The 144,179-nt window shown below is 40.6% G+C and overlaps 1 protein-coding gene across 1 annotated transcript; it reads left to right on the forward strand.

Annotated features, from left to right (window-relative positions):
- Positions 1 to 29,373: 29,373 nt before the first annotated feature.
- On the forward strand, positions 29,374 to 102,473 carry IFT57 (intraflagellar transport 57). The gene is made up of 11 exons (XM_053707538.1): positions 29,374 to 29,869; positions 33,166 to 33,328; positions 33,446 to 33,564; positions 34,567 to 34,657; positions 79,971 to 80,036; positions 81,482 to 81,604; positions 82,285 to 82,356; positions 84,696 to 84,827; positions 94,874 to 94,936; positions 95,537 to 95,603; positions 102,124 to 102,473. Exons 1-11 carry the CDS (start codon positions 29,718 to 29,720, stop codon positions 102,300 to 102,302), a joined length of 1,227 nt encoding a protein of 408 aa, XP_053563513.1. The 5' UTR covers positions 29,374 to 29,717; the 3' UTR covers positions 102,303 to 102,473.
- Positions 102,474 to 144,179: the final 41,706 nt, after the last annotated feature.

The raw sequence follows: 144,179 nt of genomic DNA on the forward strand, positions 1-144,179 counted from the left end.
ATCCATCGAGGGACCGGCATCTTCTTCATCCCTTAGAAGGCGGAGCGGTCGATGCGTGGAGGCGGAGGTCCAAGGCGGAGGTCCAGGTGGAGATCATTCGATCCGACGTGGAGGTCCTCTTCATGATTTTAAATCAGCCAATAGGAATGAGAGCTGCTTAAATCCAATTGGCTGATTTGAAAAGCCAATAGGATTTTAGCAGCTCTAATTCCTATTGGCTGATTTAACTTTTTCAGCCAATGCAATGGTACCCCCAGTATAAAAGGGATACATTGCATTTGAATCCTCAGTGTGAGGCAGACGATCGCATGAAGAGGACCTCCACGTCGGATCGATGGACCTCCACCTCCGTGCATCGACTGCTCCGCCTCCACAGGGATGAAGAAGATGCCTGTCCCTCGATAGATGAAGAAGGAGCCGTCTGGATGAAGATGGAGCCGCTGGGATGAAGGTCGTTCAAGCTGTACTTCAGCAACTGTGAGTACCTAAAGAGGGGTTAGTGTTAGGGTTTTTTTAAGGTTTTTTGAGGTGTTTTTTTTTTTTTAGATTAGGGTTTGGCTTGTCTTAAAAGAGCTGAATGCCCTTTTAAGGGCAAGAAAAAGAGCTAAATGCCCTTTTTTTAAAAAAAAAATATTTTTATTGAGGTTATTACATACATATAACATATAAAACATGTTCTGTCAGACACATAAACCATGTACATAATATTGGCAACCATACAATATGTAATAAACTAACATACATCGTTAATAGTCGAAGGGAAGGCATTGAGCATAGTTAGCACAGTGACAGAAGTTAATATAGAAGTAATTGCGTTCAAGTAACCTATAATATATTACTATCCTTTGTTGATTATATACGTTGCTTATGTAGGTGCCCTGGTACTGTATGAAACATAGAAACATAGAAACATAGATATTGACGGCAGATAAGAGCCATAGGCCCAGCAAGTCTGCCCGACCTTACCTAACAGTATAAACTTATCTAGTTCGTAGGATAGCCCTATGCTTGTCCCATGCATTTTTAAAGTCCCCCACAGTGTTTGTTGCTACTACCTCTTGAGGAAGTTTATTCCATAAATCAATCACTCTTTCTGTAAAGAAGTGCTTCCTCAAATTACTTCTGAATCTACTACCCTTTAGCTTGAGCTCATGACCCCTTGTTCTTGAATTTTCCATTTTATGTAAAATACCCACAGCCTCAGTTTTACTAAACCCTTTAATGTACTTGAAAGTTGCTATCATATCACCTCTTTCCCTTCTCTCCTCTAAGCTATACATATTTAGGTCATTGAGCCTATCCTGGTAAGTTTTATTTTTTAGACCATGTACCATTTTGGTAGCCCTCCTTTGCACAGATTCAAGTTTGTTAATATCCTTCTGAAGATATGGCCTCCAGAACTGCACACAATACTCAAGATGAGGCCTAACTAATGATCTATAAAGTGGCATAAGAACCTTACTATTTCTGCTGCAAATACCTCTACCAATACATCCAAGCATTCTGCTAGCCTTACTCGCTGCATTACTACATTGTTTACTAAGTTTTAAATCATCAGAAATAATAATTCCCAAGTCCTGTTCCTCGTCTGTAACAGTCAGTAAAGTGTCATTGAGTCTGTAATTAACATTTGGATTTTTCTTCCCTAAATGCATTATTTTACACTTTGCTGTGTTAAACTTTAGACCCTAGTCATTTGTCCAATCCTCCAATTGTTGTATATCACTTCTCATTTTGTCTACCCCCCCTGGAACATCCACTCTGTTGCAAATTTTTGTATCATCTGCAAAGAGACATACTTTCCCCTGTAGCCCTTTGCTGATATCGCAGATAAATATGTTAAACAAAACAGGCCCCAGAACTGACCCCTGAGGAACACCACTAGTAACAGCCCCCTCTGCTGAATGAACTCCATTTACTAAGACACTTTGTTTTCTGTCCTTAAGCCAGCATTCCACCCAGTTCACAATTTTTGAATCTAGACCAAGGAGATATAGTTTGTGAATAAGTTTATTGTGTGGGACGGTGTCAAATGCTTTGCTGAAATCTAGATATGCTACATCAACTGCTCCTCCCTTGTCTAATACTTTTGTTACATAATCAAAGAAGTCAATTAGATTAGTCTGACATGATCTCCCTGAAGTAAAACCATGCTGATTTTGGTCCTCTAAATTGTTTGTCTTTATGTAAGTCATAATTCTTTCTTTTAAGAGGCTTTCCATTAAAAGAAAGAATTATGACTTACATAAAGACAAACAATTTAGAGGACCAAAATCAGCATGGTTTTACTTCAGGGAGATCATGTCAGACTAATCTAATTGACTTCTTTGATTATGTAACAAAAGTATTAGACAAGGGAGGAGAACCTCCCTTGTCTAAAGAACCTATATATTTAAACCCTCACTAATTTTAAGATTAGGGAAGGGTTTATCAATAACTTCTATGGGTAAGCACACATATATAGATTTTAGGGATGTAAACAAAGGATCTGTGTCCCGTAGCTTAACAGATAGACTATGTGGGGGGGAGCGGAGCTTGCGATGTTAAAGAAGACTTATAGTTCCCATGGATTTCCGTGCCTTAACGGGAGGTGCATCTAGCTTTGTAGGGTCAACAGATACAAAACTGTATACTGGGATAAGCTGCAACATCACTACTAGACTTATGGGGATGTACTCCTATCACACTTGATTTGGAGGTAATGTTCAAAATATATAGCACTTAAGGGGAAACACTGAGTCAAATATCTAGGTATCATAAGGTAGTCTAAAATATTATAATGCAGAGTAATTTCCCAAATCTGCTAAATAAGTATCTGAAAGGGATAGGAGCCAGCAAAATTAGTGGTAATAAGGATCATGGGTATAAATACTTTCTAGGCCCAAGATAATATCAAACATGGAGGAAATTAAAAATCTAACAAACTAACAAAAATTTTAATTGACAAATGAAACAAAGGCTTAGGGGCCTTTAGGTCTGCCAGAAACACCAGTTATGAAGCAGCGGTCTAAAGATTGCTGCTCCATAACCTGTCCGCCTGCTCTGAGGAGGTGGACAGACATTGCCGCAATTCAACCCGATTGAATACAATCGGGTTGAATGACACCACCTTGCTAGCGGACGCAAATCTGCAGGGGGCGGCGTTGCACCAGCAGTTCACAAGACCTGCTGGTGCAATGCTAAATGCGGAGAGCGTATTGCTCTCCGCATTCAGCGATGTCTGTCGGACATGATCCGCTGATCGGATCATGTCGGACAAACACATAATAAATAGGCCCCTTAGTCCTAGTCCGGGGAATATATTTATAAAATAGGTATACAGCCTAAAAAGGGGAAGCCGGTGATGTATAAAGACCATTTTCCAATGTCAGTTAATAACGTTGCATAACTAATAAGTAATTTTCAGCGTGTTGTATACTTCTAGATAAACAAAAAACTACAAAACAAGTAAGCATTATCATATATATTGCAAATATATGAGCAACATAATCAGAGTATATAAACTAAGCTCCCCCTGCCAGTGACAAAACAACCTCTTGCCATTTAGTTCAATAGTAAGGAGCTAAAAGTGACTATTAACCTAACATAGCCCATAGCTATATGAGAGTAGATACATGCAACTATGAATTTGTCTAATAGTAACAAATATATAAAACCTCAAAGTGCCTCATTATTATTATTATTATCGGTTATTTGTAGAGTGCCAACAGATTCCGCAGCGCTATAAACAAAGGTGGAGTACAACAAAACAATTATAGGGTAGAGGGCCCTGCCAAGAGTTGCACTGTTGTAGTCAGCTCTTAAGAAGGTGATCTAAAAACAGCTGGACTTTTAGGCTTACATGCTAAGGGGGTTCACGGAATTGTAGTGGAGGAGAGGAACTGGTATTAGGAAAGGTTAGCGTAGGTTGTATGCGTCCCTGAACAGTAGAGTCTTTAGGGAGCACTTGAAGCTTTTAAAACTAGAAGAGAGTCTTGTGGAGCGAGGCAGAGAGTTCCACAAGATGGGAGCCAGTCTAGAGAAGTCCTGTAAACGGGAGTGTGATGAGGTGACAAGAGAGGAGGAGGTCATGAGTAGAGCGAAGGGGACGGGAGGGAGAGTATCTGGAGACAAGGTCTGAGATGTAGGGGGGAGCAGTGCAGTTGAGGGCTTTGTATGTAAGAGTGAGAGTTTTGTGTTTGATCCTAGAGGCAAGAGGAAGCCAGTGAAGGGATTGGCAGAGAGGCGCAGCAGATGAAGAGCGACGTGTAAGGAAGATGAGTCTAGCAGAGGCATTCATTATGGATTGTAAAGGAGCTAGGCGGCAGGTGGGGAGACCAGAGAGGACAGAGTTGCAGTAATCAAGGCGGGAAAGAATGAGAGAGTGGATTCAAATCTTAGTTGTGTCTTGTGTAAGAAAGTGTCTAATTTTAGAGATGTTTTTAAGGTGGAAGCGGCAGGCTGTAGCCAAGGACTGAATGTGAGGACTGAAGGAAAGATCTGAGTCAAATGTGACCCCGAGATATCGGGCATGCGGGGTAGGGGTAATGATGGAGTTGTCGACAGTTATAGAGATATTGGGGGTGGAGATTTTGGAAGAAGGGGGGAAAATGAGGAGCTCAGTTTTGGAGAGATTTAGCTTGAGGTAGTGAGAGGACATCCAGGAAGAGATGTGAGAAAGACAGTTAGTGACACAGGTTAGCAAGGAAGGAGATAGGTCTGGTGCAGAGAAGTAGATTTGGGTGTCATCAGCATACAAATGATATTGGAAACCGTGGGACTTAATTAGGGAACCTAGTGATGATGTATAGATTGAGAAGAGAAGGGGACAGAGGACAGAGCCTTGCGGTACTCCGACAGAAAGTGGTGACGGGGCAGAGGAGGCCCCAGAGAAGGCTACACTGAAGGTACGGTTTGATAGGTAGGAAGAGAGCCATGAAAGGGCTGTGTCACAGATGCCGAAGGATTGGAGGGTTTGGAGCAAAAGAGGGTGGTCGACAGTGTCAAAGGCTGCAGACAGATCAAGGAGGATAAGCAGAGAGAAGTGGCCTTTTGATTTAGCTGTAAGTAGGTCGTTGGTGACCTTAACAATAGCTGTCTCTGTGGAGTGATAGGGATGAAATCCAGATTGCAGCGGGTCAAGAAGGGAGTTTAATGTAAGGAAATGGGATAGGCGTGCATATACTAGTTTTTCAAGAAGCTTTGAAGCAAGAGGGAGGAGGGAAATAGGGGGGTAGTTGGATGGGGAGGTAGGATCAAGGGAAGGTTTTTTTAAGGATAGGTGTGACCAGTGCATGTTTCATTGATGAGGGAAATGTACCAGTGCTGAGGGAGAGGTTGAAAATGTGTGTTAGTATACAGGGAGTGCAGAATTATTAGGCAAATGAGTATTTTGACCACATCATCCTCTTTATGCATGTTGTTTTACTCCAAGCTGTATAGGCTCGAAAGCCTACTACCAATTAAGCATATTAGGTGATGTGCATCTCTGTAATGAGAAGGGGTGTGGTCTAATGACATCAACACCCTATATCAGGTGTGCATAATTATTAGGCAACTTCCTTTCCTTTGGCAAAATGGGTCAAAAGAAGGACTTGACACGCTCAGAAAAGTCAAAAATAGTGAGATATCTTGCAGAGGGATGCAGCACTCTTAAAATTGCAAAGCTTCTGAAGCGTGATCATCGAACAATCAAGCGTTTCATTCAAAATAGTCAACAGGGTCGCAAGAAGCGTGTGGAAAAACCAAGGCGCAAAATAACTGCCCATGAACTGAGAAAAGTCAAGCGTGTAGCTGCCAAGATGCCACTTGCCACCAGTTTGGCCATATTTCAGAGCTGCAACATCACTGGAGTGCCCAAAAGCACAAGGTGTGCAATACTCAGAGACATGGCCAAGGTAAGAAAGGCTGAAAGACGACCACCACTGAACAAGACACACAAGCTGAAACGTCAAGACTGGGCCAAGAAATATCTCAAGACTGATTTTTCTAAGGTTTTATGGACTGATGAAATGAGAGTGAGTCTTGATGGGCCAGATGGATGGGCCCGTGGCTGGATTGGTAAAGGGCAGAGAGCTCCAGTCCGACTCAGACGCCAGCAAGGTGGAGGTGGAGTACTGGTTTGGGCTGGTATCATCAAAGATGAGCTTGTGGGGCCTTTTCGGGTTGAGGATGGAGTCAAGCTCAACTCCCAGTCCTACTGCCAGTTTCTGGAAGACACCTTCTTCAAGCAGTGGTACAGGAAGAAGTCTGCATCCTTCAAGAAAAACATGATTTTCATGCAGGACAATGCTCCATCACACGCATCCAAGTACTCCACAGCATGGCTGGCAAGAAAGGGTATAAAAGAAGAAAATCTAATGACATGGCCTCCTTGTTCACCTGATCTGAACCCCATTGAGAACCTGTGGTCCATCATCAAATGTGAGATTTACAAGGATGGAAAACAGTACACCTCTCTGAACAGTGTCTGGGAGGCTGTGGTTGCTGCTGCACGCAATGTTGATGGTGAACAGATCAAAACACTGACAGAATCCATGGATGGCAGGCTTTTGAGTGTCCTTGCAAAGAAAGGTGGCTATATTGGTCACTGATTTGTTTTTGTTTTGTTTTTGAATGTCAGAAATGTATATTTGTGAATGTTGAGATGTTATATTGGTTTCACTGGTAAAAATAAATAATTGAAATGGGTATATATTTGTTTTTTGTTAAGTTGCCTAATAATTATGCACAGTAATAGTCACCTGCACACACAGATATCCCCCTAAAATAGCTAAAACTAAAAACAAACTAAAAACTACTTCCAAAAATATTCAGCTTTGATATTAATGAGTTTTTTGGGTTCATTAAGAACATGGTTGTTGTTCAATAATAAAATTAATCCTCAAAAATACAACTTGCCTAATAATTCTGCACTCCCTGTAGGGGTAAGGGTAGCAGAGATAGAGGGGAGCAGCTGTGAGGGGATAGGGTCAAGGGGACAGGTAGTGAGGTGAGAGCGCAGTATAAGTGCTGAAACTTCTTCCTCAGTAACAGGGGAGAATGAACTAAGTTTCAGGTTATGAGGAAGAACCTGCATTATGTAATGCCAACCCATACTAATATTGGAGCCAACTATAGTGTTTATATATCTTCAATGTTATAATACAGACTTCTACACTATAGTCAGAACTAAAGGCAACCTAAAAGCCTCCAGCATACTAGTAACATATACATATATTAATGATCAATCCTCTGCAATCTCCTAGCGTTAAAAAATAGGGGATATATTGTGCTCCAGCGTTATAATACATTGGATTGTAAGTTTAGAGGAAAATTAAACTGTAATAGGGCATCGTGTCAAGAAAAAATGTTTTTATCTGTATAGGGGAGATACATGTAAAAGAGAGAGGTCACATTTCAATATACTCTAGATACCTAGACCTTATTAACTATAAACTGAGGGTGGTGTCAAGTAATAGCATATAGTGAGCTGATTGTTTATAACCATTCAGAAGATAACATGTAAAGGACAGTTTCATTAAGTTTTAAATATCAACAGAAAGCTAATCCAACAATTCTGTCTTGGCCGCAGACAGAGCGTCAGAGCTGCAGCAGAAAACATGTTAAGACTACTGTCTTGGTGCATACTACAAACAGCCTAAATACAGAAACTCACTGAAATATTGGAGAGTGAAATATAAACTCTAAAACACTGTATAATTTAAAAAAAGTCTCTCTGATCTAAAAATTATAAACCTGGTTTCTGTCCTTTTAGCATATTGTGTCCTGTTTGAAAAATGTTGGAAGGACCTATACCTTCTCAGAAAATGTATCCGATCCCAACCTCAGGAAATGTTAGATCTACCACAGATAATATGGTAAGATTCTGGATTTTGGTAGAAGACCAGTGCTGGAAAATGTGGCTCGGTTGTAGGGAGAGCTCTGGTGATACCCCAGTACCTTCTGGGCTAATCTCGGTACAGCCGGCTACTTGGTCCGACTTCGTTATGATCTCTCTGTTGCCTGCTGCCAGTGTTGTAGTCATCTCTGAAGTACGGCATAGATCAGTAAGGTTTGGTAACTATATGATGGCATATATGGTGCCCACCCCATGTCCAAGTGAGGATCTTTATAGTCGCCATGTTCAGTCAGCCCACCGCTGCTGCTGTTGCCGTTTCCGAGTTCAGCCCACTGTATGGTCAGGGAGGAGAGAACCTTCTTACGTGTAGATGACTGTATTATGTTTTCTGCGTCGGGTTGAGAAGTGATTCTCTCCTTTGTTCTCCGGTTTATAAGCACTACCAGTCGGCTATCTTATTGCGCAGTTGGAATGCTTTCCATAGCTGCCGGACTGCCGCCCTGCATTTCCATGCTGTGAGCCCCCTTCAGTGCCGCTAATATGTTTGCTTCAAATAGGGAGAAACAACTGCAGATCAGACTCTCTAATGACTCCAGCATAGTAGGGTTTAGAAGTTCCATTGTATGTCCTCAGAATTTTGGTGTAGGTAGCGTTGATGGCCTAAGCAAATATGGCTGCTCAGGACTAGGCTTAAAGGGACAGTCAAGTAAAAAAAAACTTTCCTAATTTAAATAGGGCACGTCATTTTAAACAACTTTCTAATTTACTTGTATTACCAATTTTGCTTTGTTCTCTTGGTATTCTTAGTTGAAAGCTAAATCTAGGAGGTATATATGCTAATTTCTTAGACCTTGAAGGCCACTTCTAATCTGAATGCATTTTGACAGTTTTTCACCACTAGAGGGCGTTAGTTCATGTGTTTCATATAGATAACATTGAGCTCAGGCATGTGAAGCTCCTAAGAGTAAGCAATGATTGGCTAAAAATGCAAGTCTGTCAAAAGTACTGAAATAAGGGGGCAGTTTGCAGAGCTATAGATACAAGGTAATCACAGAGGTAAAAAGTATATTATTATAACTGTTTTAGTTATGCAAAATTGGGGAATGGGTAATAAAGGGATTATCTACTTTTTAAACAACAAAAAATCTGGTGTTTACTGTCCCTTAAAACTAGGCTCCCAGTTGAGATCTCCACTACTTAGAGCTGTTATTAGTTCTCTCAACATTCCTATTCCCAAGTATATAGTTTTCACTGCTCTCTAGCATTTTATGAAGAATGCCCCATAAGAGTAAGATTCCATCAGGAGCTTCATCTAGATGCGTCCTCTCGCCTCAGCAGTTGGCTCCGTCCCCCCAAGCTGAAATCCCTTTTAAGGGCAATGCCTATACAAATGCCTTTTTCAGGGCAATGGGTAGATTAGGTTTTTTTAGAGTTAGGTTTTTTTATTTTGGGGGGTTGGTTGGGTGGTTGGTTTTACTGTTGGGGGGGGGGCTTTGTATTTTTTTTACAGGGAAAAGAGCTGATTTAGTTAGGGCAATGCCCTACAAAAGGCTCTTTTAAGGGCTATTGGTAGTTTATTGTAGGCTAAGTTTTTTATTTTATTTTGGGGGGGCTTTTTTATTTTGATAGGGCTATTAGATTAGGTGTAATTGTTTTTATTTTGGATAATTTGGTTTGGTATTTTTTGTAATTTTTTATTTTTTGTAATTTTGTATTTTTTTTTGTAACTGTAGATTAAATTTTTTTAGTAGTGTTAAGTAATTTAATTTATTTAATTGATAGTTATTTTAATTTTAGTCTAATAGTAATGTTAGTTTAAACGTTGGTTTTTTTTAATTTCCCAGGTAAGTTTTTATTTATTTTGAGATAGGGATCTTGTAATTTTAATTTAAAGTTAGAGGGTTGTTAGGTTTAGGGGTTAATAGTTTAATTTAGTTTTTGGCGATGTGGGGGCTGGCGGTTTAGGGGTTAATAGGTTTATTTAGTAGTAGTGATTTGGGAGGCCAGAGGTTTAGGGGTTAATAACTTTATTTAGTGGCGGCGATGTCGGGGAGTGGCGGAATAGGGGTTAATATATTTATTATAGTGTGGGCAATGTTGGGGTGTGGGGGAATAGGGGTTAATAACTTTATTATAATGGCGACGATGTCGGGAAACAGCGGAATAGGGGTTAATAAATGTTTTTAGTGGCGGCGATGTCAGGAGCGGCAGATTAGGGGTTAATAAGTTTATTATAGTGTTTGCGATGCAGGAGGGCCTCGGTTTAGGGGTTAATAGGTAGTTTATTGATGATAGTGTACTTTGTAACAGTTTAGTTATGAGTTTTGTTGCGCAAAACTCATAATGGCAGCGCTATGGGAATCCCATGAAAAAGCGTAATTTTTTGATGCGTCAACTTCTCTCTGACAACAAACAAACCAGGGGAAGAGTAGGTAGGGTGTGTGCACTTTAATTAATAATCAAATATTGACAAAGTCTCTTATAGACACTGCATTATGTAGACTGTCGAATGCAAACAGTGAGGGTGTTCCCCCAATCACCCCCACAATTTTGTTCCATGGGGTAGCCCAAACAAGCAATATATAAGTCAATAATGAAATCCAAAATGACTCACCACTCCTGGGTTCTGAGCAAAATGCTGAATGCTGCGTACATGTGCATATGAGTCCCCTTGCAGGTAAATCCACCTTTTCAGACTGGTGCCAGGGTTTTTCTTCGTCCTTCCCTGGTACTGCTTACCGGTTCTCTGCAGAGGTCCCAATATCCCCCCAATAGGGATCAGTCAAATGCAGTGTTAAGCCCTTCCTCCACAGTTATACCCAGAACCTGTGCTCACTGTTAGCCTCATAAACACCAAGCTGCAAAGAATATTACAGGAGCACCAGAGTTGTGAGTACATTCAAATACCTTTATTACGATTCAATAGGGTAACATTACCCCTGGGTTAAAAATACAGAGTTTATAAACAGATGAAAAAAAGGCTGACCGGTTTCGGCTGCTGCCTTAATCCTAGCCTGCTCTGTATTTTTAACCCAGGGGTAATGTTACCCTATTGAATCATAATAAAAGTATTTGAATGCACCCACAACTCTGGTGCTCCTGTAATATTCTTTGCAGCTCAACTTCTCTCTCTCTGTACTAAAATCCGCTGGCTATCAATTTTATTAACCCTCTTCTTTATATTGAAAGTATATACTACCCTAGTATGTGTATATATGTATATATATATATATATATATATATATATATATATATATATATATATATATATATATATATATATATATATATATATATATATCAAGACAATGATATCCGTGCTGTAACACTATAAACAATGTATGTCACTTTAAGGATACACAACACAAATCGAAATCAGTACCAACATAAAAGTATATTATATTGAAACAAATTAGAGATCACATTTATATCTGAATATGATGTACTGAGTTCATAAAGTTTGGTTTTCAGAGATTTGGGCAGCAGAAACAAATGTGGTGTGAAGATTCCCAAAAACTTCACTAAGGAAAACAGATGAAAACAAGGATTGCGAGTCTGCGCCTCAAAGCAGAGGTATAATATAAATTTAAAAATAAGAAATAGCACTGAAATTGTGGGGTATTTGCCCCTGTAGCAATGCACTTACTTCCAATAACCTCAATCTACCTCCCAACTATCCCGATTTTCGCAGGACAGTCCCGATTTTAGGGGTCTCTTCCATTGTCCCGGGTTGCTAGCCATCTGTATGCATTGCCCCATGCATTTAAAAAAAAAATTTAAAAAAAATTGAATTTTATTGGGCCCATACTCAGAAGCAGCTGGCTTTTTCTTTCATGTAATTGGCAAGAGTCCATGAGCTAGTGACGTATGGGATATACAATCCTACCAGGAGGGGCAAAGTTTCCCAAACCTCAAACTGCCTATAAATACACCCCTCACCACACCCACAATTCAGTTTTACAAACTTTGCCTCCTATGGAGGTGGTGAAGTAAGTTTGTGCTAAGATTTCTACGTTGACATGCCCTTCTCAGCATTTAGAAGCCCGATTCCTCTCAGAGTACAGCAGAGGGACGTGAAGAGTGTTACCTATTAAATGCAGTGATTTTCCTAACGGGGGTCTATTTCATAGGTTCTCTGTTATCGGTCGTAGAGATTCATCTCCTACCTCCCTTTTCAGATCGACGACATACTCTCATATACCATTACCTCTACTGATAACTGTTTCAGTACTGGTTTGGCTATCTGCTATATGTGGATGGGTGTCTTTGGTAAGTATGTTTTTATTTCTTAAGACACCTCAGCTATGGTTTGGCACTTTATGCATTTTTATAAAGTTCTAAATATATGTATTGTACTTATACAGTGGGGCAAAAAAAGTATTTAGTCAGCCACCAATTGTGCAAGTTCTCCCACTTAAGAAGATGAGAGAGGCCTGTAATTTTCATCATAGGTATACCTCAACTATGAGAGACAAAATGTGGAAACAAATCCAGACAATCACATTGTCTGATTTGGAAAGAATTTATTTGCATATTATGGTGGAAAATAAGTATTTGGTCACCTACAAACAAGCAAGATTTCTGGCTCTCACAGACCTGTATCTTCTTCTTTAAGAGGCTCCTCTGTCCTCCACTCATTACCTGTATTAATGGCACCTGTTTGAACTTGTTATCAGTATTAAAGACACCTGTCCACAACCTCAAACAGTCACACTCCAAACTCCACTATGGTGAAGACCAAAGAGCTGTCGAAGGACACCAGAAACAAAATTGTAGACCTGCACCAGGCTGGGAAGACTGAATCTGCAATAGGCAAGCAGCTTGGTGTGAAGAAATCAACTGTGGGAGCAATAATTAGAAAATGGAAGACATACAAGACCACTGATAATCTCCCTCGTTCTGGGACTTCACGCAAGATCTCACCCCGTGAGGTCAAAATGATCACAAGAACGGTGAGCAAACATCCCAGAACCACACTGGGGAAACTAGTGAATGACCTGCAGAGAGCTGGGACCACCGTAACAAAGGCTACCATCAGTAACACGCTACGCCGCCAGGGACTGCAGTGCCAGACATGTCCCCCAGCTTAAGCCAGTACATGTCCGGGCCCATCTGAAGTATGCTAGAGAGCATTTGGATGATCCAGAAGCAGACTGGGAGAATGTCATATGGTTAGATGAAACCAAAGTAGAACTGTTTGGTAGAAACACAACTCGTCGTGTTTGGAGGAGAGATAACGCTGAGTTGCAATCAAAGAACACCATACCTACTGTGAAGCATGGGGGTGGCAACATCATGCTTTGCGGCTGTTTCTCTGCAAAGGGAACAGGACGACTGATCTGTGTACATGAAAGAATGAATGGGACCATGTATCGTGAGATTTTGAGTGCAAACCTCCTTCCATCAGCAAGGGCATTGAAGATGAAACGTGGCTGGGTCTTTATGCATGACAATGATCCCAAACACACCACCCGGACAACGGAGTGGCTTCGTAAGAAGCATTTCAAGGTCCTGGAGTGGCCTAGCCAGTCTCCAGATCTCAACCCCATAGAAAACCTATGGAGGGAGTTGAAAGTCTGTGTTGCCCAGCGACAGCCCCAAAACATCACTGCTCTAGAGGAGATCTGCATGCAGGAATGGGCCAACATACCAGCAATAGTGTGTGACAACCTTGTGAAGACTTACAGAAAACGTTTGACCTCTGTCATTGCCAACAATGGATATATAACAAAGTATTGAGATGAACTTTTGATATTGACCAAATACTTATTTTCCACCATAATTTGCAAATAAATTCTTTCCAAATCAGACAATGTGATTGTCTGGATTTGTTTCCACATTTTGTCTCTCATTGTTGAGGTATACCTATGATGAAAATTACAGGCCTCTCTCATCTTCTTAAGTGGGAGAACTTGCACAATTGGTGGCTGACTAAATACTTTTTTGCTCCACTGTATTTGCCATGAGTCAGGTTCATGTATTTCCTTTTGCAGATTGTCAGTTTCATATTTGGGAAAGTTAATATTGAGAAATATTTTCTTACCTGGGGTTTAGTCTTTTTTTTCAATTGACTACTTGTTTTAAATTGCGGGCTGTCTTAGGCTCGTGGGTGCGCTAAATGCTACACTTTATTGCGTCATTCTTGGCGCGAGAATTTTTTGGCATGAAAAGGCACGTCCGTTGACGCTAGTTCGTCATTTCTGGAGTTGACGCAGGGGTTCACACAGGGTTGCGTCGTTAGTGACGCAAGTGTGTCATTTCCGGACATGGTTGGCGCCAAAAAAAAATTCAGTTACGTTGTGCGTCATACTTGGCGCCAAACTTTTTTTCATTATTTATTGCCCCATTGCTTTTGCCTATTGCCTTTTTCTGTCAGAGGGCTATGCTATTTGCATTTTTTCCCATTCCTGAAACCGTCATATAAGGAAATTGATCATTTTGCTTTATATGTTGTTTTTTTCTTTTATATTCTGCAAGATGTCTCAATCTGATCCTGCCTCAGAAGTATCTGCTGGAACTTTGCTGCCTGACATCGGTTCTACCAAAGCTAAGTGCATTTGATGTAAAATTGTGGAGATTATATCTCCTAATGTCATTTGTATTAGTTGTCATGATAAACTTTTACATGCAGATAGAGTGTCCATCTGTAATAGTACATTGCTGGTTGCAGTTCCTTCAACTTCTAATGTACATGATATACCTATGAATTTTAAAGAATTTGTTACTTATTCTATTCAGAAGGCTTTGTCTGCATTTCCACCTTCTAATAAGCGTAAGAGGTCTTTTAAAACTTCTCATTCAGTTGATGAAATTTCAAATGACCGACAACATAATGAATTATCCACCTCTGATGAGGATCTATCTGATTCAGAAGATCCTTCCTCAGACATTGACACTGACAAATCTACTTATTTATTTAGTATATGCGTTCTTTGTTAAAAGAAGTGTTAATTACTTTGGATATTGAGGAAGCTAGTCCTCTTGATATTAAAACCAGTAAACATTTAAATGCTGTTTTTAAACCTACTGTGGTTACTCCAGAGGTTTTTCCTATTCCTGATGCTATTTCTGACATGATTTCTAAGGAATGGAATAAGCCAGGGACTCCTTTTAATCCTTCTGCAAGGTTTAAAAAATTGTATCCTTTACCAGCGATTGCAATAGAGTTTTGGGAAAAGATCCCCAAAGTTGATGGGGCTATTTCTACTCTTGCTAAACAAAAAAACTATTCCTATGGAAGATAGTACTTCCTTTAAAGATCCTTTAGATAGGAAGCTTGAATCTTATCTAAGGAAAGCCTATTTATATTCAGGTCATCTTCTTAGGCCTGCAATTACTTTAGCTGATGTTGCAGCTGCTTCAACTTTTTGGTTGGAGAATTTAGCGCAACAAGAATTGGATTCTGACATAGCTAGCATTGTTCGCTTACTGCAACATGCTAATCATTTTATTTGTGATGCCATTTTTGATATTATCAAAATTGATGTTAGATCCATTTTAACTAGAAGAGCTTTGTGGCTTAAATCTTGGAATGCTGATATGACATCTAAGTCTAGATTACTATCTCTTTTCTCAGTTGGATTCTATTATTTCAACTGTTACTGGGGGGAAAGGAGTTTCTTTGCCTCAGGATAAAAAACCTAAGGGTAAATCTAAGGCTTCTAATCGTTTTCGTTCCTTTCGTCAAAATAAGGAACAAAAACCTAATCCTTCCCCCAAGGAATCTGTTTCCAATTGGAAGCCTTCCTTAAATTGGAATAAATCCAAGCCTTTCAAGAAACCAAAGTCAGCCCCTAAGTCCGCATGGAGGTGCGGCCCTCATTCCAGCACAGCTGTTAGGGGGCAGATTAAGGTTTTTCAAGGATGTTTTGATAAATTCTGTCCAAAATCAATGGATTCAGAGCATTGTTTCTCAGGGGTACCGAAAAGGATTCAGAGTAAGACCTCCTGTGAGAAGATTTTTTCTCTCACGCATCCCAGTGAATCCAGTAAAAGCTCAGGCTTTCCTGAAGTGTGTTTCAGATCTGGAGGTTTCAGGGGTAATCATGCCGGTTCCTTTTCAGGAACAAGGCCTGGGGTTTTACCAACTTTCAAGATGGTGACTATAAGGACTATTCTGCCTTTTGTTCAGCAAGGACATTATATGTCTACAATAGACTTGCAGGATGCTTACCTTCATATTCCGATTCATCCAGAGCATTATCAGTTCCTGAGATTCTCTTTTCTAGACAAGCATTACCAATTTGTTGTTCTTCCATTTGATCTAGCAACAACTCCAAGAATCTTTTCAACGGTTCTGGGTGTCCTACTCTCTGTAATCAGAGAACAGGGTATTGCGGTGTTTCCTTATTTGGACGATATCTTGGTACTAGCTCAGTCTTTACGTTCTGCAGAATCTCACACGAATCAACTTGTGTTGTTTCTTCGAAAACATGGTTGGAGGATCAATTTACCAAAAAGTTTTTTGATTCATCAGACAAGGGTCACCTTTTTAGGTTTCCAGATAGATTCAGTGTCCATGACTCTGTCTCTAACAGACAAGAGACGTTTGAAATTGGTTGCAGCATGTCGGCACCTTCGGACTCAGTCATTCCCTTCAGTGGCTATGTGCATGGAAGTTTTAGGCCTCATGACTGCAGCATCGGACGCGATTCCTTTTGCTCGTTTTCACATGAGACCTCTCCAGCTTTGCATGCTGAATCAATGGTGCCGGGATTATACAAAGATATCACAATTAATATCCTTAAATCCCAATGTTCGACACTCTCTGACGTGGTGGTTAAATCACCAGCATTTAGTTCAAGGGGCCTCTTTTATTGGGCCAACCTGGACTGTGATCACAATAGATGCGAGTTTTTCAGGTTGGGGAGCTGTCTGGGGATCTCTGACAGCACAAGGGGTTTGGAAATTTCAAGAGGCGAGATTACCAATCAATATTTTAGAACTCCGTGCAATTCTCAGAGCTCTTCAGTTTTGGCCTCTGTTGAAGAGAGAACCGTTCATTTGTTTTCAGACAAACAATATCACAACAGTGGCATATGTCAATCATCAGGGTGGGACTCACAGTCCCCTAGCTATGAAAGAAGTATCTCGGATACTTGTTTGGGTGGAATCCAGCTCTTGTCTAATTTCTGCGGTTCATATCCCAGGTGTAGACAATTGGAAGGCGGATTTTCTCAGCCGTCAGACTTTACATCCAGGGGAGTGGTCTCTCCATCCGGATGTGTTTTCTCAGATTGTTCAGATGTGAGGTCTTCCAGAAATAGATCTGATGGCTTCTCATCTAAACAAGAAACTTCCCAGATACCTGTCCAGGTCCAGGGATTTTCAGGCGGAAGCAGTGGATGCGCTGACACTTCCTTGGTGTTATCAACCTGCTTATATCTTCCCGCCTCTAGTTCTTCTTCTGAGAGTGATCTCCAAGATCATCATGGAACAATCATTTGTGTTGCTGGTGGCTCCAGCATGGCCCCACAGGTTTTGGTATGCGGATCTTGTTCGGATGTCCAGTTGCCAACCTTGGCCACTTCCGTTAAGGCCGGACCTACTGTCTCAAGGTCCGTTTTTCCATCAGGATCTCAAATCATTAAATTTGAAGGTATGGAAATTGAACGCTTAGTATTAAGTCATAGAGGTTTCTCTGACTCAGTAATTAATACTATGTTACAAGCTCGTAAATCTGTCTCTAGGAAGATTTATTATCGAGTTTGGAAGACTTACATTTCATGGTGTTCTTCTCATAAATTCTCTTGGCATTCTTTTAGAATTCCTAGAATTTTACAGTTTATCCAGGATGGTTTGGATAGGGGTTTGTCTGCAAATTCCTTGAAGGGACAAATCTCTGCTCTTTCTGTTTTATTTCACAGAAAGATTGCTAATCTTCCTGATATTCACTGTTTTGTAAAGGCTTTAGTTCATATTAAGCCTGTCATTAAATCAATTTCTCCTCCTTGGAGTCTTAATTTGGTTTTGAAGGCATTACAGGCTCCTCCTTTTGAGCCTATGCATTCTTTGGATATTAAACTACTTTCTTGGAAAGTGTTGTTCCTTTTGGCTATCTCTTCTGCTAGAAGAGTTTCTGAGCTATCTGCTCTTTCTTGTGAATCTCCTTTTCTGATTTTTCATCAGGATAAGGCGGTTTTGCGGACTTCATTTGAATTTTTACCAAAGGTTGTGAATTCTAACAACATTAGTAGAGAAATTGTTGTCCCTTCCTTGTGTCCTAATCCTAAGAATCCTTTGGAAAGATCCTTACATTCTTTGGATGTGGTTAGAGCTTTGAAATATTATGTTGAAGCTACTAAAGATTTCAGGAAGACTTCTAGTCTATTTGTTATATTTTCTGGTCCTAGGAAAGGTCAGAAGGCTTCTGCTATTTCCTTGGCCTCTTGGTTAAAGCTTTTGATTCATCAAGCTTATTTGGAGTCGGGTCAAGCCCCGCCTATGAGAATTACAGCTCATTCTACTAGGTCAGTCTCCACTTCGTGGGCTTTTAAGAATGAAGCTTCAGTTGATCAGATTTGCAAAGCAGCGACTTGGTCCTCTTTGCATACATTTACTAAATTCTACCGTTTTGATGTATTTGCTTCTTCTGAAGCAGTTTTTGGTAGAAAAGTTCTTCAGGCAGCTGTTTCAGTTTGATTCTTCTGCTGCTGTTTTAAGTTTTTCTTTTTTTCATAAGAATAACTTATATTTGGGTTGTGGATTATTTTTTCAGCATTTGGCTGTTGTTTATTTTTTATCCCTCCCTCTCTAGTGACTCTTGCGTGGAGTTCCAAATCTTGGGTATTTGATATCCCATACGTCACTAGCTCATGGACTCTTGCCAATTACATGAAAGAAAACATAATTTATGTAAGAACTTACCTGATAAATTCATTTCTTTCATATTGGCAAGAGTCCATGAGGCCTACCCTTTTTATGGTGGTTATGATTTTTTGTATAAAGCACAATTATTCCAAATTCCTTTGTTCATGCTTTTTACTCCTTTCTTTATCACCCCACTACTTGGCTATTCGTTAAACTGAATTGTGGGTGTGGTGAGGGGTGTATTTATAGGCATTTTGAGGTTTGGGAAACGTTGCCCCTCCTGGTAGGATTGTATATCCCATACGTCACTAGCTCATGGACTCTTGCTAATATGAAAGAAATTAATTTATCAGGTAAGTTCTTACATAAATGATGTTTCTCTCCCAGGGTTTGATACCTGTTAGATTCCTTGTGGAAAATGAATGTGTGTGGGTTAAGTAGGAGTAAGAAGGCTGCATACCCTCTGACCTCAGGTAATGATGACCTCTAACCCCTGGTAGTGATGACGTCTAACCCCTGGTGATAATACTAGCATGCCTTCAGTTTTATACGATGAGCAGTGCAACACCAGGGTAATGAACAGTGGCAGCCGCAGACTGCCAGCTAATGTGCTTGCCAACCCCAGGACCTCATACAATGAGTTACAGATACCTATATATGATGTAGTGTACCCATATATGACTCTTTGAAAAAGTCGAAAGGCGAAACATGTTAGGGACGTTAGGGAACTGGTGAGGAGTCCTAGGAGCTCCTGTATTTTTAGCATGCCTTAGGTCGCCCATTGTCTTTATTTACTAAATACATTTACTTTAATTATTAATGTAGTGGCTTTACGTTGGGATTATTATAATATAGGATCTTGTAAAGGCTACTTTGTATCTCTCAATATTGGACAACTTTATGTCCCATGTAAGACTTAACGATAAAAACTATATAATCTCTGTAATATACCTAAGCGTGTATTCTCACCTATGGGAAACTTGCTTTTAACATAACAACTGGTGGGCAATTATATGATTATAAATGCAGATCTGCCTGATATACTGTTATATATTCACACACCATCAAATGCACTTACGTCTAAGTAAACCTACACAGGCAGCAGAACTTATTTCTTGAGCCCTAGTTAATGCAAGTTTAGAGCTGTGAGCCGCTATTAGGGGGGTTATACATGTTAGTTGTTTCTTACATGTAATTGTATCATAATTGCTTCTGCTCAGTTTAAAGTATGTACCTAGAAGCTAATATTACAATTTGTGGGTAATTCTATGATTATAAATGCCATCTGCCTAATATATTGTTCAATGAACAACACAGTATCTTCGTTGATACATTTACATATGGGTACCTTCACAAGCCTCCAAGCCTAAACAAATCTACACTGGTAGCAGAGCATACCATTTGAGCCCCAGTAATTGCAAGGTCTGAGTTGCAAAGCTGGCTTTGTGTATAATGTCAGTCATTACAATCGCTTCTGCTTAGTTAAGAGTATGTCCTTAGAAGTTAACATAATAAACTTAATAAACTGTGAGTAATTATACGAGTACAAACGTTAACTGATATATTGTTCAATGAACAACACAATATTTATGCAGATATATTTATATATGTGTAATATCCATTACCTTTACGCTTAAAGGGCCACTGTAAGTAAATATTTTCTATGCCTGTTGCTAACTAACTACCCCAAATACGCTTTTTATCAATAGCATTTCATTAACATATCTCTACCGTATATCAGAAATCTTGTCTGCAAATTTAATTGTTTTCCAAACCCACTCCGTGGGTATCCTTTGCTCTGTACCAATCCGTTTACAATACTTAGGTTTCAAAATGGCGCTTTAAACACAAACGGCTAGATTTAGAGTTTGGTGTTAGCCGTCAAAACCAGCGTTAGAGGCTCCTAACGCTGGTTTTGGGCTACCGCTGGTATTTGGAGTCTTGTAGGTAAGGGTCTAACGCTCACTTTGCAGCCGTGACTTTTCCATACCGCAGATCCCCCTACGCCAATTGCGTATCCTATCTTTTCAATGGGATCTTCCTAACGCCGGTATTTAGAGTCTTGGCTGAAGTGAGCGTTAGAAATCTAACGACAAGACTCCAGCCGCAGAAAAAAGTCAGTAGTTAAGAGCTTTCTGGGCTAACGCCGGTTCATAAAGCTCTTAACTACTGTGCTCTAAAGTACACTAACACCCATAAACTACCTATGTACCCCTAAACCGAGGTCCCCCCACATCGCCGCCACTATAATAAAAAAATTTAACCCCTAATCTGCCGACCGCACACCGCCGCAACCTACGTTATCCCTATGTACCCCTAATCTGCTGCCCCTAACACCGCCGACCCCTATATAATATTTATTAACCCCTAATCTGCCCCCCCAACGCCTCCACCTACCTACAATTATTAACCCCTGATCTGCCGACCAGACCTCACTGCTACTATAATAAAGTTATTAACCCCTAATCCGCCTTACTACCGCCTCAATAACCCTATAATAAATATTATTAACCCCTAATCTGTCCTCCCTAACATCGCCGACACCTAACTTCAAGTATTAACCCCTAATCTGCTGACCGGACCTCACCGCTACTATAATAAATGTATTAACCCCTAAAGCTAAGTCTAACCCTAACCCTAACACCCCCCTAAGTTAAATATAATTTAAATCTAACAAAATAAATTAACTCTTATTAAATAAATTATTCCTATTTAAAGCTAAATACTTACCTGTAAAATAAACCCTAATATAGCTACAATATAAATTATAATTACATTGTAGCTATTTTAGGATTTATATTTATTTTACAGGCAACTTTGTATTTATTTTAACCAGGTACAATAGCTATTAAATAGTTATTAAGTATTTAATAGTTATCTAGTTAAAATAATTACAAAATTACCTGTAAAATAAATCCTAACCTAAGTTACAATTAAACCTAACACTACACTAGCAATAAATTAATTAAATAAAATACCTACAATTATCTACAATTAAACCTAACACTACACTATCATTAAATAAATTAAATAGAATACCTACAAATAAATACAATTAAATAAACTAACTAAAGTACAAAAAATAAAAAAAGCTATGTTACAAAAAATAAAAAAATTAATTACAAACATAATAAAAATATTACAACACTTTTAAGCTAATTACACCTACTCTAAGCCCCCTAATAAAATAACAAAGCCCCCCAAAATAAAAAAATGCCCTACCCTATTCTAAAATTAAAATAGAAAAGCTCTTTTACCTTACCAGCCCTTAAAAGGGCCTTTTGCGGGGCATACCCCAAAGAATACAGCTCTTTTGCCTGTAAAAAAAAACATACAATACCCCCCCCCCAACATTACAACCCACCACCCACATACCCCTAATCTAACCCAAACCCCCCTTAAATAAACCTAACACTAAGCTCCTGAAGAGCTTCCTACCTTGTCTTCACCATGCCAGGTATCACCGATCACTCCAGGCTCCAAAGTCTTCATCCAAGCCCAAGCGGGGGCTGGAGATCCATCATCCGGCTGAAGAGGTCCATCATCGGGCTGAAGTCTTCATCCAAGCCCAAGCGGGGGCTGGAGATCCATCATCCGGCTGAAGAGGTCCATCATCGGGCTGAAGTCTTCATCCAAGCCCAAGCGGGGGCTGGAGATCCATCATCCGGCTGAAGTCTTCTATCAATCGGCGGCTGAAGAGGTCCAGAAGAGGCTCCAAAGTCTTCATCCTATCCGGGCAGAAGAGTAGATCCGGCCCGGCAACCATCTTCTTCCAAGCGGTGACAAGCGGCTCCATCTTGAAGACCTCCGGCGCGGATCCATCCTCTTCTTCCGACGTCCTAAGTCCGAATGAAGCTTCCTTTAAATGACGTCATCCAAGATGGCGTCCCTCGAATTCCGATTGGCTGATAGGATTCTATCAGCCAATCGGAATTAAGGTAGGGAAAATCTGATTGGCTGATTGAATCAGCCAATCAGATTGAGCTTGCATTCTATTGGCTGTTCCGATCAGCCAATAGAATGCGAGCTCAATCTGATTGGCTGATTGGATCAGCTAATCGGATTGAACTTGAATCTGATTGGCTGATTCCATCAGCCAATCAGATTTTTCCTACCTTAATTCCGATTGGCTGATAGAATCCTATCAGCCAATCGGAATTCGAGGGACGCCATCTTGGATGACGTCATTTAAAGGAAGCTTCATTCGGACTTAGGACGTCGGAAGAAGAGGATGGATCCGCGCCGGAGGTCTTCAAGATGGAGCCGCTTGTCACCGCTTGGAAGAAGATGGTTGCCGGTCCGGATCTACTCTTCTGCCCGGATAGGATGAAGACTTTGGAGCCTCTTCTGGACCTCTTCAGCCGCCGCTTGATAGAAGACTTCAGCCGGATGATGGATCTCCAGCCCCCGCTTGGGCTTGGATGAAGACTTCAGCCCGATGATGGACCTCTTCAGCCCGATGATGGATCTCCAGCCCCTGCTTGGGCTTGGATGAAGACTTCAGCCCGATGATGGACCTCTTCAGCCGGATGATGGATCTCCAGCCCCCGCTTGGGCTTGGATGAAGACTTTGGAGCCTGGAGCAATCGGTGATACCTGGCATGGTGAAGACAAGGTAGGAAGATCTTCAGGGGCTTAGTGTTAGGTTTATTTAAGGGGGGTTTGGGTTAGATTAGGGGTATATGGGTGATGGGTTGTAATGTTGGGGGGGGTATTGTATGTTTTTTTTTACAGGCAAAAGAGCTGAATTCTTTGGGGTATGCCCCGCAAAAGGCCCTTTTAAGGGCTGGTAAGGTAAAAGAGCTTTTCTATTTTAATTTTAGAATAGGGTAGGGCATTTTTTTTATTTTGGGGGGCTTTGTTATTTTATTAGGGGGCTTAGAGTAGGTGTAATTAGCTTAAAATTGTTGTAATATTTTTATTATGTTTGTAATTAATTTTTTATTTTTTGTAACAGCTTTTTTTATTTTTTGTACTTTAGTTAGTTTATTTAATTGTATTTATTTGTAGGTATTTTATTTTATTTATTTATTGATAGTGTAGTGTTAGGTTTAATTGTAACTTAGGTCAGGATTTATTTTACAGATAATTTTGTAATTATTTTAACTAGGTAACTATTAAATAGTTAATAACTATTTAATAGCAATTGTACCTGGTTAAAATAAATACAAAGTTGCCTGTAAAATAAATATCAATCCTAAAATAGCTACAATATAATTATAATTTATATTGTAGCTATATTAGGGTTTATTTTACAGGTAAGTATTTAGCTTTAAATAGGATTAATTTATTTAATAAGAGTTAATTTATTTTGTTAGATAAAAATTATATTTAACTTAGGGGGGTGTTAGTTTTAGGGATAGACTTAGCTTTAGGGGTTAATACATTTATTAGAGTAGCGGCGAGGTCCGGTCGGCAGATTAGGGGTTAATACTTGAAGTTAGGTGTCGGTGATGTTAGGGAGGGCAGATTAGGGGTTCATACTATTTATTATAGGGTTAGTGAGGCGGATTAGGGGTTAATACATTTATTATAGTAGCGGTGAGGTCCGGTCGGCAGATTAGGGGTTAATTATTTGTAGGTAGCTGGCGGCGACGTTGTGGGGGGCAGATTAGGGGTTAATAAATATAATATAGGGGTCGGCGGTGTTAGGGGCAGCAGATTAGGGGTACATAGGGATAATGTAGGTTGCGGCGGTGTACGGAGCGGCAGATTAGGGGTTAAAAAAAATATGCAGGGGTCAGCGATAGCGGGGTCGGCAGATTAGGGGTTAATAAGTGTAAGGTTAGGGGTGTTTAGACTCTGGGTTCATGTTAGGGTGTTAGGTGCAGACGTAGGAAGTGTTTCCCCATAGGAAACAATGGGGCCGCGTTAGGAGCTGAACGCTGCTTTTTTGCAGGTGTTAGGTTTTTTTTCAGCTCAAACAGCCCCATTGTTTTCTATGGGGGAATCGTGCACGAGCACGTTTTTTAAGCTGGCCGCGTCCGTAAGCACCGCTGGTATTGAGAGTTGCAGTGGCGGTAAATATGCCTGTACGCTCCCTTTTTGGAGCCTAACGCAGCCATTCTGTGAACTCTAAATACCAGCAGTATTTAAAAGGTGCGGCCAGAAAAAAGCATGCGTAGCTAACGCACCCCTTCTAACGCAAAACTCCAAATCTAGGCGAAAGTTATTGGTTTAAGTATTTTGAACATGCAGTGCTGAAAATAGTGGGCAGGATAACGTGACATCATCTGCGAATAAAGGATATAACTTCTAGAACGTTATGAAACTTCGTTTTGGAGAAAATATAGGTCAGTAGGTTTTAATTAATGTTTATTAACTTTAATATGTTAGTTGTTTAGCTTAAAACTTATAACAGAAAGTAATCCTTTAAGTAAACCTACACTGGTACCAGAACATATCACTTTAAACCTCCGTTATTACAAGCCCTGATTTGCGGGCTGGTTTCTAACAATGTCAGTTACTATTTATATGTAACTAGTCCTAAAGCCCGTTCACACGGGCCGTGTGGTTTATTTTTATATTCTCTCTCTCTCCTCTATCTCTCTCTCTCCCCTCTTTCTCCCCCCCCCTGTCTCTCTCTCTCTCTCCCCTGTCTCTCTCTCTCTCTCCCCTTTCTCTCTCACTCTCTCTCCCCTGTCTCTCTCACTCTCTCTCCCCTGTCTCTCTCACTCTCTCCCCCCTGTCTCTCTCACTCCCCTGTCTCTCTCTCACTCCCCTGTCTCTCTCTCTCTCCCCTGTCTCTCTCACTCTCTCCCCTGTCTCTCTCTCTCCCCTGTCTCTCTCACTCTCTCCCCTGTCTCTCTCTCTCTCCCCTGTCTCTCTCACTCTCTCCCCTGTCTCTCTCTCTCTCCCCTGTCTCTCTCTCCCCTGTCTCTCTCTCTCTCCCGTCTCTCTCTCTCTCCCCTTATCTCTTCTCTCTCTCTCCCCTCTTTCTCCCCCCCTGTCTCTTCTCTCTCTCCCCCCTCTTTCTCCCCCCCTGTCTCTTCTCTCCCCTCTTTCTCCCCCCCTGTCTTCTCTCTCTCTCTCTCCTGTCTCTCTCACTCTCTCCCCTGTCTCTCTCACTCTCTCCCCTGTCTCTCTCACTCTCTCCCCTGTCTCTCTCACTCTCTCCCCTGTCTCTCTCTCTCTCTCCCCTGTCTCTCTCTCCTGTCTCTCTCTCCCCTGTCTCTCTCTCCCCTGTCTCCTCCTGTACCTGCTCCCCGCGCTGCTGTTAAGGCTGCTGTTAAGTTCTCCTGCTCCCCGCGCTGCTGTTAAGGCTGCTGTTAAGTTCTCCTGCTCCCCGCGCTGCTGTTAAGTTCTCCTGCTCCCCACGCTGCTGTTTAAACAGTGGAGGTGCGCGTGCGAGGTCGGGTGGGTGCGCGTGCGAAGGTCTCTCAGCTGTGCGCTGTTTAAACAGCGGAGGTGCGCGTGCGAGGTCGGGTGGGTGCGCGTGCGGTCTCTCAGCTGTGCGCTGTTTAAACAGCGGAGGTGCACATGCAGGAAGGCCAAGTGTTTGTCTCTACTGCGCATGACGGCTTCAGACAAACACTTGGCCTTTTATAATATAGGATTGTATCACAATTGGTCCTGTCCAAGCTAGTGTATATACCTGGAAGTATTAATCTTTACGACATATATTAGCATTGTTAAGTCTCTTTCATTTTATATGTCTAATACATGCACAGATACTTGGAGACAGAGTCAGCACACGATTGTATTAAGACCGTGATAAGGTTCTAGTCTGCCTCTATAGAGAGCATAGCCTGTTTTCATGGCATAATTATATTGTCCATTAACACCTCTGAGTTTGAAAGATGACGACATTGCTATGTTAAATAACTGTGCGTATGCTACTTCTGACACCAACTTATCCAGCTCTGCTACTATTTAAGCTATATATGTGTTAATGATGGATTCAATCATATACCCCCAATAGAGTTATTCTTGATCCACCCCAATAGCCTTATCTGGCTTTAATAAGCAATATTTGTTACTTAATTTCCAATAGGCTCCTAAGTGTGTTTTTAACGTGTGTTTTTCCTATTTTAATTTGTGCTTCTAATAAAAGTTATATTTTAACCTCTTATAAGCTGTCACTTATAATTCAAGATTCTATACTATCTTGTCTGACACTCTATATAGTGTCCCTTTCCGGACAATGTTATTTATATTAACCCCTTGAGTGCTATATATTTAGTCTCTCTCAAGTGTGGGCTGCTTTAGCCTCTCTTGTAAGTTTGAATTCTGTGTTTACTACATAGCACCACACTATCCTTTTATTATATACAGTGACATAGTTCACTCATTACACAAGGGAATACAGGGGTGTAGCATATTCTGCTAGTAGTGCCATTGGTTTTCTCTTTGTTTTCATAATTATGTAGTGTGTGTCTATCTGTATCTATAAGTGTGTATGTGTGTGTATCTGCATGTATAAGTGTAAGCTGTGTAGTGTGTGTGTGTCTATCTGTATCTATAAGTGTGTGTATCTGCATGTATAAGTGTAAGCTGTGTATCTGTATGTATAAGTGTAAGCTATGTAGTGTGTGTGTCTGCATGTATAAATGTAAGCTATGAAGTGTGTGTATCTGCATGTATAAGTGTGTGCTGTGTAGTGTGTGTGTATCTGCATGTATAAGTGTAAGCTGTGTAGTGTGTGTGTGTGTCTGTACGTATAATCGTAGGATATGTAGTGTGTGTGTCTGCATGTATAAGTGTATACTATATAGTGTGTGTGTGTATCTGCATGTATAAGTGTAAGCTATGTAGTGTTTGTGTGTATCTGCATGTATAAGTGTATGCTATGTAGTGTGTATGTATCTGCATGTATAAGTGTATGCTATGTAGTGTGTGTGTGCGTATCTGCATGTATAAGTGTATGCTATGTAGTGTGTGTGTCTATCTGTATGTATAAGTGTATGCTATGTAGTGAGTGTGCATCTGCCTGTATAAGTGTATGATATGTAGTGTGTGTCTGCATGTGTAAGTGTATGCAATGTAGTGTGTGTGTGTATCTGCATGTATAAGTTTATGCTGTGTACTGTGTGTATCTGTATGTATAAGTGTGTGTGTGTGTGTATCTGCATGTATTAGTGTATGCTGTGTAGTGTGTGTGTATCTGTATGTATGTGTGTGTGTGTATGTATCTGCATGTATAGGTGTATGCTGTGTGGTGTGTATCTGTATGTATAAGTGTAAGCTATGTAGTGTGTGTGTGTGTGTGTGTGTATCTGCCTGTATAAGTGTATGCTATGTAGTGTGTTACTGTGCATTTTTGCTAACTTTAAAGACCAGAATCTAGAATATTACTGGGGAATGCAGAGAGCAGTTCTAAAGAATCTATTTATTAAATGTCCAATTAAAGGGACAGTAAAGTCAAAACTAAACTTTCATGATTCAGATAGGGCATGCAATTTTAAACAACTTTCCAATTTACTTTTAACATCAAATTTGCTTTGTTCCCTTGGTGGTATTTTTGAAAAGCTAAACCTAGCTAGGCTCAAACTGATTTCTAAACAGTTGAAAACCGCCTCCTAGCTCAGAGCATTTTGAAAGTTTTTCACAGTTAGACTGTGCTAGTTCACATGTCTCATATAGATAACATTGTGCTCACTCCCATGAAGTTATTTAGGAGTCTTCACTGATTGACTACACTGCATGTCTGTCAAAGGCACTTAGATAAGGAGGCTGTCTGCAAATGCTTAGATACAAGGTAATCACAGAGGTAAAAAGTATATTAATATAACTGTGTTGGTTATGCAAAAACAGGTAATGGGTAATAAAGGGATTATCTATCTTTTTAAATAAGAACAATTTTGGTGTAGACTGTCCCTTTAAGATAAAAATATTTAGCACTTTCTCTGCAAAGGTTAATTAAATACAGAGCTCACATAGCTATACCAGTGGTTTGAGCTTGTGTTTGATTTGCTGCCCAAGAGTATTAAAAGATATGACTTTATTTAGAATTTTATTTATATTACTTTGGTCTTATGATTTTTTAAGCCCCGCCCCTGCTCCCGCCCACGACATTTCAATTTTTTGCCTTGGGGTGTCCCTCTTTTGAATTTTGAAATGTTGAGAGGATTTCAAGATAACAGTAGCCGCTGTAAGGTGATAAAGCACAGCTCCCACTGGTCTCCACACTGCTCAATCAATGTATTTAGACAATAGGGAATTTAGGATGTTTGTTCCGTTGTGCTGCTCCTGAGGTATGGTAGTATATACTGTACTTCCACTGGACATCCACACGTGTGACTCTCAAGATGTAGCGTAGCGTGTATATGTAAATACAAATAAACAAGTTAGTACAAAGTTGAAACCAGCAGGAGCTTTACTCAGCCAAGTACCACAGCAGAGATGTGTGACTCCTTTATGAGTGCTTTATTGCTGCAGATGACATAATTCTGAGGTTCCAGAAGAGTTATTGCTATGTAAAAAGAATATACCTCTACAAAGCTAACATAGATTTCTATCTTAAATTTACACACAGAAAAACTAAGATGGTGGCAGGATTCTATTGATGCCGCATGTCATCTTGTGCCCAGGTAATGTACCCAACTGTAACTGGTAGCTATAGTGTGTGTGAACTTGAAAATGTCCAACCGACCTACATAAAAACAAGGTGTAAAACCCGTCGTAGGTAAAAAAAAAACGACTCAAACAGCGCCGTAGATTAATTTATGGTAATCCCCTTATGCCCACAATAAAAATGGCGACGTCAGCAGGTAAAACGTTTAATGCGTCTTCGGCAGAACGTCGTAATTGTGTCAGTAAGAAAGCACAGACACTAGCAGGGAAAAGCAGAATATCTGTGTGATTTATGTCGGTGGTTAATGCGTTTGATTTGTGAGCTGCTCTGAAATGTCGTTTTATTTTTTTTAAACATGAGCTGCTACAGAGCTGCAATGCATTGGACATGAGCAGTGAGTACACGCCTGGAATGCCACTGTTACTAAGGCAATCCAACAAGTGTTGCTAGGCGACCGATTTATGCGTTTCGTAATACGGACCAGGATTATAGTAATAATTTTTGGAGCCTAATGAAAATCTAAACAAAAGGCATCCTGGTTGATTGAAGTTCTGCATTTTCTGCATCTAAGAAACCATGGCAGAGGACGGTAGGAGAGTAGATGAGGATGATCGTGGCCCCGGTGCTGCTTTTCAAGTATTTGTGACAATGGAAGACTTATTGGATAAATTAAGGCTTCTTAATTATGAAGAAGTGCTAAACAAACATAATATGAAACCATTAACTAGGTAAGTAAAATTCGAGTTACTACCAGAATAAACGGTATACAGTACAGGTTAAACACATATCTCCTCTGTTCTGAATTAAAGGGACATTAAACCCACATTTTTTCTCTTATGATTCAGATAGAGAATACAATTTTAAACAACTTTCTAATTTACTTCTATTATCTAATTTGCTTCATTCTCTAGATATTCTTTCCTTAAAAGCATATCTAGATAGGCTCAGTAGCTTCTGATTGGTGGCTGCACATATTTGCCTCATGTGATTGGCTCACCAAAGTGCATTACTATTTCTTTAACAAAGGATATCTAAAGAATGAAGCAAATTAGATAATAGAAGTAAATTGGAATTTTGTTTAAAATTGTATTCTCTGTCTGAATCATGAAAGAAAAAATGTGGGTTTAATGTTAAAACCTTTTTTTGGTAATTTTTTATATTTTGTATCTATCTATCAAAACATTGTTAGCACATGGGCCGTATAGAAACAGACAACAGGTCTGATTTGGCCGAAGGGACAAAAGCCGCGTTTGCCAAGACCCAGCGCTGAGTGATGACACGGCTCTGGAAAACGTCACAGTTTTGGGAGCGTTAAGAAAACGCTCCCAAGCAGCCTAATAGGGAGCTGAGACGCTCAGACGCTTGCTCTTCTCACTCCCAGCAAGCTGGAGGCACTGGGACTGACGTCATATGAGCGTTCAGCAAACGCCCTACACCTCGCTTGGAAGCCTTCCCCGAACGCTCCAAGCTAGGCTGGGCTCGCTGGAGGCGCTTGCCGAACGCGGCTTTAGTATGCTGTACGCCAATTGTTTTCAAACCTGTCCTCAGGGTTCCCTAACAGGCCAGGTTTTCAGGATTACTTGGGTGAGAGCAGGTAAAATAACCATGGTTACTTATCAGCTGATTATTTCACTTGTTCCTGTTCAGATATCCTCAAAATCTGGCTTGTTAGGGAGGCCTGAGAACAGGTTTGAAAACCAGTGCTATAGAATCTAGAGTCTTAGAAGTTCCCAAACTTTTTCTGTCCACTGCCCCCTCGGTTCCATAATCTCATCATCAGTGTCCCCTAGTTTACTCATAAAAATATTAAACATTTATTCAAATTAATTTTATTTTTTTGTAGTTTTGTTAATTAAAATTATATTACAACCAGGTATCTTGATATTGTAATACAAGCTTTTTCAAGTTGATGATCACTTATAAGAGTCTTAAAGTGAAGGTAAACTTTTACGAAAGAGTGCCTGTTTTTTAAAAATATTACTAAAATTAGGGGCACTTTCATTCATGAAAGTTTACATTTCACCGTTTTTGTTAAAATACCTTTCTTGCTTGCAAGCTGGAGCAGCGATTCCCCCGCCTGCAGCTCGTCTCTTCTTACGTCAGCAATGACGAATCCGGCTTCCTCCAATCACGGCATTGCCTCAGGCAATGATTCCCCTGGGGGGGAAACCGTGATTGGAGGATGCCATATTTGTCATTGCTGACGTAAGAAGAGACGAGCAGCAGGAGGGGGAATCGCTTCTCCTGCTTCAAGATTAAAAGGAAAGTATTTTGACAAAACGGGTGAAATGTAAACTTTCATAAATAAAAGTGCCCCTGCTTTTAATAGTATTTTTAAAAACCGGGCACTCATTCTTGAAAGTTGACATTCACTTTAAATACCACATTTAGTAATAAAAGTGATGGTAAACCCAAGCATATAACAAATGCTAGGATTTACCATCACTAAAAATCAGGTAGCGTTTAAGTGATGAGATATGTAAAAAAGGGTGCTTAGCTCACCCTTTCTGTGCCGCTGCACAGCTCTAAACTTAGCAGCTCCGGCCGCCCACGGCACATCGCTGTTCTGTCAATGAGGTGACATTTGCACCCCTAAACCAATAGCCGTGTGTTTCAACTGACCTTGTGCTGCATGTATACACGGCTATTGGTTCAGAGGCGCAATCGGCACCTCGTTAGTAGAAGAGTGGTGTGCCGTGGGCAGCCGGAGCCACTGAGTTTAGCGCTGTTCAACGGCACAGAAAGGGTGAGTTTAGCACCCTTTATTTACATATCTCATCACTTAAACTCCACTTGATTTTTAGTGATGGTAAATCCTAGCGTTTGTTAAACTCTTGGATTTACCATCACTTTAGCTATTCAACAATTTGTTAATATGATGAATGGGCTTGATGAAGTAACACCAGTTCCTCAGTGGCACGTGTCATGCCTGATGACTTCATTAAAGCCATTTCATTTTTGGTTTTATTTGTTCTTTGTTTTCCCAAGCATTTTCCATATACATTCCTTAAAGGGACAGTCAACACCAGAATTTTTGTTGTTTAAAAAGAAAGATAATCCCTTTATTACCCATTCCCCAGTTTTGCATATCCAACACAGTTATAATACACGTTTTACCTCTGTAATTATCTTGTATCTAAGCCTCTGCTGACTGCCCCCTTATTTCAGTTCTTTCGACAGACATGCAGTTTAGCCAATCAGTGCTCACTCCTAGGTCACTTTACGTGCATGAACTCAATGTTATCTATATGAAACGTGTGAACTAATGCCCTCTAGTGGTCAAAATGTATTCAGATTAGAGGCAGTCTTCAAGGTCTAAGAAATTAGCATATGAACCTCCTAGGTTTAGCTTTCAACTAAGAATACCAAGAGAACAAAGCAAAATTGGTGATAAAAGTAAATTGGGAAGTTGTTTAAAATTGCATGTCCTATTTAAATCATGACAGTTTTTTTTGGACTTGACTGTCCCTTTAAATTGATCTATCATAAAGAGATTCTTTCATGGATATATTGGAAATTTGAAAATCGATTCTTTTTGTTAATTTGAGTTTCTTATGGTAGCATTATTTTTATTTAACAAGCTTAAAGAGACAGAGTCATAATTAGACATTCATGATGTAGATAAAACATACAATTTGAAACAACTTTCCAGTTTACTTCTTTTATATAATTTGCTTCCTTCTCTTGTTACCCTTTGCTGAAAGGTTTATCTAGGTAAGCTCTGGAGCAGCAAATAACCTAGGTTCTTGCTGCTGATTGGTGGCTGCATACATATACCGATTGTCATTGGCTCACCTATGTGTTCAGTTAGAAACCAGTAGTGCATTGTTGCTCCTTCAATAAATGATACCAAGAGAATGAAGCAAATCTGATAATAGAAGTAAACTGGAAAGTTGTTTCAAATTGTATGCTCTACCTAAATCATGAAATACATTTTTTTGTGTTTCATGTCCCTTTAATGCACTTATCTATTATAATTTTTTAAAATAAAAATATATATTTTTTTTGTCTTTCATGTTAACAGGCACTATTTTGCATTACCTACAAATCCTGGAGAGCAGTTCTTTATATTTTCCACCCTTTCTGCATGGCTTATAAATAAAGCTGGACACCACTTTGAACAGCCGCAAGACTATGATGGCCCAAACGCCACAATATCCAATATTCTTGCTGAGTTACGTTCTTTTGTAAGTCTTCTGCACTTTTGGAAGTCAGGAAAATAAATAATTAACTCCCCATTTCTCACAGTAGATGCGTTTTAAACACTATTACTTTGAATTAAACCTTTTTTTTTTTCTTTTAAGGGCTATACTGTGGATTTTCCACCTTCCAAGTTAAAAACAGGACATGGAGAACAAGTGTGCTATGTTCTTGATTGCTTAGCAGAAGAAGTCTTAAAGCATATTAATTTTGCCTGGAGCAGGTATGAAATTTACCAATATACAGTATATGTAAAAAGCATGTTTTACTTGCAATTATGTTTGTATTTTGTTCTTGTTTTTTGTTATATAGTGTGCTTGCTCACAGGACCATGACAAATTTACTGTGTTTCCACGAGCCCTGTTGGCAAATTAAGTGTCAGGGAAGCTATTATAGGGCATGGAAAATCCTTCCCCCCCCCATCAGATTTTGCATTGCAAACCACCCCCTCCTATGTACTAACCTCAATATTTAAAATGACGACCACCATTGTTAAAATGATTCCATTCACTTACCTTTATAAATCTCCTTTATTCATCAAGGAGTAATAGGACCCCCCTTGGCATCTAGCTTGAAGTGGCTTTTCCTCAATGACCTCTTATCTACATAGATGGACTTAGTGTCATTCTAGCCCTACCTCTACTGATTGTTTGTTCTTCCCTTTTTTTTTTTTTCTTTTTTCTAAACCATTTTTACAAATAGTTTTTGTAAACTTGTAGATCTTTAACAAAAAACTGGTAATATGAGTCTTAAAGGACACTGAACCCAAATTTTTTTCTTTTGTGATTCAGATAGAACATGCAATTTTAAGCAACTTTCTAATTTAATTCTATTATCAAATTTTCTTCATTCTCTTGGTATCTTTATTTGAAAAGCAAGAATGTAAGTTTAGAAGCCGGCCCATTTTTGATGAACAGCCTGGGTTGTTCTTGCTGATTGGTGGATAAATTCACCCACCAATAAACAAGTGCTGTCCAGTGTTCTGAACCAAAATTTGGCTGGCTTCTTAGCTTAGTTGCCTTCTTTTTCAAATAAAGATAGCAAGAGAACAAAGAAAAATGTATAATAGGAGTAAATTAGAACGTTGCTTAAAATTGCATGCTCTATCTGAATCGTGAAAGAAACAATTTGGGTTCAATATCCCTTTAAAGGCACATTTATAAAAAAAACAAGTGTGGTGCCAGGAGGTAGCATTAGTAGTGACGGTCTTATGATTTCCTGTCAGGCCAATATACCCATCAGAAGAACTTGAGGAGGAAACTGTAGTGGGAGAGGATTCTGAACTGACATTAAACAAACTTGAGGAAGAAATTGTAGTAAGTATCTTTAACTGAGGAAAATATTGTAGGAAGTATTTTTTATTTTTTTTAATGGTGATTTTCAATGTATAATTTATGTGTACGTCATCCTACATTGTGTTGCATGATATTTTTCTGTTTTCTCATGGAATTAAATACCTGGAAAGCTCTTTCTGAAAATTACATTATATAGAAAATCTTATTTGCTAAACAACATCCACAACACATGCACTCACTACTGAAGTAACCTTACTCTTTATGCTTCCGGCTTAAATATTACATGCATACTCACAGCTTATGCAATGTTATTGTTAGTGCTTTCTGCTGAAGCAAAAATACTCATTGTGCTTCTGGCTGAAAACCACACTCCCAGCTGAAGCAATGTTACTCTTAGGCCTTCTGGCTGAAAACCACACACACTCCCAGCTGAAGCAATGTTACTCTTGGTGCTTCTGGCTGAAAAACACACATACTCCCAGCTGAAACAGTGTTACTCTTTATGCTTCTGGCTGAAAAACACACATACTCCCAGCTGAAACAGTGTTACTCTTTATGCTTCTGGCTGAAAAACACACTCCCAGCTGAAGCAATGTTACTCTTTATGCTTCTGGCTGAAAAACACTCCCAGCTGAAGCAATGTTACTCTTTATGCTTTTGGCTGAAAAACACACATACTCCCAGCTGAAGCAATGTTACTCTTTATGCTTTTGGCTGAAAAACACACATACTCCCAGCTGAAGCAATGTTACTCTTTATGCTTTTGGCTGAAAAACACACATACTCCCAGCTGAAGCAATGTTACTCTTTATGCTTTTGGCTGAAAAACACACATACTCCCCGCTGAAGCAATGTTACTCTTTATGCTTTTGGCTGAAAAACACACATACTCCCAGCTGAAGCAATGTTACTCTTTATGCTTCTGGCTGAAAACCACACTCCCAGCTGAAGCAATGTTACTCTTTATGCTTCTGGCTGAAAACCACACTCCTCCCAGCTGAAGCAATGTTACTCTTTATGCTTCTGGCTGAAAACCACACGTACATCCAGCTGAAGCAATGTTACTCTTTATGCTTCTGGCTGAAAACCACACGTACATCCAGCTGAAGCAATGTTACTCTTTATGCTTTTGGCTGAAAACCGCACTCCCAGCTGAAGCAATGTTACTCTTTATGCTTCTGGCTGAAAACCACACTCCCAGCTGAAGCAATGTTACTCTTTATGCTTCTGGCTGAAAACCACACGTACATCCAGCTGAAGCAATGTTACTCTTTATGCTTTTGGCTGAAAAACACACACACTCCCAGCTGAAGCAATGTTATTCTTGGTGCTTCTGGCTGAAAAACACACTCCCAGCTGAAGCAATGTTACTCTTTATGCTTCTGGCTGAAAAACATACTCCCAGCTGAAGCAATGTTACTCTTTATGCTTCTGGCTGAAAACCACACGTACATCCAGCTGAAGCAATGTTACTCTTTATGCTTCTGGCTGAAAACCACACTCCCAGCTGAAGCAATGTTACTCTTTATGCTTCTGGCTGAAAACCACACGTACATCCAGCTGAAGCAATGTTACTCTTTATGCTTCTGGCTGAAAACCACACGTACATCCAGCTGAAGCAATGTTACTCTTTATGCTTCTGGCTGAAAAACACACTCCCAGCTGAAGCAATGTTACTCTTTATGCTTCTGGCTGAAAAACACACTCCCAGCTGAAGCAATGTTACTCTTTATGCTTCTGGTTGAAAACCACACATTCATCCAGCTGAAGCAATGTTACTCTTTTAATGCTTCTGGCTGAAAACCACACTCCCAGCTGAAGCAATGTTACTCTTTATGCTTCTGGCTGAAAACCACACTCTCAGCTGAAGCAATGTTACTCTTTATGCTTCTGGCTGAAAACCACACTCCCAGCTGAAGCAATGTTACACTTTGTTTCTAGCTGAAAAACATACTCCCAGCTGAAGCAATGTTACTCTTTATGTTTCTAGCTGAAAAACATACTCCCAGCTGAAGCAATGTTACTCTTTATGCTTCTGGCTGAAAAACACACTCCCAGCTGAAGCAATGTTACTCTTTATGCTTCTGGCTGAAAAACACACATACTCTCAGCTGAAGCAATGTTACTCTTTATGCTTCTGGCTGAAAACCACACATTCATCCAGCTGAAGCAATGTTACTCTTTATGCTTCTGGCTGAAAAACACACATACTCCCAGCTGAAGTAATGTTACTCTTTATGCTTTTGGCTGAAAAACACACATACTCCCAGCTGAAGCAATGTTACTCTTTATGCTTTTGGCTGAAAAACACACATACTCCCAGCTGAAGCAATGTTACTCTTTATGCTTTTGGCTGAAAAACACACATACTCCCAGCTGAAGCAATGTTACTCTTTATGCTTTTGGCTGAAAAACACACATACTCCCAGCTGAAGCAATGTTACTCTTTATGCTTTTGGCTGAAAAACACACTCCCAGCGGAAGCAATGTTACTCTTTATGTTTCTAGCTGAAAAACACAGTCCCAGCTGAAGCAATGTAACTCTTTATGTTTCTAGCTGAAAAACATACTCCCAGCTGAAGCAATGTTTTTCTTTATGCTTCTGGCTGAAAAACACACTCCCAGCTGAAGCAATGTTACTCTTTATGCTTCTGGCTGAAAAACACACTCCCAGCTGAAGCAATGTTACTCTTTATGCTTCTGGCTGAAAAACACACATTCATCCAGCTGAAGCAATGTTACTCTTTATGCTTCTGGCAGAAAACCACACATTCATCCAGCTGAAGCAATGTTACTCTTTTTATGCTTCTGGCTGAAAAACACACTCCCAGCGGAAGCAATGTTACTCTTTATGTTTCTAGCTGAAAAACATACTCCCAGCTGAAGCAATGTTACTCTTTATGCTTCTGGCTGAAAAACACACTCCCAGCTGAAGCAATGTTACTCTTTATGCTTCTGGCTGAAAAACACACTCCCAGCTGAAGCAATGTTACTCTTTATGCTTCTGGCTGAAAACCACACATTCATCCAGCTGAAGCAATGTTACTCTTTATGCTTCTGGCTGAAAAACACACTCCCAGCTGAAGCAATGTTACTCTTTATGCTTCTGGCTGAAAAACACACTCCCAGCTGAAGCAATGTTACTCTTTATGCTTCTGGCTGAAAAATACACTCCCAGCTGAAGCAATGTTACTCTTTTTATGCTTCTGGCTGAAAAACACACTCCCAGCTGAAGCAATGTTACTCTTTATGCTTCTGGCTGAAAACCACACTCTCAGCTGAAGCAATATTACTCTTTATGCTTCTGGCTGAAAACCACACTCCCAGCTGAAGCAATGTTACTCTTAGGCCTTCTGGCTGAAAAACACACATACTCCCAGCTGAAACAGTGTTACTCTTAGGCCTTCTGGCTGAAAAACACACATACTCCCAGCTGAAACAGTGTTACTCTTTATGCTTCTGGCTGAAAACCACACTCCCAGCTGAAGCAATGTTACTCTTGGTGCTTCTGGCTGAAAAACACACATACTCCCAGCTGAAACAGTGTTACTCTTTATGCTTCTGGCTGAAAAACACACTCCCAGCTGAAGCAATGTTACTCTTTAAGCTTCTGGCTGAAAAACACTCCCAGCTGAAGCAATGTTACTCTTTATGCTTCTGGCTGAAAAACACGTACTCTCAGCTGAAGCAATGTTACTCTTTATGCTTCTGGCTGAAAAACACACGTACTCTCAGCTGAAGCAATGTTACTCTTTATGCTTCTGGCTGAAAACCACACGTTCATCCAGCTGAAGCAATGTTCCTCTTTATGCTTCTGGCTGAAAAACACACATACTCCCAGCTGAAGCAATCTTACTCTTTATGCTTTTGGCTGAAAAACACACATACTCCCAGCTGAAGCAATGTTACTCTTTATGCTTCTGGCTGAAAACCACACTCCCAGCTGAAGCAATGTTACTCTTTATGCTTCTGGCTGAAAACCACACTCCCAGCTGAAGCAATGTTACTCTTTATGTTTCTGGCTGAAAAACACACTCCCAGCTGAAGCAATGTTACTCTTTATGTTTCTAGCTTAAAAACACAGTCCCAGCTGAAGCAATGTTACTCTTTATGCTTCTGGCTGAAAAACACACTCCCAGCTGAAGCAATGTTACTCTTTATGCTTCTGGCTGAAAACCACACATTCATCCAGCTGAAGCAATGTTACTCTTTATGCTTCTGGCTGAAAAACACACATACTCTCAGCTGAAGCAATGATACTCTTTATGCTTCTGGCTGAAAAACACACTCCCAGCTGAAGCAATGTTACTCTTTATGCTTCTGGCTGAAAACCACACATTCATCCAGCTGAAGAAATGTTACTCTTTTTATGCTTCTGGTTGAAAAACACACTCCCAGCTGAAGCAATGTTACTCTTTATGCTTCTGGCTGAAAACCACACTCCCAGCTGAAGCAATGTTACTCTTTATGCTTCTGGCTGAAAAACACACTCCCAGCTGAAGCAATGTTACTCTTTATGCTTCTGGCTGAAAACCACACTCTCAGCTGAAGCAATGTTACTCTTTATGCTTCTGGCTGAAAAACACACATACTCCCAGCTGAAACAGTGTTACTCTTGGTGCTTCTGGCTGAAAACCACACATTCATCCAGCTGAAGCAATGTTACTCTTTATGCTTCTGGCTGAAAAACACACATACTCCCAGCTGAAACAGTGTTACTCTTGGTGCTTCTGGCTGAAAACCACACATTCATCCAGCTGAAGCAATGTTACTCTTTTTATGCTTCTGGCTGAAAACCACACTCCCAGCTGAAGCAATGTTACTCTTTATGCTTCTGGCTGAAAAACACACTCCCAGCTGAAGCAATGTTACTCTTTATGCTTCTGGCTGAAAACCACACTCCCAGCTGAAGCAATGTTACTCTTTATGCTTCTGGCTGAAAACCACACTCTCAGCTGAAGCAATGTTACTCTTTATGCTTCTGGCTGAAAACCACACTCCCAGCTGAAGCAATGTTACTCTTTATGTTTCTAGCTGAAAAACACGGTCCCAGCTGAAGCAATGTTACTCTTTATGTTTCTAGCTGAAAAACATACTCCCAGCTGAAGCAATGTTACTCTTTATGCTTCTGGCTGAAAAACACACTCCCAGCTGAAGCAATGTTACTCTTTATGCTTCTGGCTGAAAAACACACTCCCAGCTGAAGCAATGTTACTCTTTATGCTTTTGGCTGAAAAACACACATACTCCCAGCTGAAGCAATGTTACTCTTTATGCTTCTGGCTGGAAAAACACTCCCAGCTGAAGCAATATCACTCTTTATGCTTCTGGCTGAAAACCACACACACTCCCAGCTGAAGCAATGTTATTCTTGGTGCTTCTGGCTGAAAAACACACATACTCCCAGCTGAAGCAATCTTACTCTTTATGCTTCTGGCTGAAAAACACACATTCTCCCAGCTGAAGCAATGTTACTCTTTATGCTTTTGGCTGAAAAACGCACATACTCCCAGCTGAAGCAATGTTACTCTTTATGCTTCTGGCTGAAAACCACACTCCCAGCTGAAGCAATGTTACTCTTTATGCTTCTGGCTGAAAACCACACGTACATCCAGCTGAAGCAATGTTCCTCTTTATGCTTCTGGCTGAAAACCACACGTACATCCAGCTGAAGCAATGTTCCTCTTTATGCTTCTGGCTGAAAACCACACGTACATCCAGCTGAAGCAATGTTACTCTTTATGCTTCTGGCTGAAAAACACACGTACATCCAGCTGAAGCAATCTTACTCTTTATGCTTCTAACTGAAAACCACACTCCCAGCTGAAGCAATGTTACTCTTTATGCTTTTGGCTGAAAAACACACATTCATCCAGCTGAAGCAATGTTACTCTTTATGCTTCTGGCTGAAAACCACACACACTCCCAGCTGAAGCAATGTTACTCTTTATGCTTCTGGCTGAAAAACATACTCCCAGCTGAAGCAATCTTACTCTTTATGCTTCTGGCTGAAAACCACACGTACATCCAGCTGAAGCAATGTTACTCTTTATTCTTCTGGCTGAAAAACACACATACTCCCAGCTGAAGCAATCTTACTCTTTATGCTTCTGGCTGAAAACCACACGTACATCCAGCTGAAGCAATGTTACTCTTGGTGCTTCTGGCTGAAAAACACACATACTCCCAGCTGAAACAGTGTTACTCTTTATGCTTCTGGCTGAAAAACACACTCCCAGCTGAAGCAATGTTACTCTTTTTGCTTCTGGCTGAAAAACACTCCCAGCTGAAGCAATGTTACTCTTTATGCTTCTGGCTGATAAACACACATACTCTCAGCTGAAGCAATGTTACTCTTTATGCTTCTGGCTGAAAACCACACATTCATCCAGCTGAAGCAATGTTACTCTTAGGCCTTCTGGCTGAAAAACACACTCCCAGCTGAAGCAATGTTACTCTTTATGCTTCTGGCTGAAAACCACACTCCCAGCTGAAGCAATGTTACTCTTTATGTTTCTAGCTGAAAAACACAGTCCCAGCTGAAGCAATGTTACTCTTTATGCTTCTGGCTGAAAAACACACTCCCAGCTGAAGCAATGTTACTCTTTATGCTTCTGGCTGAAAAACACACTCCCAGCTGAAGCAATGTTACTCTTTATGCTTCTGGCTGAAAAACACACGTACTCTCAGCTGAAGCAATGTTACTCTTTATGCTTCTGGCTGAAAACCACACATTCATCCAGCTGAAGCAATGTTACTCTTTATGCTTCTCGCTGAAAAACACACATACTCCCAGCTGAAGCAATGTTACTCTTTATGCTTCTGGCTGAAAACCACACTCCCAGCTGAAGCAATGTTACTCTTTATGCTTCTGGCTGAAAAACACACTCCCAGCTGAAGCAATGTTACTCTTTATGCTTCTGGCTGAAAACCACACATTCATCCAGCTGAAGCAATGTTACTCTTTATGCTTCTGGCTGAAAAACACACATACTCCCAGCTGAAACAGTGTTAGTCTTGGTGCTTCTGGCTGAAAAACACACATTCATCCAGCTGAAGCAATGTTACTCTTTTTATGCTTCTGGCTGAAAACCACACTCCCAGCTGAAGCAATGTTACTCTTTATGCTTCTGGCTGAAAAACACACATACTCTCAGCTGAAGCAATGTTACTCTTTATGCTTCTGGCTGAAAAACACACTCCCAGCTGAAGCAATGTTACTCTTTATGCTTCTGGCTGAAAACCACACATTCATCCAGCTGAAGCATTGTTACTCTTTTTATGCTTCTGGCTGAAAAACACACTCCCAGCTGAAGCAATGTTACTCTTTATGCTTCTGGCTGAAAACCACACATTCATCCAGCTGAAGCAATGTTACTCTTTATGCTTCTGGCTGAAAAACACACATTCATCCAGCTGAAGCATTGTTACTCTTTTTATGCTTCTGCCTGAAAACCACACTCCCAGCTGAAGAAATGTTACTCTTTATGCTTCTGGCTGAAAAACATACTCTCAGCTGAAGCAATGTTACTCTTTATGCTTCTGGCTGAAAAACACACTCCCAGCTGAAGCAATGTTACTCTTTGTGCTTCTGGCTGAAAACCACACATTCATCCAGCTGAAGCAATGTTACTCTTTTTATGCTTCTGGCTGAAAACCACACTCCCAGCTGAAGCAATGTTACTCTTTATGCTTCTGGCTGAAAAACACACTCCCAGCTGAAGCAATGTTACTCTTTATGCTTCTGGCTGAAAACCACACTCCCAGCTGAAGCAATGTTACTCTTTATGTTTCTAGCTGAAAAACACGGTCCCAGCTGAAGCAATGTTACTCTTTATGTTTCTGGCTGAAAACCACACTCTCAGCTGAAGCAATGTTACTCTTTATGCTTCTGGCTGAAAACCACACTCCCAGCTGAAGCAATGTTACTCTTTATGTTTCTAGCTGAAAAACACGGTCCCAGCTGAAGCAATGTTACTCTTTATGCTTCTGGCTGAAAACCACACTCTCAGCTGAAGCAATGTTACTCTTTATGCTTCTGGCTGAAAAACATACTCCCAGCTGAAGCAATGTTACTCTTTATGCTTCTGGCTGAAAAACACACTCCCAGCTGAAGCAATGTTACTCTTTATGCTTCTGGCTGAAAAACACACTCCCAGCTGAAGCAATGTTACTCTTTATGCTTTTGGCTGAAAAACACACATACTCCCAGCTGAAGCAATGTTACTCCTTTATGCTTCTGGCTGGAAAAACGCTCCCAGCTGAAGCAATATTACTCTTTATGCTTCTGGCTGAAAACCACACACACTCCCAGCTGAAGCAATGTTATTCTTGGTGCTTCTGGCTGAAAAACACACATACTCCCAGCTGAAGCAATCTTACTCTTTATGCTTCTGGCTGAAAAACACACATTCTCCCAGCTGAAGCAATCTTACTCTTTATGCTTCTGGCTGAAAAACACACATTCTCCCAGCTGAAGCAATCTTACTCTTTATGCTTCTGGCTGAAAAACACACATACTCCCAGCTGAAGCAATGTTACTCTTTATGCTTCTGGCTGAAAACCACACTCCCAGCTGAAGCAATGTTACTCTTTATGCTTCTGGCTGAAAACCACACGTACATCCAGCTGAAGCAATGTTCCTCTTTATGCTTTTGGCTGAAAACCACACGTACATCCAGCTGAAGCAATGTTACTCTTTATGCTTCTGGCTGAAAACCACACGTACATCCAGCTGAAGCAATGTTACTCTTTATGCTTCTGGCTGAAAAACACACATACTCCCAGCTGAAGCAATGTTACTCTTTATGCTTCTGGCTGAAAACCACACTCCCAGCTGAAGCAATGTTACTCTTTATGCTTCTAGCTGAAAACCACACTCCCAGCTGAAGCAATGTTACTCTTTATGCTTTTGGCTGAAAAACACACATTCATCCAGCTGAAGCAATGTTACTCTTTATGCTTCTGGCTGAAAACCACACACACTCCCAGCTGAAGCAATGTTATTCTTGGTGCTTCTGGCTGAAAAACACACATACTCCCAGCTGAAGCAATGTTACTCTTTATGCTTATGGCTGAAAAACACACTCCCAGCTGAAGCAATGTTACTTCTTATGCTTCTGGCTGAAAACCACACATTCATCCAGCTGAAGCAATGTTACTCTTTTTATGCTTCTGGCTGAAAACCACACTCCCAGCTGAAGCAATGTTACTCTTTATGCTTCTGGCTGAAAACCACCCTCTCAGCTGAAGCAATGTTACTCTTTATGCTTCTGGCTGAAAAACATACTCCCAGCTGAAGCAATCTTACTCTTTATGCTTCTGGCTGAAAACCACACGTACATCCAGCTGAAGCAATGTTACTCTTTTTATGCTTCTGGCTGAAAACCACACTCCCAGCTGAAGCAATGTTACTCTTTATGTTTCTAGCTGAAAAACTCAGTCCCAGCTGAAGCAATGTTACTCTTTATGTTTCTAGCTGAAAAACATACTCCCAGCTGAAGCAATGTTACTCTTTATGCTTCTGGCTGAAAAACACACATACTCTCAGCTGAAGCAATGTTACTCTTTATGCTTCTGGCTGAAAAACACACTCCCAGCTGAAGCAATGTTACTCTTTATGCTTCTGGCTGAAAACCACACATTCATCCAGCTGAAGCAATGTTACTCTTTTTATGCTTCTGGCTGAAAAACACACTCCCAGCTGAAGCAATGTTACTCTTTATGCTTCTGGCTGAAAAACACACATACTCTCAGCTGAAGCAATGTTACTCTTTATGCTTCTGGCTGAAAACCACACTCCCAGCTGAAGCAATGTTACTCTTAGGCCTTCTGGCTGAAAACCACACACACTCCCAGCTGAAGCAATGTTACTCTTTATGCTTCTGGCTGAAAACCACACACACTCCCAGCTGAAGCAATGTTACTCTTTATGCTTCTGGCTGAAAACCACACACACTCCCAGCTGAAGCAATGTTACTCTTGGTGCTTCTGGCTGAAAAACACACATACTCCCAGCTGAAACAGTGTTACTCTTTATGCTTCTGGCTGAAAAACACTCCCAGCTGAAGCAATGTTACTCTTTATGCTTCTGGCTGAAAACCACACTCCCAGCTGAAGCAATGTTACTCTTTATGCTTCTGGCTGAAAACCACACTCCCAGCTGAAGCAATGTTACTCTTTATGTTTCGGGCTGAAAAACACACTCCCAGCTGAAGCAATGTTACTCTTTATGTTTCTAGCTTAAAAACACAGTCCCAGCTGAAGCAATGTTACTCTTTATGCTTCTGGCTGAAAAACACACTCCCAGCTGAAGCAATGTTACTCTTTATGCTTCTGGCTGAAAACCACACATTCATCCAGCTGAAGCAATGTTACTCTTTATGCTTCTGGCTGAAAAACACACATACTCTCAGCTGAAGCAATGTTACTCTTTATGCTTCTGGCTGAAAAACACACTCCCAGCTGAAGCAATGTTACTCTTTATGCTTCTGGCTGAAAACCACACATTCATCCAGCTGAAGCAATGTTACTCTTTTTATGCTTCTGGCTGAAAAACACACTCCCAGCTGAAGCAATGTTACTCTTTATGCTTCTGGCTGAAAACCACACATTCATCCAGCTGAAGCAATGTTACTCTTTATGCTTCTGGCTGAAAAACACACATACTCTCAGCTGAAGCAATGTTACTCTCTATGCTTCTGGCTGAAAACCACACTCCCAGCTGAAGAAATGTTACTCTTTATGCTTCTGGCTGAAAAACATACTCTCAGCTGAAGCAATGTTACTCTTTATGCTTCTGGCTGAAAAACACACTCCCAGCTGAAGCAATGTTACTCTTTGTGCTTCTGGCTGAAAACCACACATTCATCCAGCTGAAGCAATGTTACTCTTTTTATGCTTCTGGCTGAAAACCACACTCCCAGCTGAAGCAATGTTACTCTTTATGCTTCTGGCTGAAAAACACACTCCCAGCTGAAGCAATGTTACTCTTTATGCTTCTGGCTGAAAAACACACTCCCAGCTGAAGCAATGTTACTCTTTATGCTTCTGGCTGAAAAACACACTCCCAGCTGAAGCAATGTTACTCTTTATGCTTCTGGCTGAAAACCACACATTCATCCAGCTGAAGCAATGTTACTCTTTATGCTTCTGGCTGAAAAACACACATACTCCCAGCTGAAACAGTGTTACTCTTGGTGCTTCTGGCTGAAAAACACACATTCATCCAGCTGAAGCAATGTTACTCTTTATGTTTCTAGCTGAAAAACACGGTCCCAGCTGAAGCAATGTTACTCTTTTTGCTTCTGGCAGAAAACCACACATTCATCCAGCTGAAGCAATGTTACTCTTTTTATGCTTCTGGCTGAAAAACACACTCCCAGCGGAAGCAATGTTACTCTTTATGTTTCTAGCTGAAAAACATACTCCCAGCTGAAGCAATGTTACTCTTTATGCTTCTGGCTGAAAAACACACTCCCAGCTGAAGCAATGTTACTCTTTATGCTTCTGGCTGAAAAACACACTCCCAGCTGAAGCAATGTTACTCTTTATGCTTCTGGCTGAAAAACACACATACTCTCAGCTGAAGAAATGTTACTCTTTATGCTTCTGGCTGAAAACCACACATTCATCCAGCTGAAGCAATGTTACTCTTTATGCTTCTGGCTGAAAAACACACTCCCAGCTGAAGCAATGTTACTCTTTATGCTTCTGGCTGAAAAACACACTCCCAGCTGAAGCAATGTTACTCTTTATGCTTCTGGCTGAAAAATACACTCCCAGCTGAAGCAATGTTACTCTTTATGCTTCTGGCTGAAAACCACACATTCATCCAGCTGAAGCAATGTTACTCTTTTTATGCTTCTGGCTGAAAAACACACTCCCAGCTGAAGCAATGTTACTCTTTATGCTTCTGGCTGAAAACCACACTCCCAGCTGAAGCAATGTTACTCTTAGACCTTCTGGCTGAAAAACACACATACTCCCAGCTGAAGCAATGTTACTCTTAGGCCTTCTGGCTGAAAAACACACTCCCAGCTGAAGCAATGTTACTCTTTATGCTTCTGGCTGAAAAACACACTCCCAGCTGAAGCAATGTTACTCTTTATGTTTCTAGCTTAAAAACACAGTCCCAGCTGAAGCAATGTTACTCTTTATGCTTCTGGCTGAAAAACACACTCCCAGCTGAAGCAATGTTACTCTATGCTTCTGGCTGAAAACCACACATTCATCCAGCTGAAGCAATGTTACTCTTTATGCTTCTGGCTGAAAAACACACATACTCTCAGCTGAAGCAATGTTACTCTTTATGCTTCTGGCTGAAAAACACACTCCCAGCTGAAGCAATGTTACTCTTTATGCTTCTGGCTGAAAACCACACATTCATCCAGCTGAAGCAATGTTACTCTTTTTATGCTTCTGGCTGAAAACCACACTCCCAGCTGAAGCAATGTTACTCTTTATGCTTCTGGCTGAAAAACACACATACTCTTAGCTGAAGCAATGTTACTCTTTATGTTTCTAGCTGAAAAACATACTCCCAGCTGAAGCAATGTTACTCTTTATGCTTCTGGCTGAAAAACACACTCCCAGCTGAAGCAATGTTACTCTTTATGCTTCTGGCTGAAAAACACACATACTCCCAGCTGAAGCAATGTTACTCTTTTTATGCTTCTGGCTGAAAACCACACTCCCAGCTGAAGCAATGTTACTCTTTATGCTTCTGGCTGAAAACCACACTCTCAGCTGAAGCAATGTTACTCTTTATGCTTCTGGCTGAAAACCACACTCCCAGCTGAAGCAATGTTACTCTTTATGTTTCTAGCTGAAAAACACGGTCCCAGCTGAAGCAATGTTACTCTTTATGTTTCTAGCTGTAAAACATACTCCCAGCTGAAGCAATGTTACTCTTTATGCTTCTGGCTGAAAAACACACTCCCAGCTGAAGCAATGTTACTCTTTATGCTTCTGGCTGAAAAACACACTCCCAGCTGAAGCAATATCACTCTTTATGCTTCTGGCTGAAAACCACACACACTCCCAGCTGAAGCAATGTTATTCTTGGTGCTTCTGGCTGGAAAAACACACATACTCCCAGCTGAAGCAATCTTACTCTTTATGCTTCTGGCTGAAAAACACACATACTCCCAGCTGAAGCAATGTTACTCTTTATGCTTTTGGCTGAAAAACGCACATACTCCCAGCTGAAGCAATGTTACTCTTTATGCTTCTGGCTGAAAACCACACTCCCAGCTGAAGCAATGTTACTCTTTATGCTTCTGGCTGAAAACCACACGTACATCCAGCTGAAGCAATGTTCCTCTTTATGCTTTTGGCTGAAAACCACACGTACATCCAGCTGAAGCAATGTTACTCTTTATGCTTCTGGCTGAAAACCACACGTACATCCAGCTGAAGCAATGTTACTCTTTATGCTTCTGGCTGAAAAACACACATACTCCCAGCTGAAGCAATGTTACTCTTTATGCTTCTGGCTGAAAACCACACTCCCAGCTGAAGCAATGTTACTCTTTATGCTTCTAGCTGAAAACCACACTCCCAGCTGAAGCAATGTTACTCTTTATGCTTTTGGCTGAAAAACACACATTCATCCAGCTGAAGCAATGTTACTCTTTATGCTTCTGGCTGAAAACCACACACACTCCCAGCTGAAGCAATGTTATTCTTGGTGCTTCTGGCTGAAAAACACACATACTCCCAGCTGAAGCAATGTTACTCTTTATGCTTATGGCTGAAAAACACACTCCCAGCTGAAGCAATGTTACTTCTTATGCTTCTGGCTGAAAACCACACATTCATCCAGCTGAAGCAATGTTACTCTTTTTATGCTTCTGGCTGAAAACCACACTCCCAGCTGAAGCAATGTTACTCTTTATGCTTCTGGCTGAAAACCACCCTCTCAGCTGAAGCAATGTTACTCTTTATGCTTCTGGCTGAAAAACATACTCCCAGCTGAAGCAATCTTACTCTTTATGCTTCTGGCTGAAAACCACACGTACATCCAGCTGAAGCAATGTTACTCTTTTTATGCTTCTGGCTGAAAACCACACTCCCAGCTGAAGCAATGTTACTCTTTATGTTTCTAGCTGAAAAACTCAGTCCCAGCTGAAGCAATGTTACTCTTTATGTTTCTAGCTGAAAAACATACTCCCAGCTGAAGCAATGTTACTCTTTATGCTTCTGGCTGAAAAACACACATACTCTCAGCTGAAGCAATGTTACTCTTTATGCTTCTGGCTGAAAAACACACTCCCAGCTGAAGCAATGTTACTCTTTATGCTTCTGGCTGAAAACCACACATTCATCCAGCTGAAGCAATGTTACTCTTTTTATGCTTCTGGCTGAAAAACACACTCCCAGCTGAAGCAATGTTACTCTTTATGCTTCTGGCTGAAAAACACACATACTCTCAGCTGAAGCAATGTTACTCTTTATGCTTCTGGCTGAAAACCACACTCCCAGCTGAAGCAATGTTACTCTTAGGCCTTCTGGCTGAAAACCACACACACTCCCAGCTGAAGCAATGTTACTCTTTATGCTTCTGGCTGAAAACCACACACACTCCCAGCTGAAGCAATGTTACTCTTTATGCTTCTGGCTGAAAACCACACACACTCCCAGCTGAAGCAATGTTACTCTTGGTGCTTCTGGCTGAAAAACACACATACTCCCAGCTGAAACAGTGTTACTCTTTATGCTTCTGGCTGAAAAAACACTCCCAGCTGAAGCATTGTTACTCTTTATGCTTCTGGCTGAAAACCACACTCCCAGCTGAAGCAATGTTACTCTTTATGCTTCTGGCTGAAAACCACACTCCCAGCTGAAGCAATGTTACTCTTTATGTTTCGGGCTGAAAAACACACTCCCAGCTGAAGCAATGTTACTCTTTATGTTTCTAGCTTAAAAACACAGTCCCAGCTGAAGCAATGTTACTCTTTATGCTTCTGGCTGAAAAACACACTCCCAGCTGAAGCAATGTTACTCTTTATGCTTCTGGCTGAAAACCACACATTCATCCAGCTGAAGCAATGTTACTCTTTATGCTTCTGGCTGAAAAACACACATACTCTCAGCTGAAGCAATGTTACTCTTTATGCTTCTGGCTGAAAAACACACTCCCAGCTGAAGCAATGTTACTCTTTATGCTTCTGGCTGAAAACCACACATTCATCCAGCTGAAGCAATGTTACTCTTTTTATGCTTCTGGCTGAAAAACACACTCCCAGCTGAAGCAATGTTACTCTTTATGCTTCTGGCTGAAAACCACACATTCATCCAGCTGAAGCAATGTTACTCTTTATGCTTCTGGCTGAAAAACACACATACTCTCAGCTGAAGCAATGTTACTCTCTATGCTTCTGGCTGAAAACCACACTCCCAGCTGAAGAAATGTTACTCTTTATGCTTCTGGCTGAAAAACATACTCTCAGCTGAAGCAATGTTACTCTTTATGCTTCTGGCTGAAAAACACACTCCCAGCTGAAGCAATGTTACTCTTTGTGCTTCTGGCTGAAAACCACACATTCATCCAGCTGAAGCAATGTTACTCTTTTTATGCTTCTGGCTGAAAACCACACTCCCAGCTGAAGCAATGTTACTCTTTATGCTTCTGGCTGAAAAACACACTCCCAGCTGAAGCAATGTTACTCTTTATGCTTCTGGCTGAAAAACACACTCCCAGCTGAAGCAATGTTACTCTTTATGCTTCTGGCTGAAAAACACACTCCCAGCTGAAGCAATGTTACTCTTTATGCTTCTGGCTGAAAACCACACATTCATCCAGCTGAAGCAATGTTACTCTTTATGCTTCTGGCTGAAAAACACACATACTCCCAGCTGAAACAGTGTTACTCTTGGTGCTTCTGGCTGAAAAACACACATTCATCCAGCTGAAGCAATGTTACTCTTTATGTTTCTAGCTGAAAAACACGGTCCCAGCTGAAGCAATGTTACTCTTTTTGCTTCTGGCAGAAAACCACACATTCATCCAGCTGAAGCAATGTTACTCTTTTTATGCTTCTGGCTGAAAAACACACTCCCAGCGGAAGCAATGTTACTCTTTATGTTTCTAGCTGAAAAACATACTCCCAGCTGAAGCAATGTTACTCTTTATGCTTCTGGCTGAAAAACACACTCCCAGCTGAAGCAATGTTACTCTTTATGCTTCTGGCTGAAAAACACACATACTCCCAGCTGAAGCAATGCTTACTCTTTATGCTTCTGGCTGAAAACCACACGTACTCCCAGCTGAAGCAATCGTTACTCTTTATGCTTCTGGCTGAAAACCACACGTACATCCAGCTGAAGCAATGTTACTCTTTATGCTTCTGGCTGAAAACTACACTACATCCAGCTGAAGCAATGTTACTCTTTATGCTTCTGGCTGAAAAACACACACTCCCAGCTGAAGCAATGCTTACTCTTTATGCTTCTGGCTGAAAACCACACGTACTCCCAGCTGAAGCAATGCTTACTCTTTATGCTTCTGGCTGAAAACCACACATTCATCCAGCTGAAGCAATGTTACTCTTTTATGCTTCTGGCTGAAAACCACACATCATCCAGCTGAAGCAATGTTACTCTTTATGCTTCTGGCTGAAAACCACACTCCCAGCTGAAGCAATGTTACTCTTTATGCTTCTGGCTGAAAACACACATACTCCCAGCTGAAGCAATGTTACTCTTTATGCTTCTAGGCTGAAAAACACACTCCCAGCTGAAGCAATGTTACTCTTTATGCTTCTGGCTGAAAAACACACTCCCAGCTGAAGCAATGTTACTCTTTATGTTTCTAGCTTAAAAACACAGTCCCAGCTGAAGCAATGTTACTCTTTATGCTTCTGGCTGAAAAACACACTCCCAGCTGAAGCAATGTTACTCTATGCTTCTGGCTGAAAACCACACATTCATCCAGCTGAAGCAATGTTACTCTTTATGCTTCTGGCTGAAAAACACACATACTCTCAGCTGAAGCAATGTTACTCTTTATGCTTCTGGCTGAAAAACACACTCCCAGCTGAAGCAATGTTACTCTTTATGCTTCTGGCTGAAAACCACACATTCATCCAGCTGAAGCAATGTTACTCTTTTTATGCTTCTGGCTGAAAACAACACTCCCAGCTGAAGCAATGTTACTCTTTATGCTTCTGGCTGAAAAACACACATACTCTAGCTGAAGCAATGTTACTCTTTATGTTTCTAGCTGAAAAACATACTCCCAGCTGAAGCAATGTTACTCTTTATGCTTCTGGCTGAAAAACACACTCCCAGCTGAAGCAATGTTACTCTTTATGCTTCTGGCTGAAAAACACACATACTCCCAGCTGAAGCAATGTTACTCTTTTATGCTTCTGGCTGAAAACCACACTCCCAGCTGAAGCAATGTTACTCTTTATGCTTCTGGCTGAAAACCACACTCTCAGCTGAAGCAATGTTACTCTTTATGCTTCTGGCTGAAAACCACACTCCCAGCTGAAGCAATGTTACTCTTTATGTTTCTAGCTGAAAAACACGGTCCCAGCTGAAGCAATGTTACTCTTTATGTTTCTAGCTGTAAAACATACTCCCAGCTGAAGCAATGTTACTCTTTATGCTTCTGGCTGAAAAACACACTCCCAGCTGAAGCAATGTTACTCTTTATGCTTCTGGCTGAAAAACACACTCCCAGCTGAAGCAATATCACTCTTTATGCTTCTGGCTGAAAACCACACATCTCATCCAGCTGAAGCAATGTTACTCTTTATGCTTCTGGCTGAAAAACACACATACTCCCAGCTGAAGCAATGCTTACTCTTTATGCTTCTGGCTGAAAAACCACATACTCCCAGCTGAAGCAATGTTACTCTTTATGCTTCTGGCTGAAAACCACACATCTCCAGCTGAAGCAATGTTACTCTTTATGCTTCTGGCTGAAAACCACACATTCATCCAGCTGAAGCAATGTTACTCTTTATGCTTCTGGCTGAAAAACACACTCCCAGCTGAAGCAATGTTACTCTTTATGCTTCTGGCTGAAAACCACACATTCATCCAGCTGAAGCAATGTTACTCTTTATGCTTCTGGCTGAAAAACACACTCCCAGCTGAAGCAATGTTACTCTTTATGCTTCTGGCTGAAAACCACACTCCCAGCTGAAGCAATGTTACTCTTTATGTTTCTAGCTGAAATACACAGTCCCAGCTGAAGCAATGTTACTCTTTATGCTTCTGGCTGAAAAACACAGTCCCATCTGAAGCAATGTTACTCTTTATGCTTCTGGCTGAAAAACACACTCCCAGCTGAAGCAATGTTACTCTTTATGCTTCTGGCTGAAAAACACACTCCCAGCTGAAGCAATGTTACTCTTTATGCTTCTGGCTGAAAACCACACATTCATCCAGCTGAAGCAATGTTACTCTTTATGCTTCTGGCTGAAAAACACACATACTCTCAGCTGAAGCAATGTTAATCTTTATGCTTCTGGCTGAAAAACACACTCCCAGCTGAAGCAATGTTACTCTTTATGCTTCTGGCTGAAAAACACACTCCCAGCTGAAGCAATGTTACTCTTTATGCTTCTGGCTGAAAACCACACATTCATCCAGCTGAAGCAATGCTACTCTTTATGCTTCTGGCTGAAAACCACACTCCCAGCTGAAGCAATGTTACTCTTTATTCTTTTGGCTTAAAACCACACATTCATCCAGCTGAAGCAATGTTACTCTTTATGCTTCTGGCTGAAAAACACACATACTCTCAGCTGAAGCAATGTTACTCTTTATGTTTCTAGCTGAAAAACATACTCCCAGCTGAAGCAATGTTACTCTTTATGCTTCTGGCTGAAAACCACACATTCATCCAGCTGAAGCAATGTTACTCTTTATGCTTCTGGCTGAAAACCACACATTCATCCAGCTGAAGCAATGTTACTCTTTATGCTTCTGGCTGAAAAACACACTCCCAGCTGAAGCAATGTTACTCTTTATGCTTCTGGCTTAAAACCACACATTCATCCAGCTGAAGCAATGTTACTCTTTATGCTTCTGGCTGAAAAACACACATACTCTCAGCTGAAGCAATGTTACTCTTTATGCTTCTGGCTGAAAACCACACATTCATCCAGCTGAAGCAATGTTACTCTTTATGCTTCTGGCTGAAAACCACACTCCCAGCTGAAGCAATGTTACTCTTTATGTTTCTAGCTGAAATACACAGTCCCAGCTGAAGCAATGTTACTCTTTATGCTTCTGGCTGAAAAACACAGTCCCAGCTGAAGCAATGTTACTCTTTATGCTTCTGGCTGAAAAACACACTCCCAGCTGAAGCAATGTTACTCTTTATGCTTCTGGCTGAAAAACACACTCCCAGCTGAAGCAATGTTACTCTTTATGCTTCTGGCTGAAAAACACACATTCATCCAGCTGAAGCAATGTTACTCTTTATGCTTCTGGCTGAAAAACACACATACTCTCAGCTGAAGCAATGTTAATCTTTATGCTTCTGGCTGAAAAACACACTCCCAGCTGAAGCAATGTTACTCTTTATGCTTCTGGCTGAAAAACACACTCCCAGCTGAAGCAATGTTACTCTTTATGCTTCTGGCTCAAAACCACACATTCATCCAGCTGAAGCAATGCTACTCTTTATGCTTTTGGCTGAAAACCACACTCCCAGCTGAAGCAATGTTACTCTTTATTCTTTTGGCTTAAAACCACACATTCATCCAGCTGAAGCAATGTTACTCTTTATGCTTCTGGCTGAAAAACACACATACTCTCAGCTGAAGCAATGTTACTCTTTATGCTTCTGGCTGAAAAACACACATACTCTCAGCTGAAGCAATGTTACTCTTTATGCTTCTGGCTGAAAACCACACATTCATCCAGCTGAAGCAATGCTAATCTTTATGTTTCTAGCTGAAAAACATACTCCCAGCTGAAGCAATGTTACTCTTTATGCTTCTGGCTGAAAACCACACATTCATCCAGCTGAAGCAATGTTACTCTTTATGCTTCTGGCTGAAAACCACACATTCATCCAGCTGAAGCAATGTTACTCTTTATGCTTCTGGCTGAAAAACACACTCCCAGCTGAAGCAATGTTACTCTTTATGCTTCTGGCTTAAAACCACACATTCATCCAGCTGAAGCAATGTTACTCTTTATGCTTCTGGCTGAAAAACACACATACTCTCAGCTGAAGCAATGTTACTCTCTATGCTTCTGGCTTAAAACCACACTCCCAGCTGAAGAAATGTTACTCTTTATGCTTCTGGCTGAAAAACACACATACTCTCAGCTGAAGCAATGTTAATCTTTATGCTTCTGGCTGAAAAACACACTCCCAGCTGAAGCAATGTTACTCTTTATGCTTCTGGCTGAAAAACACACTCCCAGCTGAAGCAATGTTACTCTTTATGCTTCTGGCTGAAAACCACACATTCATCCAGCTGAAGCAATGCTACTCTTTATGCTTCTGGCTGAAAACCACACTCCCAGCTGAAGCAATGTTACTCTTTATTCTTTTGGCTTAAAACCACACATTCATCCAGCTGAAGCAATGTTACTCTTTATGCTTCTGGCTGAAAAACACACATACTCTCAGCTGAAGCAATGTTACTCTTTATGTTTCTAGCTGAAAAACATACTCCCAGCTGAAGCAATGTTACTCTTTATGCTTCTGGCTGAAAACCACACATTCATCCAGCTGAAGCAATGTTACTCTTTATGCTTCTGGCTGAAAACCACACATTCATCCAGCTGAAGCAATGTTACTCTTTATGCTTCTGGCTGAAAAACACACTCCCAGCTGAAGCAATGTTACTCTTTATGCTTCTGGCTTAAAACCACACATTCATCCAGCTGAAGCAATGTTACTCTTTATGCTTCTGGCTGAAAAACACACATACTCTCAGCTGAAGCAATGTTACTCTTTATGCTTCTGGCTGAAAACCACACTCCCAGCTGAAGCAATGTTACTCTTTATGCTTCTAGCTGAAAACCACACTCCCAGCTGAAGCAATCTTACTCTTTATGCTTTTGGCTGAAAACCACACTCCCAGCTGAAGCAATGTTACTCTTTATGTTTCTAGCTGAAAAACACACTCCCAGCTGAAGCAATGTTACTCTTTGTTTCTAGCTGAAAAACACACTCCCAGCTGAAGCAGTCTTACTCTTTTTATGCTTTTGGCTGAAAAACACACATACTCCCAGCTGAAGCAATGTTACTCTTTATGCTTCTGGCTGAAAACCACACTCCCAGCTGAAGCAATGTTACTCTTTATGCTTCTAGCTGAAAACCACACTCCCAGCTGAAGCAATCTTACTCTTTATGCTTTTGGCTGAAAACCACACTCCCAGCTGAAGCAATGTTACTCTTTATGCTTTTGTCTGAAAACCACACTCCCAGCTGAAGCAATGTTACTCTTTATGTTTCTAGCTGAAAAACACACTCCCAGCTGTAGCAATGTTACTCTTTATGTTTCTAGCTGAAAAACACACTCCCAGCTGAAGCAATGTTACTCTTTGTTTCTAGCTGAAAAACACACTCCCAGCTGAAGCAGTCTTACTCTTTTTATGCTTTTGGCAGAAAAACACACATACTCCCAGCTGAAGCAATGTTACTCTTTTTATGCTTTTGGCTGAAAAACACACATACTCCCAGCTGAAGCAATGTTACTCTTTTTATGCTTCTAGCTGAAAACCACACTCCCAGCTGAAGCAATCTTACTCGTTATGCTTTTGGCTGAAAACCACACTCCCAGCTGAAGCAATGTTACTCTTTATGCTTCTGGCTGAAAAACACGCATACTCTCAGCTGAAGCAATGTTACTCTTTATGCTTCTGGCTGAAAAACACACTCCCAGCTGAAGCAATGTTACTCTTTATGCTTCTGGCTGAAAACCACACATTCATCCAGCTGAAGCAATGTTACTCTTTATGCTTCTGGCTGAAAAACACACATACTCTCAGCTGAAGCAATGTTACTCTTTATGCTTCTGGCTGAAAAACACACTCCCAGCTGAAGCAATGTTACTCTTTATGCTTCTGGCTGAAAAACACACTCCCAGCTGAAGCAATGTTACTCTTTATGCTTCTGGCTGAAAACCACACATTTATCCAGCTGAAGCAATGTTACTCTTTATGCTTCTGGCTGAAAAACACACATACTCTCAGCTGAAGCAATGTTACTCTCTATGCTTCTGGCTTAAAACCACACTCCCAGCTGAAGAAATGTTACTCTTTATGCTTCTGGCTGAAAAACACACTCCCAGCTGAAGCAATGTTACTCTTTATGCTTCTGGCTGAAAACCACACATTCATCCAGCTGAAGCAATGTTACTCTTTATGCTTCTGGCTGAAAAACACACATACTCTCAGCTGAAGCAATGTTACTCTTTATGCTTCTGGCTGAAAAACACACTCCCAGCTGAAGCAATGTTACTCTTTATGCTTCTGGCTGAAAAACACACTCCCAGCTGAAGCAATGTTACTCTTTATGCTTCTGGCTGAAAACCACACATTTATCCAGCTGAAGCAATGTTACTCTTTATGCTTCTGGCTGAAAAACACACATACTCCCAGCTGAAGCAATGTTACTCTTTTTATGCTTCTGGCTGAAAACCACACTCCCAGCTGAAGCAATGTTACTCTTTATGCTTCTGGCTGAAAACCACACTCTCAGCTGAAGCAATGTTACTCTTTATGCTTCTGGCTGAAAACCACACTCCCAGCTGAAGCAATGTTACTCTTTATGTTTCTAGCTGAAAAACACGGTCCCAGCTGAAGCAATGTTACTCTTTATGTTTCTAGCTGTAAAACATACTCCCAGCTGAAGCAATGTTACTCTTTATGCTTCTGGCTGAAAAACACACTCCCAGCTGAAGCAATGTTACTCTTTATGCTTCTGGCTGAAAAACACACTCCCAGCTGAAGCAATATCACTCTTTATGCTTCTGGCTGAAAACCACACACACTCCCAGCTGAAGCAATGTTATTCTTGGTGCTTCTGGCTGAAAAACACACATACTCCCAGCTGAAGCAATCTTACTCTTTATGCTTCTGGCTGAAAAACACACATACTCCCAGCTGAAGCAATGTTACTCTTTATGCTTCTGGCTGAAAAACACACATTCTCCCAGCTGAAGCAATGTTACTCTTTATGCTTTTGGCTGAAAAACGCACATACTCCCAGCTGAAGCAATGTTACTCTTTATGCTTCTGGCTGAAAACCACACTCCCAGCTGAAGCAATGTTACTCTTTATGCTTCTGGCTGAAAACCACACGTACATCCAGCTGAAGCAATGTTCCTCTTTATGCTTCTGGCTGAAAACCACACGTACATCCAGCTGAAGCAATGTTACTCTTTATGCTTCTGACTGAAAAACACACGTACATCCAGCTGAAGCAATCTTACTCTTTATGCTTCTAGCTGAAAACCACACTCCCAGCTGAAGCAATGTTATTCTTGGTGCTTCTGGCTGAAAAACACACATACTCCCAGCTGAAGCAATGTTATTCTTGGTGCTTCTGGCTGAAAAACACACATACTCCCAGCTGATGCAGTGTTACTCTTTATGCTTCTGGCTGAAAAACACACTCCCAGCTGAAGCAATGTTACTTTTTATGCTTCTGGCTGAAAACCACACTCCCAGCTGAAGCAATGTTACTCTTTATGCTTCTGGCTGAAAACCACACTCTCAGCTGAAGCAATGTTACTCTTTATGCTTCTGGCTGAAAACCACACGTACTCCCAGCTGAAGCAATCTTACTCTTTATGCTTCTGGCTGAAAACCACACGTACATCCAGCTGAAGCAATGTTACTCTTTATGCTTCTGGCTGAAAACTACACGTACATCCAGCTGAAGCAATGTTACTCTTTATTCTTCTGGCTGAAAAACACACATACTCCCAGCTGAAGCAATCTTACTCTTTATGCTTCTGGCTGAAAACCACACGTACTCCCAGCTGAAGCAATCTTACTCTTTATGCTTCTGGCTGAAAACCACACGTACATCCAGCTGAAGCAATGTTACTCTTTATGCTTCTGGCTGAAAACCACACATTCATCCAGCTGAAGCAATGTTACTCTTTTTATGCTTCTGGCTGAAAACCACACTCTCAGCTGAAGCAATGTTACTCTTTATGCTTCTGGCTGAAAACCACACTCCCAACTGAAGCAATGTTACTCTTTATGTTTCTAGCTGAAAACCACACGTACATCCAGCTGAAGCAATGTTACTCTTTATGCTTCTGGCTGAAAAACACACATACTCTCAGCTGAAGCAATGTTACTCTTTATGTTTCTAGCTGAAAAACATACTCCCAGCTGAAGCAATGTTACTCTTTATGCTTCTGGCTGAAAACCACACATTCATCCAGCTGAAGCAATGTTACTCTTTATGCTTCTGGCTGAAAAACACACATACTCTCAGCTGAAGCAATGTTACTCTTTATGCTTCTGGCTGAAAAACACACATACTCTCAGCTGAAGCAATGTTACTCTTTATGCTTCTGGCTGAAAACCACACATTCATCCAGCTGAAGCAATGCTACTCTTTATGCTTCTGGCTGAAAACCACACATTCATCCAGCTGAAGCAATGTTACTCTTTTTATGCTTCTGGGTGAAAACCACACTCCCAGCTGAAGCAATGTTACTCTTTATGCTTCTGGCTGAAAACCACACTCCCAGCTGAAGCAATGTTACTCTTTATGTTTCTAGCTGAAATACACAGTCCCAGCTGAAGCAATGTTACTCTTTATGCTTCTGGCTGAAAAACACAGTCCCAGCTGAAGCAATGTTACTCTTTATGCTTCTGGCTGAAAAACACACTCCCAGCTGAAGCAATGTTACTCTTTATGCTTCTGGCTGAAAAACACACTCCCAGCTGAAGCAATGTTACTCTTTATGCTTCTGGCTGAAAACCACACATTCATCCAGCTGAAGCAATGTTAATCTTTATGCTTCTGGCTGAAAAACACACTCCCAGCTGAAGCAATGTTACTCTTTATGCTTCTGGCTGAAAAACACACTCCCAGCTGAAGCAATGTTACTCTTTATGCTTCTGGCTGAAAACCACACATTCATCCAGCTGAAGCAATGCTACTCTTTATGCTTCTGGCTGAAAACCACACTCCCAGCTGAAGCAATGTTACTCTTTATTCTTTTGGCTTAAAACCACACATTCATCCAGCTGAAGCAATGTTACTCTTTATGCTTCTGGCTGAAAAACACACATACTCTCAGCTGAAGCAATGTTACTCTTTATGTTTCTAGCTGAAAAACATACTCCCAGCTGAAGCAATGTTACTCTTTATGCTTCTGGCTGAAAACCACACATTCATCCAGCTGAAGCAATGTTACTCTTTATGCTTCTGGCTGAAAACCACACATTCATCCAGCTGAAGCAATGTTACTCTTTATGCTTCTGGCTGAAAAACACACTCCCAGCTGAAGCAATGTTACTCTTTATGCTTCTGGCTTAAAACCACACATTCATCCAGCTGAAGCAATGTTACTCTTTATGCTTCTGGCTGAAAAACACACATACTCTCAGCTGAAGCAATGTTACTCTTTATGCTTCTGGCTGAAAACCACACATTCATCCAGCTGAAGCAATGTTACTCTTTATGCTTCTGGCTGAAAACCACACTCCCAGCTGAAGCAATGTTACTCTTTATGTTTCTAGCTGAAATACACAGTCCCAGCTGAAGCAATGTTACTCTTTATGCTTCTGGCTGAAAAACACAGTCCCAGCTGAAGCAATGTTACTCTTTATGCTTCTGGCTGAAAAACACACTCCCAGCTGAAGCAATGTTACTCTTTATGCTTCTGGCTGAAAAACACACTCCCAGCTGAAGCAATGTTACTCTTTATGCTTCTGGCTGAAAACCACACATTCATCCAGCTGAAGCAATGTTACTCTTTATGCTTCTGGCTGAAAAACACACATACTCTCAGCTGAAGCAATGTTAATCTTTATGCTTCTGGCTGAAAAACACACTCCCAGCTGAAGCAATGTTACTCTTTATGCTTCTGGCTGAAAACCACACATTCATCCAGCTGAAGCAATGCTACTCTTTATGCTTCTGGCTGAAAACCACACTCCCAGCTGAAGCAATGTTACTCTTTATTCTTTTGGCTTAAAACCACACATTCATCCAGCTGAAGCAATGTTACTCTTTATGCTTCTGGCTGAAAAACACACATACTCTCAGCTGAAGCAATGTTACTCTTTATGCTTCTGGCTGAAAACCACACATTCATCCAGCTGAAGCAATGCTACTCTTTATGTTTCTAGCTGAAAAACATACTCCCAGCTGAAGCAATGTTACTCTTTATGCTTCTGGCTGAAAACCACACATTCATCCAGCTGAAGCAATGTTACTCTTTATGCTTCTGGCTGAAAAACACACTCCCAGCTGAAGCAATGTTACTCTTTATGCTTCTGGCTTAAAACCACACATTCATCCAGCTGAAGCAATGTTACTCTTTATGCTTCTGGCTGAAAACCACACATTCATCCAGCTGAAGCAATGTTACTCTTTATGCTTCTGGCTGAAAACCACACTCCCAGCTGAAGCAATGTTACTCTTTATGTTTCTAGCTGAAATACACAGTCCCAGCTGAAGCAATGTTACTCTTTATGCTTCTGGCTGAAAAACACAGTCCCAGCTGAAGCAATGTTACTCTTTATGCTTCTGGCTGAAAAACACACTCCCAGCTGAAGCAATGTTACTCTTTATGCTTCTGGCTGAAAAACACACTCCCAGCTGAAGCAATGTTACTCTTTATGCTTCTGGCTGAAAACCACACATTCATCCAGCTGAAGCAATGTTACTCTTTATGCTTCTGGCTGAAAAACACACATACTCTCAGCTGAAGCAATGTTAATCTTTATGCTTCTGGCTGAAAAACACACTCCCAGCTGAAGCAATGTTACTCTTTATGCTTCTGGCTGAAAACCACACATTCATCCAGCTGAAGCAATGCTACTCTTTATGCTTCTGGCTGAAAACCACACTCCCAGCTGAAGCAATGTTACTCTTTATTCTTTTGGCTTAAAACCACACATTCATCCAGCTGAAGCAATGTTACTCTTTATGCTTCTGGCTGAAAAACACACATACTCTCAGCTGAAGCAATGTTACTCTTTATGCTTCTGGCTGAAAACCACACATTCATCCAGCTGAAGCAATGTTACTCTTTATGCTTCTGGCTGAAAACCACACATTCATCCAGCTGAAGCAATGTTACTCTTTATGCTTCTGGCTGAAAAACACACTCCCTGCTGAAGCAATGTTACTCTTTATGCTTCTGGCTTAAAACCACACATTCATCCAGCTGAAGCAATGTTACTCTTTATGCTTCTGGCTGAAAAACACACATACTCTCAGCTGAAGCAATGTTACTCTTTATGCTTCTGGCTGAAAACCACACATTCATCCAGCTGAAGCAATGTTACTCTTTTTATGCTTCTGGCTGAAAAACACACACACTCCCAGCTGAAGCAATGTTACTCTTTATGTTTCTAGCTGAAAAACATACTCCCAGCTGAAGCAATGTTACTCTTTATGCTTCTGGCTGAAAACCACACATTCATCCAGCTGAAGCAATGTTACTCTTTATGCTTCTGGCTGAAAACCACACTCCCAGCTGAAGCAATGTTACTCTTTATGCTTCTGGCTGAAAAACACACTCCCAGCTGAAGCAATGTTACTCTTTATGCTTCTGGCTGAAAACCACACATTCATCCAGCTGAAGCAATGTTACTCTTTATGCTTCTGCTGAAAAACACACTCCCAGCTGAAGCAATGTTACTCTTGATGCTTCTGGCTGAAAAACACACATACTCTCAGCTGAAGCAATGTTACTCTTTATGCTTCTGGCTGAAAACCACACATTCATCCAGCTGAAGCAATGTTACTCTTTATGCTTCTAGCTGAAAACCACAGTCCCAGCTGAAGCAATCTTACTCTTTTTATGCTTTTGGCTGAAAAACACACATACTCCCAGCTGAAGCAATGTTACTCTTTATGCTTCTGGCTGAAAACCACACTCCCAGCTGAAGCAATGTTACTCTTTATGCTTCTAGCTGAAAACCACACTCCCAGCTGAAGCAATCTTACTCTTTATGCTTTTGGCTGAAAACCACACTCCCAGCTGAAGCAATGTTACTCTTTATGTTTCTAGCTGAAAAACACACTCCCAGCTGAAGCAATGTTACTCTTTGTTTCTAGCTGAAAAACACACTCCCAGCTGAAGCAGTCTTACTCTTTTTATGCTTTTGGCTGAAAAACACACATACTCCCAGCTGAAGCAATGTTACTCTTTATGCTTCTGGCTGAAAACCACACTCCCAGCTGAAGCAATGTTACTCTTTATGCTTCTAGCTGAAAACCACACTCCCAGCTGAAGCAATCTTACTCTTTATGCTTTTGGCTGAAAACCACACTCCCAGCTGAAGCAATGTTACTCTTTATGCTTTTGGCTGAAAACCACACTCCCAGCTGAAGCAATGTTACTCTTTATGTTTCTAGCTGAAAAACACACTCCCAGCTGTAGCAATGTTACTCTTTATGTTTCTAGCTGAAAAACACACTCCCAGCTGAAGCAATGTTACTCTTTGTTTCTAGCTGAAAAACACACTCCCAGCTGAAGCAGTCTTACTCTTTTTATGCTTTTGGCTGAAAAACACACATACTCCCAGCTGAAGCAATGTTACTCTTTATGCTTCTGGCTGAAAACCACACTCCCAGCTGAAGCAATGTTACTCTTTATGCTTCTAGCTGAAAACCACACTCCCAGCTGAAGCAATCTTACTCTTTATGCTTTTGGCTGAAAACCACACTCCCAGCTGAAGCAATGTTACTCTTTATGCTTTTGGCTGAAAACCACACTCCCAGCTGAAGCAATGTTACTCTTTATGTTTCTAGCTGAAAAACACACTCCCAGCTGTAGCAATGTTACTCTTTATGTTTCTAGCTGAAAAACACACTCCCAGCTGAAGCAATGTTACTCTTTGTTTCTAGCTGAAAAACACACTCCCAGCTGAAGCAGTCTTACTCTTTTTATGCTTTTGGCAGAAAAACACACATACTCCCAGCTGAAGCAATGTTACTCTTTTTATGCTTTTGGCTGAAAAACACACATACTCCCAGCTGAAGCAATGTTACTCTTTTTATGCTTCTAGCTGAAAACCACACTCCCAGCTGAAGCAATCTTACTCGTTATGCTTTTGGCTGAAAACCACACTCCCAGCTGAAGCAATGTTACTCTTTATGCTTCTGGCTGAAAAACACGCATACTCTCAGCTGAAGCAATGTTACTCTTTATGCTTCTGGCTGAAAAACACACTCCCAGCTGAAGCAATGTTACTCTTTATGCTTCTGGCTGAAAAACACACATACTCTCAGCTGAAGCAATGTTACTCTTTATGCTTCTGGCTGAAAAACACACTCCCAGCTGAAGCAATGTTACTCTTTATGCTTCTGGCTGAAAAACACACTCCCAGCTGAAGCAATGTTACTCTTTATGCTTCTGGCTGAAAACCACACATTTATCCAGCTGAAGCAATGTTACTCTTTATGCTTCTGGCTGAAAAACACACATACTCTCAGCTGAAGCAATGTTACTCTCTATGCTTCTGGCTTAAAACCACACTCCCAGCTGAAGAAATGTTACTCTTTATGCTTCTGGCTGAAAAACACACTCCCAGCTGAAGCAATGTTACTCTTTATGTTTCTGGCTGAAAAACACACTCCCAGCTGAAGCAATGTTACTCTTTATGTTTCTAGCTTAAAAACACAGTCCCAGCTGAAGCAATGTTACTCTTTATGCTTCTGGCTGAAAAACACACTCCCAGCTGAAGCAATGTTACTCTATGCTTCTGGCTGAAAAACACACATACTCTCAGCTGAAGCAATGTTACTCTTTACGCTTCTGGCTGAAAAACACACATACTCCCAGCTGAAGCAATGTTACTCTTTATGCTTCTGGCTGAAAACCACACATTCATCCAGCTGAAGCAATGTTACTCTTTATGCTTCTGGCTGAAAAACACACATACTCTCAGCTGAAGCAATGTTACTCTTTATGCTTCTGGCTGAAAAACACACTCCCAGCTGAAGCAATGTTACTCTTTATGCTTCTGGCTGAAAACCACACATTCATCCAGCTGAAGCAATGTTACTCTTTTTATGCTTCTGGCTGAAAACCACACTCCCAGCTGAAGCAATGTTACTCTTTATGCTTCTGGCTGAAAAACACACATACTCTTAGCTGAAGCAATGTTACTCTTTATGTTTCTAGCTGAAAAACATACTCCCAGCTGAAGCAATGTTACTCTTTATGCTTCTGGCTGAAAAACACACTCCCAGCTGAAGCAATGTTACTCTTTATGCTTCTGGCTGAAAAACACACATACTCCCAGCTGAAGCAATGTTACTCTTTTTATGCTTCTGGCTGAAAACCACACTCCCAGCTGAAGCAATGTTACTCTTTATGCTTCTGGCTGAAAACCACACTCTCAGCTGAAGCAATGTTACTCTTTATGCTTCTGGCTGAAAACCACACTCCCAGCTGAAGCAATGTTACTCTTTATGTTTCTAGCTGAAAAACACGGTCCCAGCTGAAGCAATGTTACTCTTTATGTTTCTAGCTGTAAAACATACTCCCAGCTGAAGCAATGTTACTCTTTATGCTTCTGGCTGAAAAACACACTCCCAGCTGAAGCAATGTTACTCTTTATGCTTCTGGCTGAAAAACACACTCCCAGCTGAAGCAATATCACTCTTTATGCTTCTGGCTGAAAACCACACACACTCCCAGCTGAAGCAATGTTATTCTTGGTGCTTCTGGCTGAAAAACACACATACTCCCAGCTGAAGCAATCTTACTCTTTATGCTTCTGGCTGAAAAACACACATACTCCCAGCTGAAGCAATGTTACTCTTTATGCTTCTGGCTGAAAAACACACATTCTCCCAGCTGAAGCAATGTTACTCTTTATGCTTTTGGCTGAAAAACGCACATACTCCCAGCTGAAGCAATGTTACTCTTTATGCTTCTGGCTGAAAACCACACTCCCAGCTGAAGCAATGTTACTCTTTATGCTTCTGGCTGAAAACCACACGTACATCCAGCTGAAGCAATGTTCCTCTTTATGCTTCTGGCTGAAAACCACACGTACATCCAGCTGAAGCAATGTTACTCTTTATGCTTCTGACTGAAAAACACACGTACATCCAGCTGAAGCAATCTTACTCTTTATGCTTCTAGCTGAAAACCACACTCCCAGCTGAAGCAATGTTATTCTTGGTGCTTCTGGCTGAAAAACACACATACTCCCAGCTGAAGCAATGTTATTCTTGGTGCTTCTGGCTGAAAAACACACATACTCCCAGCTGATGCAGTGTTACTCTTTATGCTTCTGGCTGAAAAACACACTCCCAGCTGAAGCAATGTTACTTTTTATGCTTCTGGCTGAAAACCACACATTCATCCAGCTGAAGCAATGTTACTCTTTTTATGCTTCTGGCTGAAAACCACACTCCCAGCTGAAGCAATGTTACTCTTTATGCTTCTGGCTGAAAACCACACTCTCAGCTGAAGCAATGTTACTCTTTATGCTTCTGGCTGAAAAACATACTCCCAGCTGAAGCAATGTTACTCTTTATGCTTCTGGCTGAAAAACACACATACTCCCAGCTGATGCAATCTTACTCTTTATGCTTCTGGCTGAAAACCACACGTACTCCCAGCTGAAGCAATCTTACTCTTTATGCTTCTGGCTGAAAACCACACGTACATCCAGCTGAAGCAATGTTACTCTTTATGCTTCTGGCTGAAAACTACACGTACATCCAGCTGAAGCAATGTTACTCTTTATTCTTCTGGCTGAAAAACACACATACTCCCAGCTGAAGCAATCTTACTCTTTATGCTTCTGGCTGAAAACCACACGTACTCCCAGCTGAAGCAATCTTACTCTTTATGCTTCTGGCTGAAAACCACACGTACATCCAGCTGAAGCAATGTTACTCTTTATGCTTCTGGCTGAAAACCACACATTCATCCAGCTGAAGCAATGTTACTCTTTTTATGCTTCTGGCTGAAAACCACACTCTCAGCTGAAGCAATGTTACTCTTTATGCTTCTGGCTGAAAACCACACTCCCAACTGAAGCAATGTTACTCTTTATGTTTCTAGCTGAAAACCACACGTACATCCAGCTGAAGCAATGTTACTCTTTATGCTTCTGGCTGAAAAACACACATACTCTCAGCTGAAGCAATGTTACTCTTTATGTTTCTAGCTGAAAAACATACTCCCAGCTGAAGCAATGTTACTCTTTATGCTTCTGGCTGAAAACCACACATTCATCCAGCTGAAGCAATGTTACTCTTTATGCTTCTGGCTGAAAAACACACATACTCTCAGCTGAAGCAATGTTACTCTTTATGCTTCTGGCTGAAAACCACACATTCATCCAGCTGAAGCAATGTTACTCTTTTTATGCTTCTGGCTGAAAAACACACTCCCAGCTGAAGCAATGCTACTCTTTATGCTTCTGGCTGAAAACCACACATTCATCCAGCTGAAGCAATGTTACTCTTTTTATGCTTCTGGGTGAAAACCACACTCCCAGCTGAAGCAATGTTACTCTTTATGCTTCTGGCTGAAAACCACACTCCCAGCTGAAGCAATGTTACTCTTTATGTTTCTAGCTGAAAAACACGGTCCCAGCTGAAGCAATGTTACTCTTTATGCTTCTGGCTGAAAAACACACTCCCAGCTGAAGCAATGTTACTCTTTATGCTTCTGGCTGAAAACCACACATTCATCCAGCTGAAGCAATGTTACTCTATGCTTCTGGCTGAAAACCACACTCCCAGCTGAAGCAATGTTACTCTTTATGTTTCTAGCTGAAATACACAGTCCCAGCTGAAGCAATGTTACTCTTTATGCTTCTGGCTGAAAAACACAGTCCCAGCTGAAGCAATGTTACTCTTTATGCTTCTGGCTGAAAAACACACTCCCAGCTGAAGCAATGTTACTCTTTATGCTTCTGGCTGAAAAACACACTCCCAGCTGAAGCAATGTTACTCTTTATGCTTCTGGCTGAAAAACACACTCCCAGCTGAAGCAATGTTACTCTTTATGCTTCTGGCTGAAAAACACACTCCCAGCTGAAGCAATGTTACTCTTTATGCTTCTGGCTGAAAACCACACATTCATCCAGCTGAAGCAATGCTACTCTTTATGCTTCTGGCTGAAAACCACACTCCCAGCTGAAGCAATGTTACTCTTTATTCTTTTGGCTTAAAACCACACATTCATCCAGCTGAAGCAATGTTACTCTTTATGCTTCTGGCTGAAAAACACACATACTCTCAGCTGAAGCAATGTTACTCTTTATGCTTCTGGCTGAAAACCACACATTCATCCAGCTGAAGCAATGTTACTCTTTATGCTTCTGGCTGAAAACCACACATTCATCCAGCTGAAGCAATGTTACTCTTTATGCTTCTGGCTGAAAAACACACTCCCAGCTGAAGCAATGTTACTCTTTATGCTTCTGGCTTAAAACCACACATTCATCCAGCTGAAGCAATGTTACTCTTTATGCTTCTGGCTGAAAAACACACTCCCAGCTGAAGCAATGTTACTCTTTATGCTTCTGGCTGAAAACCACACTCCCAGCTGAAGCAATGTTACTCTTTATGTTTCTAGCTGAAATACACAGTCCCAGCTGAAGCAATGTTACTCTTTATGCTTCTGGCTGAAAAACACAGTCCCATCTGAAGCAATGTTACTCTTTATGCTTCTGGCTGAAAAACACACTCCCAGCTGAAGCAATGTTACTCTTTATGCTTCTGGCTGAAAAACACACTCCCAGCTGAAGCAATGTTACTCTTTATGCTTCTGGCTGAAAACCACACATTCATCCAGCTGAAGCAATGTTACTCTTTATGCTTCTGGCTGAAAAACACACATACTCTCAGCTGAAGCAATGTTAATCTTTATGCTTCTGGCTGAAAAACACACTCCCAGCTGAAGCAATGTTACTCTTTATGCTTCTGGCTGAAAACCACACTCCCAGCTGAAGCAATGTTACTCTTTATGCTTCTGGCTGAAAACCACACATTCATCCAGCTGAAGCAATGCTACTCTTTATGCTTCTGGCTGAAAACCACACTCCCAGCTGAAGCAATGTTACTCTTTATTCTTTTGGCTTAAAACCACACATTCATCCAGCTGAAGCAATGTTACTCTTTATGCTTCTGGCTGAAAAACACACATACTCTCAGCTGAAGCAATGTTACTCTTTATGTTTCTAGCTGAAAAACATACTCCCAGCTGAAGCAATGTTACTCTTTATGCTTCTGGCTGAAAACCACACATTCATCCAGCTGAAGCAATGTTACTCTTTATGCTTCTGGCTGAAAACCACACATTCATCCAGCTGAAGCAATGTTACTCTTTATGCTTCTGGCTGAAAAACACACTCCCAGCTGAAGCAATGTTACTCTTTATGCTTCTGGCTTAAAACCACACATTCATCCAGCTGAAGCAATGTTACTCTTTATGCTTCTGGCTGAAAAACACACATACTCTCAGCTGAAGCAATGTTACTCTTTATGCTTCTGGCTGAAAACCACACATTCATCCAGCTGAAGCAATGTTACTCTTTATGCTTCTGGCTGAAAACCACACTCCCAGCTGAAGCAATGTTACTCTTTATGTTTCTAGCTGAAATACACAGTCCCAGCTGAAGCAATGTTACTCTTTATGCTTCTGGCTGAAAAACACAGTCCCAGCTGAAGCAATGTTACTCTTTATGCTTCTGGCTGAAAAACACACTCCCAGCTGAAGCAATGTTACTCTTTATGCTTCTGGCTGAAAAACACACTCCCAGCTGAAGCAATGTTACTCTTTATGCTTCTGGCTGAAAAACACACATTCATCCAGCTGAAGCAATGTTACTCTTTATGCTTCTGGCTGAAAAACACACATACTCTCAGCTGAAGCAATGTTAATCTTTATGCTTCTGGCTGAAAAACACACTCCCAGCTGAAGCAATGTTACTCTTTATGCTTCTGGCTGAAAAACACACTCCCAGCTGAAGCAATGTTACTCTTTATGCTTCTGGCTCAAAACCACACATTCATCCAGCTGAAGCAATGCTACTCTTTATGCTTTTGGCTGAAAACCACACTCCCAGCTGAAGCAATGTTACTCTTTATTCTTTTGGCTTAAAACCACACATTCATCCAGCTGAAGCAATGTTACTCTTTATGCTTCTGGCTGAAAAACACACATACTCTCAGCTGAAGCAATGTTACTCTTTATGCTTCTGGCTGAAAAACACACATACTCTCAGCTGAAGCAATGTTACTCTTTATGCTTCTGGCTGAAAACCACACATTCATCCAGCTGAAGCAATGCTACTCTTTATGTTTCTAGCTGAAAAACATACTCCCAGCTGAAGCAATGTTACTCTTTATGCTTCTGGCTGAAAACCACACATTCATCCAGCTGAAGCAATGTTACTCTTTATGCTTCTGGCTGAAAACCACACATTCATCCAGCTGAAGCAATGTTACTCTTTATGCTTCTGGCTGAAAAACACACTCCCAGCTGAAGCAATGTTACTCTTTATGCTTCTGGCTTAAAACCACACATTCATCCAGCTGAAGCAATGTTACTCTTTATGCTTCTGGCTGAAAAACACACATACTCTCAGCTGAAGCAATGTTACTCTTTATGCTTCTGGCTGAAAACCACACATTCATCCAGCTGAAGCAATGTTACTCTTTTTATGCTTCTGGCTGAAAAACACACACACTCCCAGCTGAAGCAATGTTACTCTTTATGTTTCTAGCTGAAAAACATACTCCCAGCTGAAGCAATGTTACTCTTTATGCTTCTGGCTGAAAACCACACATTCATCCAGCTGAAGCAATGTTACTCTTTATGCTTCTGGCTGAAAACCACACTCCCAGCTGAAGCAATGTTACTCTTTATGCTTCTGGCTGAAAAACACACTCCCAGCTGAAGCAATGTTACTCTTTATGCTTCTGGCTGAAAACCACACATTCATCCAGCTGAAGCAATGTTACTCTTTATGCTTCTGCTGAAAAACACACTCCCAGCTGAAGCAATGTTACTCTTGATGCTTCTGGCTGAAAAACACACATACTCTCAGCTGAAGCAATGTTACTCTTTATGCTTCTGGCTGAAAACCACATATTCATCCAGCTGAAGCAATGTTACTCTTTATGCTTCTAGCTGAAAACCACAGTCCCAGCTGAAGCAATCTTACTCTTTTTATGCTTTTGGCTGAAAAACACACATACTCCCAGCTGAAGCAATGTTACTCTTTATGCTTCTGGCTGAAAACCACACTCCCAGCTGAAGCAATGTTACTCTTTATGCTTCTAGCTGAAAACCACACTCCCAGCTGAAGCAATCTTACTCTTTATGCTTTTGGCTGAAAACCACACTCCCAGCTGAAGCAATGTTACTCTTTATGTTTCTAGCTGAAAAACACACTCCCAGCTGAAGCAATGTTACTCTTTGTTTCTAGCTGAAAAACACACTCCCAGCTGAAGCAGTCTTACTCTTTTTATGCTTTTGGCTGAAAAACACACATACTCCCAGCTGAAGCAATGTTACTCTTTATGCTTCTGGCTGAAAACCACACTCCCAGCTGAAGCAATGTTACTCTTTATGCTTCTAGCTGAAAACCACACTCCCAGCTGAAGCAATCTTACTCTTTATGCTTTTGGCTGAAAACCACACTCCCAGCTGAAGCAATGTTACTCTTTATGCTTTTGGCTGAAAACCACACTCCCAGCTGAAGCAATGTTACTCTTTATGTTTCTAGCTGAAAAACACACTCCCAGCTGTAGCAATGTTACTCTTTATGTTTCTAGCTGAAAAACACACTCCCAGCTGAAGCAATGTTACTCTTTGTTTCTAGCTGAAAAACACACTCCCAGCTGAAGCAGTCTTACTCTTTTTATGCTTTTGGCAGAAAAACACACATACTCCCAGCTGAAGCAATGTTACTCTTTTTATGCTTTTGGCTGAAAAACACACATACTCCCAGCTGAAGCAATGTTACTCTTTTTATGCTTCTAGCTGAAAACCACACTCCCAGCTGAAGCAATCTTACTCGTTATGCTTTTGGCTGAAAACCACACTCCCAGCTGAAGCAATGTTACTCTTTATGCTTCTGGCTGAAAAACACGCATACTCTCAGCTGAAGCAATGTTACTCTTTATGCTTCTGGCTGAAAAACACACTCCCAGCTGAAGCAATGTTACTCTTTATGCTTCTGGCTGAAAACCACACATTCATCCAGCTGAAGCAATGTTACTCTTTATGCTTCTGGCTGAAAAACACACATACTCTCAGCTGAAGCAATGTTACTCTTTATGCTTCTGGCTGAAAAACACACTCCCAGCTGAAGCAATGTTACTCTTTATGCTTCTGGCTGAAAAACACACTCCCAGCTGAAGCAATGTTACTCTTTATGCTTCTGGCTGAAAACCACACATTTATCCAGCTGAAGCAATGTTACTCTTTATGCTTCTGGCTGAAAAACACACATACTCTCAGCTGAAGCAATGTTACTCTCTATGCTTCTGGCTTAAAACCACACTCCCAGCTGAAGAAATGTTACTCTTTATGCTTCTGGCTTAAAAACACACTCCCAGCTGAAGCAATGTTACTCTTTATGTTTCTGGCTGAAAAACACACTCCCAGCTGAAGCAATGTTACTCTTTATGTTTCTAGCTTAAAAACACAGTCCCAGCTGAAGCAATGTTACTCTTTATGCTTCTGGCTGAAAAACACACTCCCAGCTGAAGCAATGTTACTCTATGCTTCTGGCTGAAAAACACACATACTCTCAGCTGAAGCAATGTTACTCTTTACGCTTCTGGCTGAAAAACACACATACTCCCAGCTGAAGCAATGTTACTCTTTATGCTTCTGGCTGAAAACCACACATTCATCCAGCTGAAGCAATGTTACTCTTTATGCTTCTGGCTGAAAAACACACATACTCTCAGCTGAAGCAATGTTACTCTTTATGCTTCTGGCTGAAAAACACACTCCCAGCTGAAGCAATGTTACTCTTTATGCTTCTGGCTGAAAACCACACATTCATCCAGCTGAAGCAATGTTACTCTTTTTATGCTTCTGGCTGAAAACCACACTCCCAGCTGAAGCAATGTTACTCTTTATGCTTCTGGCTGAAAAACACACATACTCTTAGCTGAAGCAATGTTACTCTTTATGTTTCTAGCTGAAAAACATACTCCCAGCTGAAGCAATGTTACTCTTTATGCTTCTGGCTGAAAAACACAGTCCCAGCTGAAGCAATGTTACTCTTTATGCTTCTGGCTGAAAAACACACATACTCCCAGCTGAAGCAATGTTACTCTTTTTATGCTTCTGGCTGAAAACCACACTCCCAGCTGAAGCAATGTTACTCTTTATGCTTCTGGCTGAAAACCACACTCTCAGCTGAAGCAATGTTACTCTTTATGCTTCTGGCTGAAAACCACACTCCCAGCTGAAGCAATGTTACTCTTTATGTTTCTAGCTGAAAAACACGGTCCCAGCTGAAGCAATGTTACTCTTTATGTTTCTAGCTGTAAAACATACTCCCAGCTGAAGCAATGTTACTCTTTATGCTTCTGGCTGAAAAACACACTCCCAGCTGAAGCAATGTTACTCTTTATGCTTCTGGCTGAAAAACACACTCCCAGCTGAAGCAATATCATTCTTTATGCTTCTGGCTGAAAACCACACACACTCCCAGCTGAAGCAATGTTATTCTTGGTGCTTCTGGCTGAAAAACACACATACTCCCAGCTGAAGCAATCTTACTCTTTATGCTTCTGGCTGAAAAACACACATACTCCCAGCTGAAGCAATGTTACTCTTTATGCTTCTGGCTGAAAAACACACATTCTCCCAGCTGAAGCAATGTTACTCTTTATGCTTTTGGCTGAAAAACGCACATACTCCCAGCTGAAGCAATGTTACTCTTTATGCTTCTGGCTGAAAACCACACTCCCAGCTGAAGCAATGTTACTCTTTATGCTTCTGGCTGAAAACCACACGTACATCCAGCTGAAGCAATGTTCCTCTTTATGCTTCTGGCTGAAAACCACACGTACATCCAGCTGAAGCAATGTTACTCTTTATGCTTCTGACTGAAAAACACACGTACATCCAGCTGAAGCAATCTTACTCTTTATGCTTCTAGCTGAAAACCACACTCCCAGCTGAAGCAATGTTACTCTTTATGCTTTTGGCTGAAAAACACACATTCATCCAGCTGAAGCAATGTTACTCTTTATGCTTCTGGCTGAAAACCACACACACTCCCAGCTGAAGCAATGTTATTCTTGGTGCTTCTGGCTGAAAAACACACATACTCCCAGCTGATGCAGTGTTACTCTTTATGCTTCTGGCTGAAAAACACACTCCCAGCTGAAGCAATGTTACTTTTTATGCTTCTGGCTGAAAACCACACATTCATCCAGCTGAAGCAATGTTACTCTTTTTATGCTTCTGGCTGAAAACCACACTCTCAGCTGAAGCAATGTTACTCTTTATGCTTCTGGCTGAAAAACATACTCCCAGCTGAAGCAATGTTACTCTTTATGCTTCTGGCTGAAAAACACACATACTCCCAGCTGATGCAATCTTACTCTTTATGCTTCTGGCTGAAAACCACACGTACTCCCAGCTGAAGCAATCTTACTCTTTATGCTTCTGGCTGAAAACCACACGTACATCCAGCTGAAGCAATGTTACTCTTTATGCTTCTGGCTGAAAACTACACGTACATCCAGCTGAAGCAATGTTACTCTTTATTCTTCTGGCTGAAAAACACACATACTCCCAGCTGAAGCAATCTTACTCTTTATGCTTCTGGCTGAAAACCACACGTACTCCCAGCTGAAGCAATCTTACTCTTTATGCTTCTGGCTGAAAACCACACGTACATCCAGCTGAAGCAATGTTACTCTTTATGCTTCTGGCTGAAAACCACACATTCATCCAGCTGAAGCAATGTTACTCTTTTTATGCTTCTGGCTGAAAACCACACTCTCAGCTGAAGCAATGTTACTCTTTATGCTTCTGGCTGAAAACCACACTCCCAACTGAAGCAATGTTACTCTTTATGTTTCTAGCTGAAAACCACACGTACATCCAGCTGAAGCAATGTTACTCTTTATGCTTCTGGCTGAAAAACACACATACTCTCAGCTGAAGCAATGTTACTCTTTATGTTTCTAGCTGAAAAACATACTCCCAGCTGAAGCAATGTTACTCTTTATGCTTCTGGCTGAAAACCACACATTCATCCAGCTGAAGCAATGTTACTCTTTATGCTTCTGGCTGAAAAACACACATACTCTCAGCTGAAGCAATGTTACTCTTTATGCTTCTGGCTGAAAAACACACATACTCTCAGCTGAAGCAATGTTACTCTTTATGCTTCTGGCTGAAAACCACACATTCATCCAGCTGAAGCAATGTTACTCTTTTTATGCTTCTGGCTGAAAAACACACTCCCAGCTGAAGCAATGCTACTCTTTATGCTTCTGGCTGAAAACCACACATTCATCCAGCTGAAGCAATGTTACTCTTTTTATGCTTCTGGGTGAAAACCACACTCCCAGCTGAAGCAATGTTACTCTTTATGCTTCTGGCTGAAAACCACACTCCCAGCTGAAGCAATGTTACTCTTTATGTTTCTAGCTGAAAAACACGGTCCCAGCTGAAGCAATGTTACTCTTTATGCTTCTGGCTGAAAAACACACTCCCAGCTGAAGCAATGTTACTCTTTATGCTTCTGGCTGAAAACCACACATTCATCCAGCTGAAGCAATGTTACTCTTTATGCTTCTGGCTGAAAACCACACTCCCAGCTGAAGCAATGTTACTCTTTATGTTTCTAGCTGAAATACACAGTCCCAGCTGAAGCAATGTTACTCTTTATGCTTCTGGCTGAAAAACACAGTCCCAGCTGAAGCAATGTTACTCTTTATGCTTCTGGCTGAAAAACACACTCCCAGCTGAAGCAATGTTACTCTTTATGCTTCTGGCTGAAAAACACACTCCCAGCTGAAGCAATGTTACTCTTTATGCTTCTGGCTGAAAACCACACATTCATCCAGCTGAAGCAATGTTACTCTTTATGCTTCTGGCTGAAAAACACACATACTCTCAGCTGAAGCAATGTTAATCTTTATGCTTCTGGCTGAAAAACACACTCCCAGCTGAAGCAATGTTACTCTTTATGCTTCTGGCTGAAAAACACACTCCCAGCTGAAGCAATGTTACTCTTTATGCTTCTGGCTGAAAACCACACATTCATCCAGCTGAAGCAATGCTACTCTTTATGCTTCTGGCTGAAAACCACACTCCCAGCTGAAGCAATGTTACTCTTTATTCTTTTGGCTTAAAACCACACATTCATCCAGCTGAAGCAATGTTACTCTTTATGCTTCTGGCTGAAAAACACACATACTCTCAGCTGAAGCAATGTTACTCTTTATGTTTCTAGCTGAAAAACATACTCCCAGCTGAAGCAATGTTACTCTTTATGCTTCTGGCTGAAAACCACACATTCATCCAGCTGAAGCAATGTTACTCTTTATGCTTCTGGCTGAAAACCACACATTCATCCAGCTGAAGCAATGTTACTCTTTATGCTTCTGGCTTAAAACCACACATTCATCCAGCTGAAGCAATGTTACTCTTTATGCTTCTGGCTGAAAAACACACATACTCTCAGCTGAAGCAATGTTACTCTTTATGCTTCTGGCTGAAAACCACACATTCATCCAGCTGAAGCAATGTTACTCTTTATGCTTCTGGCTGAAAACCACACTCCCAGCTGAAGCAATGTTACTCTTTATGTTTCTAGCTGAAATACACAGTCCCAGCTGAAGCAATGTTACTCTTTATGCTTCTGGCTGAAAAACACAGTCCCAGCTGAAGCAATGTTACTCTTTATGCTTCTGGCTGAAAAACACACTCCCAGCTGAAGCAATGTTACTCTTTATGCTTCTGGCTGAAAAACACACTCCCAGCTGAAGCAATGTTACTCTTTATGCTTCTGGCTGAAAAACACACATTCATCCAGCTGAAGCAATGTTACTCTTTATGCTTCTGGCTGAAAAACACACATACTCTCAGCTGAAGCAATGTTAATCTTTATGCTTCTGGCTGAAAAACACACTCCCAGCTGAAGCAATGTTACTCTTTATGCTTCTGGCTGAAAAACACACTCCCAGCTGAAGCAATGTTACTCTTTATGCTTCTGGCTGAAAACCACACATTCATCCAGCTGAAGCAATGCTACTCTTTATGCTTCTGGCTGAAAACCACACTCCCAGCTGAAGCAATGTTACTCTTTATTCTTTTGGCTTAAAACCACACATTCATCCAGCTGAAGCAATGTTACTCTTTATGCTTCTGGCTGAAAAACACACATACTCTCAGCTGAAGCAATGTTACTCTTTATGCTTCTGGCTGAAAACCACACATTCATCCAGCTGAAGCAATGCTACTCTTTATGTTTCTAGCTGAAAAACATACTCCCAGCTGAAGCAATGTTACTCTTTATGCTTCTGGCTGAAAACCACACATTCATCCAGCTGAAGCAATGTTACTCTTTATGCTTCTGGCTGAAAACCACACATTCATCCAGCTGAAGCAATGTTACTCTTTATGCTTCTGGCTGAAAAACACACTCCCAGCTGAAGCAATGTTACTCTTTATGCTTCTGGCTTAAAACCACACATTCATCCAGCTGAAGCAATGTTACTCTTTATGCTTCTGGCTGAAAAACACACATACTCTCAGCTGAAGCAATGTTACTCTTTATGCTTCTGGCTGAAAACCACACATTCATCCAGCTGAAGCAATGTTACTCTTTTTATGCTTCTGGCTGAAAAACACACACACTCCCAGCTGAAGCAATGTTACTCTTTATGTTTCTAGCTGAAAAACATACTCCCAGCTGAAGCAATGTTACTCTTTATGCTTCTGTCTGAAAACTACACATTCATCCAGCTGAAGCAATGTTACTCTTTATGCTTCTGGCTGAAAACCACACTCCCAGCTGAAGCAATGTTACTCTTTATGCTTCTGGCTGAAAAACACACTCCCAGCTGAAGCAATGTTACTCTTTATGCTTCTGGCTGAAAACCACACATTCATCCAGCTGAAGCAATGTTACTCTTTATGCTTCTGCTGAAAAACACACTCCCAGCTGAAGCAATGTTACTCTTGATGCTTCTGGCTGAAAAACACACATACTCTCAGCTGAAGCAATGTTACTCTTTATGCTTCTGGCTGAAAACCACACATTCATCCAGCTGAAGCAATGTTACTCTTTATGCTTCTAGCTGAAAACCACAGTCCCAGCTGAAGCAATCTTACTCTTTTTATGCTTTTGGCTGAAAAACACACATACTCCCAGCTGAAGCAATGTTACTCTTTATGCTTCTGGCTGAAAACCACACTCCCAGCTGAAGCAATGTTACTCTTTATGCTTCTAGCTGAAAACCACACTCCCAGCTGAAGCAATCTTACTCTTTATGCTTTTGGCTGAAAACCACACTCCCAGCTGAAGCAATGTTACTCTTTATGTTTCTAGCTGAAAAACACACTCACAGCTGAAGCAATGTTACTCTTTGTTTCTAGCTGAAAAACACACTCCCAGCTGAAGCAGTCTTACTCTTTTTATGCTTTTGGCTGAAAAACACACATACTCCCAGCTGAAGCAATGTTACTCTTTATGCTTCTGGCTGAAAACCACACTCCCAGCTGAAGCAATGTTACTCTTTATGCTTCTAGCTGAAAAACACACTCCCAGCTGAAGCAATGTTACTCTTTTTATGCTTTTGGCTGAAAAACACACATACTCCCAGCTGAAGCAATGTTACTCTTTATGCTTCTGGCTGAAAACCACACTCCCAGCTGAAGCAATGTTACTCTTAATGCTTCTGGCTGAAAAACACACTCCCAGCTGAAGCAATGTTACTCTTTGTTTCTAGCTGAAAAACACACTCCCAGCTGAAGCAGTCCTACTCTTTTTATGCTTTTGGCTGAAAAACACACATACTCCCAGCTGAAGCAATGTTACTCTTTATGCTTCTGGCTGAAAACCACACTCCCAGCTGAAGCAATGTTACTCTTTATGCTTTTGGCTGAAAACCACACTCCCAGCTGAAGCAATGTTACTCTTTATGCTTTTGGCTGAAAACCACACTCCCAGCTGAAGCAATGTTACTCTTTGTTTCTAGCTGAAAAACACACTCCCAGCTGAAGCAGTCTTACTCTTTTTATGCTTTTGGCAGAAAAACACACATACTCCCAGCTGATGCAATGTTACTCTTTTTATGCTTTTGGCTGAAAAACACACATACTCCCAGCTGAAGCAATGTTACTCTTTTTATGCTTCTAGCTGAAAACCACACTCCCAGCTGAAGCAATCTTACTCGTTATGCTTTTGGCTGAAAACCACACTCCCAGCTGAAGCAATGTTACTCTTTATGTTTCTAGCTGAAAAACACACTCCCAGCTGAAGCAATGTTACTCTTTATGCTTCTGGCTGAAAAACACACTCCCAGCTGAAGCAATGTTACTCTTTATGCTTCTGGCTGAAAACCACACGTACATCCAGCTGAAGCAATGTTACTCTTTATGCTTCTGGCTGAAAACCACACTCCCAGCTGAAGCAATGTTACTCTTTATGTTTCTAGCTGAAAAACACACTCCCAGCTGAAGCAATGTTACTCTTTATGCTTCTGGCTGAAAACCACACTCCCAGCTGAAGCAATGTTACTCTTTATGCTTCTGGCTGAAAACCACACTCCCAGCTGAAGCAATGTTACTCTTTATGCTTCTGGCTGAAAACCACACTCCCAGCTGAAGCAATGTTACTCTTTATGTTTCTAGCTGAAAAACACACTCCCAGCTGAAGCAATGTTACTCTTTATGCTTCTGGCTGACAACCACACTCCCAGCTGAAGCAATGTTACTCTTTATGTTTCTAGCTGAAAAACACAGTCCCAGCTGAAGCAATGTTACTCTTAGGAATTCTGGCTGAAAAACTGCAAATATTAAACACTGTATTTACCTTTTTGTATTTCATAGTTTCACCTTTCAGACTGTAAACTCTTACTTAGTTCTATATGATCTCTTGTTATGTTTATTATGCCCCTTGTGCTTTAGAATTTAACAATGATTATAAATGCTTATTATTGTTTCTTTTGTTTTTTCAGGAAGAGGATTCTGACGATGAACATTGTATAGATTTAAATGATCTTGCCTCACAGAGCCACAAATTGGTAAATACTATCAATTAAAAACAAATATTTAAATATTGGCATCTTATATCTCACAAGCTTATTTCTATAGTGTTTACAGTTCTTACGCAGTTAATCCTTCAGTGTTTATGTGAAAGTGATTTTCATATTTGACTATTCCAGTCCATAAACCTTTTTAATCCATTTATCATAAGGCTTTCAATGAATTAGTAGCTCAATTACACCCTCATCCTAGCCTGGGGCAATTTGACACCAAAAAATGCTTTTTTGAACCCATTTTTACTAGATTTTTAACTATTCTACACATGTTGAAAAATCATTTTGGTCTGTATTGAGCATTATCAGTGGCGCTGTTAATGCGAGGGTGCTCAACCTGTTGTATGCACCGTATTTGATCAAATGACAGTAGCGGAGACTAAGACTTTGCCAGTGAGAGAACTGGATGTCTGACAGTCAGGACCAGAAGCTGTGCTAGAGCAAGAGAGGAGTAATAGGTTGGTCAGTGAGAAGTGGATGGCCAGGAATTAGTGATCCATTCTGGATTAAAATACAATTAGGCTAATGCTGCAAACACTGCAATGAAGTGGAAATATAAAGGCTTATTTGTTCAAGACTTCTTGTCCAGCAATGACGAATCCGGCTTCCTCCAATTATTGCGTGCACCCGAAGGTGTCCTGCTTGTGAGGACACGCAATGATTGGAGGAAGCCGGATTCGTCCTCGATATGCTAAGTACATCAGGAGCTGCCGGTCTGGTTTCATATAGAAAAAGTTAAGTATTTAAAGAAACAAACAAACACTTAAATGTAAAGTTTAATGAAGTGCCCCTGTTTTTAAGAGTATTTTTAAGAAACAGGCACTTTCTCATTAATCTTTACATTCACATTTATTTAAAGGTTATTCTATTACTCTTGATTTTAAAATGAAAACCAGTAAGACATTTCTGCAATACTGAAACATAGAATGGAAACTCACTGGCTGATAGTCAAAACTCCGACATCTCTGTTGATTGAGAGTGACATGACCTCAAGCATAAAAAAAAACTGTTTGGTATACAAATATCCAGTTTATGAAAAGTTGTGATACAGTTTACACTGCTGGAAAAAAATATTGGTCACCTTGGTATCTTCGGTGCTGCATACAGTAATTCTTGAGTGTTTTATCTTAACCATTATGAAATAAATAGTTTTATTGTGGGACAATATTGGGCCTCCGTCAGAGAGGTTTTTCTTTTTCTAAATCTAATTGCTATGTGACCTTTTCATTTTGTAATTCTAATAGGTGGAATGGGGGCCTGCGGTTTTATTGGAGATTTTAGAATTTCTGAATGCAGCTAATGTGATCAAAAATAGATGTTTTATAGCACACTATCGCTTCCATCTAGACATAGATCAACTATAGAAAATACTGGTGTACCTAGGGCTGTAAAACTACAGAATGAATATTATTTTTGTACTTTTTTGTTAGGCACAAGGAGAGTCCACTAAACCACAGGAAATTTTGGAATCTAATATTGACGCTGTGGAATGGAACATGGAACTGGAGCGTGTCCTCCCTCAGCTCAAGGTTACAATTCGAACTGACAACAAGGTCTCTGGATATCCTTATATATGTATTTTTAATTTGACAGTTTGAGAACATTTTACTGTCATGTTGGATTATTCAGGTTTTGTGTTAACCACCCTTAGAATGGAATGTGTCCCAGCAGAAATACTAAGCTCATTTGTTTCAAATCGACTCACAGTTTGTTATTGACTTAACAGACTTTTTACAGTTTTAAATTTACTCATCTGAATATGGATTTAATTTAAAATAAAAAAATCAAAATTGATTTGTTTTCAATAGTTTTAAGAATAAATATGTGATTTGGTAGCATTAGTTGCAGTAGTGTGTATAATTACAAATAATAATTTAGATTAGACTATTTGTATTGAAAACACCAAATGGAACCACTGTAGAATTAAAGGGGGAATGCAAATATTTCAAATAATATCCCTGCCATTCTGATATTTTGTAATTACAGATGATCTCTTCATGTGTTTTCGGAGGGTTGAATCTAAAGTTCACTGTTTATCTTATTCCAAATAACAAGCTTCTAGATGGTTTCTATGTAAAAAAAAAAAAAAAACAACCCATTCCATTTTTTTTTGGGGGGGGGGGGACTCTAGAACACGTACATGTTCTTGTTCATTGTTTGTATCAACTGTTGTGATTGGCTACTTGATATTGTATGTTTTTATATATGTAATGTTGTTGTTGTTGTTTTAAAGGACTGGCGGATTCATGTTGATCAAATGCATCAACATAGAGAAGATATTGAAAGCTTATTTAAAGAATCACAGGTATTTATTTAGCCATATTTTATGTATTTTTATTTTTTTAGGTTTCTTCTTCTTTTAATTTGTTTTTGAGTCTTGATGGAACATTTTTTTTGTAAATATTTGTCTATTAGTTTTTCAATGCAAATGTTAAACAATCATTACAGCAACAAGTAATGGGCATAAAACAAGAAACATGTAATTGTAGATGGTAAACAAGTAACTTTTACAGCATTGAAAAATTCTTTTTTATAAGGGGGATACATGCCCCATCTCTTCAGAACACAAATTGCTGGGATTGTTATAACAGAGAAAAATAAATAAAAATAACTTTTTCCAGAGCTCTAAAGAGAGAAATTATAAGAGATATTGTCTGCAGCAAAAATAAAGAGCAAAATAAAGCAAGAGACTGGTACAAGGAATGTTTAAAGGGTTACACAGACAGTGGCTAGTTGCACAACTCAGATGTACAACTAGCGTGGCTGAATGAATCAGCGGCGGGTTCCATTTATGACCAGCAGTGCACTGTGGGTCATGAGCGTCCTTTTTAACCCGCTTGCGTGGGTAACGCACACAGTAGAGCAGGTTTAATAGTCATAAAATGACATGCTCTAACGGATTACTCCATGTCATTTTTCAACTATTATGGCCCTTTTTTTCTAGTCACACACTAGTGCATTCTATAAATGGATATAACGTTACAAGTGCAGCTTAAGCAAGGGCACACTTTTTTACATTTACTTCCTACGCTTTGTATGATTGGCTGCATTGGTTCAGTATGTTTATCTTACCTCTGTGCTGTGACCATTTATGGAAAGATATCAATAAGATCCTGCATTGATCAAGTGATTACTGTGCATCATGTAGCTGGCTCATGGTTCTATATCCTACAGGGCACACTGCAATTTAAGTATGGTGAAATTTACCTGACTCTTTTGCCCTGCAACATTCTACACCCAGGGATAGGCAAGGTGTCCGTACACGGACACTGGTGTCCGTGACTGGCCCTTGCAGTGTCCGCCGCCCATTTTGCTGTGGGGAGGGAGGAGTAAGACAGATGAATACTGGTCCTGACTTCTCCTTAACACACGCGGCGCCACGTTTTGCAGGGTTGTGGCCACTCTCACATGATGCCGCTTAGTACCAGAAAATGACTCTGAGTGAGACAGAGAGAGAGGGAAGATTCAAGAAGCAAGCTGCCACTGTGTCCCTGGAGCTTTATATGCAAAGGTAAAGCACTTTAACCAGCACCTGAGGTTTATTATAAGTAGTATTTAAATAGAAAGAGAAAAGATATAGTAAGGTTGTGAATCATAACCTTAGTATATCTTTTCTTTCTGATTAAATAATAGGAAAGGGAAAATATTTAGTGTGAATAAAATTAGTGGCTTGTCAAGAGACTGCTAGCAATATTGGGTGATACGTTATGGAATAAATAAAGCCTGAGTGAAATACTGGATGTGTATCTTCTGCATCTGTATAATAACACCCAGCTCTATACAAAGACACAGTAGTGACACTGGCACATGGGTATAGCCAGACAAGGGCTGGTTATAGGATCAGTGGTATCTGCATCAGTATAATAACACCCAGCACTATATAATGACACAGTAGTGACACTGGTACATGGATATAGCCAGACAAGGGCTGGTTATAGGATCAGTGGTATCTGCATCAGTATAATAACACCAATCTCTATACAAAGACACAGTAGTGACACTGGTATGATGGATATAGCCAGACAAGGGCTGGTTATAGAATCAGTGGTATCTGCATCAGTATAATAACACCCAGCACTATATAATGACACAGTAGTGACACTGGTACATGGGTATAGCCAGAGGAGGGCTGGTTATAGAATCAGTGGTATCTGCATCAGTATAATAAAATTCAGCACTATAAAATAATAGTTTTAATTGTAAATGTACCTTGGTGTCCTTCACTAAAGGTCTTTACTTTAGAAACTGTCCGCCACAGCCTTGGCTCGTGCCTATCCCTGTCTACACCTGTCCCCAAATAGACACAAACTTTTCAAAGGGTGTATCCCTGCACTGATGTTGATTTAAAAACATTGTAAATTGCTATATTATCAAAATGACAATATTGAATTATATTAAAATATTTCTCCTTTGCAACAGTGCTTAATTATTGCTATATGTTATACTTAGAAAAACAAGCATAGATAAAAAGGAAAACATCTGTCTACCTTTCAGTTTATAGTATAAATACCATACCCCTTTCATTGATGAAAGAAAAAAAAAAAACGGAGTATAAAATGTTTTATATAATCAAGGCAAAATTATTTAAATTCTGAATGACTTGTTCTTTTATCTTTGCTGAAGATGTGATATTTTTCTTATTAGGGCTACCTAGACAAACTTCAAAATGAAATCAGTAAGACCTTGGAGAAAGTGAGCAGTCGTGAAAAGTATATTAATAATCAATTACAGCCCTTGGTCCAGGAATACCGAGCTGCACAGGCCCAACTAAATGAGGTAAGTTCTCACCATATACTTATGTTGTTTGCATAGCTGTAGTGATAATTGTTTATTTCTCCTGTTAAGTGTGATCAGTCCACGGGTCATCATTACTTCTGGGATATTACTCCTCCCCAACAGGAAGTGCAAGAGGATTCACCCAGCAGAGCTGCCATATAGCTCCTCCCCTCTACGTCACCTCCAGTCATTCTCTTGCACCCAACGACTAGATAGGATGTGTGAGAGGACTATGGTGATTATACTTAGTTTTATACCTTCAATCAAAAGTTTGTTATTTTATAATAGCACCGGAGTGTGTTATTCCTTCTCTGGTAGAATTTGAAGAAGAATCTACCTGAGTTTTTTTGTATGATTTTAGCCGGCGTAGTTAAGATCATATTGCTGTTTCTCGGCCATCTGAGGAGAGGTAAACTTCAGATCAGGGGACAGCGGGCAGATTTATCTGCAAAGAGGTATGTAGCAGCTTATTAATTTCTGACAATGGAATTGATGAGAAAATTCTGCCATACCGATATAATGTAAACTCAGCCTTAAATGCAGTAGCAGCAACTGGTATCAGGCTGTCATGTATGTATATTTTACACTTCAGTATTCTGGGGAATGGCACTTCACTGGAATTATACTGTGTGCATAAGACTTTAGCCTAATTTGCAGGGACTAGCAACAGGCTTTTTAATAACACTTAATTTATGTTAAACGTTTTTTGCTGGCATGTAAAATCGTTTCATTTTCTGAGGTACTGGGTGAATAAAATATTTTGGGCACTTTTTTTTTTTCCACTTGGCAGTTGTTTTATTTAATTTATGACAGTTTACTGATCTCTCTCACTGTTGTGTGTGAGGGGGAGGGGCCTTTTTTGGCGCTTTTGCTACGCATCAAAAAATTCAGTCAGAAGCTCATTGTATTTCCTGCATGATCCGGTTCATCTCTACAGAACTCAGGGGTCTTCAAAACTTGTTTTGAGGGAGGTAATCACTCACAGCAGAGCTGTGAGATTGTAGTTGACTGTGATAAAAAACGTTTATTTCTGTAACTTTTTTTTCTGCTATCAGGGTTAGTTATCCTTTGCTAATGGGAACAAGCCTTTGCTAAAATTGTGTTTTTTACAAAGATTTGATGCTATAACCTTTCAGTTTATTAACTTTCAACTGTCATAACTCTTTCTGTGCTTCTTATAGGCACAGTACGTTTTCATATTATAGTAAATTACTTGAAAAGTATTTCCAAGTTGCTAGTTTATTTGCTAGTGTGTTAAACATGTCTGATTCAGAGGAAGACATCTGTGCTATATGTGCTAATGCCAAAGTGGAGCCCAATAGAAATTTATGTACTAACTGCATTGATGCTACTTTAAATAAAAGTCAATCCGTACAAATTGAACACATTTCACCAAACAACGAGGGGAGAGTTATGCCGACTAACTCGCCTCACGTGTCAGTACCTGCATCTCCCTCTCGGGAGGTGCGTGATATTGTGGCGCAGAGTACATCTGGGCGGCCATTACAAATCACATTACAGGATATGGCTACTGTTATGACTGAAGTTTTGGCTAAATTACCAGAACTAAGAGGTAAGCGTGATCACCCTGGGGTGAGAACAGAGTGCGCTGATAATGTTAGGGCCATGTCAGATACTGCGTCACAACTTGCAGAACATGAGGACGGAGAGCTTCATTCTGCGGCTGACGGTTCTGATCCAAACAGATTGGATTCAGATATTTCAAATTTTAAATTTTAAGCTGGAAAACCTCCGTGTATTACTAGGGGAGGTGTTAGCGGCTCTGAATGATTGTAACACAGTTGCAATACCAGAGAAAATGTGTAGGTTGGATAAATATTTTGCGGTACCGTCGAGTACTGACGTTTTTCCTATACCTAAGAGACTTACTGAAATTGTTACTAAGGAGTGGGATAGACCCGGTGTGCCGTTCTCACCCCCTCCGATATTTAGAAAGATGTTTCCAATAGACACCACCACACGGGACTTATGGCAAACGGTCCCTAAGGTGGAGGGAGCAGTTTCTACTTTAGCTAAGCGTACCACTATCCCGGTGGAGGATAGCTGTGCCTTTTCAGATCCAATGGATAAAAAGTTAGAGGGTTACCTTAAGAAAATGTTTGTTCAACAAGGTTTTATATTGCAACCCCTTGCATGCATTGCGCCTGTCACGGCTGCAGCAGCATTTTGGTTTGAGTCTCTGGAAGAGACACTTAAATCAGCTCCATTAGATGAGATTACACACAAGCTTAAAGCTCTTAAGTTAGCTAACTCATTTATTTCATATGCCGTAGTACATTTAACTAAGCTTACGGCTAAGAATTCCGGATTCGCCATTCAGGCGCGCAGAGCACTGTGGCTAAAATCCTGGTCAGCTGACGTTACTTCTAAGTCTAAATTACTTAATATACCTTTCAAAGGGCAGACCTTATTCGGGCCCGGATTGAAAGAAATTATCGCTGACATTACAGGAGGTAAAGGCCATGCCCTGCCTCAAGACAGAGCCAAACCTAAGGCTAGACAGTCTAATTTTCGTTCCTTTCGGAATTTCAAAGCAGGAGCAGCATCAACTTCCTCTGCTCCAAAACAAGAAGGATATGTTGCTCGCTACAGACAAGGCTGGAGACCTAACCAGTCCTGGAACAAGGGCAAGCAGGCCAGGAAACCTGCTGCTGCCCCTAAAACAGCATGAATTGAGGGCCCCCGATCCGGGAACGGGTCTAGTGGGGGGCAGATTTTCTCTCTTCGCCCAGGCTTGGGCAAGAGATGTCCAGGATCCCTGGGCGCTAGAGATAATATCTCAGGGATACCTTCTGGACTTCAAATACTCTCCCCCAAGAGAGAGATTTCATCTGTCAAGGTTGTCAACAAACCAAATAAAGAAAGAGGCGTTTCTACGCTGCGTACAAGAGCTTTTATTAATGGGAGTAATCCATCCAGTTCCACGGTCGGAACAGGGACAAGGGTTTTACTCAAATCTGTTTGTGGTTCCCAAAAAAGAGGGAACTTTCAGGCCAATCCTGGATTTAAAGATCCTAAACAAATTCCTAAGAGTTCCATCGTTCAAAATGGAGACTATTCGGACAATTTTACCCATGATCCAAAAGGGTCAGTACATGACCACAGTGGATTTAAAAGATGCTTACCTTCACATACCGATCCACAAAGATCATTACCGGTATCTAAGGTTTGCCTTTCTAGACAGGCATTACCAGTTTGTAGCTCTTCCATTTGGATTGGCTACGGCTCCAAGAATCTTCACAAAGGTTCTGGGCGCTCTTCTGGCGGTACTAAGACCGCAAGGAATTTCGGTAGCTCCGTACCTAGACGACATTCTGATACAAGCGTCAAGCTTTCAAACTGCCAAGTTTCATACAGAGTTAGTACTGGCATTTCTAAGGTCGCATGGGTGGAAGGTGAACGAAAAGAAGAGTTCTCTCTTTCCACTCACAAGAGTTCCCTTCTTGGGGACTCTTATAGATTCTGTAGAAATGAAGATCTACCTGACAGAAGACAGGTTAACAAAGCTTCAAAATGCTTGCCGTGTCCTTCATTCCATTCAACACCCGTCAGTGGCTCAATGCATGGAGGTAATCGGCTTAATGGTAGCGGCAATGGACATAGTACCCTTTGCACGCCTACACCTCAGACCGCTGCAATTGTGCATGCTAAGTCAGTGGAATGGGGATTACTCAGACTTGTCCCCTTCTCTGAATCTGGATCAAGAGACCAGAAATTCTCTTCTATGGTGGCTTTCTCGGCCACATCTGTCCAGGGGGATGCCATTCAGCAGGCCAGACTGGACAATTGTAACAACAGTCGCCAGCCTACTAGGTTGGGGCGCCGTCTGGAATTCTCTGAAGGCTCAGGGACAATGGAATCAGGAGGAGAGTCTCCTACCAATAAACATTCTGGAATTGAGAGCAGTTCTCAATGCCCTTCTGGCTTGGCCCCAGTTGACAACTCCGGGGTTCATCAGGTTTCAGTCGGACAACATCACGACTGTAGCCTACATCAACCATCAGGGAGGGACAAGAAGCTCCCTAGCAATGATGGAAGTATCAAAGATAATTCGCTGGGCAGAGTCTCACTCTTGCCGCCTGTCAGCAATCCACATCCCGGGAGTGGAGAACTGGGAGGCGGATTTTTTAAGTCGTCAGACTTTTCATCCGGGGGAGTGGGAACTTCATCCGGAGGTCTTTGCCCAAATACTTCGACATTGGGGCAAACCAGAGATAGATCTCATGGCGTCTCGACAGAACGCCAAGCTTCCTCGTTACGGGTCCAGATCCAGGGATCCGGGAGCGGTCCTGATAGATGCCTTGACAGCACCTTGGACCTTCAGGATGGCTTATGTGTTTCCACCCTTCCCGATGCTTCCTCGATTGATTGCCAGAATCAAACAGGAGAGAGCATCAGTGATTCTAATAGCGCCTGCATGGCCACGCAGGACTTGGTATGCAGATCTGGTGGACATGTCATCCTGTCCACCTTGGTCTCTACCTCTGAAACAGGACCTTCTGATACAGGGTCCTTTCAAACATCAAAATCTAACTTCTCTGAAGCTGACTGCTTGGAAATTGAACGCTTGATTTTATCAAAACGTGGTTTTTCTGAGTCAGTTATTGATACCTTAATACAGGCTAGGAAGCCTGTTACCAGAAAGATTTACCATAAAATATGGCGTAAATACCTATATTGGTGCGAATCCAAAGGTTACTCTTGGAGTAAGGTTAGGATTCCTAGGATATTGTCTTTTCTACAAGAAGGTTTAGAAAAGGGTTTATCCGCTAGTTCCTTAAAGGGACAGATCTCAGCTCTGTCCATTCTGTTGCACAAACGTCTGTCAGAAGTTCCAGACGTTCAGGCTTTTTGTCAGGCTTTGGCCAGGATTAAGCCTGTGTTTAAAACTGTTGCTCCGCCATGGAGTTTAAACCTTGTTCTTAACGTTTTACAGGGCGTTCCGTTTGAACCCCTTCATTCCATTGATATAAAAGTTGTTATCTTGGAAAGTTCTATTTTTAATGGCTATTTCCTCGGCTCGAAGAGTCTCTGAGTTATCAGCCTTACATTGTGATTCTCCTTATTTGATTTTTCACTCGGATAAGGTAGTTCTGCGTACTAAACCTGGGTTCTTACCTAAGGTAGTCACTAACAGGAATATCAATCAAGAGATTGTTGTTCCATCCTTGTGTCCAAATCCTTCTTCAAGGAAGGAACGACTTCTGCACAATCTGGATGTAGTTCGTGCCCTAAAATTTTATTTACAGGCAACTAAAGTTTTTCGACAAACGTCTTCCCTGTTTGTCGTTTACTCTGGTCAGAGGAGAGGTCAAAAAGCTTCTGCTACCTCTCTCTCTTTTTGGCTTCGTAGCATAATACGTTTAGCTTATGAGACTGCTGGACAGCAGCCTCCTGAAAGAATTACAGCTCATTCCACTAGAGCTGTGGCTTCCACTTGGGCCTTTAAGAATGAGGCCTCTGTTGAACAGATTTGCAAGGCTGCAACTTGGTCTTCGCTTCATACTTTTTCCAAATTTTACAAATTTGACACTTTTGCTTCTTCGGAGGCTATTTTTGGGAGAAAGGTTCTTCAGGCAGTGGTTCCTTCTGTATAAAGAGCCTGCCTGTCCCTCCCGTCATCCGTGTACTTTTGCTTTGGTATTGGTATCCCAGAAGTAATGATGACCCGTGGACTGATCACACTTAACAGGAGAAAACATAATTTATGCTTACCTGATAAATTCCTTTCTCCTGTAGTGTGATCAGTCCACGGCCCGCCCTGTTTTTTACGGCAGGTAAATATTTTTTAAATTATACTCCAGTCACCACTACACCCTTTGGCTTCTCCTTTCTCGTTGGTCCTTGGTCGAATGACTGGAGGTGACGTAGAGGGGAGGAGCTATATGGCAGCTCTGCTGGGTGAATCCTCTTGCACTTCCTGTTGGGGAGGAGTAATATCCCAGAAGTAATGATGACCCGTGGACTGATCACACTACAGGAGAAAGGAATTTATCAGGTAAGCATAAATTATGTTATTACAGTTGTGGTGCCATATGCTTTAAAGTTTTTGCTTTTTAAACTTTAATATGCATGGTTTGTTTTTCCAATGTTTACTTCAGCCTTGATTTCTAAATAACAAAATAATTATTTTTGTGTACAGAACTTTCTTGTTTTTTAAGAAAAAAAAATAGGTTCTCAGTAGAACTGAGACATTGTGGTTTAAACCAATGATTTAAAAGACTAACTAAAAGGTTTTTTTTTTTGTTTTTTTTTGTTTTTTCATCTTGTAGTTCCTGATTGCTATTTCTAATTTAATTTAATCCATCAAATCTATCTAAAAAAAATTATGTGTCTGTGTGCTTATTCTAAATGTCAACATTTTTATGGAATTATTGTAATCATTCAGCCACCATCATTTCATGGGTGAATCATTTACCTAGTAGTCTTGCTACTTATATTGATTACTTCTTCCAACCGTTTTTTGAAAAAAAAGCAAGGCTTATTTTAGAGATACTATGGATGTCATTACCATATGGGATCAGGATTATATCTGGATACTATGTTGTGTCTAGCATGCACACTTGTATACCCCATCATCTAGGTATAGAAGCCATTAAATGGGAATTTTTGAGATGGGATATACCGGTTTGACATCTTGATTTCATTCTCCAGGCGATCAAATTTTGTTCTGGAATGGGTTTTCTTTGTTTGAGGATGACTGTTAAAGACAAATTACAGGGCACAGTGATGGGAACAACCCTTTTCCCGTTATATGCCAATTTATTTATACATTCATATATAATTTTATTTTGAGAACTTGTACATTTGAAACAATAATCCCAATAGTGGGTATATTGTAACATACTATTGGTATATCAACAGCGTAGTAATAATATGGAAAAATACAGAACAGGATTGTATGAAGTTAATAGACCATATGAATAATAATTCGCTGAATTTAACATTTGTGAGTAATATTTCTAAACTCTATGTGGAATTTTTAGATTTATTGCTGTTCCATGATGTTGAGGGTAAAGTAGTGGTAACAAATTATAGGAAACCCACTGATAAAAATTGTTTCCTTAACCTCAAATCATGGATCAGCAGTATTTTATATGGACAATATCAACCCATTAGAAGGAATTGCACATATATTGAGGACTACAATTCAGAAGCAGCTAAATTTGGATTTTAGTTTTATTCAAAAGTGTTATGATGTGGCACTTATAACAGAAACAAGTAGAAAAATTGGATAGGAAAACAATATTAGAGCCCACATCCAAAAGGAGGAATGGAAGAGATTCCATCTAATGTATCACTACCTACAGTAAGGGTTTGAGTACCATTAAACACATTTTTAAGAAACATTGAGGGATTTTAAAATCAGACCCAATTACTGTACACATAATTGGGGATAAACCTGATGTGATATTTAGGAAAAATAGGGCCCTGGAAAACATGCTCGATCCAAGTAGGCTGTGTCCTATATGTATGGGTAGCTGTGGTCCTAATTGGTTAATATTTAGGAACTTTAAATGTGGTAAACCACAATGTAAAATGCGTCACTCACTTGATTGTCGGGACAAGTTTTAAAAGTTTGATGGATCAGGAGAGTCAGATTAAATTGGCAGTTTTGTTTACTGCCGAATGCAGAAGTAGGAGACTGCTTTCGGTATTCAGCTCTTTTCGGAGCCAAATATCCTCTTGTGTGAGTAAAAGATCTGGGCAAGTCCAGATTTTAGTGTGTTTACCTTTCATAAGTTGATATTTGGCTACAAAAGGAAACAAATACTGAAAGCAGCCTCCTACATTGTAAGGTTATCCTCTTAAAAATAAGGTTGGAACCATCCAGGCTTCTATAGGGACCTACGTACAGCTGGGACTGACACAAATCACCTACAGTCGAATGGTGCTGTATACAAGATCTCGTCAAGCAGCGTGTATGGATCATCTGACCTGCATTAGGGAGTTTTGTAACTATTGATCACTTTTATCTTGTGAGAAAACTGATGTTGTGTGCCTACTTTTATTGTCAATAAGTCTCACTTAAATCGAAGCTGCGCTTCTTCTGTTTGGATTAGTACAGCTAGATGACTTAGATAATAGGAACTTGGTTATATCTGGCCAGCACTTAAATCTCAACAATTAAAATGAAATGGAGATCATGTGTGCAGCTGTTCAAAAACGACCTCCACATCAGCAGTGGGTCAAGTTCACCTTACAAATGATCACTATAGCTTTGTTAGCTTTTGATTTAAAGGTATTTTTGTAACACAAGCTTATTAAAAAATATTTCTGCTCAAGTGACATTTGAAATGCGCTACAGGACATTATTATTATACTTTATTTATAAAGTGCCAACAAATTCTGCTGCGCTGTCCATGGGTACAAAAGATAAAAGTACAGCAATGACACAATATTGTTAAGAGACAGGACAAAATGTATCAAACAAATACAGGAAGAATTTAGGGCCCTGTTCCCTTGGGAACTTACAATTTAGAAGGGTAGGACACAGGAGGTGGGGACTGCAAGGGTGAAAATTATGTTAGTACAGAGTTAGATGAAGGCAATTTTTAGGTAAGCTGAATTCATTTGTTACTGAGTTAGGTGGTAGCCTTCCTTGAACAAAAATGTCTTTAGGGTACGTTTAAAGGAGGACAGATTGGGGAAAGTCGGACAGCATGAGGAAGTGCATTTCAGTCGGTTGGTGCCACATGTGAGAAGTCCTGCAGTTTTGCATGGGAGGAGGTGATGTAGAAGATGCAAGGAGCAGGTCATTGTTGGACCTCAGGGGGCAGGCTAGAGTATATTTGTTAGTGCGTACAGGTAGTGGGGGTAGCATTGGTCAGGGTGAAAAATATATTATTGATTTCTGCTGTAAATGGGGAGCCAGTGAAGGGACTCGCAGAGAGTACAGCAGATACAGAGCATTTTTTCAAATTATTTTCAAATTATTTTTTTTTTGCATAATTAGAGCCAATAAAAAAAAGCCCACACTTTTATTGAAAGTAACACACTGAAATTGGACAAAAATATCTTAAAACAATAATATGCTACACAATAATTTTACCAAGAAAAAAAAAAAAAGGCAAAAAATGCAATTTTCGGCCAAAATGTTTCTGCGACCAAAATTTTGGTGCATCCCTATTTAAAACAATTATAAATATCAATATACTGTATTATTCTTCATTTAGTTCTATGTAACAGAATCGTATTTAACAGGGTTTTTTTTTTTTTTACTAATTATCCAAATAAAGTATAGTCCTAGAAAACTCATTATATGCAGAACAGTAAGTCAAGTAATAAACTCAAACAACAGCTCTAGGCTAGCATCACATTTTAAACATGCTACACAATTTTACCGAAAATAACAGGCAAGAAAACCGAAATAGCCAAAAATGCCATTTTCGGCCGAAACTTTCTGCGGCCGAAATTTCGGTGCATCCCTAGTTTTAGCCTAGCAGAAGCATTTAGGGTGGATTGAAGGGGGTAGAGGCAGGATAGAGAAAAGCCAGTTAGTAGGTTATTACAGTAGTCTAGTCTGGAAATTATAAGGAAGTGGATTAGTTGCTTAGTGGTGTCAGCTCTCAGAAATGGACACATTTTTGACATATTGCATAAGTGGTTGCGGCAGGATGAAGAGAGCAATTGGATGCGGGGGATGGAGGACAGTTTGAAGTCAAGTGTAACTCTGAGGCAGCGGACTTTGTGGGACAGGGACATGATGTTGCCAACAGTGATAGAAAAGTCAAAAATTGGAGTAGAGCTAGTGGGGGGATTAGAAGGCGCTCAGTCTTGGACATGTTAATCTTTAGGTGGTGAGAGGCCATCCAGGAAGACATGCCAGATAAGCAGTTGCTGATATGAGAAAGGACAGAGGGAGAGAGAGCAGGGGGGTTGAGAGGTTTATCTGAGTATCATAATATTTATTTAAATGTCATAATGAACCCACAAATCCACTGAGTAGTAGTATACAATATTTGTAAAGGATTTCATTGGAAACCAAAATCATTCTGTCATCTTACTTTTATATTTTTTCAAAGGCAAAAGAAGGATATCAACAGGGAAGTGGAGGAGTAACAGAAAGGACTAGAATGCTGTCTGAGGTAATCGCCTGTCTCTCTTGTGTTCTGATATTTTCATGTTTTAATGTCAACCCTAAGGTTGCTTGTATACAGTCTTTAGTTTCACTTTAGTAAGGGGATTTTCTATTAAGCTACGTGTTGCTAAGTACAAAAGAAACTTTTGACCTCAGTGTACTTTTCCTTGCATACACCATAGAAAGTATTGAACCATGTTGGGGTACCTTTATACTTGTAGCTAAATTCTATTATTTACATTTTATAAAGCTTCACTGTTTGAACTTATAGATATGCAATATTTCTAGCTGCAGTGTTCTCCACAGAAAATGTTGCCATCTAGGTGGCACAAAGAAGTAGCCAGGTGGTGGTAAATTAACTCGATACAAAGCACAACTTTATTGCATAATTTAACATTAATTGAATAATATTAATTTGTGCAACAAACATTAAAAAGTTATAATATTTGCTCATGTTAGCTTAATATTGACTTAAATTATAGCTGGGAGGTCAATAAAATCAGCAATGTATGGTGTGCCCAACAAATAGGTCCTGGGAGAACACTGTAACTGGGAGGTCAATGTGACAGAAAAAATAATTTAACACAGCAATATTCTCTGTTTCAAGATCACAGAAGAATTGGAGAAAGTTAAGCAAGAAATGGAAGAAAAAGGCAGTAGCATGACAGATGGTGGTAAGTGGAAATTGCTTCTGGTTTAGAATCCCAAAAGCAATTATTTAACTAATCTTCCTATTGTTTTAGTATAATTAGTTTCCCTAGAACATCAGACAGTGACAGCCATGTTCAAGCAAAGTTCCTTGTGCCCCCTATTCATTCTAAGTTGTTACCTATCACAAAAAGTGAACCACTGGAGTGTAGCCTCTCAGCCAACTGTGGAGGAAAAAACTCCTAGTGAAAATAGGAACGTTAATCAAAAGGAAAAGAAAAAGGGGAAAAGTCTGCAATGTCCCATCATTATTATTTTTTATACGCATGTGTGCAAGGTTACTGTTTATACCTCTTATGGAAATTTCAGCATTAAAGCAAATACTTTTATCAGATTTCATGATGCCCTGGTCTAATCATACAATAACAACGTACCTGCTTACATTCCTATGTTGTACACAAAGGTATTTTGGTGATACTTAAAGTTACTTAAGTGATACTTAAATTACTCTTTTTTTTTTTCATACATTCTGGTTTTTATATTTCGGTTTGACTACAAACCATATACTTCATTTGTAGCCTGAATTGTTCAGTACTGACTTTACTACAATTTGTATATTGTTGCAAACATTGCTGCCACATAGCTAAAAACACATGCATGCTCCTGAGCTCACCAATGATTATTCTTAAACAAATGATACAAAGAGAACTAAGCAAAACTGATCATATAAGTCATTTGGGAAGTTGTTTAAAATTCCTGCTTGCCCTATCCAATCCATTTAAGTTTAATTTTGACTTTGCTGTCCCTTTAAGACTATAGTGCATACGTGATTTTAGATACATAAGCTTAAAAAAAACGAAGGTCCAGTCCTCTGAAAATGCAGCCTAGAACCCTAGACTAGACATTTTTTAAATCCCTCCAGTAAAGCTATCCTTGCAAAAGTAGAACTAGCTGTGCGCTGTCTTTCTCATTTTCAAAGCGGCTAGTTAAAACAAATCTGATTCTTGAATACTCAAAATAATTTCCAAGCTTTGATCTAATGGCTAGGAGTAATTCTGGGCTTTATATTTATAATCAAGTGCCTTGAATATTCCACAGGCTCCTGACTCTCATCCAAAAACTGCACGACAGTTTCTAATGGAAGTTGAGTGATGTGGGCAGCAAAATTAGATTCACTAAAATGCAGTGATGCGAGAACAAAAACTATCACAAAATTATTTTTTCCCGAATCGTTGTCTCATTGTAACTTCAAGAATGTCATGCAAAATTCAACAAAACTTTGGAAAAGGAGTAGCGTACCCATTTTAGCAAGTGTGGGAAGTGTCCTTTGTACCATTTAACAGTTACGGGAGAGGAAGTATCCTTCATAGGCATTAAAGGGACATTAAAGTCAAATAAAAAATAAACTTTCTTGAATCAGATGCAATTTTATACAACTTTACAATTTACTTCTATCTTATTTACTTTGTTAAAAATCATACCTAGGTAGGCCAAGGAGCAGCAATGCACTACCGTGAGGTAGCTGCAGATTAATATCAGCACATATGTCTCTTGTATTCAGGTAGCTCCCAGTAGTGCATTGAAGCAAATTTGTGAATGAAGCAAATTTGATGACGGAAATTGGAAAGCTGTTTAACCTCCTCAGTACCAGAAATTTTAGAGATAAACTTGCCCAAAGTAACTAAGAATTTTCAGCATTTTTGCTATCACTCCATTTAAGCCTTGCTTTTTGTGTGTGTGTATGTATGTATATATGTATATACATTTTGCTATGTTTCATTCCACCATTTTGCCACCAAATGCAATATTTATAAAAAAAAAAAAGTTAACTTTTTTTTCACAAACTTTTGGTTTCTCTCTGAAATTATTTACATACCGCATATGCAGTCATAACACAAATAGTTGTAAAAGCTTCTTTGGGATCCCCTTTGTTCAGAAATAGCAGACATGGCTTTGCCATTGCTTTTTGGTAATTAGAAGGCCACTAATTGCACTTCTGAAATTCCCAGCAGTGAAGGGGTTAGTTATCTGGTAAGGTAATACAGTAGTATTCTAGTGTAAAGATTACCCTCCCACCTGACACCACATACTTCCCTGATCCTTAGCTGATCTCTCCCCCACCCACTCTTTTTACCACCATTTTATTACCAAACAGCTCTTTAACCCTCCCTGCTCCCAATGGTCTCCACATCTAAGATACTGGCAGCTGTCTACTAGTACCCGGTTTACATATGTATTTATATATATATATATATTTTAACAAAAAAATTCTATAGTGTAACGATTCCCCCACCCACCAAGCGACCGTGCAGGGAACCCTCTGGCGATGGACCCACCCGTATGCTTTCCTCCCAAACACCCCACGGCACCACCGCAGCAACTAGTTTAATATAACAAGTGTGGATCATACATTGTAAGAAATTTTTTTAAATTCACTTCCATTTTCAAATGTGCTTTGTTCTCTTATCCCTTGCTGAAAAAGAATACGCACATATCCTACACTAGTGGGAGCCATCTGGTGATTGGTGTCTGCACACATTTATCTCTTGTGATTGGCTAACTAGATGTGTTCAGCTAACTACCAGTAGTGCAATGATGTTCTTTCAGCAATGGCTAACAAGAGAATGAAGCAAATTTGATAGTAGAAGTAAATTGGAAAGTTGTTTGAAATGTTATGTTCTATCCGAACCATGAATTTATTTTTTGTGGTCTCCTCTCCCTTTAAGTAAGATGTTGCTACCTGCAAGAATCCTGTTGACTGGGTGTTTTTTGTTCTATTTTTACAAACTGCAAGTAATGCTTGTAATTAAAACATCAATCTATTTGTACAGCTCAGATTAACTTGAGTCAGTGTTTGTGTTCATTATCGCACCAACTTGCATATATTCCCATAGTATTCTCTGCAATACATGCTTAAATGGTCATGGGGCATTTTGAGATTGTAATATGTCTTTTTATGTGTTCGATAAAAACGTTGCATTATACTTGCATAATGTATTTAGTCCTTTTTCTCTAAAATATTTAAATATTCTAAAAAATAGAAGTACACATGACAAGTTTCACAAATCTAACATTAACACATACATTATATGGCCAAAAGAAAAGGGAAACCTGACCATCTCACCTATATGAGCTTGTTAAGTGTCCCATTCCAAAACCATGGGCATTAATATGTATTTGAACTCCCTTCTGTAGCTATAACAGTTGCAACTTTTCTGGGAAGACTGGGTGTCTGTGGAACTTTGCGCCCATTCAGCCAAAAGAGCATTTTTGAGGTTCTGGCTCACAATCAGTGTTCCAGTTGATCCCAAAGGTGTTCAGTGGGGTCGAGGTCAGAGCTCTATGCAGGCCACTCAAGTCCCTCCCCACCAAACCAAGTCTTTATGAACCTCACTTTGTGCACAAGGGCACAGTCATGTTAGAACAATGAAGGGCCTTCCCTAAACTATTGCCACAAGGTTGGAAGCACCCAATTATCTAAAATGCATTTGCATCCTATAGTATTAAGCTGACACTTCACTGGAACTAAGAGGTCTAGCCCAAACCCTGATAACAGCCACAGACTATTATCCCTCCTCCACTAAACTTTACTGTATGCACTATGTGGTCCAGTAGGTAGCGTTCTCCTGGCATCTGCCACACCCATATTCTTCCATCAGAAGGGCAAAACTTCACAAACTGACTTGGGGCAAAGGTAGCATCCTATGACAGTGCCAAGTTTAAAGTCACTGATCCACTGTACTGTTAACTTTTTTGTGTATGGAGATTTCATGGCTTTGTGCTGGATTGTATGCACCTGTTGGCTATGGATGTGGCTGAAACACCTGATGTCAGTAATTAGTAAGGGTGTCCACATACTTTTGGCCATATAGTGTACCAGATCCTAATCTGATAAGGAACCTCAAGAAAAGTTTTGGCTTCTCCAAACAAAGCAAGTGGTGAGCAGAGTTTAATTTTTTTTAAATATCTGCAGCAAACGCATACATTTTTTTTTTCAGACTCATGAAGTATACTAATTTATTGCTAGAAAGTAGAAAAAATATTGTAATTACAAGGCGTTTACTGTCACTTTAAAAAAAAAAAAAAAAAAAAACCTGATCCAATATCTTCAGTGAAAAAATGTTAATTTAAATAAAATATTGTAAATGGGGGGACACCCGGGTGGCGGCCATCTTGCAGGTCGCACTGAACTTCAGTTCCTCAAGCTTCTTTTATCTATCTCTGATTTAAAGCAGTATTTTTATTAGTACCCTGCTCTAAATAGTGGAGAGGCTTGTCTGAAGAGGTCTGCTTTCCAGAAATAGGGTTTTGGAGAGTGACCGGGCTTCACTGCCCTCAGAACCGGACTTTTTACTTTGAGGCCTTTCCCTGTTATTGAAGCCTCAGCCTGTCCCCACAACTAGCTGTGCCCTAAGTGCACAGTCAAAAACTAAGCTTTGGATACTACTAACCTTTGCTGCAAAAATGGAGACACAAATTCTTCAAGTACTGGAGACCTTATTGCTGCAGCATCTTACCCAGCTGGAAGAGGACCTATTCAAGCCTATGGAGTCGGTCACCCACGAGATCTCATACGCCATAACCGCTGGTGCGTCACAGACAAGCGGTACTAGTTTGCCTTTTGACCCTCTTCCGCAAAAATCCTCACGAGGAATAAACCCTACCAATTCCGACCCAGCCGAGGAGAAGGAGACAAAGTCAATCCTGGGTTGTACCGCTCCTGTTGCTAACGTAAATATGGTGGACCATGAAAGGGACTGGCTATCTACTGGTTTACTGCCTGCTAAAGACAACTATACTAACGGCTCCCACATCCAGCAGGACCCCAGACACCCAACTGCCAGAGAGACGGCTGGAGCTCCTAATCTGTTGGTTAGCCCGCGGCCACCCTTTGCTCCCATGTTCACGGAGACGCTGAATACATACAGGGACTCAGGTACTGTTTCTCCATATCCCCAATGGCCCTGCCTAGAGCTCGATGATACAAACCTGGCTCCGGAAGGAGCCTTGTTACCAGCCAATACTCCCGTATTCTCCCTGGAACTGTGCTGCTTGAGGGATGTCTGGTACCGGAGATCTACCCAGCATGACCGCAATGGAGTGGGCTAACGGACTTTCCGCCCTAGCTTCACTATTCACCCCGCAGGATAGCGGTTTGGTGGCAATAGCGTGAGCTTCAATAGATTACTCTATTTAGTATGTGTTAAAGTGTAAGATAAGCAACAATATATTTATACACTCAATGTTGCCGGGTTCTCCTGTTCCACTCTGGGCCCCCCATACCTATATACTCAATTTACCTAAACCGGCCAGTGTGACACTTTAACTCTTCAGAAACAGTATTATATAAACCAGAAGCAGCGGGGCATAAGTGGGTCTGTTTTTACTATGTCAGTTTTGACAATACTATGAGAGAGATGTTATTTAAATCTATACCTTATTTAGGTCAACCCTCCATATATCACATATCTAATTATGGTTTGTGCAGGGGCTCTATACATTTCCTATATTATATCCCTGTTGCACAATACATGCCACTTATGAGCAGACCTAACTCAACTCACACGAACGTAATAAGAGGAAGAATTAGCTTATACCTCACTGAAACCCCTGACCGTGGCCAACCCTATCTGACTACCTTCTTACTCCTATTTCCTCACATGCTAAGCAGACTGTTATTGTTTACTAATCATATAATATGGTCTGCCAACCACAGTTATACTATAACTGGAAATAAGCCCAGCTAGATAATCTGTTTACACACATTTATGTGATAACCCACTGAGCAAATTATTATACTCACACTAATTAGTTACAAGTTCAGTTGGGGCCATTAGCCTACAATCTCTCTATTCTTCTTTTTTCATTTTATTATGGTTGCCTTTTTGGTTCTGAGGTTGGTACAGTCCTCTTGGGACACATTTAATATACTACCCCTTGATTTAACCACTCAAGTTTTTTTTTCATTAGACCCAAGAGTGGTCTGCTTTGTTTATACAAGGGACTAAAAAATGAGGATTTTGTTTGTTCATTAATATGTAACTGACAGGTTCATGCTGAGAAGACCTGTTCTATCTAGCTTTATACTCTATTTATGTAATCGAAGACATGCTTTATCTTGCTTTATACTTTGTTTTTGTGTACCTATGAGAATGCATGTACCTATGAAGAATGTAATTTGATTTCATGCCTGTAAACCATTTATTTATCCTCAATAAAAATTAAATTTAAAAAAATAAATAAATAAAAAAAAAATATTGTAAATGTTTTTGGTTTCATTGTATGCATAGGTTATATTGTTTTGTGTTTATGCCCTACAAATACAGCAAAAAGCAAACTGCCAGGAAAACAAGTGTATGCTATTTTACATAGATAAAGATGGGGCTAAATTAAAAAAATAATAATATATATATATATATATATATATATATATATATATATATATATATATATATATATATATATATATATATATATATATATATATATATATATATATATAAAAATTTATTTATTTATTTTTATATTTAACGTTTTCTATTACAGCTCCTTTGGTGAAAATTAAACAAGCCCTAACAAAGCTGAAGCAAGAAACTAAACAGATGGAAATCAGGATTGGTGTAGTAGAACACACGCTACTTCAGTCTAAACTCAAGGAAAAATCAAACATGACCCGAGATATGCATGCTATTAATATACCAGAATCCTCTATTGGAGTCTATTAAACACTTTGTCTTCTACTATATTCAATTTGCTATATTTTATATACCATATTTATTTTTATAGCTACACCAATATGTTAATGTATAAAATGTAAATGATTTAGTTACTCGTTTTCTCAAGTGCAAAACAGATGGTGATGATAAATTAAAAATATAAATATTTCTTTTGTCAAATTCAAATGGTATACTTCTTTTTTTTTTTTTTTTTTTCACCTCTATTTTTTGCTATTAAAATGTATTAGTCATAGTAAACTTGTTGGAACTCATTTTTGCTCAGCCGAAGTGCCACCCAATATTCGTATAATAGTATTTTATAACCGCTAATGTGATTTATGCATATATATTTGTTCTTATTAATCACACTTGCCCGCCGGCCCCTCTTATCGCCTTTTTCTTTCTTTCTTCCGAGGACAGTTCTCCAGCAGCCAAGTAGCCGTACAGCTTGCTATTTTACATGTGCATTAGCGTGTAAAACTGTGTATTTGTTCGTACATAGTGACATGTAGAGCAGGTCGGACTGCTTTACATGTCACTAAAATGCTGAAAACAGCCGTTAAGGAGGCAGAGGGAAGTTTGAGTGACAGGAATAAAAATATTAAAGGGACAGTCTAGTGAAAATTTAAACTTTCATGGTTCAGATAGGGCATGCAATTGTAAACCCTGTACTCTGTATGTCACTGGTCGTTGAGGGATTGTCTGGATATAATAGCGTGGGTCTTGGGAGCGAGACTGTGCTATTGAAAAAGTCACCCCCCATAGAAAGTCCATTAAGGGGCTAAACAACTTTCCAATTCCCTTTAATCATCAAATGCTTTTGTTCTCTTGGTATTCTTAGTTGAAAGCTAAACCTAGGTAGGCTTATGCTAATTTCTAAGAATTTGAAGGCCTTTTATCTCAATGCATTTAACTTTTTTTTTTCCACAGATAGACAGCACTAGTTTAAGTGTGCCATATACTGTAGATAACATTGTGCTCACTCCCGTGGAGTTACTTATGCACTGATTGGCTAAAATTAATGTCTGTCTGAAATAAGGGGGCAGTCTGCAGAGGTTTAGATACAAGGTGATCACAGAGGTAAAAAGTGTATTAATACAACAGTGTTGGTTATGCTAAACTGGGGAATGGGTAATAAAGGGATTCTCTTTTTTTTTAAACCATACAAATTCTGGAGTAGACTCTCCCTTTAAATTTAAAAAATCAAGTACTTTGCTTTAAAAATATTGATGTGGTTTGCAATTTTATTGTATAACTCATCATTTGGCGGCTTTCATTAGTAATATTGTTCACCATCACTTTAAGTTTAAACAAGTGAGCAGTAAATTATGAAGAACTAAACACTGGCTAGGTGGCTGTTTAAAGGTACATAAAACCCTGAATTCTTTTTTCATGATTCAGGTAACGCATGCAATTTTAAACCACATTAATCATTTACTTCTATTAAATTTTCTATTTGCATCTTTTGTTGAAAAGCAGGAATATAAGCTCTGGCGCAGGAATATAAGCTCTGGCGCATAAATGTGTCTTGAGCATTATATGGCAGCGGTTTCCTGCCATGTAGTGCTCCAGACACTACCTATTTATCTCTTCAACAAAGAGTACCATGGGAATTAAGCAAATTTGATAATAGAAGTAAATAGGACGTTTTTAAAATTCTAAATCAAAAGAACATTTTGGGGTTTCATATCCCTTTAAAGGTAATACCAAAAATTAATTATAACTAAAGTTGCTATAAAAGTGTTGCAACGATAAAAAAAAATTGATAAGTTGTAAAGGGACATAAAAGTCAAAATTACATTTTTCATACAGGTGGTGAGAGTCCAGGATCCATTATTTCTGGGAAATGCTCTTCCCTACCACTAGGAGGAGGCAAAGATTCCCAAACCCCAAGAGTGCTATAAAAAGAAAACAACCTCACAGGTACCTTAGTCCCGTCTTTGCCTCTGCTGGAGGAAGGTGAAGAATGAAGATGTGCATATGATTCTTCAGTAAGAAAGAGGTTTTCTGTCTTCCTTGCATACTTTTACTAAAGTTTACCATTTTGATTTTTTTGCTTCTTCTGAGGCAGCCTTTGGTAGGAAGGTCCTACCAAGGATTGTTTTTTTTTTTTTTTTTTTTTTTTTTTTTGGGGGGGGGGTTTAGTTTTTCAGTGAAAAAATGTTTTTAAATTCCACCCTTTATGTCTCATTACTCGTGTACTCCACAGTTTGGGTATTTGTTCACAGGATCTTGGACTCTAACCACCTGTATGAAAGAAAACCTAATTTAGGTTTACCTGATACATTTCTTTCTTTCATGGTGGTGAGAGCCCATGAGATCCCATGTTTTGGTGTTAGTTTTTTCCCCTGCTCCTTTTAATGTTCTTACTGCTTTTTCCTAAATCACTTTCGCCTAGATTTAGAGTTTGGCGTTAGCCGTCAAAAGCAGCGTTAAGGGGTCCTAACGCTGGTTTTGGCTGCCCGCTGGTATTTAGAGTCAGGCAGGACTCGCCAATTGCGTATCTTATCTTTTCAATGGGATCTGCCTAACGCTGGTATTTGGAGTCTTGGGAGAAGTGAGCGGTAGACCCTTTACCGACAAGACTCCTAACGCCAAAAAAAGTCAGTAGTTAAGAGCTTTATGGGCTAACGCCGGAATATAAAGCTCTTAACTACTGTGCTCTAAAGTACACTAACACCCATAAACTACCTATGTACCCCTAAACCGAAGCCCCCCCCCCCCCCCCACATCACATTTTTTTTAACTCCTAATCTGCCGACCGGACACCGCCGTCACCTACATTATACCTATGAACCCCTAATCTGCTGCCCCTAACATCGCCGACCCCTATATTATATTTATTAACCCCTAATCTGCCCCCCCCCCAACGTCTCCACTACCTACCTATACTTATTAGCCCCTAATCTGCCGACCGGACCTCGCCGCCACTATAATAAATGTATTAACCCCTAAACCGCCGCACTCCCGCCACGCAAACCCTAGAATAAATAGTATTAACCCCTAATCTGCCCTCCCTAACATTGCCGCCACCTACCTACAATTATTAACCCCTAATCTTCCGCACCGTCGCCGCTACTATAATAAAGTTATTAACCCCTAACCCTAACACCCCCCTAACATTTAGGATTTATATTTATTTTACAGGCAACTTTGTATTTATTTTAACTAGGTACAATAGCTATTAAATAGTTAATAACTATTTAATAGCTACCTAGTTAAAATAAATACAAAGTTGCCTGTAAAATAAATCCTAAAATAGCTTATTATTAATTACATTGTAGCTATATTAGGGTTTATTTTATAGGTAAGTATTTAGTTTTAAATAGGAATAATTTAGTTAATTTTAGGAATATTATTTCGTTTAATATAAATTATATTTATGTTAGGGGGTTGTTAGGGTTAGAGTTAGGTTTAGGGGTTAATAACTTTATTATAGTAGCGGCGACGATGCGGGCGGGAGTTTAGGGGTTAATAATTGTAGTTAGGTGGTGGCGATGTTAGGGAGGGCAGATTAGGGGTTAATACTATTCTAGGGTTTGCGAGGCTGGAGTGCGGCAGTTTAGGGGTTAATACATTTATTATAGTGGCGGCAAGGTCCGGTCGGCAGATTAGGGGTTAATAAGTGTAGGTAGGTAGCGGCAACATTGGGGGGGGCAGATTAGGGGTTAATAAATATAATATAGGGGTCGGCGGTGTTAGGGGCAGCAGATTAGGGGTTCATAAGTATAATGTAGGTTGCGGCGGTGTACGGAGCGGCAGATTAGGGGTTAATAGTATAATGCAGGTGTCAGCGATAGCGGGGGCGGCAGATTAGGGGTTAATAAGTGTAAGGTTAGGGGTGTTTAGACTCAGGGTACATGTTAGGGTGTTAGGTGCAGACTTAGAGAGTGTTTCCCCATAGGAAATAATGGGGCTGCGTTAGGAGCTGAACGCTGCTTTTTTGCAGGTGTTAGGTTTTTTTTCAGCCCAAAATGCCCCATTGTTTCCTATGGGGATATCGTGCACTAGCACGTTTTGCCAGCTTACCGCTACCGTAAGCAACGCTGGTATTGAGGGTTGAAGTGGAGCTAAGTTAGGCTCAACGCTCCCTTTTTTGAGCCTAACGCAGCCCCTCAGACAACTCTAAATACCAGCGTTGTTGGAAGGGTGCGTTGGCAAAAAAAGCAGCGTTAGCTACGCGGGTCTTTACCGACAAAACTCTAAATCTAGCCGTTTGTTTGGCTATACGTTAGCCTAAGGTAGCTGTGAGGTGGGAGGGGGTTTTATAGAGCTCTTGGGGTTTGGGAATCTTTGCCTTCTCCTAGTGTGAGCGAAGAGTAATTCCCAGGAGCAATGGATTGTGGACTCTCAACACCATGAAAGAAATTGATTGATCAGGTAATCATAAATTATGTTGTTGGGTTTTTTTGTGGTTCCGAAAGAGAATGCAATTTAAAGATATTTTTCAATTTACTTCTATTTTCAAATTTACTTTGTTTTTGGTATCTTTAGTTAAAAAGTGTATCTAGGTAGACTCGAGAGCAGCAAAGCACTACTGGGAGTTAGCTGGTTGTTGGTGTTTCTTGCCATTGGCTCTCCAGATGTGTTCAGCTACCACTTAGTCATGGGCAATTGCCCCATCCCATGAATTTTTCTACCCCCTTTGGATATTTAGCTGCACCTCCCTCTGTCCTGCAAAAAAATTAAAAATCACCACACCCAATTATACTGTGTCCTGTATTTTTACTGAGGCAAAGCTTTTGCGTACTAATAAAGAAAGAAAAAAGCTCTCACACTAGCACTCTTGTCAAATATTCAACCTGTTTTAATCACTTAAAGGAACATGAAACCCCAAAAAATTATTTCATGATTCAGATAGAGAATAAAATGTTAAACAACATTCCAATTTACTTCTATTATCTAATTTGCTTCATTCTTTAGATATCCTTTGTTGAAGATAGAGCAATGCACATGGGTGAGCCAATCACGTAAAACATCTATGTGCAGCCACCAATCAGCAGCTACTGAGCCTATCTAGATATGCTTTTCAGAAAAGGCTATTAAGAGAATGAACCAAATTAGATAATAGATAGAAAATAAAATTTTAAACAACTTTCCAATGTACTTCTAAGTCACAAAATAAATTGGGGTTTCATGTCACTTTTAAGGAATTATATTTTCTATATAAGTGAACACAACATTATCACTTGTCGGCATTTATCGATGTCCGCTCGCACTATGATATTCGGCCCCATAGGCTCAACATTCAAGTTACTTAGCTTAACGTGTTACAGTAAAACACGGAAGGCAAAATGTCCTCTTCAAATTAAAGAGTCAAATCGAAAACCTGTATGCTCTGATGATAAATCCTCACAGGTTGTTATGTTAGAGTGCATCCATGTGGAGCAATTCGATGTTCACAGGTTGCAGTCTTAGAAACAGCAGATAGTCTTCTTACTTATCGGCCCTAGCAGAGTGAACTTCTCAAACGCGGTCGGCAGCTGAACAACCTTGGCCAATTCAAACCGCGGAGAAGTCGGAAAGAATAGCCGACACCTGCTCCCACAACAGGCTTCAAAGTACTGGCAAGAAAGAAATCAGGCTAAGGAGGTGTGTACCGCTAGCTCTGATAATAAGGCTTTTGTGTGGTGTGGTCCTGACATAAGAATGCCTTAAGTGCCCGGGGACATCCTAATGTCAGGACAGCCTCAAACAAAAGCCTTCTGGCCTTGTTTTAAACTGTCATATAACTAATCATTGCTGCTTTTGTACAGCACCATTCCAGATAATCCTTATGTTTTTAATCACTGCCAGGAATGTTGCAAGAGTCACGAGGATCAATATTTATACTGACTGGCACAGACTTTGACACACACAAAAAAAACAGGGAGTCGTTTTTTTTTATCTGTGTAGTGTGCCACGTCTTCTCTTCACTTTTTTTCAGAAACATGACAAATAATCAGAATTATCCCTGTTTTTATAAAGTGAGTGCACTGCGTAATTAACGGTGATAATACAACTATTATTCTGTTAAAAAAAAAAAAAAATCTTCACCCCTGGCATTATCATTTTATGCAACTCTCCTTCACAAAACAATATACTAAAAAAAATAACATAAAAATATTTCATTTATTCCCACTCTTTGTCCAGCAAAATCTAAATCCATATATATATACACAACAGTGTTTGCAGCATCACGCTCTGCCTTACCCTGCACGCATCCACGGCACACTGTAGTATCGGGGGCTGACGTCATGCGTTTAAGCCGGGAAATGCTCACAGAGAGCACCGCTCGTCTAACAGTTCCAAATAGAGATAAAGAATATAGAGTACTCGGGCACTTCTATGATAAAAAACGCTGAACTTTATTATACAAAAATATTTAAAACCAGGCAAGGTCAATTATCGTGCTATGAAATTCACACGCTGACACAGCTATTACACAGTGAATAAGGACTGCTGGGATCCTATACAGCAGACATGTTTCGTGCTAAAACAGCACTTGTTCACTGTTTACAGGTTAATAGGTTAATTAGGTTGATTGCGATGTGGGTGTTTAGCGGTTTAGGGGTTAATAGGTTAAGTTTATTGCGATGTGGGGGGTTGGCTGTTTAAGAGCTAATAGGTTAAATAGCTTTATTGCGATGTGGGGGTTTAGGGGTTAATAGGTTATTTAGGTTTATTGCGATGTGGGTGGTTGACGGTTAAAGGGTTAATATTTTAATTATGTTATATGCAGATTAGGGGTTAATTACTTTATTGTTTTGCAATGTGGGGGTTGACAGTTTAGGTGTTTGTTAATACTTTGTGCGGGAGGTTATTTTTTTGCTATACTTTGTGCGGGCAGTTACGTGCTTTTATTTTTTATTTATTGCAGGCGGTTACATGTTTGTTTTTTTTAAAGGCTTCGGGTTTGCCTACGCTGCATCCAGGTGGATTCTTTTGGCCGCACGTTTCTTCCATCTGAAGCCGGTCAGGATCTCCTGTGGCACGAATCCACCTATTACTGCCCAAGTATAGGTGTTACTTAGTGTGCTTCTGGGTGTTATTGTTGCTAATTTGTTGGATTGATATACTGCTGGACTCTGCTTGTTTGACCACTCTGACTTTTAACCCCTAAACTGCTGGATTGGTATACTGTTGCTGAACTCTGCTTGTCTGACCACTCTGCCTGCCTAACCCCTTTTACTGTTGGATTTTCCTTTGTTGCTGACTCTTGCCTGTTCCTGGTCCTTCTATTGGTTTACCCCTGAACTGCTATTCTGACGGATTTTCTTCCTATTGCCGCTAAGGACTGCCCTGCCTACTGTGAGTACTGCTTACCTCATTTTACAAACTTTCTCTGCTCTGGGATATTCCCTATCACTCCACTTGACGCCAGGATAAGAAGACTACTGGCCAAGTTTAGTTTGATAGAGGAATATATCACAAGCATTACATTATACTTGGGCCATGGAACCAAATGAGGTAGCAAGAGCAGTCTATCTTCAGGGACAGACACTGGGAACCCATGCCACTCAATCACAGAATGTGGATTCCAAACTAGAAGCTATATCCGCTATGCTCTCCTAGCTGGTTGCAGAAAAGAATGCTACTCCTGTAGTCCTGTTGCTAGTGCTGCACCTTCTTCACCTGCTCCTGGAAGTATACCCTGGATACCATTGCCTGACAAGTATGATGGTACTACAGACTGTAGGTGTTTTCTCCACAATGATCCTCACACCTTCCAGTCTCATCAGTCAAAGGTCACGTTTATCATTTCTTTATTGAAAGACAAGGCCCTAGCCTGGGTCTCTCTCCTTTTGGAACAGAGTGCTCAACTCCTGAACGATGCTGATGCCTTCATTTCTGCATTAGCCTCTGTGCTTGGGACTCCTGGCCATCAAGTTTGGCACCTTGGCACTTGAGACAGCAGTGCTGTCAAGGGGGCCTTTAGGAGAGGTTTGCATGAGCGCATCAAGGATGAGCTTACTTATCGTGACATACCTTCTTCCCTGGATTAATTTGTAACACTTTGTATTAGTCTAGATTCACTCTTCCAGGAGAGACAAGCTTAGAGAGACAGAACTTGCAGAATCCTTCCCTCTCATCCTCCTACCCGTCCAGTCTTTAGACTATCCTCTACCCCTTCTGCATCTCCAGTGACCTCTGTAGAGGAACCCATGGATCTCTCTTCCCTCAAGCCTACAGAGTCTGAAAGGCAGATAAGGAGATTGAGACTGTGTCTTTACTGTGGTTCTAACTCACAACAACTAAAGAACTGTGATATTCTGTCGGGAAAAGCCAATGCGCTTTCCAAACTGTGTTTCGTGACACATTAGTGTGTCGGCAGCAGTGTGTAGGTGTGTCCCTGAATTAAAAAAAAAATATTTTTTTTGGTTTCCGATTTTACTTGTGCTTGCTACTCACATCACGCGGTTGACACGTGATTGGTACCTAGTGGGTCACAGATCATCTTAACCTATTGGCGCATCTCAGCGGGAACTGAAGCTATTCCCATTAGCGGCTTTGGCGGCACATTGGCTCCTGACTGCACGTGTAGTCTCCTTAATCAGTTTGTGACTGCATGTGCAGTCAGTGAGTGGGACAGCAGTGTGTTTGCAGCGCCGGCAGTAGTCAGTCGGACTCGCAGAACTCTGAGGGCGGCAGCTTAAACGCTGAGCTGAAGTCAGAAATCAAAGTGTTGATTTTGTTTGCAGCTAGCTCCCAGCATTGCATTGCTGCTCCTGATATATGGATAGGAAGTGGAAGCTTAAAAATGCTTGATGATGAAATGTGAGTGTCTTTATCTAATATTCCACCAAATATTCAGAAACTGTGTTCATCCCATCAACCTCATAAATACCATTAAAATAGTAAGTAGCTATTGGTGTTATTAAACTTTTTTTTTAATTCTTGCACATACATACATACTGTTACTTGTAAATACATTTCATTATTATATAATTTATTTATGTGTCCGTATCTCTTAAAACAACATAGTTTTACCTCCTGTTTTCTAGTACAACTGAATTACTGTGTCGCAAAATGATGTAGGTCTAAAAAATGTGTCACCAACATGAAAAGTTTTGAAAGTTCTGGCTTAGCGGATAAAACTGGGTACCTCTAAGTGTGGTCTCTACTAAATCCCCTCACTTCTCTTGGATCCTGGTACCAGTTACCCTTACCTTCCTTCAGAGTTCTGTCCACACTCAAGCCTTCATTAATTCAGGGGCAGCTGGAAATTTTCTGGATCACTGTTTTATGATTCAGGCAGGGTTCTGCAGAAAAGACATTGTCTCAAAATAACTACTCTGGATGGCACTCCCCTTGGTTCAGGGTTAATCCATTTCGAATCAGCACCCCTAACCCTGACTGTGGGAGTCCTTCATTCCGAACAGTTGCAGTTTGATGTCATGCATTCCCAAGCACAGCCTGTCATCTTTTGTCTTCCTTGGCTTCGTATACACAATCCACAGTTCGACTGGGCTGAGGGACAGTTGGCCTCCTTGGGTACCTCCTGTTTCCACTCCTGCCTTGCTAAGGTTCCCCCTTCTGCTCCGCATTCCCATAGCCAGTCTACAGACCCCTTTAAGCCTTCCCTCAGTATATGCAGATTTCACAGATGTGTTTGAAAAGAAAGCAGCTGATGTGCTTCCACCCCACCGTCCTTACGACTGCAAAATTGACCTCTTTCCCGGAGCCCCACTTCCTAAAGGGAGGACGTATACATTTTCCAAAGCTGAAACCAAATCCATGGAGGAGTATATTCAAGAGAACCTAGCTAAAGGTTTCATTCGCCCCTTCCTCCTCTCCTGCCGGGGCTGGTTTCTTTTTTGCCAGTAAGAAGGATGGTGGGCTCAGACCTTGTATTGACTACAGGGCCTTAAACAACATCACTATCAAGAATCACTATCCCATTCCTTTGATCACTGAACTTTGATTCACTTCAGAATGCCTGCTACTTCACTAAGCTGGACCTACGTGGGGCGTACAATCTGATTCATATCTTCCCAGGGCATGAATGGAAGACCGCCTTCAACACAAGATCAGGGCATTACGAATTCCTTGTAATGCCCTTTGGGCTGTGTAATGCCCCTGCAGTCTTCCAGGGATTTGTCAATGATGTCTTCCATGACCTCCTCAATCGCACTGTCATTGTCTACCTGGATGATATCCTTATTTTCTCCTCCACCCTGGAGGAGCATCATGAACACGTGAGACAGGTACTTCAACGTCTTAGAGACAATTCTCTGGTAGCCAAACTGGAGAAATGTGAGTTCAATCAAGTTCAGATCCAGTCCCTTGGCTATGACATCTCAAAGGAGGGTTTTGCCATGGATCCTTCTAAGCTCACCGCAGTTCTGGAATGGCATCAACCTACTTCTTTAAAAGAACTACAGAGATTCTTGGGGTTCTCCAATTATTACCGCAAGTTTATAAAGAACTTTTCCCAAATAGTCGCTCCACTCACTGAGTTGACAAAACGGAACAAAGACTGTAAAGATTGGCCTCCTGAAGCCATAAACGCCTTCTCTCTTCTGAAAAGGCCTTTTGTTCTGCTCCACCATCCTGATCCTGACCTGCAGTTCACTTTAGAGGTTGATGCCTCTGAGATAGGAGCAGGAGCTGTCTTAACCCAAAGGGATCCTTCAACCTCCAAGTTGCACCCTGTAGCCTTTTTCTCCAAACACTTTACTCCTGCTGAGAGGAATTATTATGTGGGTAATCGTGAACTCCTAGCCATTAAGATGGCCCTGACTGAATGGCATCATTGGCTAGAAGGTACCGCCAATCCCATCCAGATTCTCACTGACCACAAGAATCTAACGTACCTAGAGACTGCTCATTGACTCAATTCTCGACAGGCAAGGTGGGCCTTGTTCTTTTCCCGTTTTGACTTTGTGGTCTCTTATCTTCTGTGCACCAAAAACAAAAAGGCTAACGCCCTTTCTCATCAGTTTCCTCAGTCTGATTCCTCTGAAGCTCCTATTGAACACGTCATACCCCCTTCCTGTGTGGTTGCTCAACTTTACACCTCTCTTCTTCAAAGACTGCAACGTGCCCAGTCTAGAAAGCCTAATGAAGCCCCTGCGGCTCCCGATATCTTATTTTACCTCTAAACCTACGAAGCCCTGTGCTATCCTGGGCTCATGATAGCAAACTATCAGGACATCCTGGTTTGACAAGGACCATTAAGCTACTTTCCCAACATGTATGGTGGCCTTCCATGAAGTTTGACGCTCAGGATTATGTGAAAGCCTGCACAACTTGTACTGATTATAAGACCCCCCGGTCCCTGCCTTCCAGCTTACTCCAACCGTTGTCCATTCCCAAACAGCCTTGGACACACATAACAATGGACTTCATTGTGGACCTCCCTCCTTCTGACTATCATACGGTTATCTAGGTTGTGGTAGATCGATTTTCCAGACTGGCTCATTTTGTACCCTTAAAGAAACTGCCATCTACCCAAGAATTATCGTCCCTTTTTCTGTTACATGTGGTACGACTGCATGGCATTCCCGTGAGTGTTATTTTCGACAGGAGTCCACAATTAATCTCTATGTTTTGGAGAACGTTTTGCAAGTCGGAACCACTGTTTCCTTGTCTTCTGTCTACCAGAAGCCTATCTCAGAACTTTTGTTAATGCTCTTCATACCAACTGGTCTGAATTGCTACCCCTAGCTGAGCTGGCAAAGAACACTCATTTGCACTCTTCTCTACGTTGTTTTCCATTTCAAGCCACAGCAGGTTACCAACCTTGTGTCTTTCCTCTTTCTGCTCAGTCCACAGGGCTTCCTGCTGCAGACCAACATGTTACTAACCTCACTACTCATTGGCAATGTATTCGCTCTGTTACGTTCAGCTTTCTACAGATACAAGAGGTTTCCTGATCATCATAGAGCTTCTGTTCCTGCCTTTTCAGTAGGTGAACGTGTCTGGGTCTCTACTCAATATATTAATTTACGTCAACCCAGTCACAAATTAGGGCCTAGGTTTATTGGCCCTTACAAAGTCCTTAAAAGACTCCTGTTGCCTACAAAGTTGCCTTGCCAAGAACCCTGCATATACACCCACTCTTCCATATCTCTCTACTCCAAACCCTACTTCTAGAACAGAATTTCTCAACCCAGACCTCCTCCTCTCCTGGTCCATGGTGACCCTGAGTATGAGGTTGCTAAGATCCTGGACTCCAGATACAGGCGCAAACAATTTCAGTACCTCGTACATTGTAAAGGTTACTCTGTGACAGATCGTTCCTGGGTTCCTGCCCGTGATGTGCATGCTCCATCTTTGGTTTCCAGATTCCATGCTGCTCATCCTTTGAGGCTGACTCTGGTTCCCGGAGGAAACCCTTGAGAATGGGGCTATGTCACGCCGCTCCTGGCTGTTGCAACGGACGCTACGCTTGCTGCTCTGGCCGTTGCCAGGGAAGAGTCAGCTCCTGTGTGTCTCTTCCATCTGAAGCCAGTCAGGAACTCCTGTGGCGCGTATCCTGCGCCTATGTAAGTTCCACCTATCACTGCCCACGTATAGGTGTTACTTAGTGTGCTCCTTAGTGTTATTGTTGCTAATTTGCTGGATTGATATACTGCTGCTGAACTCTGCTTGTTTGACCACTCTGTCTCTTAACCCCTAAACTGCTGGATTGATATAGTGCTGATGAACTCTGGTTGTCTGACCATTCTGCTTGTTAACCCCTAAATTGCTGGATTGATATACTGTTGCTGAACTCTGCTTGTCTGACCACTCTGCCTGCCTAACCCCTTTTACTGTTGGATTTCCCTTTGTTCTCTGCTCTGGGATATTCCCTATCACTCCACTTGACGCCGGGATAAGAAGACTACTGGCCAGGTTTAGTTTGATAAAGGAATATCCCACAAGCATTACAGATGCAGGTTCTAACATAAACATAGACTGTGCACGGTAAAGTTAAAGTGACACCAGGTAAGATCGGTTAAACAATATGTAGCCTTAAATATCGATCACCTCATTTATACCTCAGTTTCATACAGTCATTAACAGTGGATTATATCACCCAAAGTAGCATGAGAGCTAAGTATATTCTATGCCATTGTTAGCATTTTACAGATGGTTTATTTAGACCGCATTTTATAAAAAAACAGGAATACTCTATTTTTTCATTCAGCCCAAAAGGAGCAAGGGTGTTCAATCTGTACATCCATCTGGATTTGTGCTGTAATAACAGTTTATCAAGGTCGCCACCTCTCCGATTTAGTTTTAGATGTTCTATACCCATAACTTTAAGTTTGGTGAAATCTGAGTTATGAGCTATCTTAAAGTGCCGAGCCATGGGGCTATCCTTATATTCATTCTTGATATAATCCCTGTGTTCCTAATTCTATTTTTCATCTCTCGTCGTTTCCGCGACATAGAATTTGGGACACGGACAGTTCAATAGATAAATTACATTTCTTCTGTTATGTGTGATCAGTCCACGGGTCATCATTACTTCTGGGATATAACTCCTCCCCAACAGGAAATGCAAGAGGATTCACCCAGCAGAGCTGCATATAGCTCCTCCCCTCTACGTCACTCCCAGTCATTCTCTTGCACCCAACGACTAGATAGGATGTGTAAGAGGACTATGGTGATTATTCTTAGTTTTTATGACTTCAATCAAAAGTTTGTTATTTTACAATGACACCGGAGTGTGTTATTGCCTCTCTGGCAGAGTTTGAAGAAGAATCTACCAGAGTTTTACTATGATTTTAGCCGGAGTAGTTAAGATCATATTGCTGTTCTCGGCCATCTGAGGAGAGGTAAAAACTTCAGATCAGGGGACAGCGGGCAGATGAATCTGCATAGAGGTATGTAGCAGTTTTTATTTTCTGACAATGGAATTGATGAGAAAATCCTGCCATACCGATATAATGTCATGTATGTATACTTTGCACTTCAGTATTCTGGGAATGGTACTTCACTGGAATTACTCTGTAAAAAGTACATAAGAATTTTTTTATATGTATTGATTATGTTAAACGTTTTTGCTGGAATGTAGAATCGTTTACATTTAGTGAGGTACTGAGTGAATAAATGTTTGGGCTATTTTTCCACTTGGCAGTTGCTTATTCTAATTATGACAGTTTCGTTTCTCCCTCACTGCTGTGTGTGAGGGGGAGGGGCCGTTTTTGGCGCTCTTTGCTACGCATCAAAATTTCCAGTCAGTTGCTCATTGTATTTCCTGCATGATCCGGTTCATCTCTACAGAACTCAGGGGTCTTCAAAACTTCTTTTGAGGGAGGTAGATTCTCTCAGCAGAGCTGTGAGAATTATATATTGACTGTGATAAAAAACGTTACTCTGTAATTTAATTAATTTTGCTTTGCTAATGGGAAACCTTTACTAAAGTTGTGTTGTTTACAAGGATTGATGCTATAACTGTTTTTCAGTTTATTATTTCAACTGTCATTAATCGTTTAGTGTTTCTTTGAGGCACAGTACGTTTTTATTAAATAAAATTGTAGCCAAGTTGCAAGTTTATTTGCTAGTGTTTTGAACATGTCTGATTCAGAGGAAGATACCTGTGTCATTTGTTCCAATGCCAAGGTGGAGCGCAATAGAAATTTATGTACTAACTGTATTGATGCTACTTTAAATAAAAGCCAATCTGTACAAATTGAACAAATTTCACCTAACAGCGAGGGGAGAGTTATGCCGACTAACTCGCCTCACGTGTCAGTACCTGCATCTCCCGCTCGGGAGGTGCGTGATATTGTGGCGCCCAGTACATCTGGGCGGCCATTACAGATAACATTACAAGATATGGCTACTGTTATGACTGAAGTTTTGGCTAAATTACCAGAACTAAGAGGCAAGCGTGATCACTCTGGGGTGAGAACAGAGTGCGCTGATAATACTAGGGCCATGTCTGATACTGCGTCACAGCTTGCAAAGCATGAGGACGGAGAGCTTCATTCTGTGGGTGACGGTTCTGATCCAAACAGATTGGATTCAGATATTTCAAATTTTAAATTTAAATTGGAGAACCTCCGTGTATTACTAGGGGAGGTTTTAGCGGCTCTGAATGATTGTAACACAGTTGCAATACCAGAGAAAATGTGTAGGTTGGATAAATATTTTGCGGTACCGGCGAGTACTGATGTTTTTCCTATACATAAGAGACTTACTGAAATTGTTACTAAGGAGTGGGATAGACCCGGTGTGCCGTTCTCACCCCCTCCAATATTTAGAAAAATGTTTCCAATAGACGCCACCACACGGGACTTATGGCAAACGGTCCCTAAGGTGGAGGGAGCAGTTTCTACCTTAGCTAAGCGTACCACTATCCCGGTTGAGGATAGCTGTGCTTTTTCAGATCCAATGGATAAAAAACTAGAGGGTTACCTTAAGAAAATGTTTGTTCAACAAGGTTTTATATTGCAACCCCTTGCATGCATCGCGCCGGTCACGGCTGCTGCAGCATTCTGGATTGAATCTCTGGAAGAGAACATTAGTTCAGCTACGCTGGACGAGATTACGGACAGGTTTAGAGTCCTTAAACTAGCTAATTCTTTCATTTCGGAAGCCGTAGTACATTTAACCAAACTTACGGCTAAGAATTCAGGATTCGCCATTCAGGCACGCAGAGCACTGTGGCTAAAATCCTGGTCAGCTGATGTTACTTCTAAATCTAAATTGCTTAATATACCTTTCAAGGGACAGACCTTATTCGGGCCCAGGTTGAAGGAGATTATCGCTGACATTACAGGAGGTAAAGGCCATGCCCTGCCTCAGGACAAAGCCAAAGCTAAGACTAGACAGTCTAATTTTCGTTCCTTTCGTAATTTCAAAGCAGGAGCAGCATCAACTTCCTCTGCACCAAAACAGGAAGGAGCTGTTGCTCGTTACAGACAAGGCTGGAGACCTAATCAGTCCTGGAACAAGGGCAAGCAGGCCAGGAAACCTGCTGCTGCCCCTAAGACAGCATGAATCGAGGGCCCCCGATCCGGGACCGGATCTGGTGGGGGGCAGACTTTCTCTCTTCGCCCAGGCTTGGGCAAGAGATGTTCAGGATCCCTGGGCGCTAGAGATCATATCTCAGGGATACCTTCTGGACTTCAAATTCTCTCCCCCAAGAGGGAGATTTCATCTGTCAAGGTTGTCAACAAACCAAATAAAGAAAGAGGCGTTTCTACGCTGCGTACAAGATCTTTTATTAATGGGAGTGATCCATCCGGTTCCGCGGTCGGAACAAGGACAAGGGTTTTACTCAAATCTGTTTGTAGTTCCCAAAAAAGAGGGAACTTTCAGGCCAATCTTGGATTTAAAGATCCTAAACAAATTCCTAAGAGTTCCATCGTTCAAAATGGAAACTATTCGGACAATTTTACCCATGATCCAAAAAGGTCAGTACATGACCACAGTGGATTTAAAGGATGCTTACCTTCACATACCGATTCACAAGGATCATTACCGGTATCTAAGGTTTGCCTTTCTAGACAGGCATTACCAATTTGTAGCTCTTCCATTCGGATTGGCTACGGCTCCAAGAATCTTCACAAAGGTTCTAGGTACTCTTCTAGCGGTCCTAAGACCGCGAGGAATTTCGGTAGCTCCATACCTGGACGACATTCTGATACAAGCTCCAAGCTTTCAAACTGCCAAGTCTCATACAGAGTTAGTACTGGCATTTCTAAGGTCGCATGGATGGAAGGTGAACGAAAAGAAGAGTTCTCTCTTTCCACTCACAAGAGTTCCCTTCTTGGGGACTCTGATAGATTCTGTAGAAATGAAGATTTACCTGACAGAAGACAGGTTAACAAAGCTTCAAAATGTATGCCGTGTCCTTCATTCCATTCAACACCCGTCAGTAGCTCAATGCATGGAGGTGATCGGCTTAATGGTAGCGGCAATGGACATAGTACCTTTTGCTCGCCTACATCTCAGACCTCTGCAATTGTGCATGCTAAGACAGTGGAATGGGGATTACTCAGATTTGTCCCCTACTCTGAATCTGGATCAAGAGACCAGAAATTCTCTTCTATGGTGGCTTTATCGGCCACATCTATCCAGGGGGATGCCATTCAGCAGGCCAGACTGGACAATTGTAACAACAGACGCCAGCCTACTAGGTTGGGGCGCTGTCTGGAATTCTCTGAAGGCTCAGGGTTTATGGAATCAGGAGGAGAGACTCCTTCCTATAAACATTCTGGAATTGAGAGCAGTTCTCAATGCCCTTCTGGCTTGGCCCCAGTTAACAACTCGGGGGTTCATCAGGTTTCAGTCGGACAACATCACGACTGTAGCTTACATCAACCATCAGGGAGGGACAAGGAGCTCCCTAGCAATGATGGAAGTATCAAAGATAATTCGCTGGGCAGAGTCTCACTCTTGCCACCTGTCAGCAATCCACATCCCGGGAGTGGAGAACTGGGAGGCGGATTTCTTGAGTCGTCAGACTTTTCATCCGGGGGAGTGGGAACTTTATCCGGAGGTCTTTGCCCAAATACTTCGACGTTGGGGCAAACCAGAGATAGATCTCATGGCGTCTCGTCAGAACGCCAAACTTCCTCGCTACGGGTCCAGATCCAGGGATCCGGGAGCGGTTCTGATAGATGCTTTGACAGCACCTTGGACCTTCGGGATGGCTTATGTGTTTCCACCCTTCCCGATGCTTCCTCGATTGATTGCCAGAATCAAACAGGAGAGAGCATCAGTGATTCTAATAGCGCCTGCATGGCCACGCAGGACTTGGTATGCAGATCTAGTGGACATGTCATCCTGTCCACCTTGGTCTCTACCTCTAAAACAGGACCTTCTGATTCGGGGTCCATTCAAACATCAAAATCTAACTTCTCTGAAGCTGACTGCTTGGAAATTGAACGTTTGATTTTATCAAAACGTGGTTTTTCTGAGTCGGTTATTGATACCCTGATACAGGCTAGGAAGCCTGTTACCAGAAGGATTTACCATAAGATATGGCGTAAATACCTATCCTGGTGCGAATCCAAAGGTTACTCTTGGAGTAAGGTTAGGATTCCTAGGATATTGTCCTTTCTACAAGAAGGTTTAGAAAAGGGTTTATCGGCTAGTTCATTAAAGGGACAGATCTCAGCTCTGTCCATTTTGTTGCACAAGCGTCTGTCAGAAATTCCAGACGTCCAGGCTTTTTGTCAAGCTTTAGCTAGGATCAAGCCTGTGTTTAAAACTGTTGCTCCGCCATGGAGTTTAAACCTGGTTCTTAACGTTTTACAAGGAGTTCCGTTTGAACCCCTTCATTCCATTGATATAAAGTTGTTATCTTGGAAAGTTCTATTTTTAACGGCTATTTCTTCGGCTCGGAGAGTCTCTGAGTTATCAGCCCTACATTGTGATTCTCCTTATTTGATTTTTCATTCAGATAAGGTAGTTCTGCGTACAAAACCTGGGTTCTTACCTAAGGTAGTCACTAACAGGAACATCAATCAGGAGATCGTTGTTCCTTCTTTGTGCCCGAATCCTTCTTCAAAGAAGGAACGTCTTCTGCACAATCTGGATGTAGTTCGTGCCCTCAAGTTCTATTTGCAGGCAACTAAGGAATTTCGACAAACGTCTTCCCTGTTTGTCGTGTACTCTGGTCAGAGGAGAGGTCAAAAGGCTTCGGCTACCTCTCTTTCCTTCTGGCTTCGTAGCATAATTCGTTTAGCCTATGAGACTGCTGGACAGCAGCCTCCTGAAAGAATTACAGCTCATTCTACTAGAGCTGTGGCTTCCACTTGGGCCTTTAAGAATGAGGCCTCTGTTGAACAGATTTGCAAGGCTGCAACTTGGTCTTCGCTCCATACTTTTTCAAAATTTTACAAATTTGACACTTTTGCTTCTTCGGAGGCTATTTTTGGGAGAAAGGTTCTTCAGGCAGTGGTTCCTTCTGTATAATGAGCCTGCCTAGCCCTCCCGTCATCCGTGTACTTTTGCTTTGGTATTGGTATCCCAGAAGTAATGATGACCCGTGGACTGATCACACATAACAGAAGAAAACATAATTTATGCTTACCTGATAAATTCCTTTCTTCTGTTGTGTGATCAGTCCACGGCCCGCCCTGTTTTTTAAGGCAGGTAAATATTTTTTAAATTATACTACAGTCACCACTTCACCCTTGGTTTCTCCTTTCTCGTTGGTCCTTGGTCGAATGACTGGGAGTGACGTAGAGGGGAGGAGCTATATGCAGCTCTGCTGGGTGAATCCTCTTGCATTTCCTGTTGGGGAGGAGTTATATCCCAGAAGTAATGATGACCCGTGGACTGATCACACAACAGAAGAAAGGAATTTATCAGGTAAGCATAAATTATGTTTTTTTGTAGTACATGTGATTCTTTCTTTTACATACTGTGGTCTCGTTCTTGTCGGTGTGCAGAACGTAGACAATTTAATCATGAAGGTACAGTACACACAGTGTCTACAGGGGTAACTACCCCCTTGGTCCTGAATTACTCTCAACCAATTGGAACACTTTTCTCTTTTGCACTCACTATGAACCAGTTTGTCTTTGATATTAGGGGCCCTTTTAGCTGTCAAAAGGGGGTACTCAGAAATAGAACCTTTCAGTGATACATCACTGGACAGTATATGCCAGTGTTTGTTAAGCATACCATGTAACTTATACCAGTGCGAGTTATATTTGGTAATCAATCTCGTTTGACTACTGTCCCTTGATCTATCCTTCTTCCCATACAAGAGCTCACTTCTAGGTGTGTATCTTGCTCTTGTCCATGCTTTTTTAATTTGTTTCCTAGAGCAGCGGTCGCCAACCAGTGGTCTACGAGAAGATGTTGGTGGTCCTTGACACCATCAAGCAGGAATTAATCTCCTCTGATGATGTCACCCCCATCGCGCCACAACTCCCTACAGTGCCTGACTGGACATCCGGTGAAAACCGACGGAGAAGTTAAATTACAATCTCCCTACGCACATTGCGTAGTACTGTGCAACTTGCGTAGCTAGATTGTATTTTTAACTCCTCCCACCCGGCGTGCTGCTCAGAGAAAGATGTTTCCATTCTAAAGCCAGCAGAGGTTAGTATAGTCTTGGCTTGAAATAGTGGAATTAAAGTATATAAAAAAGAAAATCTTAAAAAACAATTTCTCTTTTATAAACACATAGCGGTTTGTACCTTTTTTTAAAAAAATTCATGTTAGTGAACACGGGATTCAAAATTGTGAGCTTAGTGGTTCCTGAGGTCTGAAAGGTTGGCGACCCCTGTCCTAGAGTACCCCCTTAACAGAAATCTTTTTGCCATTTGTTCTGCTTGCTCCTCAAATGAGTTCTCAGTGGAACAGCACCTTTTTAGTCTAAAAATTTGTCCTATCGGGACCCCATTTTTCTGGGGCTCCGGATGGTGGCTGGTTGCATGCAACAGACTATTAGTAGCTGTCTCCTTTCTGTACACCTTAGTATGTAGTGCACTATTCTCTTTAAAGATGTTCAAATCAAGAAATGTTGCTTCTAACTTAATTACATTATATGTTAGGAATAGATTGAGATCACTTTTATTTAGTAAGCTGATGAACTCTCATACTGATTGTTCATCACCTTTCCACAGTACCAGAATGTCGTCAACATATCTCAGCAATAGGGCAACATGCTCCTCCACCCATTGTGACAATTCATGAAACACGATTCGTCTCCCAAAAGCCAAGATGTAAACAGGCAAAGGTGGGGGCGCATGTTGCTCCCATGGCTATCCCTCGAACCTGCCTATATAGTTTACCATCAAAGCTGAAAATATTATTGCTTAAAAAAACTCCAATAATTGCAGTACCAAGTTGGTATTTTCTTTGTATTCCTGCCCTCTTAGTTATAAAAAATATCTAGCTACTCTTAATCCTACTTTATGAGGGATAGACGAGTACAATGACTCAACATCTAAGGTGACTAGCAGTATTTCATAATTAACTGTTATCTTATCCAACCTCTTTAGTACTTCCCCTGTATCTCGGACATAGGAGGTAAGTGACTCCAAGAAGGGACTCATGAAAAAGTCCACATAGCAGCTAATTCCCTCCGTAGGGCCTCCTATCCCCGTGATAATTGGGCATCCTGGTGGATGCTTGGGATTTTTATGAAGCTTGGGGATGCAATAAAAAGTGGGAATGACAGGAAACATATTATAAAGGGATTCAAACTCCTTATTAATAATAAGGCCTTTATCTCTCGCAACCATTCAGAAGGAACAGCAATTCATTACATGATTTCTCACATTCCGCTGCATTTACCATCTTATATTGATCTTTAATTTGTAATTGTCTTTTTACTTCCTGTAAATACATCTCCTGATCCAAAATGACTATATTGCCACCCTTATCGGATGACTTGAACACCAGGTCTTTCTTATTTATCTCTTGAAGGGCTTGCCTCTCCTGTTTGTTTAATTTGTCACTAACAATTCCTGTGATACCAATTGTATTAACGTCTTCTGCTACACACTTAACAAAAGTATGGATACTAGAAGATAAAGACAACTGAGGCATGTATTTAGACTTAGGTTTAAATCCTGATTTCTTGGGATATGTTATTTCAGTGCCTGCTGTGTCTTGATCTTCAAGTAGCGATACAAGATCATTTACAGCTGCAAGATCTGATTCCTCAGTTAATAGGCCTGTATCTGCTCGGTTTTTCCAAATTTTTTTAAGAATAAGTTTTCTTGCATATAGGTTAAGGTCTTTAATGAACTCAAATGTATCCAGAGGATTATTGGGGCAGAAAGTTAAGCCTTTTTTGAGCAAACTGATATGTGCTAAGGTTAGACTAGCAGATGAAAGGTTTACCACTGTCATCTCACCTTCCTTTTCAACAGTTTGCTCATAAGTGCCTAGGAGGGATTCTAACTCATTTGGTTCCTTGTCACCATTCTGTTCCCTACACTGTTCTTGTATCTCCCCCCTCTTCCTCTCTGTCTCGGTCTGTTGTAAGAGGATCCACCTCCCCTTCTTTCTTTGTCCCCCCATCCTCCTCCTAAAGGGAGTCTGGTCAGAAGGGTTGCTCTAATGTTCTGGGGTCTGGTGTCAGTTTCATTATCAGAGTTATCAGTGCCTGAGTCATAGGAACGTTTTGTAGCATTGTTATTTTTGTATATGTAGACGCTACCCTTTTTAAAATCATCCTGATCTCTCATCTTCTTGCGTCTTTTTCTAAACTTAATGTCATTCTGGAGTTTGTCCAAAATTTTCTGTATGTTTTTATTAAGTTTCTTAAAAGCAGGGTCTAATGCAAACAAGTTTAATTTCTCATAGGTTATTTTAGTCTCTATTTTGCACTCTTCTAATCTCTTTTCATCCTCCCCAATCATAAGTTTCATCAACTCTATGCTACATTTTGTGAGTATGGCATTCCACTTTTGAGTGAATTTGTTATTTGCCTCCTCACCTCTTAAGTTGATGCCTGGATCTAAACTAATTAGGAATTAGTTCATCTTTAACATAATTCTGTAAGATAACCAATTCCCATTTCACTTTAAGTTGTTTTATTGGTTTCTTTTTATAATCTTTAAACATCTATGCAGTTATTTTTGTGTACATATTTTAGACTGCAAGTGGGGATTTAGGTGTTTAACCTTTGCTCCTGTCATTTTTGTAATAAAGTGTTTGTATTTTTGAGTGCAGCCTTTTGTCCTTCTTTAGCCGCAGGGTCGTCTCCAAGGGGGGGCATTGGGGGGCAAAGCCCACCCAAATGGATTGCTGTGCCCCCTCAAAAAATACCTCCCAGTGGTAGCTCTTCACGGCCCATACACTCCCAATAGAGGGTGCTCTCCAAGCAGCCACTTTATGTGGGAGCTAAACTCAGCCAATCAGCTGTGCCGGAGTCATGTGGGGACTGTCTCTCTTGTCTGGGGAGGCGTGGAGTCGGACTGGCGGTAAGTGAGAATCAGAGAGAGCCGAGTCACGTGTATGACAGTGACTGAGAGAGAGTGTGCCGGTGGTGTTGCTGCAGCAGCTGTTCGAGAGCCGAGCTGGAGCCGGAGGACCGAGGAAGTTTGCCAGTGAAAGTGAGACCAGTGGTGACTCAACAGTTATAGGGTAAGTCAAATTGTTTAACTTTTTTTCCTCCTTGTGAGCTGTCCACTGCTGAGAGTATGTCAGTTACACCTGTGCCAAACTTTTTTATAACGCCTGCAGCCCTTCATATAAAGAGGTGTTATTATTTAATTATTACTGGACCTGGTTGATGATTTGGTGCTAGCTGCTGCTTCACTGTTGCATGTATTTTTCTCTTGGGATGGTTAACTGTGACTGTAACATATGCAAGCTATTTATAAGAGTAGTTAAGGATGTTTATAGTCAAACAATGGTTGACAACTTTTATTGTAGGCATTTATTAATTTCCAGTTACATGTTTTAGTTTACAGCTATACAACAGCATCATCATATTTTATATTATGTATAGCCCTGACTCTCTGGGATAGAGAGTGTTGAGGTGAGAGGTAGCACTAGCTGTAGCCTGTCAGGTGGAATGTGCTACCTTTACGGGGTCATGTAGCTGGTTTTATTGGAGTCATGTAGAGGTGATGAGCAGTGTCTTTCTTTACTAATTGCTGGTTGGTTAAACAGCAGTTTCAGACACTCGCCTAAACTGCATTGACTGATCTTTCAACCACAGAGGCATTCATATCTCTTTGCCACCCCTCTGGGCATAAATAATATATTTCTGTCATTTACAAGGTCATTTATAATAAATCCTGACAGTGCCTTTTTATTATAGATTACTCCTGTTATGTGTGTTTATCCTCAATCCTAGAGGTGTAAGTTTATGTTTGTATCCTCAGTCCTAGAGGTGTCAGTGTATGTGTGTATCCTCAGTCCTAGAGGTGTTAGTGTATGTGTGTATCCTCAGTGCTAGAGGTGTCAGTGTATGTGTCTATCCTCAGTCCTAGAGGTGTTAGTGTATGTGTGTATCCTCAGTCCTAGAGGTGTTAGTATATGTGTGTATCCTCAGTCCTAGAGGTGTAAGTTTATGTTTGTATCCTCAGTCCTAGATGTGTCAGTTTATGTGTTTATCCTCAGTCCTAGAGGTGTCAGTGTATGTGTGTATCCTCAGTCCTAGAGGTGTCAGTGTATGTGTGTATCCTCAGTCCTAGAGGTGTTAGTGTATGTGTGTATCCTCAGTCCTAGAGGTGTTAGTGTATGTGTGTATCCTCAGTCCTAGAGGTGTCAGTGTATGTGTGTATCCTCAGTCCTAGAGGTGTTAGTGTATGTGTGTATCCTCAGTCCTAGAGGTGTTAGTGTATGTGTGTATCCTCAGTCCTAGAGGTGTTAGTGTATGTGTGTATCCTCAGTCCTAGAGGTGTCAGTGTATGTGTGTATCCTCAGTCCTAGAGGTGTCAGTGTATGTGTGTATCCTCAGTCCTAGAGGTGTTAGTGTATGTGTGTATCCTCAGTCCTAGAGGTGTCAGTTTATGTGTGTATCATCAGTCCTAGAGGTGTTAGTGTATGTGTGTATCCTCAGTCCTAGAGGTGTCAGTTTATGTGTGTATCCTCAGTCCTAGAGGTGTTAGTGTATATGTGTATCCTCAGTCCTAGAGGTGTTAGTGTATGTGTGTATCCTCAGTCCTAGAGGTGTTAGTGTATGTGTGTATCCTCAGTCCTAGAGGTGTTAGTGTATGTGTGTATCCTCAGTCCTAGAGGTGTTAGTGTATGTGTGTATCCTCAGTCCTAGATGTGTTAGTGTATGTGTGTACCCTCAGTCCTAGAGGTGTCAGTGTATGTGTGTATCCTCAGTCCTAGAGGTGTCAGTGTATGTGTGTGCCCTTAGTCCTAGAGGTGTCAGTTTATGTGTGTATCCTCAGTCCTAGAGGTGTTAGTGTATGTCTGTATCCTCAGTCCTAAATGTGTCAGTTTATGTGTGTATCCTCAGTCCTAGAGGTGTCAGTTTATGTGTGTAGCCTCAGTCCTAGAGGTGTCAGTGTATGTGTGTAGCCTCAGTCCTAGAGGTGTTAGTGTATGTGTGTAGCCTCAGTCCTAGAGGTGTCAGTGTATGTGTGTATCCTCAGTTCTAGAGGTGTCAGTGTATGTGTGTAGCCTCAGTCCTAGAGGTGTTAGTGTATGTGTGTATCCTCAGTCCAGGAGGTGTCAGTGTATGTGTGTATCCTCAGTCCTAGAGGTGTTAGTGTATGTGTGTTTATCCTTAGTCCTAGAGGTGTCAGTGTATGTGTGTATCCTCAGTCCTAGATGTGTTACTGTATGTCTGTATCCTCAGTCCTAGATGTGTTAGTGTATGTGTGTATCCTCAGTCCTAGAGGTGTTAGTGTATGTGTGTATCCTCAGTCCTAGAGGTGTTAGTGTATGTGTGTATCCTCAGTCCTAGAGGTGTTAGTGTATGTGTGTATCCTCAGTCCTAGAGGTGTTAGTGTATGTGTGTATCCTCAGTCCTAGAGGTGTCAGTGTATGTGTGTATCCTCAGTCCTAGAGGTGCTAGTGTATGTGTGTATCCTCAGTCCTAGAGGTGTTAGTGTATGTGTGTATCCTCAGTCCTAGAGGTGTCAGTTTATGTGTGTATCCTCAGTCCTAGAGGTGTCAGTGTATGTGTGTATCCTCAGTCCTAGAGGTGCTAGTGTATGTGTGTATCCTCAGTCCTAGAGGTGTTAGTGTATGTGTGTATCCTCAGTCCTAGAGGTGTCAGTTTATGTGTGTATCCTCAGTCCTAGAGGTGTCAGTGTATGTGTGTATCCTCAGTCCTAGAGGTGTCAGTTTATGTGTGTATCACTCAGTCCTAAAGGTGTCAGTTTATGTGTGTATCACTCAGTCCTAGAGGTGTCAATTTATGTGTATCCTTAGTCCTAGAGGTGTCAGTGTATGTGTGTATCCTCTGTCCTAGAGGTGTCAGTTTGTGTGTGTATCCTCAGTCCTAGAGGTGCTAGTGTATGTGTGTATCCTCAGTCCTAGAGGTGTCAGTGTATATGATTTAGACTTTTACCTAGTGATTTAGCACATATTCTCCAAATGTTAATAGTGGGGGATAAGCCAGCAAGAAGCTACACTTTCCTGCAGAATATGTAGGTCTGCTCTTATTCTAACTCTCATACATGCTTTGTAAATGCGTGCCACCTCGTGAAAAAAAAATGCCACCCCATTTCATTTGTTCTGGAGCCGACCCTATTTAGCCGTGTACTTACAGTTGCAAGAAAAAGTATGTGAACCCTTTGGAATGATATGGATTTCTGCACAAATTGGTCATAAAATGTGATCGGATCATCATCTAAGTCACAACAATAGACAATCACAGTCTGCCTAAACTAATAACACTCAAAGAATGAAATGTTGCCATGTTTTTATTGAACACACCATGTAAACATTCACTGTGCAGGTGGAAAAAGTATGTGAACCCTTGGATTTAATAACTGGTTGAACCTCCTTGGGCAGCAATAACTTCAACCAAACGTTTCCTGTAGTTGCAGATCAGATGTGCACAATGGTCAGGAGTAATTCTTGACCATTCCTCTTTACAGAACTGTTTCAGTTCAGCAATATTCTTGGGATGTCTGGTGTGAATCGCTTTCTTGAGGTCATGCCACAGCAACTCAATCGGGTTGAGGTCAGGACTCTGACTGGGCCACTTCAGAAGGCGTATTTTCTTCTGTTTAAGCCATTCTGTTGTTGATTTACTTCTATGCTTTGGATCATTGTCCTGTTGCAACATCCATCTTCTATTGAGCTTCAGCTGGTAGACAGAGGGCCTTAAGTTCTCCTGCAAAATGTCTTGATAAACTTGGGAATTCATTTTTCCTTCGATGATAGCAATCTGTCCAGGTCCTGACGCAGCAAAGCAGCCCCAAACCATGATGCCCCCACCACCATACTTCACAGTTGGGATGAGGTTTTGATGTTGGTGTGCTGTGCCTCTTTTTCGCCACACATAGTGTTGTGTGTTTCTTCCAAACAACTCAACTTTGGTTTCATCTGTCCACAGAATATTTTGCCAGTACTGCTGTGTAACATCCAGTTGCTCTTGTGCAAACTGTAAACGTGCAGCAATGTTTTGTTTGGACAGCAGTGGCTTCCTCTGTGGCATCCTCCCATGAAATCCATTCTTGTTTAGTGTTTTATGTATTGTAGATTCACTAACAGGGATGTTAGCATTTGCCAGTGACTTTTGTAAGTCTTTAGCTGACACTCTAGGATTCTTCTTCACCTCATTGAGCAGTCTGCGCTGTGCTCTTGCAGTCATCTTTACAGGGCGGCCACTTCTAGGGAGAGTATCAGCAGTGCTGAACTTTCTCCATTTATAGACAATTTGTCTTATCGTGGACTGATGAACAGCAAGGCTTTTGGAGATACTTTTATAACCCTTTCCAGCTTTATGCAAGTCAACAATTCTTAATCGTAGGTCTTCTGAGAGCTCTTTTGTGCAAAGCAAACCCAGAACTGGTGTGTGTTTTTTATAGGGCAGGGCAGCTGTAACCAACACCTCCAGTCTCATCTCATTGATTGGACTCCAGTTGGCTGACATCTCACTCCAATTAGCTCTTGGAGATGTCATTAGTCTAGGGGTTTACATACTTTTTCCACCTGCACTGTGAATGTTTACATGGTGTGTTCAATAAAAACATGGCATCATTTCATTCTTTGTGTGTTATTAGTTTAAGCAGACTGTGATTGTCTATTGTTGTGACTTAGATAATGATCAGATCACATTTTATGACCAATTTGTGCAGAAATCCATATCATTCCAAAGGGTTCACATACTTTTTCTTGCAACTGTGTATTGGTACCTGCTCTCTCGTGTTCACTTGCTTAAATATTCTGTATGGGACTGCAAGCACCTTAATTAACGAACCAAAGTGGATCTAGTGCACCTCCTTTTATTTCTATGTACTCCTTTTGAATTTTGGCAGTTTGTAATTTTACACTACTTCTCTTTTGTGTGCACAGATCTTTAGTTTACATATTTGTAATATATACTTTGGAGCATTAGTTTCGCACCTGATTCTCACTGCATAGGTATTTGGGTGACACTATGGCTTTTAAACTAACTGAAGATAGGTGGGTTACTGATATTAATGAAGCCTTTAAACCTGTGATCAATATTGACAAAACTAACATTGATGCAGTGATATTTTTTCTGCGTTTAAAGATTATAAAAAGAAAGCGATAAAAGAACTTAAAGTGAAATGGGAATTGGTTATTTTACAGAATTATGTTAAAGATGAACTAATTCCGAGAGGTTTTAGGATTAGGTTAGATCCAGTCAACTTACGAGGTGAGGAGGCAAATAACTAATTCACTCAAATGTGGAATGCCATACTCACAAAATGTACCATAGAGTTGATGAAACTTATGATTGAGGAGGATGAAAAGAGATTAGAAGAGTGCAAAATAGAGACTAACATAACCTATGAGAAAGTAAACTTGTTTTCATTGGACCCTGCTTTTGAGAAACTTAATAAAAACATGCAGAAAAATGTGGACAAACTCCAGAATGACATTAAGTTTAGAAAGAGACGCACGATGATGAGAGATCAGGATGATTTAAAAAAAGGGTAGCATCTACATGTACAAAAATAACAATGCTACAAAACTTTCCTATAACTCGGGCTCTGATAACTCTGACAATGAAACTGACACCAGACCCCAGAACATTAGGGAAACCCTTCAGAAAAGACTCCCTTTAGGAGGAGGACAAGATGGGGGGGCAAGAAAGAAGGGGAGGTGGGTCCTCTTACACCAGACCGAGACAGAGAGGAAGAGGGGGGAGATACAAGAACAGTGTAGGGAACAGAATCGTGACAAGGAACCAAATGAGTTAGAATCCCTCCTAGGCACTTTTGAGCAAACTGTTGAAAAGGAAGGTGATTTGACAGTGGTCAACCTTTCATCTGCTAGTCTAACCTTAGCACATATTAGTTTGCTCAAAAAAGGCCTAACTTTCTGCTCCAATAACCCCCTTGTTACATTTGAGTTCATTAAATAACTTAACCTATATGCAAGAAAACTTATTCTAAAAAAATGTGGAAAACCCGAGCAGATACAAGAATCAGATCTTACAGCTGTAAATGATCTTGTATCGCTACTTGAAGAACAAGACACAGCAGGCACTAAAATAACATATCCCAAGAAATCGGGATTTAAACCAAAGTCTAAATACATGCCTAAGTTGTCTTTATCTTCTAGTATCCATAATTTTGTTAAGTGTGTAGAAGAAGACGTTAATAAAATTGGTATCACAGGAATTGTTAGTGACAATTTAAACAAACAGGAGAGGCAAGCCCTTTCAAGAGCTGATAAATAAGAAAGACCTGGTGTTTAAGCCTTCCGATAAGTGTGGCAATATAGTAATTTTGGATTAGGAGATGTATGTACAGGAAGTAAAAAGACAATTACAAATTAAAGATCAACATGAGATGATAAATGCAGCGGAATATGAGAAATCATGTAATGAATTGCTGTTCCTTCTGAATGGTGCGAGAGATAAAGGCCTTATTACTAATAAGGAGTTTGAATCCCTTTATAATACGTTTCCTGTCATTCACACTTTTTATTGCATCCCCAAGCTTCATAAAAATCTCAAGCATCCAATTATCTCGGGGATAGGAGGCCCTAAGGAGGGAATTAGCCGCTATGTGGACTTTTTCATGCATCCCTTCTTGGAGTCGCTTACCTCCTATGTCCGAGATATAGTGGAAGTACTAAAGAAGTTGGATAAGATAACAGTTGATGATGAAATGCTGCTAGTCACCTTAGATGTTGAGTCATTGTACTCGTCTATCCCTCATAAAGTAGGATTAAGAGCAGCTAGATATTTTTTAGAACTAAGAGGGCAGGAGTACAAATAAAATACCAAGTTGGTTAGCAATTATTGGAGTTTGTTTTAAGAAATAATATGTTCAGCTTTGATGGTAAACTATATAGGCAGGTTTGAGGGACAGCCATGGGAGCAACATGCACCCCCACCTATGCCTGTTTACATCTTGGCTTTTGGGAGACAAATCATGTGCTTCATGAATTGTCAAAATGGGTGGAGGAGCATGTTGCCCTATGGCTGAGATATGTTGATGACATTCTGGTACTGTGGAAATTTGATGAACAATCAGAGTTTGTCAGCTTTCTAAATAAGTGATCTCAATCTATTCCTAACATATAATGTAAGTAAGTCAGAAGCAACATTTCTTGATTTGAAAATCTTCAAAGAGAATAGTGCACTACATACTAAAGTGTACAGAAAGGAGATGGCTACCAGTAGTCTGTTGCATGCAACCAGCCACCATCCAAAGCCCCAGAAAAATGGGGTTCCGGTGGGACAATTTTTTAGACTAAAAAGGTGTTGCTCCACTGATAGCTCATTTGAGGAGCAAGCAGAATAAATGGCAAAAATATTTCTGTCAAGGAGGTACTCTAGGAAACAAATTAAAAAAGCATGGACAAGAGCAAGATACACACCTAGAAGTGAATCCTTGTATGGGAAGAAGGATAGATCAAGGGACAGTAGCTAAACGAGATTGATTACCAAATATAACTTGCACTGGTATAAGTTGCATGGTATTCTTAACAAACACTGGCATATACTGTCCAGTGATGTATCACTGAAAAGTTCTATTTCTGAGTACCCCCTTTTGACAGCTAAAAGGGCGCCTAATATCAAAGACAAACTGGTTCATAGTGAGTTCAAAAGAGAACAGTGTTCGAATTGGTTGTAGACACTGTGTGTACTGTACCTTCATGATTAAATCGTCTACGTTCTTCACACTGACAAGAACGAGACCACAGTATGTAAAAGAGAGGATCACATGTACTACAAAAAATGTAATTTATCTATTGAACTGTCAGTGTCCCAAATTCTATGTTGGGAAAACGACAAGAGAGCTGAAAAATAGAATTAGGGAACACAGGGATGATATCAAGAATGAAGATAAGGATAGCCCAGTGGCTAGGCACTTTAAGATGGCTCATAACTCAGATTTCACCAAACTTAAAGTTATGGGTATAGAAGGAACATCTAAAACTAAATAGGAGAGGTTGCAACATTGATAAATTGTTATTACAGCACAAATCCAGATGGATGTACAGATTGATCACCCTTGCTCCTTTTGGGCTGAATAAAAAAATAGAGTATTCCTGTTTTTTTATAAAATGCTGTCTAAATAAACAATCTGTAAAATGCTAACAATGGCATAGAATATTCTTCATTCTTATGCTACTTTGAGTGATATAATCCACTGTTAATGGCTGTATGAAACTGAGGTATAAATGAAATGGTCGATATTTAAGGCTACATATTCTTTAACCTATCTTACCTGGCGTCACTTTAACTTTACCGTGCACAGTCTATGTTTATGTTAGAATCTGTTGTAATTTCTTTGCAGTCTTGTACTGCTTTTGGGAAAATGTTAGAACCTGCATCTATACATTATTTTAAACACATGTATACAATGCTGGAGTTCTGATGACGTAGTGGCTACGTCCACCACAGAGGATAGCTGCTTTGAGTGAGGCAGGCTTTTTGTAATATTGCAAGTGAAGATACCGCTGAATTGCAACCTCAATCCTGTTCAGAGGAAGCCTTTGGAAGCACCCGGCTAATGGGATTATATTGCAGAGGTTAGTAAGTGGTTTCCTAGTCTTGCGTCCCCGCATCTCACTCGCCTAACAGCATTCCGCTCTTGGGGGGATATTTATCAAGCCATAAACCTGAAATACGCTGGAATTCCGCAGCGTAATTGTGGCGAGCTTGATCCGACCTAGTTATCAAAGCCTACAGACTGGCAAATGTTGAAATCTGTGACGTAACATATGATCCGCCGGTCTCAATCCGACACAGATCGATACTTACGTCATTACAGATCTTCCGAATACACATTTGGCACTATTTGACACTTTTTAAAAGTTATCAAATAGTTCATCGGTATGTTCGCGGCTATTCCGGCCCAGCATACCTGGTTTTCAATCCGCCACCATGCCATAGGAATCAATAGGAGACTGAAAGCAGCAAAAGCTTATGTTTGATGCTGCCAGATATCCTATTGATTCCTATGGTAGAAAACCAGTAAAGTTTAACCTAACACCCTAACATAAGCCCCGAGTCTAAACACCCCTAATCTGTCGCCCAACATCGCTGCCACCTACATAATGTTATTAACCTTTATCCCCCCGCTCCCGGACCCCACTGCAACTAAATAAAAGTATTAACCCCTATTCCGCTGCTCCCAGACCCCACCGCAACTAAATAAAAGTATTAACCCCTATCCCGCCACTCCCGGACCCCACCGCAACTAAATAAAAGTATTAACCCCTATTCCGCTGCTCCCGGACCCCACCGCAACTTAATAAAAGTATTAACCCCTATCCCTCCGCTCCTGGACCCCACCGCAACTAAATAAAAGTATTAACCTCTATCCCTCCGCTCCCTGACCCCACCGCAACTAAATAAAAGTATTAACCTCTATCCCGCCACTCCCGGACCCCAGCGCAACTAAATAAAAGTATTAACCCCTAAACCCCTGGCCTCCCACATCACTACCACTTACTAAACCTATTAACCACTAAACCGCCAGCCCCCTACATCGCCATAAACTAAATTAAGCTAACCCCTTAACCTAACAACCCGCTAACCTTACATTAAAATTACAACATCCCTATCTTATAATAAATTTAAACTCACCTGTAGAAAAAAAAATTAAACTATATTAAACTATTAATTAACCTACCCTAACTATTATACTAAAATTAAATTAAACTATATTAAACTATTAATTAACCTACCCTAACTATTATACTAAAATTAAATTAAACTATATTAAACTATTAATTAACCTACCCTAACTATTATACTAAAATTACATTAAACTACCAATTAAATTAACTATATTACATATTTAAAAACCTAACCCTACTCAAATTATTTAAATCTACAATTAAAAATTACAAAAAAATAAACACTAAGTTACAAAAAATAAAAAAACACAGTATCAAAAATAAAAAAGAATTACACCTAATCTAATGGCCCTATCAAAATAAAAAAGCCCACCCAAAATAAAAAAAAACGTAGCCTACAATAAACTACCAATGGCCCTTAAAAGGGCCTCTTGCAGGGAATTGCCCCAAAGAAATCGGCTCTTTTACCTGTTAAAAAAAAAAAAAAATACAACCCCCCAACAGTAAAACCCACCACCCACACAACCAACCCCCCCAAATAAAAACCCTAGCTAAAAATCCTAAGCTCCCCATTGCCCTGAAAAGGGCATTTGTATGGGCATTGCCCTTAAAAGGGCATTTAGCTCTTTTACTGCCCAGACCCTACTCTAAAAATTGGAAAAGCCAATAGGATGAGAGCTGCTCAAATCCTATTGGCTGAATGGAACAACCAATAGGATTTTAGTGGCTCTAATCCTATTGGCTGATTGGAACCTTTCAGCCAATAGGAATGCAAGGGACACCATCTTGGATGACGTCACTTGCATTCAAGATCCAGTTTATGGTGGAGACCGTATTGAAGAGGAGCTCTTCGTCAGATATCTTCAGAATGGACCTGTTTCACGCCGGATGTCTTCAGGATGGACCTGCTCCTCGCCAGATGGATGAAGATAGAAGAGGCCGCATGGATGAAGACTTCTCCGGATGGATGAAGATGGAAGAGGCCGCCAGGATGAAGACTTCTTGCCGGCTAGATGGATCCTTCAAGCGGAACTTCAAGAACTGTAAGTGGATCATTGGGGGTTAGTCTTTATTTAAAACATTTTTGGGTGGGTTTTATTTTTAGAGTAGGGTCTGGGCAGTAAAAGAGCTAAATGCCCTTTTAAGGGCAATGCCCATACAAATGCCCTTTTCAGGGCAATGGGGAGCTTAGGTTTTTTAGATAGGGTTTTTATTTGGGGGGCTTGGTTGTGTGGGTGGTGGGTTTTACTATTGGGGGTGTCCTTTTAAGGGGTATTGGTAGTTTATCGTAGGCTAGGTTTTTTTTTTATTTTAGGAGGGCTTTTTTATTTTGATAGGGCTATTAGATTAGGTGTTATTCTTTTTTATTTTTGATACTGTGGTTTTTTATTTTTTGTAACTTAGTGTTTATTTTTTTTTGTAATTTAGAAATTTTTAATTGTAGATTTAAATAATTTGAGTAGGGTTAGGTTTTTAAATATGTAATATAGTCAATTTAATTGGTAGTTTAATGTAATTTTAGTATAATAGGGTAGTTTAATATAGTTTAATTTAATTGTAGGATAATAGTTAGGGTAAGTTAATTAATAGTTTAATATAGTTTAATTTAATTCTAAAGGTAAGTTTAAATTTATCATAAGATAGGGATGTTGTAATTTTAATGTAAAGTTAGCGGGTTGTTAGGTTAACGGGTTAATAGCTTAATTTAGTTTATGGCGATGTGGGGGGCTGGCTGTTTAGGAGTTAATAGGTTTAGTAAGGGGTAGTGATGTGGGAGGCCAGGGGTTTAGGGGTTAATATATTTATTTAGTTGCAGTGGGGTCCGGGAGCAGCGGGATAGGGGTTAATACTTTTATTTAGTTGCGGTTGGGTGTGGGAGTGGTGGGTTAGGGGTTAAACATTTTAGTATAGTGGCGGTGTTTAGTGACAGGGTATAAATTAAGTTGGTAAAAAGCCGAATAGCAGCGAGAACGATGACTGTTAGTTAACAACAGTCCGCTGCTCATCGCTCCGTACTTGGTGCGCAGTTTTTTGCCGGCTTTTTTTTAATAAATATGGAGATCGTATTCAGGTCCGTGGCCGCGATGTTAGGCGAGCGTATTGGTGCCGTCGAATGCAAGAAAGTTGACGGCTTGATAAATATCCCCCATTGACTTTACTTGAAACTTGCCCTTATCACGGCTTATAGCAATCCACAACTGTCTTTGCACAGACTATCACGGAGTATCGTGGAGGAAATGGGTCACCTGGTGCGTGTCTACTGACACTTAAGAGCCCAGGGGTATATCTACAGTTACCAATTGCCTTTACACTCCAGTGGAAGTCTTATGACCGGAGCGTGTCCTGTACACTTAAGTGCCCGGCTCTGTTGCTATACATGCTCCTGTCATTTTTGTAATAAAGCGTTTGTATTTTTAAAGTGCAGCCTTTTGTCCTTCTTTAGCCGTGTACTTATATTGGTACCTGCTCTCTCTTGTTCACTTATATATATGAGACTAAAAGCGGATGTGTGGAGGCGCTAGGCTGAAGGGGCAAAAAAAAAAATATATATATATATATATACACAGGATAGTATACCTATATAATTACTAGAAGGCAATATTCCCCTCAGAGCAAGAAACCAACCATAAAGCAGCTGTCCCTTTTAAAGAGAGTGAGAGCTGCACCAAGACAGAGAATGAAATCCCTAGTTAGCGCAGCACTCCCTCTCCACAAAATATGAATAGACAAGAGCACGTATAAAGGGACTAGGTAGCGCTGGTTGTATAGAAATATAATTAACACAATAGAATTCTGTGAAAAAATATAGCGTGGAAAAAAACAAAACAAAACAAAAACCACAGCAAATAAACCAGCATAAGGTATATGGGATTATGTACTATACACGTCACAAATACTTAGACACTTATATGATATAAATGAATGGTTAGAGAGTTCCAGACTTGGGGTATATGTGAAGTGCAGACTTACAAGAAAGAACCTCAATCATATGAGGTAAGTGATCAGCACATCAGGGAAATCCTCTCAATGGTTTGGGCTGGCCCCTTTGGATGTTAGTGAAACTTCATATAATAGGCTCGCCTGTTTCCCTCTGCTTTCTTGGGTGTAGGTGAAACTTCAGGAGGTTAGTACACTGTTTTCCCTCGGCCTCTTCCAGTATGGTTCCTCTCAGAATAGGGTCGGAATTCCAGCAATTTTTCCTCTATCAAAAAGGCGACATTCAATAATTGATGCTATTGATCATTATTTTATTTATATATATATATATATATATATATATATATATATATATATATATATATATATATATATATATATATATATATATATATATATATATATATATATAGTAGTACAAAAGGTCCAGCACTCGCTATAATCCATTAAAGCTGGGGTGCATCCCACGTAGTATATCAGCAATAAGTCCAAAGAGAGCACTCACCATAAGTAAGAATATATTTAAACAAAAAGTGCTGTAAACGTTTTCAGGGAGCAACCCTGTCATCAGACAGAAAATATTTAAAAACAAACAAAAAAAACGGGGTTGCTCCCCGAAAAACGTTTACAGCACTTTTTGATTAAATATATTTTTACTTATGGTGAGTGCTCTCTTTGGACTTATTGCATATATATATATATATATATATATATATGCATATATATATATATATATATATATATATATATATATATATGCATATATATATATATGTATATATATATATATATATATATATATATATATATATATATATATATATATATATATATATATATATATATATATATATATATATATATATATATATATATATATATATATATATATATAAAGAACAAATCCCCAAGGATTATCCAATCTAACATGTAAAGAAATTATCACCAGACAACGAGGGGGAAGTTATGCCGACTAACTCTCCTCACGTGTCAGTACCTTCGCCTCCCGCTCAGGAGGTGCGTGATATTGTGGTGCCAAGTACATCAGAGAGGCCCATACAAATCACTTTGCAAGACATGGCTACTGTTATGACAGAAGTATTATCGAAATTGCCAGAATTAAGAGGCAAGCGCGATTGCTCTGGGTTAAGGACAGAGCGCGCTGATGATGGGAGAGCCATGTCCGATACTGCGTCACAATTTGCAGAACATGAGGACGGAGAGCTTCATTCTGTGGGTGACGGATCTGATCCAGGAAGACTGGATTCAGAGATTTCTAATTTTAAATTTAAGCTTGAGAACCTCCGCGTATTGCTAGGGGAGGTATTAGCGGCTCTGAATGATTGTAACACGGTTGCAATTCCAGAGAAATTATGTAGGCTGGATAGATACTATGCGGTACCGGTGTGTACTGACGTTTTTCCTATACCTAAGAGGCTTACAGAGATTATTAGCAAGGAGTGGGATAGACCCGGTGTGCCCTTTTCCCCCCCTCCTATATTTAGGAAAATGTTTCCAATAGACGCCACCACACGGGACTTATGGCAGACGGTCCCTAAGGTGGAGGGAGCAGTTTCTACTTTGGCTAAGCGTACCACTATCCCGGTGGAGGATAGTTGTGCCTTTTCAGATCCAATGGATAAAAAATTAGAAGGTTACCTTAAGAAAATGTTTGTTCAACAAGGTTTTATCTTACAGCCCCTTGCATGCATTGCGCCTGTCACTGCTGCGGCGGCATTCTCGTTTGAGTCTCTGGAAGAGGCCATTCGCACAGCTCCATTGGATGAAATTATGAACAAGCTTAAAGCACTTAAGCTAGCTAACGCATTTGTTTCTGATGCCGTCGTACATTTTACCAAACTTACGGCTAAGAACTCCGGATTCGCCATCCAAGCGCGCAGAGCGCTATGGCTTAAATCCTGGTCAGCTGACGTGACTTCTAAATCTAAATTGCTTAATATTCCTTTCAAAGGGCAGACCTTATTCGGGCCCGGCTTGAAAGAAATTATCGCTGACATTACGGGAGGTAAGGGCCATGCTCTGCCTCAGGACAGGGCCAAATCAAAGGCCAAACAGTCTAATTTTCGTGCCTTTCGTAACCTCAAGGCAGGAGCAGCATCAACTTCCTCCGCTCCAAAACAGGAAGGAGCTGTTGCTCGTTACAGACAGGGCTGGAAAACTAACCAGTCCTGGAACAAGGGCAAGCAGGCCAGAAAACCTGCTGCTGCCCCTAAGACAGCATGAAGAGAGGGCCCCCTATCCGGAAACGGATCTAGTGGGGGGTAGACTTTCTCTCTTTGCCCAGGCTTGGGCAAGAGATGTCCAGGATCCCTGGGCGTTGGAGATTATATCTCAGGTATATCTTCTGGACTTCAAAGCTTCTCCTCCACAAGGGAGATTTCATCTTTCAAGGTTATCAGCAAACCAAATAATGAAAGAGGCGTTTCTATGCTGTGTACAAGACCTCTTACTAATGGGGGTGATCCACCCAGTTCCGCGGACGGAACACGGGCAAGGATTCTATTCAAATCTATTTGTGGTTCCCAAGAAAGAGGGAACCTTCAGACCAATCTTGGACTTAAAAATCCTAAACAAATTCCTAAGAGTTCCATCATTCAAAATGGAAACTATTCGAACCATCCTACCCATGATCCAAGAGGGTCAGTACATGACCACAGTGGACTTAAAGGATGCCTACCTTCACATACCGATTCACAAGGATTATTATCGGTATCTAAGATTTGCCTTCCTAGACAGGCATTACCAGTTTGTAGCTCTTCCCTTCGGGTTAGCTACGGCTCCAAGAATCTTTACAAAGGTTCTGGGCTCACTTCTGGCGGTACTAAGACCGCGAGGCATAGCGGTGGCTCCGTACCTAGACGACATTCTGATACAAGCGTCAAGTTTTCAAACTGCCAAGTCTCATACATAGATAGTTCTGGCATTTCTGAGGTTGCATGGGTGGAAGGTGAACGTGGAAAAGAGTTCTCTATTACCACTTACAAGGGTTCCCTTCCTAGGGACTCTTATAGATTCTGTAGAAATGAGAATTTACCTGACGGAGGCCAGGTTATCAAAACTTCTAAATGCTTGCCGTGCCCTTCATTCCATTCCACACCCGTCAGTAGCTCAGTGCATGGAAGTAATCGGCTTAATGGTAGCGGCAATGGACAATATTCAATGCTCTTCTAGCTTGGCCTCAGTTAGCAACTCTGAGGTTCATCAGATTTCAGTCGGACATCATCACGACTGTGGCTTACATCAACCATCAAGGGGGAACCAGAAGTTCCCTAGCGATGTTGGAAGTCTCAAAGATAATTCGCTGGGCAGAGTCTCACTCTTGCCACCTGTCAGCGATCTACATCCCAGGCGTGGAGAACTGGGAGGCGGATTTTCTAAGTCGCCAGACTTTTCATCCGGGGGAGTGGGAACTTCATCCGGAGGTCTTCGCTCAACTGATTCATCGTTGGGGCAAACCAGATCTGGATCTCATGACGTCTCGCCAGAACGCCAAGCTTCTTTGTTACGGATCCAGGTCCAGGGACCCGGGAGCGGTGCTGATAGATGCTCTGACAGCACATTGGGTCTTCAACATGGCTTATGTGTTTCCACCATTTCCGATGCTTCCTCGACTGATTGCCAAGATCAAACAGGAGAGAGCATCGGTGATTCTGATAGCGCCTGCGTGGCCACGCAGGACCTGGTATGCAGACCTAGTGGACATGTCGTCCTGTCCACCATGGTCTCTGCCTCTGAGGCAGGACCTTCTAATTCAGGGTCCTTTCAACCATCCAAATCTAATTTCTCTGAGGCTGACTGCATGGAGATTGAACGCTTGATTCTATCAAAGCGTGGCTTCTCGGAGTCGGTTATTGATACCTTAATACAGGCTAGGAAACCTGTTACCAGAAGAATTTACCATAAGATATGGCGTAAATATTTATATTGGTGCGAATCCAAGAGTTACTCATGGAGTAAGGTTAGGATTCCTAGGATATTGTCTTTTCTACAAGAGGGTTTAGAAAAGGGCTTATCTGCTAGTTCGTTAAAGGGACAGATTTCTGCTCTGTCTATTCTTCTACACAAACGTCTGGCAGAATTCCAGACGTTCAGGCTTTTTGTCAGGCTTTTGCTAGGATTAAGCCTGTGTTTAAGACTGTTGCTCCGCCGTGGAGCTTAAACTTAGTTCTTAACGTTCTGCAAGGCGTTCCATTTGAACCCCTTCATTCCATTGATATCAAGCTGTTATCTTGGAAAGTTCTGTTTTTGATGGCTATTTCCTCGGCTCGAAGAGTCTCTGAGTTATCTGCCTTACATTGTGATTCTCCTTATCTGATTTTTCATTCAGACAAGGTAGTTCTGCGTACTAAACCTGGGTTCTTACCTAAGGTAGTTTCTAACAGGAATATCAATCAAGAGATTGTTGTTCCATCATTGTGTCCTAACCCTTCTTCAAAGAAGGAACGACTTTTGCATAATCTGGACGTAGTCCGTGCCTTGAAGTTCTATTTGCAGGCAACTAAAGATTTTCGTCAAACTTCTTCCCTGTTTGTCGTTTACTCTGGACAGAGGAGAGGTCAAAAGGCTTCGGCTACCTCTCTCTTTTTGGCTTCGTAGCATAATACGTTTAGCCTATGAGACTGCTGGACAGCAGCCTCCTGAAAGAATTACAGCTCATTCTACTAGAGCTGTGGCTTCCACCTGGGCCTTTAAAAATGAGGCCTCTGTTGAACAGATTTGCAAGGCTGCAACTTGGTCTTCACTTCACACTTTTTCAAAATTTTACAAATTTGACACTTTTGCTTCTTCGGAGGCTGTTTTTGGGAGAAAGGTTCTACAGGCAGTGGTTCCTTCCGTTTAAGTTCCTGCCTTGTCCCTCCCATCATCCGTGTACTTTAGCTTTGGTATTGGTATCCCATAAGTAATGGATGACCCGTGGACTGACTACACTTAACAAGAGAAAACATAATTTATGCTTACCTGATAAATTTATTTCTCTTGTAGTGTAGTCAGTCCACGGCCCGCCCTGTCTTTTAAGGCAGATCTAAATTTTAATTAAACTCCAGTCACCACTGCACCCTATGGTTTCTCCTTTCTCGTCTTGTTTCGGTCGAATGACTAGATATGACATGTGAGGGGAGGAGCTATATAGCAGCTCTGCTTGGGTGATCCTGTTGGGGAAGAGATATAATCCCATAAGTAATGGATGACCCGTGGACTGACTACACTACAAGAGAAATAAATTTATCAGGTAAGCATAAATTATGTTTTTGCTCAACATGTGCCTTTCACAGAGAAGGACTTTCCTGTAGCATATCAGTCTGATCCTGACTAAACAGTACATTCCAGCCCCGAAATACCAGGGGCTGAATGAGAGAAACGGCAAAACCCCAGACGTATGGTTTTGGCCTATTGTGGGCCTCATCAGTGAGGTGCAGCCATATCCCTCTAGGCACACTGAGCTACGGGTCCACGTCTGGATTCCCGCATCACATTTAGGGAGACTTCCCTAAGTGTCATAATTTGCATAAATAAAAAGAGAGAAGCGCTCAACCTGGGAACAAACAATAGCATAATAGCTTGTTCAATGGCCAGTTACCACCCAAGAAGCATCCTCTTTTTGCTCAACATGTGCCTTTCACAGATGATTCAGACAGAGCATACCATTTAAAAAAAAACAAAAAAAAAACAAGATAACAACGATGACAAACATTTACACTAACTAAAAAGACACAGATATAAACAACATATACAGTAGATACTATAAATTAATCAGAATAGAAGAAGGATTTTAAAAATGTTTTTAAATGTTTTTATATAGTTAACTACATTAACATATACAAGCAACACATCCGGTTTTAGAACAAGCCCCCAATCAAACAAATTGGGCCTAAAATTTAGTATAAAGGGCCACCAGCCAGGGACAGTTACTAGTCTTGATAAAGGCCTTGAAGGGGCCGAAACGTGTTGACTATTAGCTGGTAAGCTTAATTTCAATTCCTTATTTAAAATTGGGACGTTCTACACTATTTTTTTACATTTTCACAGGACATCACATCAGGATTTAAAGTGGATAACAGAGAGACCTCAAGGATCTAACAAGATTCCCAGCACCGGACTTCTCACCACCAAGAAACAAGTTTGACTTTTATTTTTTTGCTTCATTGTTTTTTTCACTAATATATATATATATATATATATATATATATATATATATATATATATATATATATATATATATATATATATATATATATATATATATATATATATATATACTATTTTTTTCAAGGATTTTTTCAAATATTTTTTCACTTATTTTTTATTATTTTTTTTTCACTTATATTGGGATAGACTGATTTTTGTCATTGACTCTGGATTGACTTTTTTCACTGACTCTGAATT

The sequence above is a fragment of the Bombina bombina genome, chromosome 3, assembly GCF_027579735.1.
Source record: "Bombina bombina isolate aBomBom1 chromosome 3, aBomBom1.pri, whole genome shotgun sequence".
Classification (NCBI taxonomy): Eukaryota; Metazoa; Chordata; class Amphibia; order Anura; family Bombinatoridae; genus Bombina; species Bombina bombina.

Bases quoted from the DNA above. Each gene is read 5' to 3' on its own strand.
- IFT57 (XM_053707538.1), top strand. From the start codon at position 29,718: ATGGCAGAGGACGGTAGGAGAGTAGATGAGGATGATCGTGGCCCCGGT. The intron at 34,658-79,970 runs GTAAGTATCTTT...TTGTTTTTTCAG, and splicing joins AACTTGAGGAAGAAATTGTA to GAAGAGGATTCTGACGATGA. The intron at 80,037-81,481 runs GTAAATACTATC...CTTTTTTGTTAG, and splicing joins CCTCACAGAGCCACAAATTG to GCACAAGGAGAGTCCACTAA.